A 144,179-nucleotide genomic window follows, 5' to 3' on the forward strand; every position below is an offset into this window, starting at 1 on the left:
CCCTGGTTGTCCTGCTTAAAATAGTCCTCAGCCAGGTATGGGTAGGTTTTTTTCTTATTGTAATATTGGATGTCCTTTGCTAGTTTCTCCAATTTTTTGTTTTGAGTTTCAATGTCAAAGTCTTTTAGTGTTTTGTTTAGACGGTCAAGGGTGTCTTTGGCACTAGCGAAAGCTGAGTGGCTAGCAATTTTTTCCTTTAGTTCCTCTATTTCTTTGCTTAGCTGTTCCACCTGCTCTCGTGAAGTATCCACCCCAAGGACCATCCAATGACGGGAACAGTTATTTGCCACAAAGCTAAAGCCCTCCTTGAATTTAGGACTATCCACGAAGATTGCTGGCTCGTTGCGGACCTGTAATCCCGTTGGTATGACGTTGGCCCTGAGATAGCCAGTTAGGAGATGGCCATGTAGTTTGGTGCGTACTAGCTTCTTCTCCAGACGTTCGAGTTTGTTAATCTTCTCATTGAGTGAGAAATCAACCGTTGAAATGTTGGTTGATAGGAAAGCTGTCCCTGTGTCTCCCCCAATTAATTCTCTAATGTGATCCTCAGTATAAGAGAGGGTTTCGGACTGAAGCATTATAGAACCCTTAATTAAGTGTTGTGCATAAATGCAAGTGCATTGGTAGAAAAACCCTCGCAAGACAGCTCTTGCACATAGAGTAGTGAGTTACAACGGGGTGGACCCTAAGAACTCTCTGACCTGGGTCAGTCAATCAGGTACATGTAGAAGTGGTCGGAGTCTAATATTTACAGAGTAATAAATATCTCAGAAAATAACGATTATTTCAAAGGTAACTTCACTTGCATATAGTCCATGAATGTCACTCAGAATAAGGACGGTTCAGACATCCAGTGCATATTTGTTTATTGCACTTCTTAAAAAGATTCAATAACTTGATCAAATACAAATGCAAAACATTAGAATTGAAAACATTCCAATTACTTCATTGGTAGAAAAGTTCAATTGACAAAAGCATAATAAGATAAAGTAAATACATTCAAGTATATCAACGCGCTCACAGTGCACAGAAAGGAGAGTATTTAGAGGGGATGGGTGTGTTGGAGTAGAAGTGGGGACCGGGTAAAGGTGGTGTGACTACGTTATAATCACAGTGAGAGTCAAAATGTAGCCTCTACAGTCTATAGATAGATCAATAGGTTCCGAATAGCTCTTTAGCACAAGATCCGTAATCATCCATTATTTAGTCCTATGCTTAGAGAGATACAGAATGTTGGCTGTCAATGTTTCGACCCCTGAAGAGAAGGGTTGTTCATAACCTCAGGCTGGGGTCTTCATCAGGACACGTGGAAAAGCGGGAGCGCCTATAAGTAATGTAATAACAATGAATGGATCTGTCACTAGTGAAAATGATTAGTGCACTAGGAAGAAGGTAACAAATTTGTACATACTTTGTGAAGGACCCGGTGTGGGCCTTCAGATTAGGACCTTCCAGGGTTCCTATGTTGTTTACTGTGGCCTGTAATCGTGTAAAGGAATCATGGTTACAATGGGCTGTCCAAATTGTGGACAGGTCACCAGTGTACAACAATGCGATTATGAGAGCGGGGGAGCACTTACTGGGAGGTTAGCAATTTCCGGTTTGGTATATTTCCAGTCTGGTTTGGTATACTTCAAGTCTGTGGCCAGCTGGAGGTGCCGGTCCGTGGAAAAATCCGTTACTTTCTAAAAATGAAATGGTATACATATATCAGTCTAAGGTAGGGAGAGAATTAGTTAAATTGCCAAAAGCACTCTAGGTGCGGGGCAAGTACGTAGCCGTGGGCACGAATGCGGAAAAGTGGACCGGGGACACTGGTGTAGAGCCCCCGCCCTAGGGTCGTTAGCATGCAGTGATGCGCGGGGCTATACTGGGCCAGGCCGCGGTAACACTATGGCAATCGGTGCAGTTCTGCAAAAACAACCGGTATAGTAATCACACCTTAAAAATTATATATCAGGTAAATAAGGATGGAATTCAGATTCCCGCCTCGTGGGCCCAGTGTAATTTTTTCAATGACCACCCACTTCAAGGACTCTGGTGTGTGTGTGTGTTCTTGAAAATGTTCTACCAGGGGGGCCCCTGGTGTTTTGCATCTTATCCTACTGCAGTGCTGTAGAACCCGGTTCTTGATTTTCTGTTTGGTTTGGCCGATATAGATCATTCCGCAGGGACAAAAGATTGCGTAGATGACTCCATGGGTGTTACAGTTCGTGAAAGACTTCAAAGTTACAGTCAAATTGTTGTGTGTCACCGTTTTTGTTTCCAGGCATAGTGAGCAGGCTTTGCAGTTGCCGCATTTGTGGTTTCCGAGGGTGGTTGGTAAGTTCCGCATTGATTGAATGGTCGGGGCTACTGGGCTGTCCAACAGAGAACAAACTACAATGTCTCGAATACTCTTGGCTTTTTTAAAAGCATGCATGGGTGGATGATGCATTTCGAGGGTATCTGACACGATGTCCCAGTGTTTGTTCACAATCTTGCGTATTGCATTACTTTTGCTGCAATATGTGGTCACACAGATCATCCTGTCCTCCAAGGGTTGACGGTCCCTGGGTACCAGCAAGGAGTCTCTGTTGCTGAACCATGCCCTCTTCCGTGCTCTTTTGACCAGTCTTCTCGGGTATCCTCTCTCTACTAGTCGGTGGATGAGTTCATCTGATTCGTGGAAGTAATCATCCTTCTGTGTACAATTCCTCCGTATCCTGAGGAACTGTCCGAATGGTAGGTTATCGCGTAGGGCCCGTGTGTGGTGGCTGGAGTACTGTAGCAACGTATTTCTTTCGGATGGTTTCCTATATAGAGTGGTATATAGCAACCCTTCCCTGACTTTGATGGTGATGTCTAGAAAGTCGATGGTTTCGTTATTGCAGGTACTGGTAAACTGAATGTCACAAGATTGAGTATAGAGCCAGTGTGTGAAAGCCTCCAATTCTTGTTTATCACCTGCCCATATGATCAGTATGTCGTCTATGTAGCGACGGTATTCCAGGATCTTGTCATGATATGGATTGATAGGAGCGAGAATTAGATGTTGTTCATACTCATTCATATAGAGGATGGCCAGATCTGGGGCAAAGGCCGCCCCCATGGCTACGCCTTTCATCTGCATGAAGAAGTTGTCTTGAAATATGAAAAAGTTTTTGGTCATCGCGATCTCCAAACGGTCAATGAGGAATTCCGTTGGGACTTCTGCAGGTTGTGGTCTTGAATCCAATGCTCTTCGTATTGTTACCAGAGCTGGTTCTTGAGGGATGCTCGTGTACAAAGACACGATGTCCATGGTTACCAGTAGTTGTTTGTCTTTGTCAAATGGACGTTGGTCTATCAGGTTGATCACCTGCATGGTGTCCCTCAGGTAGGTGGGGGTAGCTTCAGCTAGTGGCTTCAAAAAAACATCAATGTATTTACAAAGGGGCTCCAGGAGGGACCCACATCCCGATATTATTGGTCGTCCAGGGGGTTTGGTGGGGTTCTTGTGGAGTTTAGGTAAGACATAGATCGTCGGGGTCCGTGGTTGATCAACATTGAGATATGAATGTTCCTTATCAGAGAGAAACCCGGCTTCCTTCGCTTTAGCCGTGATGGCGAGAATCTGACCTCTGATCTCATTAGTCGGATTGGTTGCTATCGGCCGATAGCTCACATTATCCCTCAGCTGCGAGTATATCTCTTGTTTGTAATCATCCGTCCCCATGATAACTATTGCTCCACCTTTGTCAGCTGGCTTGATGACCAGTGATTTGTTATTCTTTATGCCATCGGGAGCAGTTCGTTCACTCTTTGAAATATTGTGTCTTACATATGGACGCTTCTCCCACATCTTAAGTATGTCGTTCGTTACGAGGCTTTCGTGGGTAAGGATTCGGTGGTTAGTCATGGCAGTATGGGGTGTGAAGGTAGAGGGTGGTCGTAGGTTGGTAAAAGCTCTGGTCGGGGTAAACGGTTTATGTAGGAAGAAGCTCCTCAGACGAATCTTCCGGAAGAATTTCGCCAGTTCTGTTTTGATGTTAAATAGATTGCCCTCTGAAGTCGGGACGAATGAAAGGCCCTTACTCAGGACTCCAATCTCATCTGGGGATAATGTCTGGTTGGACAAGTTCATGATGGGGCTCACTCTGGTTACCAGCGGTAAGTCTTCTTCCGTGTGCTGATTTCCCCGTGGTTGGCCTGCTGGAATCTCACCTGTTTGCTGTTGTAGCCTTGCTGTCGCGAGTCGTCCCAGTTCTGGGGATTGTGGCCTCTGGTTGGCCGTCTGTTCCAACCACCGCCTCTTCCCCGGGGGGGGTCTCCATGTACTGTCCTCTAAAAAAGGCTGTTGTTGTCTGCTGGGAGGGTCCTGTGCTGGTTGATACCATTGTTCTTGGTTTTGGTAGTTGCTTGATCCAGCCGCTTCGTTATCACTTCCTCCACTGTACGAAGAATCTGAAAAGTTGGTATATCTTCTTCCCCCTCGTTGGCCACCCCTATACCCTCCTCTGCCTCTGTAGAAAAACCGACCCTGGTTGTCCTGCTTAAAATAGTCCTCAGCCAGGTATGGGTAGGTTTTTTTCTTATTGTAATATTGGATGTCCTTTGCTAGTTTCTCCAATTTTTTTTTTGAGTTTCAATGTCAAAGTCTTTTAGTGTTTTGTTTAGACGGTCAAGGGTGTCTTTGGCACTAGCGAAAGCTGAGTGGCTAGCAATTTCTTCCTTTAGTTCCTCTATTTCTTTGCTTAGCTGTTCCACCTGCTCTCGTGCAGTATCCACCCCAAGGACCATCCAATGACGGGAACAGTTATTTACCACTAAGCTAAAGCCCTCCTTGAATTTAGGACTATCCACGAAGATTGCTGGCTCGTTGCGGACCTGTAATCCCGTTGGTATGACGTTGGCCCTGAGATAGCCAGTTAGGAGATGGCCATGTAGTTTGGTGCGTACTAGCTTCTTCTCCAGACGTTCGAGTTTGTTAATCTTCTCATTGAGTGAGAAATCAACCGTTGAAATGTTGGTTGATAGGAAAGCTGTCCCTGTGTCTCCCCCAATTAATTCTCTAATGTGATCCTCAGTATAAGAGAGGGTTTCGGACTGAAGCATGATAGAACCCTTAATTAAGGGGCCGATTAGGATGGCGGTTTTTCCGCATCCTCCGGGCCGGCGGAAGTGTCCGCCGGCCTGGAGGATGCGGAAAAACCGCGGCGGAGACTCCAAAGACCCACCGCCAAATTAGGATGGCTGGTGGGTCTGATAATCTGTCCGCCGCTTTTCCGCCGCGGTCGGAAGGCGACCGCGGCGGAAAAGCACTAACATGTCTGGCGGTGTCTATCAGGCACCGCCAGGCATATTAGGATGTCTGAAAATATATGCTTTTCCGCGGCGGCTTTACCGCTGTGGAAAAGCATACGGACCTTCACTTTGGGGGCCCGTTGCGGGCCCCCTGGGTGAAGGTGGGGTGGGGGGTGCACATGGGGGGTACCTATGGTACCCCCCTGCATTTGCGTGCACAATGCAGCAGGCACCGCGCGGTGCCTGCCGCTTTGTGCACGCAAATGCTGTGCATGGATTTTTTACATTGCGGCGGATGCAGCTTGAAGCTGCACCCGCCGCAATGTTAGTGATAGAGGATGTGACCGCCACCCTGGCGGTCACATCCTAATTTGATCGGAGGGAACGCCGCAGCCCATGCGGACGTTCCCTCCTCCTCAGGGGTCGCGGACGGACTCAAGTCCGTCCGCGATCCTAATCGACCCCTAAGTGTTGTGCATAAATGCAAGTGTATTGGTAGAAAAACCCTCGCAAGACAGCTCTTGCACATAGAGTAGTGAGTTACAACGGGGTGGACCCTAAGAACTCTCTGACCTGGGTCAGTCAATCAGGTACATGTAGAAGTGGTCGGAGTCTAATATTTACAGAGTAATAAATATCTCAGAAAATAACGATTATTTCAAAGGTAACTTCACTTGCATATAGTCCATGAATGTCACTCAGAATAAGGACGGTTCAGACATCCAGTGCATATTTGTTTATTGCACTTCTTAAAAAGATTCAATAACTTGATCAAATACAAATGCAAAGCATTAGAATTGAAAACATTCCAATTACTTCATTGGTAGAAAAGTTCAATTGACAAAAGCATAATAAGATAAAGTAAATACATTCAAGTATATCAACGCGCTCACAGTGCACAGAAAGGAGAGTATTTAGAGGGGATGGGTGTGTTGGAGTAGAAGTGGGGACCGGGTAAAGGTGGTGTGACTACGTTATAATCACAGTGAGAGTCAAAATGTAGCCTCTACAGTCTATAGATAGATCAATAGGTTCCGAATAGCTCTTTAGCACAAGATCCGTAATCATCCATTATTTAGTCCTATGCTTAGAGAGATACAGAATGTTGGCTGTCAATGTTTCGACCCCTGAAGAGAAGGGTTGTTCATAACCTCAGGCTGGGGTCTTCATCAGGACACGTGGAAAAGCGGGAGCGCCTATAAGTAATGTAATAACAATGAATGGATCTGTCACTAGTGAAAATGATTAGTGCACTAGGAAGAAGGTAACAAATTTGTACATACTTTGTGAAGGACCCGGTGTGGGCCTTCAGATTAGGACCTTCCAGGGTTCCTATGTTGTTTACTGTGGCCTGTAATCGTGTAAAGGAATCATGGTTACAATGGGCTGTCCAAATTGTGGACAGGTCACCAGTGTACAACAATGCAATTATGAGAGCGGGGGAGCACTTACTGGGAGGTTAGCAATTTCCGGTTTGGTATATTTCCAGTCTGGTTTGGTATACTTCAAGTCTGTGGCCAGCTGGAGGTGCCGGTCCGTGGAAAAATCCGTTACTTTCTAAAAATGAAATGGTATACATATATCAGTCTAAGGTAGGGAGAGAATTAGTTAAATTGCCAAAAGCACTCTAGGTGCGGGGCAAGTACGTAGCCGTGGGCACGAATGCGGAAAAGTGGACCGGGGACACTGGTGTAGAGCCCCCGCCCTAGGGTCGTTAGCATGCAGTGATGCGCGGGGCTATACTGGGCCAGGCCGCGGTAACACTATGGCAATCGGTGCAGTTCTGCAAAAACAACCGGTATAGTAATCACACCTTAAAAATTATATATCAGGTAAATAAGGATGGAATTCAGATTCCCGCCTCGTGGGCCCAGTGTAATTTTTTCAATGACCACCCACTTCAAGGACTCTGGTGTGTGTGTGTGTTCTTGAAAATGTTCTACCAGGGGGGCCCCTGGTGTTTTGCATCTTATCCTACTGCAGTGCTGTAGAACCCGGTTCTTGATTTTCTGTTTGGTTTGGCCGATATAGATCATTCCGCAGGGACAAAAGATTGCGTAGATGACTCCATGGGTGTTACAGTTCGTGAAAGACTTCAAAGTTACAGTCAAATTGTTGTGTGTCACCGTTTTTGTTTCCAGGCATAGTGAGCAGGCTTTGCAGTTGCCGCATTTGTGGTTTCCGAGGGTGGTTGGTAAGTTCCGCATTGATTGAATGGTCGGGGCTACTGGGCTGTCCAACAGAGAACAAACTACAATGTTGTGGAAAAGTAAATTTTGCCATGTTCTGTGTCCCTACGTGTTCCCCATCTTATGCTATATGTGCATGATTAATATGCAATATGTATTCCCCATGATCGATTAAAGACGCAATTACAGTTGTGTCCAACTCTAGTATGCCAGTTTCCAGTTCTCGTGAAAGCTACGAGTATTAGGCCTATGTAAACCTACGTTGCCACGTTTTACAGTGTGCACGTTAATTCATTGAATTGTCCCCGTTTCTAGGCCTCAAAAGGGCCCGGACTCAGATTCAGCTCCTGTCTCCTGAACCCTCTCCGAGGAGCGATACAGCCCCCACCTGTATCCCTGACCCTTCACTTACTTCCGGCCTCACAGTGCCCGGCTCGGCCTGGCTCTGCCTGCCAGTCTGCCAAGAGTATGTTATGATTCTAGTTATCAGTCCAGCTCTCCTTCTCTGCATTCCTAAGCTACTGAATCGCATCAATAGTTTCCGTCACAGTCTAGCCTTTACGTCTCCATGTAAGAGAAATACTGTATTAATGGTCATTTAATATTCCTCAACACGCACTACATGTAGAATAATGCATGCACCAGTCTTAGAGTCTGTTAGCCTTTACCCTGATAACTTTTGGATTCTATCAACATGTTCTCTAAACATCAGATACTAGATAGTGTTTAGGTACATGTCGCTCTGACTCTCCAGACTTCAGTCTCTTCTTCTAGCACAGAAGTCATAGCCCCCAGTTCCTCCTAGTAACACGTCATTGCCAGCTTACGCGCACCACTAGGTTAGAGGTCCCGGCTCCTTAGGTAGCCCCCTCCATGTTTCCGCCCCATTTATGACATATTCTGTTACGTTTGCATCACATGTCTATGTATACGCCCTGTTCACGCCTCTTGTTACACCCACTTCAGTCTTATCTTTCGCGACTGTTACTAACTACGCCCACTGCTACGCCTACTGTATGAACTCTAATGCAATTGTTTTAGTATATATATGTTGTGCACTGTTATTAAAGTTAGCGCGCTTATCCCAGATCCTGCCCCGGCAGCTGCCGGGCCCTGCCATCCTATTCCCATGCAGGTTGTCCTGTTCTTGTCCTTTATGCTGTATTAAAACCTGCAAACTCCAGCTACCTCGAATCTTGACTCTTATTTATTGAGCTATCTGTTATTGTATATCTAGTCAAAAATAGATCAGGTATTAATTATTTATTTACCACATAATGGCGCCCGAATAGGGACTTGCCCTTTCCCCACGCGCCGGAGAAGCCACGCAAGCCCCCTGACCCTCTGCAGCCGTGACGGAACCATACCGTGCACGTGCAGATATTTCTGCTTCAAGTATCCCTCAGGCCCACGGAGGAGACGGAGGTTGCGGTCCAGCATCCAGACGAGGCGGTGGAGGAACGCGGCGAGTCCCGACCAGAGCCCAAGCCGAGAGTCCAAGGTCCGAGGTATCCGGAGGCCCACCTGTAACTGAAGTCCGAAGTTCGTAGTCCGTCGTCGTAGCAGTCCAGTCCAGTCCGAGGCCTTCCGTTCTTGCTGCCCGGTGAGTACCGTTGCTGGGGTAGTATCTAGACAGGGTCAATTAATTTGTCTCTGGTCCGTGGGTTTGGGTACGCAAATCCAACACGAAGTGTCCACCTAGGTGGATGCGGGTCCTGACGTGTCTCTTTATGAGTCCGGTATGTTTCGTACTGTTTCAGCAGTGCATCTAGTAACTCTAGTAAGTTCTGTTCTCGAGAAATTCATGTGTTTCTGTTTTCAAGTATTCCAGGTAATGTTTCTGTTCGAACTGTTATTTTAAATGTCATTTCAATGTGTTTTCAATGTCGTGGTATGAGTGATCAGTCTCAAGTCATTATTGTGTTCATTGTGTATTGTATTGTGTCCAGATCCCAGTTTACGTCATGCCTCTGTTCTCCAAGTTACGTCAGTTAAGAACTAGAAAAGGTCTGCTCGAGGAAGCAGTTCCTGTCCCGCCTAGGGACAGTCCAGGTCATTTTATGTATCATAAGCATGGCATAAGTGCCATATTATATCTAGACTTATGGGTCGAGTACACCAAGGAATTAGAAGAGAAATATAGATGGCCTGTATCAGGCACATGGGATGCCGAGTGCATCATGCGAGTAGAAGAAGTATTATGGAAAAAGAAAGCCAGACAGTCACAGAAAGATGCCATCGAGTTATGGTGCAAAGAATCTCATAAAAGAACCGAAAAAGAAATCAGAAAGTCAGAATTAAGTAGAGAATCCTCAGAAAGAGCCCAAGAAAGGGAATTAATCGAAATAGGTGAACGAGTTAAAGCCGAACAGTCAGACAGACAGAGGAATGCCCTTATTAAGGGTATGTACCCTCTTCTTGCCGAGGGCTTGCCAAAAGCAACCCCGGAGGCATCCAGTAATTTTCCGCCACCATTAGTTCCGACCAAGCTACGTCACAAACCGACCGCAGCTGATATTTTTCTCTCGTCCTATTTGGACGACACAGTCCCAGAATATGCTAATCCTGTTCCGCCAGCTCCTGTAAATAATGTAATTCCTGCTCCTCCAGTCACCGGGGCACCTGTTACAGCACCTGTTACGGTACCCCCGGTCCAGCCTACATTACAAGTACCCGCTACACTGATCACTCTGCCAGCACGAAGAGTATCAGTCGACGATTCCAGTTTAGGGGCCGCGGGGGGAGGTCCTCCGGGAACCCCGCCGCCACACAAACGTGTAACGTCAGTCGAGTTACATGAACGTGCGTTACAGCGTACGCCCAAACATCAGTCCGTTGCAGATATCAGACGAGCTCTTACCGAATGCCGTTATGATCCAGTCCCAGGTGACGATAGTATGGTTATATATTCATTACGTGTAAGACGGGTGACCGAGTATTTGGACACCCTACCAAATATGAAAGAAGATCTAGACAGAATATATTGTTTCATTCGTACAGGAACAGACCCAGAAAGTATTGGCGAAGTCATGTTTCTAAGGAAAGCTGAGATCCAGCTCATGCTATTAAAGTTTCTAATTAATTGTTTAATAAGGGAACAAGATTATCCGACTAAAGATCCGACCGAAATGAAAGTCCTGACAAGGTGGAGTGATAATATAGCCGAGGGAAGACACAGGACGCTCAGTTGTATAGAGAGTATGTACAAGAAAATTCGTAAGGAAATAATAAGGTTACACGAGAAACGCAAAGCAGCACAAGTAAGCGAGAAGGAAAACGACTCTTCTACTGAAGAGGTAGACGACGAGAATCCTTCCAGAATAGCGTATGTAGGGAAAACTAGACTTTCCGACCGACATTCACGTCTAGACTACAAGAAAGTTATTCCTCCTCCAGCACCAGAACAAGGTTCTCTAGAGCAAGTATTTCAAGCTACCGATCACATACTGAAATCACGAATCGGTTATAGTGAACTTAGTACCATGCATGAACAAGAACTAGCCCGATCAGCAGTCCGATGGGCTACTGATTCTACCACTTTTCCAGACGAAATAGTGGCACAAATGTTTCTGAAACTGCCCCCAGCCGAGCAGCGACTGGTGGGTATGTATATGATCCAGCGCCTCATTACATTGTATGAGGGTCAGCATTCCGATCCAGGTCCGTTACATGATGTTCTGAACGAGTTACTCCAGTATAGATGGAAAGGTCTAGGTACCGACTTAATTAGTATCATTCTAGAACAGCGCCACAAATACCGAACGTTTCTGAATCCGCATTTTGTTCACGTCTCACCTCCAGAAAGTAAACCATTTTACATAGACAGACAGCATCCGTTACGAGAAGTACACCCAGTTAGGACACAGGGTGGTGAAATGCAACGAGTATTTGTTTACACCCCCGTCACAAAGATGGAACTCTTAGAGATGAAAAAGTTAATTCCCTGTCACGACAAAGATCCAGCAGGGTTCCATCGAGAATTAAAAGACATGCTCCGTATGGGAGAATATACGTATCCAGATATAATTAAAATGTTAAAGGTCCTGTTGCCCGCAGGGGTATATGAAAAGCTCAAGGAAAAAGAATGGGAGGTGGGAGAGAAAAAGATAGATTGGGCAGTTCTAGAAGCTGAAGAAAATACACGTGTACCAGGTACCGGTCTAGGAGAAAAATGTAAAGAATTGCCCGAACTGTTAATACAAGTTTTGCCAAGATTATTAGCCACGAAAAAGGAAGACTGGGATGCAATCTCAGCCTGTAAACAGAAACCAGATGAGGATACTAGTGATTTTTATTCTAGATTCGAGAAATGTTTTAGTATTAACAGTGGTTTGAAGACGAGTAGCGAGTCATACCCTCATCTTTTTGTTACTAAACTAGTCGAGAATTCAAGTCCACAAGCTAAAAATCGAGTTTTGAAAGTCGAAAGTACATGGCAAGCTAGTACTCCGTCCCAGATGTTACAGATGCTCCAGTACCACCAGAATAGAATCAGAGAAGAGCAAGATCACGAGAGAAGACGTATGAAAGACACGAAAATGAAAGTATTAGTTGCACAATCTGTTCCTCAAGACAGTCAGAAGAGGGGTACGAATCAAGCCAGTCATCCTGCAGCTCCCGTTAAAGGGACATGCAATTATTGTAAACAGCCAGGTCATTTTATAAACGAGTGTGCAGTTCTGAAACACAATATAGCCACTGGTAAAACTAAAGAAAGACCACGTCCGCCTAGACAAGAGCAAGTTTCACAGACTTCTCAGCCACCACAGAATGCACAACAGACAGTTCCAGCACCGCAGCCTATAGCTGCAACACAGCATGTTACACAGCAGATGTACCAGTATGCCCAGTCCGAGTATCCAGAGTACCAGCCGTATTCATGAAACAGCCTAGAGAGGGAGGTAGGCTTGCCTCTCATCGAAATACCTGTAGATCAAGAGGGTCCCTATGTTCACAGTCAAGTATTAGGGAAAGACAGAAAGTTTCTGATTGATACAGGGGCAAGTAGGACTACTATCAGTCATGACGAGGTTCCAGGGGCTCCGCTCTCAGGCTCTAGAAATGTTTCCCTTGGATTTTCAGGAAAGCCAATAGTTAACGAGATATCCAAACCAGTAACTTTAGAAGTTGGTCCATTGTCCCGAACTACTGACCTGTTACTTACGAAATCATGTCCGGAAAATTTGTTAGGTATTAAGACATTGAAAGAATTAGGTGCAGTCATATGTTGTTCCCCAGAGGGAATACGTTTGTTTTTGCGTGACTTCAAGGGTCACTATGTTTTACGAGATTTTGATCCAAGATTACTGGATGTCCCCCAGCATCTATGGGCACAAGGTCCAACTGATGTTGGTTTTATGCAAATCACACCCCATCGTGTGACTCTCAAGCAAGGTGTAGTGTTACCACGAATCAGACAGTACAGATTGCCACCTGAGGCTGTAGCAGCCTTATCCAAAATTATTGACGAGCTCATTGTTCAAGGAGTAGTTGTAGAAACTGACTCCAATGTATGTAATTCTCCTATCATTCCAGTCATGAAACGTACTGATCCAAATGCACCTCCAGTATATCGATTAGTGATTGATCTTCGAGAACTCAATAAATGTATCATTCCCCAGTACCCAGTTGTTCCAGATATCTCATCTCTGTTGACAGCCATTGATTCTGAAGCTGTATTTTTTACTGTAATCGACCTCAAGAATGCATTTTTTAGTGTCCCCATTCATCCAGATAGCCAGTACCTTTTCGGTTTTTGTTTAAATGGAAGGAGCTATAAATTCACACGAGCTCCTCAAGGTTTCACAGAAAGTCCTAGTATTTACAGTCAAGCACTTAAGAGACAACTAGACAATATTCACATGCCAACTGACACTGCCCTGCTCCAATATGTCGATGATCTACTGATCACAGCCCGTTCTGAACGTGACTGCGAGCGAGCATCACTTACAGTTCTGTATTTCCTAGCCGAGATGGGGCACAAGGTGTCCCCTTCGAAGCTTCAATTCTGTGTCCAGCAAGTGATCTACTTAGGCCACTTGCTGTCCAAGTGGGGTAGGCAGTTGACACCTGACCGTATCCAGTTAATAGCGAGTCTTCCTCAGCCCAGGACACAGAAGGAGGTACGTGCTTTTATCGGCCTCACTTCTTATTGCAGACAATGGATTCCTCAGTATGCCTTTCTAGCCAAGCCACTGATACAGTTAACGACACAGGAGGCAGCCGTATCGACTGTCCTCCCTTGGACATCTGAACATACACTTAGTTTTAATGAGTTGAAGAAAGCTTTATGCCAAGCTCCTGTTCTAGCAACACCGAACTACAGTAAGCCTTTTACACTTTTTGTCACAGAACGTGAAGGTACAGCATTATCTGTTCTTACACAAGATCAAGCCGGACAATACAAGCCCTGTGCTTATTTTTCGAGTACATTAGATCCAGTAGCCCAGGCTCTGCCTGCGTGCCTCAAGTCAGTTGCAGCCACAGCACTAGCTATCAGACAAAGTGATTCCATAGTGTTAGGACATTCCCTGACAGTACAAGTTCCACACTCCGTGGAAGTTCTTTTAAACCGAACACAGACTCAGCACTTGACAATTGCACGTTTAACAGGTTATGAACTGACACTGTTCCAGCCACACATAGAAATCAGACGCTGCAATGTTCTGAATCCTGCTACACTGTTACCGTCAGTTACTTCAAATCCTGCCACACATGACTGTGTGGAAGTAGTTAACACTATGACTAAGCCAAGACAAGATCTGACAGACATTGCCTTACCTAATCCCGACCTGACACTTTATGTGGATGGTTCATGTATGAGAACAAGTACAGGAGAACTAGTAGCCGCGTATGCAGTGACTACTGACACTGAAGTTATAGAGACACATCGTATTGACACCCTGTCCGCTCAAGCAGCAGAGCTTATCGCTCTGACCCAAGCCTGCATACACGCCAAGAACCTGAAAGTTAACATTTACACAGATTCACGCTACGCATTCGGAGTTGTACACGACTTTGGAGTGCTCTGGCAAGAGAGAGGTTTCATGACTTCTCATGGAACCAAGATTCAGCATGGTTTCCTTATTCAAGCTCTGTTAGATGCAATACATTTACCGACAGCTATCGCTATCATGAAGTGCAAAGCACATACGAAAGTCACAGACATTATTTCTCAAGGAAATGATCTAGCAGATCGAACAGCCAAACTTACAGCACAGACACCAGACATTCCAGTTAACAAGACACCGACATCCACTCCAGAACAGACTACTTGTATGACAGTTAAGGACCCCACTCAAGATGTCATAGATATCCAGTCACATGCTACTCCCGAAGAAATCAAGAAATGGTCCGAACAAGGAGGGGTCCAGACAGATCAGGGATGGTTGACGAAGGGAAAAGCCACATGGTTTCTCCCCGACTCAATGGTTCAAGTCATTATCAATACCGCACATAGTCCTGCACATCTAGGAGAAAAAGCCATGTTAGACAGTATCCAGAACCTTTGGTTCAACAAGCATTTACGAGCTGCAGCCAAGCAGAAAGTCCGTACCTGTATGATATGTTGCCAGTTCAATCCAGGTAAAAGTGTCCCGGTGGAACAAGGTGGATTCCAGCCCCCTGACCACCCTTTTGAAGTCCTCCAGATGGATTATATTCAGATGGAGCGATGTCGAGGTTTCAAGTATGTCCTTGTAGTTGTATGCGCTTTGTCCAGGTGGACAGAAGCATATCCAGTCCCAGATTATACAGCCGCGACCACTGCCAAGCAGTTGGTTCGTGAATTCTTCCCCCGCTATGGACTCCCTAGGGTCGTGTATTCTGATAACGGCCAGCCGTTCTCATCCGAACTTATGAAGCACGTTTCCCTTTTGTTAGGGTACCAGTGGAAGTTCCATTGTGTACGCCATCCTGAAGCAGCAGGTCTTGTAGAGAGACATAATCAAACCTTGAAAACCCGTATTGCCAAAATTTGTCAAGAAAAAGGTGTAGACTGGTTAGTTGCCCTGCCAGTTGCTTTGTTTTACATGCGCATGGTCGCACACTCCAGATCAGGTCTGTCCCCTTATGAGGTCGTATTCGGCCGCCCCCCGAACATGTGGGGTACACCTAGACCCCGAAGTATTACCGATGTTTCTAGTAATATGCTGACAGATTACCTAGCTTCCTTGATGTCTGCCCTACACTCTTGTCGTTCACAGGTTGCCGCTGCATTTCCCGACAATACTGAAGTCAAGCCACACAAGGTCCTTCCCGGCACTTTGGTTCTAATCAGGAACTTTGATCGTTCAAGTCCGCTGGAGCCTCGCTGGAAGGAGCCGAAGTTAGTCCTTCTGACCACCCGCACGGCCGTGAAGTTGGAAGGCAGAAAAGGCTGGGTGCACCTGTCTCACGTCAAGAAATTTCATGGACTAAGAACTAAAACGTTCAGTGATACTTCTACGGACACTTCCGAGTCTAAAAATTGCCCTATTCTCAAGGACTGCCCCGCTATTGACTTTGACTCAAAGCCCTCCCTGTTAGAGAAAACTCCGCAGCAGGAGTATAAAAGTAAGCTCCGGTCTAGTAAAATAAGTCAGCCAGTTTAATTGTCTAAGTCCCCCTCGGGTGAAACGGTTAGACAGGTATCTGACATGTATGATATAGACCCCCATAGTGAGAGAGTTAGTCAAAACTCTATCCGATGTATCGTTTTTCTAAGTTTTCTATTGTTTCTAAGTTTGATGGTTACCTGCACAAGTTATGCATTTCATTTATGTTTTCCAATTCCGCATGTAAATAAGTTTTCTAATGCTACAGTAGAGCACACGTTTAGTGATCTGCCTCCTCACGAACTATCCTATCGTCTTGCTATGCGCAACAATACATTTATCCGTATGTTACATTATTCACATCAGACCAGCAATGCCACTAATTGTTGGGTGTGTGGTCGACTTCCCCCTTTCCAGACACCGAAGGGAGTTCTGCCACTGTTTCCTTATCCGTTTTCACATAATGGTTAGTGTGGAGCATGGTCCATATTAACGTCATCTTCAAATGATATGTCTCTTCTGAATAATACATGTTTTCCAGACAAACAAGGTCTTCCCCACAGAACAGGGTTAGATCTAGAAAATGAAGTTTATAATTTGGGTAATTATTCTTCGAATTTTATGGTCCTGAATGTTCAGTCTGATCCTACTCCAGACTTACCTGCTATTTCAGTACTACCAGTCAAAGGCGAATTATGTGTCAGAAATAATGGTTCCGTACATGTAGGACATAGTGATTGTACTACTATTGTCGAGTATAGTGACAGTGGGAAATCTATTTTCAAAGCTTCACGTCATTCTTATTTTGTTTGTGGTCAGACCGCATATGTTCGTCTGCCCCTCGATTGGGATGGAACCTGTTACATTGCCTTCCTACTGCCACCAGTTTTCCTAGCCCCATCCGATTATCATAGAAACACACATCTAGTACACATTAGACATAGAAGGGAGATCGAGTCCCCGATTGTCGATCAAACTGAAACTGCTCTAGAACAGTATACAGATTTCAATAGAGGTTTCTTTTTCTTTATAGGCCCTATCCAGAATAGTAAGTTAATACGTAGATTGACCAGAACCCTTGAAGCAGTAGTGAATGAGACTACTTCTGCTCTAGGTAACTTAACCGAAGAGCAATCTGCTATGAGATTTGTCGTGCTCCAAAATCGTCTCGTTCTTGACGTCATACTGGCCGATAGAGGAGGAGCATGTAGAGTCATCGGATCTAGTTGCTGCATTTTCATTCCTAATAACGCGCCGTCTGTTTATTCAGCTATAACCAGACTTCATAAAATTGCCCATCAGTTACACCAGAATCCAGGCACCTGGACATGGTCCGGTTGGTTCTGGAGTATAATTTCTGCCTGGGGATGGAAAGTATTGTCATTTCTAGGTATTGCAGTAGCGATCATATTCAGTTGCTGCCTCTGTATACAATGTGGCCCTGCGATTTGCGGCATTTGTGCTACATCTTGTATTCCTAGTCCCAAGTCCCGTCCTAAGTCCCGTTCCAAGACAATTCGAGACGAGCAAATGATACTGTATGAAATGATAGATGGTATCATGAATATTGATGTTTCCTGATGGAAACGTAGTGACAAGGAGGGAATGTGGAAAAGTACATTTTGCCATGTTCTGTGTCCCTACGTGTTCCCCATCTTATGCTATATGTGCATGATTAATATGCAATATGTATTCCCCATGATCGATTAAAGACGCAATTACAGTTGTGTCCAACTCTAGTATGCCAGTTTCCAGTTCTCGTGAAAGCTACGAGTATTAGGCCTATGTAAACCTACGTTGCCACGTTTTACAGTGTGCACGTTAATTCATTGAATTGTCCCCGTTTCTAGGCCTCAAAAGGGCCCGGACTCAGATTCAGCTCCTGTCTCCTGAACCCTCTCCGAGGAGCGATACAGCCCCCACCTGTATCCCTGACCCTTCACTTACTTCCGGCCTCACAGTGCCCGGCTCGGCCTGGCTCTGCCTGCCAGTCTGCCAAGAGTATGTTATGATTCTAGTTATCAGTCCAGCTCTCCTTCTCTGCATTCCTAAGCTACTGAATCGCATCAATAGTTTCCATCACAGTCTAGCCTTTACGTCTCCATGTAAGAGAAATACTGTATTAATGGTCATTTAATATTCCTCAACACGCACTACATGTAGAATAATGCATGCACCAGTCTTAGAGTCTGTTAGCCTTTACCCTGATAACTTTTGGATTCTATCAACATGTTCTCTAAACATCAGATACTAGATAGTGTTTAGGTACATGTCGCTCTGACTCTCCAGACTTCAGTCTCTTCTTCTAGCACAGAAGTCATAGCCCCCAGTTCCTCCTAGTAACACGTCATTGCCAGCTTACGCGCACCACTAGGTTAGAGGTCCCGGCTCCTTAGGTAGCCCCCTCCATGTTTCCGCCCCATTTATGACATATTCTGTTACGTTTGCATCACATGTCTATGTATACGCCCTGTTCACGCCTCTTGTTACACCCACTTCAGTCTTATCTTTCGCGACTGTTACTAACTACGCCCACTGCTACGCCTACTGTATGAACTCTAATGCAATTGTTTTAGTATATATATGTTGTGCACTGTTATTAAAGTTAGCGCGCTCATCCCAGATCCTGCCCCGGCAGCTGCCGGGCCCTGCCATCCTATTCCCGTGCAGGTTGTCCTGTTCTTGTCCTTTATGCTGTATTAAAACCTGCAAACTCCAGCTACCTCGAATCTTGACTCTTATTTATTGAGCTATCTGTTATTGTATATCTAGTCAAAAATAGATCAGGTATTTAATTATTTATTTACCACAATGTCTCGAATACTCTTGGCTTTTTTAAAAGCATGCATGGGTAGATGATGCATTTCGAGGGTATCTGACACGATGTCCCAGTGTTTGTTCACAATCTTGCGTATTGCATTACTTTTGCTGCAATATGTGGTCACACAGATCATCCTGTCCTCCAAGGGTTGACGGTCCCTGGGTACCAGCAAGGAGTCTCTGTTGCTGAACCATGCCCTCTTCCGTGCTCTTTTGACCAGTCTTCTCGGGTATCCTCTCTCTACTAGTCGGTGGATGAGTTCATCTGATTCGTGGAAGTAATCATCCTTCTGTGTACAATTCCTCCGTATCCTGAGGAACTGTCCGAATGGTAGGTTATCGCGTAGGGCCCGTGTGTGGTGGCTGGAGTACTGTAGCAACGTATTTCTTTCGGATGGTTTCCTATATAGAGTGGTATATAGCAACCCTTCCCTGACTTTGATGGTGATGTCTAGAAAGTCGATGGTTTCGTTATTGCAGGTACTGGTAAACTGAATGTCACAAGATTGAGTATTGAGCCAGTGTGTGAAAGCCTCCAATTCTTGTTTATCACCTGCCCATATGATCAGTATGTCATCTATGTAGCGACGGTATTCCAGGATCTTGTCATGATATGGATTGATAGGAGCGAGAATTAGATGTTGTTCATACTCATTCATATAGAGAATGGCCAGATCTGGGGCAAAGGCCGCCCCCATGGCTACGCCTTTCATCTGCATGAAGAAGTTGTCTTGAAATATGAAAAAGTTTTTGGTCATCGCGATCTCCAAAAGGTCAATGAGGAATTCTGTTGGGACTTCTGCAGGTTGTGGTCTTGAATCCAATGCTCTTCGTATTGTTACCAGAGCTGGTTCTTGAGGGATGCTCGTGTACAAAGACACGATGTCCATGGTTACCAGTAGTTGTTTGTCTTTGTCAAATGGACGTTGGTCTATCAGGTTGATCACCTGCATGGTGTCCCTCAGGTAGGTGGGGGTATCTTCAGCTAGTGGCTTCAAAAAAACATCAATGTATTTACAAAGGGGCTCCAGGAGGGACCCACATCCCGATATTATTGGTCGTCCAGGGGGTTTGGTGGGGTTCTTGTGGACTTTAGGTAAGACATAGATCGTCGGGGTCCGTGGTTGATCAACATTGAGATATGAATGTTCCTTATCAGAGAGAAACCCGGCTTCCTTCGCTTTAGCCGTGATGGCGAGAATCTGACCTCTGATCTCATTAGTCGGATTGGTTGCTATCGGCCGATAGCTCACATTATCCCTCAGCTGCGAGTATATCTCTTGTTTGTAATCATCCGTCCCCATGATAACTATTGCTCCACCTTTGTCAGCTGGCTTGATGACCAGTGATTTGTTATTCTTTAGGCCATCGAGAGCAGTTCGTTCACTCTTTGAAATATTGTGTCTTACATATGGACGCTTCTCCCACATCTTAAGTATGTCGTTCGTTACGAGGCTTTCGTAGGTAAGGATTCGGTGGTTAGTCATGGCAGTATGGGGTGTGAAGGTAGAGGGTGGTCGTAGGTTGGTAAAAGCTCTGGTCGGGGTAAACGGTTTATGTAGGAAGAAGCTCCTCAGACAAATCTTCCGGAAGAATTTCGCCAGTTCTGTTTTGATGTTAAATAGATTGCCCTCTGAAGTCGGGACGAATGAAAGGCCCTTACTCAGGACTCCAATCTCATCTGGGGATAATGTCTGGTTGGACAAGTTCATGATGGGGCTCACTCTGGTTACCAGCGGTAAGTCTTCTTCCGTGTGCTGATTTCCCCGTGGTTGGCCTGCTGGAATCTCACCTGTTTGCTGTTGTAGCCTTGCTGTCGCGAGTCGTCCCAGTTCTGGGGATTGTGGCCTCTGGTTGGCCGTCTGTTCCAATCACCGCCTCTTCCCCGGGGGGGTCTCCATGTACTGTCCTCTAAAAAAGGCTGTTGTTGTCTGCTGGTAGGGTCCTGTGCTGGTTGATACCATTGTTCTTGGTTTTGGTAGTTGCTTGGTCCAGCCGCTTCGTTATCACTTCCTCCACTGTACGAAGAATCTGAAAAGTTGGTATATCTTCTTCCCCCTCGTTGGCCACCCCTATACCCTCCTCTGCCTCTGTAGAAAAACCGACCCTGGTTGTCCTGCTTAAAATAGTCCTCAGCCAGGTATGGGTAGGTTTTTTTCTTATTGTAATATTGGATGTCCTTTGCTAGTTTCTCCAATTTTTTGTTTTGAGTTTCAATGTCAAAGTCTTTTAGTGTTTTGTTTAGACGGTCAAGGGTGTCTTTGGCACTAGCGAAAGCTGAGTGGCTAGCAATTTCTTCCTTTAGTTCCTCTATTTCTTTGCTTAGCTGTTCCACCTGCTCTCGTGCAGTCACCACCCCAAGGACCATCCAATGACGGGAATAGTTATTTGCCACAAAGCTAAAGCCCTCCTCGAATTTAGGACTATCCACGAAGATTGCTGGCTCGTTGCGGACCTGTAATCCCGTTGGTATGACGTTGGCCCTGAGATAGCCAGTTAGGAGATGGCCATGTAGTTTGGTGCGTACTAGCTTCTTCTCCAGACGTTCGAGTTTGTTAATCTTCTCATTGAGTGAGAAATCAACCGTTGAAATGTTGGTTGATAGGAAAGCTGTCCCTGTGTCTCCCCCAATTAATTCTCTAATGTGATCCTCAGTATAAGAGAGGGTTTCGGACTGAAGCATGATAGAACCCTCAATTAAGTGTTGTGCATAAATGCAAGTGTATTGGTAGAAAAACCCTCGCAAGACAGCTCTTGCACATAGAGTAGTGAGTTACAACGGGGTGGACCCTAGGAACTCTCTGACCTGGGTCAGTCAATCAGGTACATGTAGAAGTGGTCGGAGTCTATTTACAGAGTAATAAATATCTCAGAAAATAACGATTATTTCAAAGGTAACTTCACTTGCATATAGTCCATGAATGTCACTCAGAATAAGGACGGTTCAGACATCCAGTGCATATTTGTTTATTGCACTTCTTAAAAGGATTCAATAACTTGATCAAATACAAATGCAAAACATTAGAATTGAAAACATTCCAATTACTTCATTGGTAGAAAAGTTCAATTGACAAAAGCATAATAAGATAAAGTAAATACATTCAAGTATATCAACGCGCTCACAGTGCACAGAAAGGAGAGTATTTAGAGGGGATGGGTGTGTTGGAGTAGAAGTGGGGACCGGGTAAAGGTGGTGTGACTACGTTATAATCACAGTGAGAGTCAAAATGTAGCCTCTACAGTCTATAGATAGATCAATAGGTTCCGAATAGCTCTTTAGCAAAAGATCCGTAATCATCCATTATTTAGTCCTATGCTTAGAGAGATACAGAATGTTGGCTGTCAACGTTTCGACCCCTGAAGAGAAGGGTTGTTCATAACCTCAGGCTGGGGTCTTTATCAGGACACGTGGAAAAGCGGGAGCGCCTATAAGTAATGTAATAACAATGAATGGATCTGTCACTAGTGAAAATGATCAGTGCACTAGGAAGAAGGTAACAAATGTGTACATACTTTGTGAAGGACCCGGTGTGGGCCTTCAGATTAGGACCTTCCAGGGTTCCTATGTTGTTTACTGTGGCCTGTAATCGTGTAAAGGAATCATGGTTACAATGGGCTGTCCAAATTGTGGACAGGTCACCAGTGTACAACAATGCAATTATGAGAGCGGGGGAGCACTTACTGGGAGGTTAGCAATTTCCGGTTTGGTATATTTCCAGTCTGGTTTGGTATACTTCAAGTCTGTGGCCAGCTGGAGGTGCCGGTCCGTGGAAAAATCAGTTACTTTCTAAAAATGAAATGGTATACATATATCAGTCTAAGGTAGGGAGAGAATTAGTTAAATTGCCAAAAGCACTCTAGGTGCGGGGCAAGTACGTAGCCGTGGGCACGAATGCGGAAAAGTGGACCGGGGACACTGGTGTAGAGCCCCCGCCCTAGGGTCGTTAGCATGCAGTGATGCGCGGGGCTATACTGGGCCAGGCCGCGGTAACACTATGGCAATCGGTGCAGTTCTGCAAAAACAACCGGTATAGTAATCACACCTTAAAAATTATATATCAGGTAAATAAGGATGGAATTCAGATTCCCGCCTCGTGGGCCCAGTTTAATTTTTTCAATGACCACCCACTTCAAGGACTCTGGTGTGTGTGTGTGTTCTTGAAAATGTTCTACCAGGGGGGGCCCTGGTGTTTTGCATCTTATCCTACTGCAGTGCTGTAGAACCCGGTTCTTGATTTTCTGTTTGGTTTGGCCGATATAGATCATTCCGCAGGGACAAAAGATTGCGTAGATGACTCCATGGGTGTTACAGTTCGTGAAAGACTTCAAAGTTACAGTCAAATTGTTGTGTGTCACCGTTTTTGTTTCCAGGCATAGTGAGCAGGCTTTGCAGTTGCTGCATTTGTGGTTTCCGAGGGTGGTTGGTAAGTTCCACATTGATTGAATGGTCGGGGCTACTGGGCTGTCCAACAGAGAACAAACTACAATGTCTCGAATACTCTTGGCTTTTTTAAAAGCATGCATGGGTGGATGATGCATTTCGAGGGTATCTGACACGATGTCCCAGTGTTTGTTCACAATCTTGCGTATTGCATTACTTTTGCTGCAATATGTGGTCACAAAGATCATCCTGTCCTCCAAGGGTTGACGGTCCCTGGGTACCAGCAAGGAGTCTCTGTTGCTGAACCATGCCCTCTTCCGTGCTCTTTTGACCAGTCTTCTCGGGTATCCTCTCTCTACTAGTCGGTGGATGAGTTCATCTGATTCGTGGAAGTAATCATCCTTCTGTGTACAATTCCTCCGTATCCTGAGGAACTGTCCGAATGGTAGGTTATCGCGTAGGGCCCGTGTGTGGTGGCTGGAGTACTGTAGCAACGTATTTCTTTCGGATGGTTTCCTATATAGAGTGGTACATAGCAACCCTTCCCTGACTTTGATGGTGATGTCTAGAAAGTCGATGGTTTCGTTATTGCAGGTACTGGTAAACTGAATGTCACAAGATTGAGTATTGAGCCAGTGTGTGAAAGCCTCCAATTCTTGTTTATCACCTGCCCATATGATCAGTATGTCGTCTATGCAGCGACGGTATTCCAGGATCTTGTCATGATATGGATTGATAGGAGCGAGAATTAGATGTTGTTCATACTCATTCATATAGAGGATGGCCAGATCTGGGGCAAAGGCCGCCCCCATGGCTACGCCTTTCATCTGCATGAAGAAGTTGTCTTGAAATATGAAAAAGTTTTTGGTCATCGCGATCTCCAAAAGGTCAATGAGGAATTCCGTTGGGACTTCTGCAGGTTGTGGTCTTGAATCCAATGCTCTTCGTATTGTTACCAGAGCTGGTTCTTGAGGGATGCTCGTGTACAAAGACACGATGTCCATGGTTACCAGTAGTTGTTTGTCTTTGTCAAATGGACGTTGGTCTATCAGGTTGATCACCTGTATGGTGTCCCTCAGGTAGGTGGGGGTAGCTTCAGCTAGTGGCTTCAAAAAAACATCAATGTATTTACAAAGGGGCTCCAGGAGGGACCAACATCCCGATATTATTGGTCGTCCAGGGGTTTGGTGGGGTTCTTGTGGACTTTAGGTAAGACATAGATCGTCGGGGTCCGTGGTTGATCAACGGTTGATTTCTCACTCAATGAGAAGATTAACAAACTGGAACGTCTGGAGAAGAAGCTAGTACGCACCAAACTACATGGCCATCTCCTAACTGTCTATCTCAGGGCCAACGTCATACCAACGGGATTACAGGTCCGCAACGAGCCAGCAATCTTCGTGGATAGTCCTAAATTCAAGGAGGGCTTTAGCTTTGTGGCAAATAACTGTTCCCGTCATTGGATGGTCCTTGGGGTGGATACTGCACGAGAGCAGGTGGAACAGCTAAGCAAAGAAATAGAGGAACTAAAGGAAGAAATTCCTAGCCACTCAGCTTTCGCTAGTGCCAAAGACACCCTTGACCGTCTAAACAAAACACTAAAAGACTTTGACATTGAAACTCAAAACAAAAAATTGGAGAAACTAGCAAAGGACATCCAATATTACAATAAGAAAAAAACCTACCCATACCTGGCTGAGGACTATTTTAAGCAGGACAACCAGGGTCGGTTTTTCTACAGAGGCAGAGGAGGGTATAGGGGTGGCCAACGAGGGGGAAGAAGATATACCAACTTTTCAGATTCTTCGTACAGTGGAGGAAGTGATAACGAAGCGGCTGGACCAAGCAACTACCAAAACCAAGAACAATGGTATCAACCAGCACAGGACCCTCCCAGCAGACAACAACAGCCTTTTTTAGAGGACAGTACATGGAGACCCCCCCCGGGGAAGAGGCGGTGGTTGGAACAGACGGCCAACCAGAGGCCACAATCCCCAGAACTGGGACGACTCGAGACAGCAAGGCTACAACAGCAAACAGGTGAGATTCCAGCAGGCCAACCACGGGGAAATCAGCACACGGAAGAAGACTTACCGCTGGTAACCAGAGTGAGCCCCATCATGAACTTGTCCAACCAGACATTATCCCCAGATGAGATTGGAGTCCTGAGTAAGGGCCTTTCATTCGTCCCGACTTCAGAGGGCAATCTATTTAACATCAAAACAGAACTGGCGAAATTCTTCCGGAAGATTCGTCTGAGGAGCTTCTTCCTACATAAACCGTTTACCCCGACCAGAGCTTTTACCAACCTATGACCACCCTCTACCTTCACACCCCATACTGCCATGACTAACCACCGAATCCTTACCTACGAAAGCCTCGTAACGAACGACATACTTAAGATGTGGGAGAAGCGTCCATATGTAAGACACAATATTTCAAAGAGTGAACGAACTGCTCTCGATGGCCTAAAGAATAACAAATCACTGGTCATCAAGCCAGCTGACAAAGGTGGAGCAATAGTTATCATGGGGACGGATGATTACAAACAAGAGATATACTCGCAGCTGAGGGATAATGTGAGCTATCGGCCGATAGCAACCAATCCGACTAATGAGATCAGAGGTCAGATTCTCGCCATCACGGCTAAAGCGAAGGAAGCCGGGTTTCTCTCTGATAAGGAACATTCATATCTCAATGTTGATCAACCACGGACCCCGACGATCTATGTCTTACCTAAAGTCCACAAGAACCCCACCAAACCCCCTGGACGACCAATAATATCAGGATGTGGGTCCCTCCTGGAGCCCCTTTGTAAATACATTGATGTTTTTTTGAAGCCACTAGCTGAAGCTACCCCCACCTACCTGAGGGACACCATGCAGGTGATCAACCTGATAGACCAACGTCCATTTGACAAAGACAAACAACTACTGGTAACCATGGACATCGTGTCTTTGTACACGAGTATCCCTCAAGAACCAGCTCTGGTAACAATACGAAGAGCATTGGATTCAAGACCACAACCTGCAGAAGTCCCAACGGAATTCCTCATTGACCTTTTGGAGATCGCGATGACCAAAAACTTTTTCATATTTCAAGACAACTTCTTCATGCAGATGAAAGGCGTAGCCATGGGGGCGGCCTTTGCCCCAGATCTGGCCATCCTCTATATGAATGAGTATGAACAACATCTAATTCTCGCTCCTATCAATCCATATCATGACAAGATCCTGGAATACCGTCGCTACATAGACGACATACTGATCATATGGGCAGGTGATAAACAAGAATTGGAGGCTTTCACACACTGGCTCAATACTCAATCTTGTGACATTCAGTTTACCAGTACCTGCAATAACGAAACCATCGACTTTCTAGACATCACCATCAAAGTCAGGGAAGGGTTGCTATATACCACTCTATATAGGAAACCATCCGAAAGAAATACGTTGCTACAGTACTCCAGCCACCACACACGGGCCCTACGCGATAACCTACCATTCGGACAGTTCCTCAGGATACGGAGGAATTGTACACAGAAGGATGATTACTTCCACGAATCAGATGAACTCATCCACCGACTAGTAGAGAGAGGATACCCGAGAAGACTGGTCAAAAGAGCACGGAAGAGGGCATGGTTCAGCAACAGAGACTCCTTGCTGGTACCCAGGGACCGTCAACCCTTGGAGGACAGGATGATCTGTGTGACCACATATTGCAGCAAAAGTAATGCAATACGCAAGATTGTGAACAAACACTGGGACATCTTGTCAGATACCCTCGAAATGCATCATCCACCCATGCATGCTTTTAAAAAAGCCAAGAGTATTCGAGACATTGTAGTTTGTTCTCTGTTGGACAGCCCAGTAGCCCCGACCATTCAATCAATGTGGAACTTACCAACCACCCTCGGAAACCACAAATGCGGCAACTGCAAAGCCTGCTCACTATGCCTGGAAACAAAAACGGTGACACACAACAATTTGACTGTAACTTTGAAGTCTTTCACGAACTGTAACACCCATGGAGTCATCTACGCAATCTTTTGTCCCTGCGGAATGATCTATATCGGCCAAACCAAACAGAAAATCAAGAACCGGGTTCTACAGCACTGCAGTAGGATAAGATGCAAAACACCAGGGGCCCCCCTGGTAGAACATTTTCAAGAACACACACACACACCAGAGTCCTTGAAGTGGGTGGTCATTGAAAAAATTACACTGGGCCCAAGAGGCGGGAATCTGAATTCCATCCTTATTTACCTGATATATAATTTTTAAGGTGTGATTACTATACCGGTTGTTTTTGCAGAACTGCACTGATTGCCATAGTGTTACCGCGGCCTGGCCCAGTATAGCCCCGCGCATCACTGCATGCTAACGACCCTAGGGCGGGGGCTCTACACCAGTGGCCCCGGTCCACTTTTCCGCATTCGTGCCCACGGCTACGTACTTGCCCCGCACCTAGAGTGCTTTTGGCAATTTAACTAATTCTCTCCCTACCTTAGACTGATATATGTATACCATTTCATTTTTAGAAAGTAACAGATTTTTCCACGGACCGGCACCTCCAGCTGGCCACAGACTTGAAGTACACCAAACCAGACTGGAAATATACCAAACCGGAAATTGCTAACCTCCCAGTAAGTGCTCCCCCGCTCTCATAATTGCATTGTTGTACACTGGTGACCTGTCCACAATTTGGACAGCCCATTGTAACCATGATTCCTTTACACGATTACAGGCCACAGTAAACAACATAGGAACCCTGGAAGGTCCTAATCTGAAGGCCCACACCGGGTCCTTCACAAAGTATGTACAAATTTGTTACCTTCTTCCTAGTGCACTAATCATTTTCACTAGTGACAGATCCATTAATTGTTATTACATTACTTATAGGCGCTCCCGCTTTTCCACGTGTCCTGATGAAGACCCCAGCCTGAGGTTATAAACAACCCTTCTCTTCAGGGGTCGAAACGTTGACAGCCAACATTCTGTATCTCTCTAAGCATAGGACTAAATAATGGATGATTACGGATCTTGTGCTAAAGAGCTATTCGGAACCTATTGATCTATCTATAGACTGTAGAGGCTACATTTTGACTCTCACTGTGATTATAACGTAGTCACACCACCTTTACCCGGTCCCCACTTCTACTCCAACACACCCATCCCCTCTAAATACTCTCCTTTCTGTGCACTGTGAGCGCGTTGATATACTTGAATGTATTTACTTTATCTTATTATGCTTTTGTCAATTGAACTTTTCTACCAATGAAGTAATTGGAATGTTTTCAAATCTAATGTTTTGCATTTGTATTTGATCAAGTTATTGAATCCTTTTAAGAAGTGCAATAAACAAATATGCACTGGATGTCTGAACCGTCCTTATTCTGAGTGACATTCATGGACTATATGCAAGTGAAGTTACCTTTGAAATAATCGTTATTTTCTGAGATATTTATTACTCTGTAAATATTAGACTCCGACCACTTCTACATGTACCTCACTGGTTAGAGCGGCAGACTCTGAAGCAGATATCAGGCCCGGTACCAGGGTTCAATTCCCAACGCGGCAGGGTCTTGGGCTCAATGTCCGCGGACTCGATAATTCTCGCATCGGCGCCTACTCTAATCATGGGTCCCACGCTGCAACTCTGGGCAATAGCTTGCTTAACCTCCACAACGGCCCCTACAACACTGGGATGCCTGGCTTCACCTTAGGGGTGCCCAGGAGAGGCAACTCATAGGGAGAGCCAGGAAGGGTTCCACAGTGTTATACAGCGCCGGGACGCCCCGTTGGGGCAGCTGTGCGCTTTACAAAATACACTACACAAAATACACTACATGTATTACTGAACTAAAAAGTATTTCAGTCCTGCAGTGGCACTAACCAAATTTAAAGCAAGGCACCTAAGAAGTGCTGGTGCTCCCAAAGTACAGACGACGTGCTTGGAAGTGCCAGTGCTCATACTGAGTTCCTCAGTGTGTGGTGGGGTGTTTGTTCCAGTATTCATTGGGTCTGACAAAATATGCTTCATTTGGTTCGGAATTTATTGGGGGTGATAAATAACTCCCAAACAGGTGTTTATCTGCGATAAAGAAGAATAGCACTTATAATTTTGTGTTCAACGCTCCAAAAATCTGCATGTCCTTATGATTATCGGGCATTCTTCACATAATAAATGTCGAGGTAGGACAGCATTATCTCTGAAGAGACCCTGTGCTGATGTTAGCACACACAGGGCATTTGTGCACCACATGCCTGTCCCTGTACAGACGATTCAGAAGGTGAGTGAGTCAGGCGCTTGAAACGTCAGTAGGCGCTAGGTGAATTACTTATGATCAGTGGTTTTATTTATATTGTAGAACATGTGAATGGGCTATGCACAGTGTGTAATCCACATTGAAAAAAGAACAGAGAAGTGAGCCAAGAAATAGCACAAATTCAAAACACAAAAACCTTACTGTGAATTATATGTTGCTTGTTTATTTAAGCTCATTGTATTTAATTTATGACTTGTTTTGACAGCGGCCATGGCCACTTAAAAGGCTTGACAACAGCCCACGTTCGTAAGTGTGCGAGGGAATCTATTGAGACATCCTTACAGCAGAGAAAATTGCTTGGAACATGTTCAATATCCAACTGCGCGAAGACATTATAATCTATTAATATGCATGCTATTCTAATGCTTAATTTGAAGGTGGAATGCCGCCGAATGTATGACAGCCTAATGGAAATTGCAACTGGAGAAGGGAGGAAGATACCGGGGGGCATATTTACAAGCCCCTATTGCCACAATAATGTCACTTATTTTTGGAAGGCCCCTATCGCCATTAGAACATCACTTTTTGGGACTTTGTGGTGGCGATAGGGGCTTCACCTTATTTACAAAGCAGTGTTAAAGCACTTAATATGGCTTAACGCTGCCTCGTAAATATGGCCCCCGTTCACGATATACCTATAGAGAAAGGCGAGGGCAACGGGTGTTGTGCTGGGTGTTCCACCGCAACACCCATTGATTCTGTTCTTCCCCATTAATTCTGATTCTGCCCCATATTTACAAGGGGGTGTAATTATGGGCCAGCACCAAAATGAAGACCAGGAAAAACCTGATCTTACCCTGGCGAAATGAGGAGAAATGTTTCATTTCTCCTAGTTTTGCTGTATCCATGTGTGCTGCGTTGTGTAGCACACATGGAAACAGCAAAACATCTTTGAAGGTGTCCCTTCCTGCACATAAGCAATCATTAAAAATAAATGACTTTTTGCAACTTCTATGTGTAATGCATTAAGCAGTACACATAGATGTTACAAACGGTCATTTAAAGATTGTTTATGTGCTAGAAGGGATACCTTCCCCTGCAATGCAGAAACCCTTGCACTATGGTCCAAGGGTGCCTGTGTTCGCGCTAGGCAGCTTAATTTAGCACCAGCACAGGGGGAAACGATGGGCTGCATCATATTGTTGTAAATATGGTGCAGCTATGCGTTTCAGAAGTGATAGAGCACGGCATTGAGTCAAAAAGGCTAATGCTACGCTCCGTCACTTCCATTGTGAATATGCCCCTGTTTTTTTTTTTTAAATGTGTGTGAAAATGTTGCACAGTCAGACTGTCATATAAAGATGCAGATACATCAAATAAGCCCTAGCTCCAGTAATTTCGTTGGGGGTTACCCACACTTCTCCCAATAAAACACTACATCACTTGTGTGACACAAAAAATGCAACTTGGAGACTTCAGCATTTCCGATCAGAAAAGTGACCGGTCTTAGTACTTTGGGTAGTTGTTGTGTTTGGGCACATGTTTAGCCGCCTCAGGGGACCTACCAAACCCAGACATTTTTGTAAACAAGACACCTAGATATGTTTGAAAATTAGATGCCAAGGGAGTTCTGGATGGAGGGCCTTGATTGGATCCCACCAAGTTTTCTTACCCACAATGCTCTGTATTCCTTAAACTTTGCCCAAAATCACACATTTTCCTCACATTGGAAGCTACCAGAATACATAAGAATCCACAAACTCCTACCACCCAACGTTCCTACTCTTCCCCATGGGCTTTTAACAGCTTCAGAGAGTGCCCTTTGCTCTGGCTTGAGCATCTACAGTATCTAGGTTTGACCTGAAAAAATGTATCTGGGGAAAATGGTAGGAGAGGGGTGTTAGCAGTCAAACTTTTATCTGTAACAAGAACTACTGCACATATAACAATGAACTCACCCACTTGTAACAAAGCCTCTAACGAGTCTGTGAAATGATGCCCCCTCATGGTACATTTACCAGAAGTAGGCTTTAAACAGGCTCTCTCCATCATCTCTTAGCCTTTTCCTAGCTCAACCCTAGTATTTCTCATCAACCCTGGGACAGTCCTAGGTTGTGAGTTTCATTGCTGGTTTTGAACAAAATAAAATGAAATAATGTGTATTTTGGATCTGGCCATTTTTGCAGGGTTATCCCCATACATTTTGGCTTCTTCCTCTAATTTTTCTGACCTGTTTTGTTGGCTTCAGGACTTTGGGCACTTTTCCACTGCTAACCAGTGCTACTGTGGATATGCTCTCTCCCTAAAATGTAATGGTAATTGTTTTCTCTTTGATTGGCATATTTATTTACTAATAAGTCCCTAGTAGAGTGCAATGCATGTGCCCAGGACCTGTAAATCAAATGACACTAGTCAGCCTGCAGTACTGATTGTGCCACCCTTTGTATGACTGTCTAGAGTGAATGTACAAGAACCCAACTGTCAGCCAACCCAGACGTGCATTCTACAGATAGGCAGAGGCACCGAATGGTTAAGTTAGAAAATGTCCACTTTCTAAAAGTGGAATTTTCAAACACACAATTTAAAAACCAAATTCACCAAAATATGTATTTTTAAATAGTGATTTAAGAGACCCCAAACTCAAATTCTCTATCTTCTCCCAATGTCGTGCCTGCAATGCCGCCATCACAGCGACACAGTGTGTCTGTATTTTTGACGAATTGTCCCTCAACACCATCTCTTCATCGAAGTCAGACAGCAGTAAGGAACCAAGGCGGCTTCTCGGGAAACCGATGCATTACTTCCCCTTCCAGTAAGGAACCGACACATCACCTCCTCTGCCTAGCAGTAAGGAACCAACGCATCCCCTTCTCTGCCAGTAAGGAACCTAATGCATCACCTCCCCTGTGTAGTAAGGCACCAACGCATCGCTTTGCTTTTTTGGCCCCTCACCTCCCCTGCACTGTCTTTGATTTTTGACTCATTTAAGGTACTTTGTGCTAAAATGAACACATCCATTGATTTCCATGGACTAAACTTGCTTAATCTTTTAAAAGGGTTATTTTGACTTATGTATGTTGGATTTTTGTCGTTTTGGTGTTATTTTAGTCAGATAAATATTGGCTTTTTCTCTAAACTGATATGGAATCATATTATAGTGTTTTCACTATGTTACATGTTTATGCACAAATGCTTTACACATTGCCTCACATGGGTAGGCAGGGGTTATTTTATATGTGTGAACCCCTTACTCTGACTAGAGTGAGGGTGCCTACTTGGACAGGGTGCAAATCACTGCCAACTAGAGACCCCATTTCTAACAATGTATATTTAAAGTAGTTTGCCTCAGAAGCAGGAAGCATGCATTAGATTAAGAATAAGGGTAATTCTACTTCTTTAGTAGAATCAAAAAGGCTGCAATGTGAAATAATCCAGAATATCAGCAGGATTGCCCTCTCTTACAAAGCAAAGACACCTGACGTCATGGTGGTCACGGTACCAGCATGGCAGCGGTAGTGTAAATGACATCACACGCCGATCAACCTCTAATGAGATTGTTAGAGCAAGGTCTGGGAGAAAAGAGACCTGATCGGATGCAATCCGCTCGTTTAACTCACTAACAAGTTATTAATACACTTTTGTGGAAACTAATATGCATTTACACAAACATTTTTGGGTTAGTGAAGCTTGCGTATGAATGTACTAACACAGATAACATTGAAGAAGGACTAATTCCGCTTTAAACTGGAAATCTGTTTTGCGCATGTGTCAACTACATCTATGTATTATGACGAAGTAATGCTTGGAGGGAAATTCTAGTGCATGAGTAGAAGCGACTAATATGGCGTCTTGAAGACTAACATGCATGGCACCTGCTTATCTGAAATTAGAGCACGCTATTTTACTAATGCTAATGCAGGGATAAGTTTAATAAACAAAGTGGGATAGAGTAGAGGTGGGTGGTATACAGGGCAAACACTTATTTTGAACAAATTAACATCTGTCTTTTGACTTTTATCATTAGTGCGTATTTGGGCCTTTCTCGCATAACTGAATGAGCTGAATGACGCGAAGTCTGCGCATGCCCACTGAGGGAAGTCATGAAGGTCAATGACACAGCAGTTGAAAGAAAGCCAAGAACGAGTGCCACAGCCTGGGAACGGATGGTGCAGAGTTCAGCAGTGAAATGTTCTATTCATTGAAGCGTCTTAAATGTTTCAATATTGATACATGTAGTATATGGGAATAAAATGTATGAATACAAAGTAAGGGGTTGGGTTTATGAACAATGGTTTAACTGAGTCTTGTGACATGTAAGCATGGTGTGATGAAGACCCCCCTTTGCTGGACCAATGAAATTTCGTATTTTCCCGATATTGAAACATTAATGGGTGGAACATGCAGAACCGAAGGTATAATTCAGATAGCTTTAATTAGTTAGTCTGAACTGATGATGCTGAGAGCTGAGATGCAGGGGGAGATGCTGATACTGTGAGATGCAGAGTTGCTGATGAAGAATCGATGTCAGAACCTGATGCAGAAATTTCTATCCTAATCTAATTGGGTTAGATTTGAAGATCGCGGAAGAATCTCGAGAAGGAAGAGAGTGTCGGAGAGGGGTGCAGCGCAACCGTCGGTATCTTAGAGAGGCTAACTATCCTGTCCTGATTCCTGTCCTGAAGTCTTTGTCTCCTGAAATCTATCTCAGGGGACCCTCACCCGCCCTTTGGCCAGGGTGTTGGTCTTCCACACCATCGTTGGTATTTATAAATTTCAGTTATTCATAAATGTTTTGATCTTTTCTCTCTGTCCTCTCTCTTTTCCGGCATTAATTATTGCTTGAATCAGAGATAAATGCATTGTGTTTATTAATTGATTTTCCTCTCCTATGGATGATGGTGACTGCACTGTATTGAGATTGGTCACATGCAACTATAATTTTAGATAATGATTCTTAAAACGTCTTGAGTCTGTGTTGATTTACTGAAAGTATAGAAAGCTAGTTTTATGTTAATTATCGCCATCAACTTGTTTCAACTAATGATCCATCGACCCGAGGAAAGAACTTGTTGGTCTGCGAAGGGTTAGTTGAAAATTGAACAGAGGTATTGAATAAAACTAATCCTAAACAGTTTTTGACCCACCGGCGGTTTGTCCACTGTGAGTTTTATGGGCCCAAGTGAGTATATGATAGTGGAGTATCTGTTGTTCAGATCAAGATCACAGAGATGACTCCTTATGTACTCTTGTCTCTTCTGTTTGCTACTGAGTGGGTAGGATAGTAAGAATGAGAATTTGATTGGACATGACAGAGAAAAAGACCAATGCCTGATTACAAGTTCGGAGGTCCATCGCATCGCCGAACCCTTGGTGGATGAGCACGGGTGCAGTGGCAGTCGGGGACCATCGCACCAACGGTTCGACTTACGTATTACGATCCCCGGTTCAACACTTTAGGGAAGCGATATGCTTGCCGGTGCAGCTGCGGCACCACCAAGCATATTATGAGTTTGAGCATGGACTGCACAGTCCATGCCGTGCAGAAGCAGCCTTTGATGTTCTCATTGCGTTGCCTTCCTTATAGGCACCGCCATGAGACTGCCACACCACCCGCCTGTCAGACCACGAGAATACTCATAATCTGGCAGCCAGCGGTCGGCTTTGGCGGTGGGGGAGCATGGTGGCGGTGTGGCGGCCTACTTCCACTCCACCAAATTCATAATCCGGCTCCTATTTCTTTTTTGTTCTTCATCCTTTGTCTGATCTTTGCGCTAACTGTATATACATTGTAAACTTTTACACGCTTTGTATATTGCTGCTACACTGGGCTGTATCTAATACATCAGCACAGTGGTCCAATGCCTTTTATGTACTGTATTTGTAATATTGATTCCTATTTATTCATTTTAAATTGACCTTTTTTATGTATAAACAATAATGCATTCATGCTAGACACATTGCAATAAATTGGAATACTTTTTGTAACTTTTGTGTGATTCACTAATTTTGGAGTGCTCCAGACAGGTAGGAAAAATGAATGAGAGGATACTTCAGATGTCAGGCTTCATTTTTGCTTTAGTCACTGCCTCCATGACCCTTGAGATGAGGGGTAGCAGGGGCAGTGGAAGGGGTAGCAAAGTACACGCCAGGACGAGCAGCTGCTATGCCTGGCTCTTCCTGATTGACGTCAATAATTGCAATCATACGATGTTCTTGCGCGCAGGTGAACCTGCTCATCCCGCTGCCTCAGGAGAAGAAAATAGGTTTGACATTATGTGCAGAACATCTTTAAACGGAAGTGCATTGTGTTGCACGAACATCTTGAATGCAGTTTTACGTCTGAGAAATAATTGCTTCAGTTCCTCATTAAGTTATTCAGGTATTCTGTAATTTGCATATTTTATTTTCTGACTACAAGAAAAAAGATGCACCATAGCAAAAGACTTGGCAAGGAAGAAACTTCACAACCCCTATCTTTCCCGTTAACAGCTCAAAAACCTTTCTGCTCTTAGAGTTAATTCTGACAGCCTATACAAAAAGTCACTCTAGCATGTCACAAAAGTCTGTAAACATGAACTGAAAACTGGAATCAGACGTCTATGGAATTATACATTTCGGGGCAGATTTACAAGCCCCTTGCGCCACTTTTGCGTCCCTTTTTACATGGGAAAAGTGACGCAAAAGTAGCGCACGGGGCTTGTAAATCTGCCCCTTCCTATTTTTTCCTAGGAAGACACCCGAAGAGTCAGTGGCATAGCAAGGTCAGGTGGTAACAGGTGAAGAAAATTTCTTGTCACCCCTGGATTAACAAAATGACAAAAATATGTGTTTAAAACACATATTGTTGCCATTTTGTCACCCCCTCAGTGATGACACCCGGGGCGACCCGCACCCACTGCACTCCCCTTCCTATGCCACTGCGAAGAGTTTGTTCAAGGCAGCAGACCCTTCCAAAACTGAATTGTCCTCTGTGTCGCTTTTCCAATCTCATATGATCCTGCCATATCCTCAAATATTTACATATCTATTTTCTTTGTAGTTTTCTTTGGCGTGAACCTGGGGGCATATTATCAAGCGGGTTTATCTCCGCTTTTTTGGCTTTAAAAGACAAGAAAGCGGAGATAAAATTATCTCCCTATTACCTAGCTGTCGCTAACACCAGTTAGCGACAGCTAGTAGGAGATAGCGACCATCTTGGGCCCCGCTTTGCATATCACTAATGACATGCAAAGTGGGCGTGCCAAGATGTTAGCGACTGGAAACAGTCGCTAACATCGCTATCTCCTATTACCAACTTTTGGAGATATTCGCGCTAAGCCCGAATATCTCCAAAAGCTAACACCTGCCCCTGAGCAGTTCTTAGCCATGTTATCCAATGGTAGGTGGATAACTTGGCTAAGAGCATTAGCTCGGTAATGCATGAATATCGCTGACTTTTCAGCGATATTCATGCATTTCGGCCGATTTTTATCGCTTAGGAGATATACCTTGATAATAGCAAGGTTCCTAAGCGATAAAAATCACCGCAGCTCGGCGATAAAAATATCGCCGCTGAACCAACATAGCGATAATTATCGCTCGTTGTTGGTAATATGCCCCTAGTCTCATACAACGGCAGAGCGCTTCACAAAGGTTCAGAAATCAGGCAAGTTATAAAAGGTAAGTTTAACATACGATTACAGCAATTGCGTCATCTCCTCTGTACAGATGTAGATCACAGCATAGCTGTTTCATAACTGTGTATATATATTATGCAGCATGAGGTCCAGATTGGGCTCGCAAGGTTATCCTAAATGATGTGGCAAAAGCTGCAAATTACGAAGCACATTATCTGGTAGTACTATTTAAAGTCCATTTGAGATAGAAACAACATTTTTGTTGAAATCTCAAAAATATGTGGTAAATGCAGTATCTCCAAAATGATGCGGTAAATGCTGCAGCCACAACATCACATATATCCACTGATCCTCACCAGTGCCCACAATTTTCTTAATAAATAATTCAAGAAAGATAAAGATAATTTACACATTCAAATTGCAATCAGGGCCCACTGTTATCTAAACTTGAAAAAAAAAGATTTTTCAATCTAACTACCTCAAAATAAACATCTAAAATAAAAAATAAATAGTGGGCATCATGCGTAATATTTCGGGGTCCTGATAAGATCTAGAAACCACTTGACCTTCTGCGTCATGAATATCATGTCAACAGAACCCTTGAATGGCAATTTTGGACCGTATTTAACTGGGAACCCTAAAATATTTCTTGTATTTTATGATTCCTGAGAGCACTACAATCAGGAGTTTGCAATCGCACCAGCATTATCCTCAAGTCAAAAGCCAGATAAATAAAGGAAATACAAAAAAGTAAAAAACGAAAAAGCAGGACAGGCCATCACCTAAAGGAAACAAATAGTAAAAAGGATGACCAAATGAGTGAAAATAGCTCAAGAAATATTTGGTGAACAAGGGTTTAGTCTGGCACGAGAGACATGACACAAACACCTAGGCAAACACTTTTTTAGAAAGTAAGAGAGCTGAAGAAAAAAATAATGATACTGAGTCAAATATTTGTTGGGAAATGGGCTCATTGTCAAAAATACATGTGGACAAATGCAACAGGGAATATGAATCAGGTTGATGTCAGCAAACATATTGGAGGAATGGCATGACCATACAGCGCAATGTTCAATAAACTTGATGGGTTCCCTGGTTAAAAAAACAGAAAGAAAAATTAAGTTACAGATAGCCAAGATAGTAGAACTATTAAAGGGTTTAGAATCTGTTTGATACATAGAAAAGGTCATGCAAACTATAGTAAATTTGGAGAAAAATATAGAAAGACATAAGGAAAAATCACAGGAGAAATAAAGCTAGTAAATGTAATCAGGACAGACTGGATTACAAGTAAGGTTGAGTATATGAGTGGTTGAACCCTTAAAGAATAAACAGAAATAATAACCTTGACATTGAGTGAATGGAAGGAGCTTAATAAACTCAGTTAGGATAGCTTCATCCTCATCAAGCATCCCATAAAGGAGGAAGTATAGTGATATTAGACAAATCAGCATATACCAAAGAAGACAGTAAGCATCTGGACCAATGCAGACACTATTGAAGGCTCTCTTCAGATCAAATGAAAATCATGTTCAATAAATATTAGCAGATGTCACAAGAATGGAGAGTGCTTGGATCATTGGACCAGGAGGAATATGCTTAGCTATGAAATCTGTACCATATGACACCCTCTATATACTTTCTGCCGAAGATTCATAAAAAATGAGGAAAAACCTATAGTATGACCTATTGTGAGCTCCACAGGGGCACAATTGGAAAATACATCCAACTTTGAGGAACTGTTTCTTTTTGATCATGTTGTTAAACACTGTCTTCTTTGCTGGGCATGTTTGACTCCCTACTCAAAATTAACATCATACACTGGAAACAAACAAATATTACGGAAACCCTTGATGTAGTGTCACTATATACATTCATCCAGCACTATCAAGGCATAAGGGCATGCCACTACTTTCTCAGGGCAAGATCCATTAGTCATCTGGACTATTATCTCATGCACAATGTGTTCCCATTCAATGAGCCATTCTACCTGCAATAACAAGGCACAGCAATGGGCACATCATTTGACCCATGTATGTAAACCTAGACATGGGATGGTGGAAGAAGGAGATGGTATGGACAGAGGGTAACCAAATCATGATGGATCATATGCTACTTTGGACACAGTTTATAGATTACCTTTTTTATTTGAGATGGGAAGAAAAGACTACTAGAGGAATTCAGCTCCCCACTTCAAACAATGAGTACAACATGCACATGGCAAGTTGCATTAGCCATGAGGAACAAGACTTTCTTAATATCAGCATCTCAAAAAAGGTGGGTGAATCTGCAGTAAAATACGCAGAAGAGCAACGCAACCAATAGTAATCTCCATGCCAACAGTGGGTCCCCAAAATACCTCATGTGAAGCATCCCATAATGAAAAAAATTAAAGGCATGGAAGAAATTCTCAACAGAAGGATATATTTCACAGCACACAAATCAGGTGATTGAATGCTTCAGAACCACGGGGTACCCAGATAGGGTGCTGCAGGATTCCCTGAACAGAGCACAAGTAATGAAAGGAGAGAGAGGCCCTCCTACTGAGCACAATAAAGGGGAGGCAGAATCCAATGGTGAATCAGAACAAATGCAGAGTTGTAACCAAATACAAAAAGATTGGAAATTGCTCCTCAAATAGGAACACATAAGGTGGATTCACATGAGAACATCCTAACCAGAAGCTTCATGGAAGTGAGGAAGATGCAAAGGATGTGTGTAATAAATTGGTGTATTGATTGAGGGCGGTAGAAGCCCCACTCAGGTAACAATCAGAATCTTAGTCAGGCTGAACCACAAAAGACACTAAATTAGCCCGTGCTTACACTGTAGCTTACACTAAAGTTACACTGTAACTTACACTACAGTTACACTGTAACTTACACTAAATTAGCCTGTGCTTACCTCTGGTAGCTTACAGAAAGCAGTCAGCCCTAACTTAGAGGCAATGTATAAAGTATTTACCCAGCACACAAACAGTAATAATGTGAAAACACAGCACAAGAAAAATCTCAAACTAATTTAGAAAACTACAGAACATTTTAATAAGTTTAAAGTAAAAATAACACCAAGAAGTACAAAGCTCCCACTGTGGTTATCTAGTCGCACTGGACTGGGACAAAGTCAAAGGTTCATTCCGACCATGAAGGAGCCTGGGCGAGGTCAGGCACCAGTTTAGTCTTGCTGAGAGTTGTACCTCATGTCATTGAAATGAGGATTCGTGGCACTCAACATTGATTCTGATCAGGATCTGATTGGTATTTTGATGTGCTGCCCTGTGTCAACTTGCATTGTGCTGTGTCAGTTCTGATCAGGAGCTGTGAGATCTGCGATGCAAGGTCCTGCGTCCTGTTGCGTTGTGCTGTGTCGGTTCTGAAGAAGCTGTCGATCAGGAACTGCAAGGTGCTGCAATGCAAGGTACGGCGACAAGTTGCATTGTGCTGTATTGGTTCCGATGAAGCCATTGCTCAGGAGCTGGGAGGTGCTGCGATGAGAGGTCCTGCATTGTATTGTGGTGCAGTGTGTCCGATTTGAAGGCACCCATAGTTAGGCAGGGAGGAGTGCACTCTTATGCCAGCCCAGGGTCCAGGACCGGGGGCACACCTCTTGCATCACGGTTTATTTTTTCAGTGAATTTCTATGGTTTTTTAAAATGTATATTTCCTAACTATAATGTCCATGTAACATTTTAGTGAGTTTCTAAGGTTTTTAAAATTCTAATTCCTAGCTATAACGTCCCTGTAAACTATGTTTTTTTCAGTGATTCTTGCTGTATACATACTTCTTTCAAAGCATGTTTAAATTCATATTTTTGTACTAAGTTAAAAAAAAATACCTTTCAGACATCACGCTTTTTCCATAAAAGTCTAAAACACATATATCCACACATACTACAGTATTTTACACACTAAGGGTTTCATACAGTGTTCTCTAAAGTCATGTTTTTCTAGAAAGTTTCTATAAAAACATATCTTAAATCTATTTTCTGTTTTTGCAGTGATGCCGTAGATTATGATGACATCAGTAATCATGACCCCCCCCAGACACGTCGCGAATACAGAAAACAAAAGCAGACATTGAATGACCACCAACACATCCAAAAATAATTTGTAAGGGGGTGCTAGAGTGACAGCTGCAAAATGGCTGCAACCAAGTGAGGCTTTGCTGGCTAGATCGACGATCTGGAAATTATCGGGCGGAGCAGGCAGTTGCTCGGAGCTCCTGACGACGGGGACGGGCACTGGAACGTCCTGGCAATCAGCAGATGCTGCTGGAAGGCTAAAAACCCCGTGCCTGGGAGTTGCGCCTCTGTGTGCCTCTGTCGCAGGGCTGTGAAATTAAAATGGCGGCTCCACGCTTTGCGGCCCGCTGAGTGCTGCTCAAGGGGACTCTGACGCTGACAAAGCCCCCTGCTGGTCTCCAACAGAGCGGGTGAGGATGACTGCCAAGCTCGTGACTGCGGTGAGGGTACACGGGCTGCTGGCTGACTAAATCCCGCCGAACACCTGGAGGGCTGAAGCGGTCTTGCCCGGTCCACAGTGAGTCTGTGGGCTGCGGAGCGGGTGAACCCATGCAAGCAGGCGGGCTGCTGCGGTGATGTGGCAGGCAGGGAGCACTCTACACCGCAGCACAGTGCAATTCTCCTGAAATTCTGCTGACCCTGTGCCCGGCAGAAACACCGTAGTTTCATACCCTCGCTGGCCTGAGGTGCAAAATGGTGCCCCCCTGCATCGCTGTTTGCTGCGTGACACCCAGACAGACCATTATTTCATCCTCCGCACTCCTGCGATAAGATTTATCCCTACGTGGCAGAAGAGGAGGACTGTTGAGCCCCTGGTTGCGGCGGAGGCATTTGGACTGCTGGCACAGGAGGCTCTGCTTGGACCCCAGGTGTACCTCAGGGCTGCAGAACGAGAGGGCCAGTGGAATCAGGCAGGCCTAAGAGGAGGAGGGAAGTGGAACGCCTTACTAAGTAGCACAGTAGAGGCACCCTGCCACCCGGTTCCTGCCGAAGCGGGGACCTGAGCAGTGAGCAAAAGTGGGGAACCAGACTGAGGTGGAGGTGAGGGCCTGAGGCAGAGGAGAATATTAACGGACCACCCTTTGGACTTTCAAAAGACCTGGCATCCCCCACCCCGCTCCCTCATGGCAAAGTATCGCACCATGACAGGGCGCTTGGGGGAAGAGGCGCACAATTTTTACCCTCCCGCTATCCAACGCTTTCCCCTATTGTTGCACTCACTGGAATGGTAATAATAATTTTTACCTTCCCTCTATCCTCCGCTAAAAATATTGAAACACTGAATATTTTTTAACAATATTAAGGTGATATATATAGGTATGAAACCATAAAAAATCACTTTTTTTTTATTACATTATTTATTTTTTAATTTTAAGGTTATTTACCAATTTTTAAGTATGTTTTACTTTTAAGACATTTTAAAAATTCGATATTTTAACAAACTATATTATTTACAACAATATTTTGGATTCGATATTTTAGTACTGTTTGTAGATAGGAATTCGATATTCTGGTAGTCGATATTTTGTCTTTGATATTTTTGTAGGTCGATATTTAGCTCCTCAATATTCTGTCAGTGATTCTAGTAGGTTACATATACATGTGTATATATATCCCTTTCTGCAGTGGTATCTCGAAACTATTTTCCTTCCTCCTCCCCTTTTTGCTGAATTCGGTTTTATTGGCTTCAGGACTCTGGGCACGTTACCACTGCTAACCAGTACTAAAGTGCATGTGCTCTCTGCTTTAAATTTGGTAATTGTTGTAGCTCACGGATGCAGGAGACCAAAGGTATGTTTCAAGTAGTATTTATTTATGGCTGGATGAAGACGAGCTGCTGGTGGCACACAAGTGAAAACCAACTATCACAGATTCAAAACTACATTCCATGTGGAACCTTCGAATGTGCAGTGAGTGCCAACCATAACATACATAGATACTGCATGGCTTCTCCCTTTTAGAAAAATGGCCATAGCCCAACATGGTGCATGGAAATGACCCCCAAACTTTTGCTAGGCATATTATTAAAAATATATAATAGTTGGAACACAGGAGTACAATCAAGCAAATCTATATATATATCTGTAACAAAAACATATACAATTATAAGGAAACAAAGAAATATACACCAAAGCAAAATGTCAACACCAATACCATTTTGATAACCTTAAAACTGAAAGTCTATACAGTGACCATAAAAGTTGAACGTTTAATTTTTGTATGAAGAGGTAGTTTCTCACCCTGCCACTGGGTCTCACTGTCAACCTCTGACCACATTTTGCCACACCTGGTCTCTGTTTTGTCACCAGACCTGGGCTTCAAGCAATTCAAATTGGGACCAACTGTATTATTCCCATTCCCATCTACCTTCTCTCCTGCATTACTCACTTTTACCACACTTCTAATGCCCCGCCACTGTCTACCTTCCACTCACACACTGTTTCCATCCACAACTTTAACCGGAACAGCACATTTTGTTCTGTCCTTTGTTACATGTACTTGCCTACACACTCACACTGTTTCTCCCAGTTTGAACTCTGGAACTTTGACCATATTTATTTAATCAAAATATTACTTCTGTTCTTTTTGCATTTTTCTACTCTTGACCTAACGCTCGCATGTGACTATTTATCCTGCATTACTTTACCTCACTTGTTCATCCATGCTGGAAGAAGCAAATCATGTCTCTCCTTCCCCGTAACAATTCAAAAGGTGAAACCCCAGTTGACACATGGGAAGTGGTGAGATAAAAACATAGCATACTCTTCATTGCATTCACCACAACACATCTGTTTGCAAGAGCCCACTGAATACACACCCCAAAGACCTTATTTATCCTCTCAACAAGTCCATCTGTTTGGGGATGATATAATGGAATTTTGAGATGTTTAATGCCGCTTGTTTTCAGGATAGTTTCTAAATCACTTGAGACACATTTAACACTGCTGTCTGATGCTAATCTGGCAGGAAAAACTTATTTAAAAAAAAAAACTTCCTTTAAAATTCGACAACCGCTTTTGATGTGACTTCACTAACAAATTTCACTTTAGGCCATTTGCTATATTAGCCCATTGCTAGTAAAGCAAAACATGAAGTGCTAGCCAAGGAACTGAATGGCCCTACAATGTCTATTTCAACTTTTTCTCAAGGAGCCATGGGTAATTCAATTGGACACAACAGGGGAGTCCTTAATTTCTTGGAATTGTCGCAGCTTGATCAGATAACACACTCTTTAACAGCTTGATCAACCTCCCTATCCATAGAAGACTATCAAATGTCAATCTCACTCTTCATCATAGTGGCACCCAAATTACCATGGTAGTGCAGGGAGTCTGTGCACTTTAAAGGCCTCTCATGGAAGTCTCTGCCACTCAAAAGGCACAGCTGATTATAAGTACTGGACGCTGAGACCACCAACTCAGTACACTCCTGGATATGTGGATACTCTGCAAGGAAGAAGGACTGCTGTGCTTCTTAGGGTCTGTCACTCTGCTGGACTGCTGATCAGCAAGAACTGATTTTATGCTGTGCTGACCTGCCTGCTGCCCTCTTTGCTTGAGGGAGAAGGACTGGACCTACGTGGCTTGATCCCAGAGTAACTCCAAGGGTTTGCCTGCCTGCCTCCTGTTCTGAAGTCTCAAGGCCATCAAAGACTTCCAGCAACCCAAGAGCAGCACCTGGACTCTGCCACCTGCGAGTCCTACCCTGCCAAATCGTCTGCATCCAGTCCTGGGCCCTTAAAAGTGGGTTTTCTATGCTGAAAGTAGCAAAATCCATGCATCGCCCCTTTTGCACCATTCGGAACTGTCCCATCTCCTTTGAGTCAGACGTATCGTTGCTCAAGGACAACACATCTCTAAATGCGTGGCTCAACAACATCGCATCTCCAGCTGTGCAGCTTGACGACAATGTATCACCTTCATCACAAAAGGTTCGTCAGTGACGCATCTTCGATGCATCGCCTGCATCCAAAGGGATCAAGACCAATGCATCACCTCCTCTCCTCCCCGCATCGGATCTTCAATGTCGACACATCTTCCATCAATGGATACTTTTTCAGCAGGAAAAGTGTGGTCCCTGTATCCGACCAGCGCTCTGTCATGATCAGGCTGAACTTTAAGAGGTGACACTGTTAAACGTGGCCAGTTAGCCCCAGTTGGCTCTTTATTTCTCTTAGCACTATATTTCTAAACATTATTTAAAAATTCATAACTCTAGTTCCACTCCGTGGATTTTTGTAATTTAGGTCTTGTTCTGTACAATAAATTGAGCCCTATTGTTTAACCAGGTGTGGATTTTTCTGTGGTCTTTTCACTGTCTCACTGTTTGAAGTGTTGCACAAATACTTTACACATTGACTCCTAAGTTGAGCCTGTCTGTTCTGTGCCAAGTTACCATAGGTTGAGCACATGTTAATGTATGGTTGTATCTGACTTACCCTGACTAGGATTGTGGTCCCTTCTTGGACAGGATGTATATCTCTGCCAACTGGAGACCTAATTACTAACATTGGTGATCAGCAGTGAGGTTAGAACTTGTGTTTGTGCAGTACCTTACAGTAATTTGACGTACACTACCATCCACGGAGGCTCTCGGCCAGGCATCACGTTTCTGGCTAAAATCCTCGGTTACCACTTTCCTCCGGGGATCAACATACTCACCTGAGGTTCCGTTCTAAGCCTTGATTCTCCAATCTTTTGCTTGTGAGCACGAGATTCTTGAAACAATTTGCGCTTGAGGCTTTCTCCCATGGAGTCCAGAGCAAGCATGGCCGACTTCCGGTGGAGCCGCCCAGTCAACTATAGGGGAATCTGGCCCAGGTATCTTACCGCAGCCGACACCTACCCATCAGGGCATCGGGCACAGCTCCCCTCTCAACTCCGCTGCTCGTCTTCGTCTTCCACCCGCCTTTTCAGAATTCCCTGGTGACCAACGTTTGACAGAACCCTTCGCTGCATAGCCGACGCCTCTTTGATCTCTCCAGATGGCCGCAGAAGAGTAGGGCGGAGCATCTCCCCTCCTGACTCTCCCCATGCATCCGGGTTTGACTGCCGCTGCCTTTTCCTACATCTAGCTCGTCTGCTATGCCTCCCGCAAGACATCTGGGACGATTTGGGGGCCTAGCAGAGGTAAGAAGTTTTGGCACTGCTCTACGTGGCTATCTGAGCCTATAATTCTTCGACCATGCCGGAGAGGTGCCCCCTCCAGTTGTTAACTGCGCTGCCTCCCTTTCCCCGGACTGCTGCATTGACACCTGTAACAATCTTCCTTGACCTGTGGATACCGGATCAGACTCTGCTGCCCCCGCTGCCCAGAACTATTGCATGTGGATGGCAAGGCTGTGACTTGGAAATAGATTGTCCTCCCCTCTCCTGACTCTCTGGCTCCTTTCCCCCTCTAGGTCCCCTCCGTGAAATCAGCTCTTTGTGTTTTGGAATTAGCTCCCTTGACTTCGGAACTTGAACTCATATGTTCTCCATTTTGGAACTTTCTTCTATTGACACTCCTGTCCCTGATCTGCCACCTTAGTGATCTTTGACCTTTCCTCTGTCCCCGCCGGTCCCCCAGCTGGGCGACCTTTTGATTGTCTCTCCTTTGCCACGGACCTACTCTTCACTTTCGATTTTGTTGGTATCTCTGGTCCCATTTCCGCTTTGCGTCCCTCTCAATTTCCAGTCCTTATCTGCCTTCCTTACCCTTTTCCTTCCCCTGCCCCGTAGGTTGTTCTTGTCTCCGCTTATCTTACGCTTTTATTGTTATACCACTTGTTGGAACTGGCTCTTCTTGCAGGGTCATCCTCAAACTTTTTGCTTCTTCCTCTCTTATTTTTCCTGACCCGTGGCTGTTGGCAATAGGACTCTGCGCGCTTTACCACTGCTGATCAGTGCTAAAGTGCATATGTTCTCTATGTAAAGTGGTATTCTGATTGGATATACATGTTTGGCATATTTGTATCACCATGAAGTCCCTAGTAAAGTGCACTGAGTGTGCCAGGGCTGGTGATGACAAATGCTACTAGTGGGCCTGCAGCACTGATTGTGCCACCCACAGGAGTAGCTCTAAAATGGTGTCTCAGGCCTGCCACTGCAGTGCCTATGGGCAGTTTAGAACTGCCATGTCCTCCTGGTCAGTGCCCCCACTGACCAGGCCTAACCCTTCCCTTTTTGTGCACATCAGTTGCCCCTATGGAAGGCCCAAGGTACCTCCCTGGGCAGGGTGCAGTGTATGTGAAAGGTAGAGCATGTACTGGTGCAGGTAACATGTTCTGGTAGTGAATTACAGCCATTTTCGTTTTGCACTATTGTAAGGCTATCTTGCTCCATAGATTAACATGGGGGATGCTGGCTACAGTGGTTAACAGCATTTCTTCCCATAGGAACAAGATAGGACATAATTATCTAGTATCCCTGAACTTAGAATTTAATAACACATCTTTTAGGAAAGGTTGTTTTTAAATCCTGTGTTTGAGAACAGCACTTTTAGAAAGTTGCTGTTCTCTTGTCTGACCCTTCTGTGTGCCTGGGCCTGTTTGTGTATTGACTGTCTGGTTTGAGAGTGACAGGGGCTGGGGAATTCCCCAGGAGGCTGGCTGAGTCAGCCCTAGGCTGAATGACTGCATTTGCAACTGGAGTGGTGGGAGGAGTTAGCACCTGGGCTGAATAGGGTTGTCCACCCTAAGCGTGGAAGGGTATACTCAGACATGAGTCCCTTGCTCATTGCACCATCAGGATTCAAGCAAGCCGGGCCGAAGACGGCTGAAATGCCAGAAACCGGTCCCCGGAAGCTTGTTTCCTTCCCAGTGTAAGAATTGGCTTTTGTAGTTTGGTTTGCCCTGTTCCCATCATGCACTGGGACAGGAACAGACTAATTTGCATACAGCCAGGTTCTGAAACTGGGATGGTGCAGTGAGCTAAAAAACGGTGTTGGATCTAGCCCTGATCTCTTGACTGGGTGAGAGTATTCTGCTTAATTCAGAGACTCTGTCCCTCACCACCCCTTGTTGTAAATATTTTTGTCCACCCTAAGCGTGGAAGGGTATACTCAGACATGAGTCCCTTGCTCATTGCACCATCAGGATTCAAGCAAGCCGGGCCGAAGACGGCTGAAATGCCAGAAACCGGTCCCCGGAAGCTTGTTTCCTTCCCAGTGTAAGAATTGGCTTTTGTAGTTTGGTTTGCCCTGTTCCCATCATGCACTGGGACAGGAACAGACTAATTTGCATACAGCCAGGTTCTGAAACTGGGATGGTGCAGTGAGCTAAAAAACGGTGTTGGATCTAGCCCTGATCTCTTGACTGGGTGAGAGTATTCTGCTTAATTCAGAGACTCTGTCCCTCACCACCCCTTGTTGTAAATATTTTTGTCCACCCTAAGCGTGGAAGGGTATACTCAGACATGAGTCCCTTGCTCATTGCACCATCAGGATTCAAGCAAGCCGGGCCGAAGACGGCTGAAATGCCAGAAACCGGTCCCCGGAAGCTTGTTTCCTTCCCAGTGTAAGAATTGGCTTTTGTAGTTTGGTTTGCCCTGTTCCCATCATGCACTGGGACAGGAACAGACTAATTTGCATACAGCCAGGTTCTGAAACTGGGATGGTGCAGTGAGCTAAAAAACGGTGTTGGATCTAGCCCTGATCTCTTGACTGGGTGAGAGTATTCTGCTTAATTCAGAGACTCTGTCCCTCACCACCCCTTGTTGTAAATATTTTTGTCCACCCTAAGCGTGGAAGGGTATACTCAGACATGAGTCCCTTGCTCATTGCACCATCAGGATTCAAGCAAGCCGGGCCGAAGACGGCTGAAATGCCAGAAACCGGTCCCCGGAAGCTTGTTTCCTTCCCAGTGTAAGAATTGGCTTTTGTAGTTTGGTTTGCCCTGTTCCCATCATGCACTGGGACAGGAACAGACTAATTTGCATACAGCCAGGTTCTGAAACTGGGATGGTGCAGTGAGCTAAAAAACGGTGTTGGATCTAGCCCTGATCTCTTGACTGGGTGAGAGTATTCTGCTTAATTCAGAGACTCTGTCCCTCACCACCCCTTGTTGTAAATATTTTTGTCCACCCTAAGCGTGGAAGGGTATACTCAGACATGAGTCCCTTGCTCATTGCACCATCAGGATTCAAGCAAGCCGGGCCGAAGACGGCTGAAATGCCAGAAACCGGTCCCCGGAAGCTTGTTTCCTTCCCAGTGTAAGAATTGGCTTTTGTAGTTTGGTTTGCCCTGTTCCCATCATGCACTGGGACAGGAACAGACTAATTTGCATACAGCCAGGTTCTGAAACTGGGATGGTGCAGTGAGCTAAAAAACGGTGTTGGATCTAGCCCTGATCTCTTGACTGGGTGAGAGTATTCTGCTTAATTCAGAGACTCTGTCCCTCACCACCCCTTGTTGTAAATATTTTTGTCCACCCTAAGCGTGGAAGGGTATACTCAGACATGAGTCCCTTGCTCATTGCACCATCAGGATTCAAGCAAGCCGGGCCGAAGACGGCTGAAATGCCAGAAACCGGTCCCCGGAAGCTTGTTTCCTTCCCAGTGTAAGAATTGGCTTTTGTAGTTTGGTTTGCCCTGTTCCCATCATGCACTGGGACAGGAACAGACTAATTTGCATACAGCCAGGTTCTGAAACTGGGATGGTGCAGTGAGCTAAAAAACGGTGTTGGATCTAGCCCTGATCTCTTGACTGGGTGAGAGTATTCTGCTTAATTCAGAGACTCTGTCCCTCACCACCCCTTGTTGTAAATATTTTTGTCCACCCTAAGCGTGGAAGGGTATACTCAGACATGAGTCCCTTGCTCATTGCACCATCAGGATTCAAGCAAGCCGGGCCGAAGACGGCTGAAATGCCAGAAACCGGTCCCCGGAAGCTTGTTTCCTTCCCAGTGTAAGAATTGGCTTTTGTAGTTTGGTTTGCCCTGTTCCCATCATGCACTGGGACAGGAACAGACTAATTTGCATACAGCCAGGTTCTGAAACTGGGATGGTGCAGTGAGCTAAAAAACGGTGTTGGATCTAGCCCTGATCTCTTGACTGGGTGAGAGTATTCTGCTTAATTCAGAGACTCTGTCCCTCACCACCCCTTGTTGTAAATATTTTTGTCCACCCTAAGCGTGGAAGGGTATACTCAGACATGAGTCCCTTGCTCATTGCACCATCAGGATTCAAGCAAGCCGGGCCGAAGACGGCTGAAATGCCAGAAACCGGTCCCCGGAAGCTTGTTTCCTTCCCAGTGTAAGAATTGGCTTTTGTAGTTTGGTTTGCCCTGTTCCCATCATGCACTGGGACAGGAACAGACTAATTTGCATACAGCCAGGTTCTGAAACTGGGATGGTGCAGTGAGCTAAAAAACGGTGTTGGATCTAGCCCTGATCTCTTGACTGGGTGAGAGTATTCTGCTTAATTCAGAGACTCTGTCCCTCACCACCCCTTGTTGTAAATATTTTTGTCCACCCTAAGCGTGGAAGGGTATACTCAGACATGAGTCCCTTGCTCATTGCACCATCAGGATTCAAGCAAGCCGGGCCGAAGACGGCTGAAATGCCAGAAACCGGTCCCCGGAAGCTTGTTTCCTTCCCAGTGTAAGAATTGGCTTTTGTAGTTTGGTTTGCCCTGTTCCCATCATGCACTGGGACAGGAACAGACTAATTTGCATACAGCCAGGTTCTGAAACTGGGATGGTGCAGTGAGCTAAAAAACGGTGTTGGATCTAGCCCTGATCTCTTGACTGGGTGAGAGTATTCTGCTTAATTCAGAGACTCTGTCCCTCACCACCCCTTGTTGTAAATATGCTCTGCTGGACTGACCTGTTGCTTTGCTGCCAAGGAGAGGGGAAGGACTTTGCTGTGTGCTGTGTCCCCTGTCTTGAAGGAATCTCCAAGGGCCTGAGAAGAGCTGGCTCCCTGTTTTGAAGTCCCAGGAACAAAAGGACTTCACCCCCAGCTTCCCTGAACTCTGCTGAGTGAGTTCTGTCCTTCCTAGAGTGCTTGATCCAGTTGTGGGGCCTCTGGAAGTTGTACCTGTGCTGGGAAGCTTGAGACTAAAGCTTGAGAGACTTTTGAAACTGAAAAGTGTTGCATCGCTCGCCTGTGGAGCGCATCCCCGACAGTGCGAGAAGTTTCCCGCCGCTACGAAGGTTGAGATCGTCGCAGCGCCTGACGCCGCTGCCAGAGACGTCGTATCCTTCGTTTGCGGGACGCACCAGACCGGTGCGGGAAAATCGAACATCGCTGCGAGTGTCGTCGCAGAGCCTGTCGTCGCTGGGTGAGATCGCCGCACCGCTTGCTTGCGGACCGCATCACGTCGCTGCGAGTATCGTCACAGAACCATCGCATCGAGGAGCTGCGAGAGACAGGATCACCGCTGGACTGCGCATCGTCGCCCCGGAGATCGTCGCAGCCCCTTCGAGATCGTCACATCGTGCCTTTGCGAGAACAGACTTCCTACGGAACCTACGCACCGGAATCCATACAAGTGGCCTTCCTCCCCATACAGACCGGATTCGTCGCAACATGCCCGCTGCTGCAGCGGGGTTGTCGCATCGCCTCCCCAGGGTCTCAGGAGCAACGCATCGCTTGTTTTCCACCGCACCAGCTTCTGCTTTTGGAACTTTGTTGCTACTAAAAGGTAATGTGAGTAAACGTGACGCAACTGTGAACTTTTCACGCATCTGTAGAGAATTCTATCGCAACGTGGAGAATTCTGTCGCAACCTAAAGAATTTTAACGCAACCTTAAGAACTCTTTTTGAAACCATATTCTTGAACTGTGTATGTTGGATTTATGTCGTTTTGGTCTTGTGTAGTTTAGATTAAAAATACCTTTATTTTTCTAAACTGTTGTGGAGTCAGTTTGTGGTGTTTTCACTGTGTTACTGTGAGTGTTGGTACAAATACTTTACGCATTGCCTCTGGTTAGCCTAGACTGCTCGTGCCAAGCTACCTAGCGGGTGAACAGGGGTTATCTCAGAGGGTTATCTCCTTGCCCTGACTAGAAGCAAGGGTCCCTATTTGGACAGTGGTACGTACCTCTGCCAACTAGAGACCCCCAGTTCTAACATTGGTGGTCAGGCGGTGGGATTTGAACTTGTATTTGTACTTGACCCACAGTAATTGGTGTACATCACTAGTGAGTGCAGACCACTACGCCACTGCATACTACTGTTTTTTTTGGTTGGTTCTATTTTTTGATCATAACCCTGAAAGAATCCAAGCATCATGTCTCAGAATGGTAAACCAGCAAGTGATATTGCAGAACTGGAGTTTGATATTGAAAAGTTAAGTGATTACAAAGTAGGTCAACTCAGGCAGTTCTGCAGGAACTTTGGATGCCCCATGAAGCGCTGCTCCAAGAAGGAGGAGCTACAGGAGGCCTTAAGGGCCTGGTGGGAGACCAAAGAGGCTGGGGAGACAGATGATGCAGAAGTGGATGAGGATGCACAAAGGAATGGTTTCAGGCCACAGGATCTGCCTGTGTCCAGAGCAGCCTCAAGGGCTGGCACCAACCATTCAGCTGAAGGTTTTTCCCCAGAGGAGTTGGAGGAAAACCAAAGGGCTAGAGATCATAAGTTAGAAATGTTGAGGCTTGAAATGGAGCTGAAGCAATTTGAAATGGATAAAGAGAGAGAAAGGGCGGCGGAGGAGAGCAAAAATGCCCGTGCCCTGGAGGAATTGAAATTGACCTTGGCCCATAAATTAAGAATGAGGAAGCTTGAGTTGGAGCTCAAGAGGCGTGAGGCCATGAGGGTCTCAGCTGAAGAAGAAACATGGGTAGCTCAAGAGGTGAGCTTTGCTGAGTTGGAGTGGAGTCCAGCTCAGTTGGTGGCAGCATGATTATGATATCTAGTGTGGAAAGAAAGGTACAAACACCCAGAGATGTGGCGCCTGACTTGAGGGAGGGGGTCGACATACACCGGGGGGTTCAGGTTTATGATGTAGTTCCAGTGGAGTGCAGTGTCCCTGAAGTAGATTTGGGGACTGGCACAGGGGACCATATTCCTAGTGGTGGGAGCGACACTCTACTGACTCTAGATGAGAGGTACAGGGAGAGGGGTTCCCCCATGGTAGAAACCTTGGTGTGTGTGTGTGAAGAGCAGCCAGAAGAGTGTGGGTTGTGTGACAGAGACAGTCAGATACTGTCTTGCCAGTCTCAGGAGAGTGGTGTGGGGTACTTGTGTGAGGCACTGGAGGGTGAGGCAAAGGGTAGCTTGGTTAACAACTGTGGGGGGCTGTGTGATTCATTTGTTGGAGAGCATATTTCAAGTCCCTGTTTTCCAGAGCTATGCCAACACCCAGTGGAGTGTGAGTTCTCTGATACCAGAGAGCTTGCATTGGAGGCAGACCTCTTGGTGGATTCCAGAGAGTCTGAGGAGGCATTTGGGAGTAATCCCAAAAGGAGTGGCTTAGATATCTTCCAGACCTGTGAGGTGGAAGCGGTTCAGTGTAGCCCAGTTAGGTCCCAGTGTAGTGGGAGGGGTGTAGGGGCTCATGTCCGGTCTCAGTGGAGAAGGAATGAGTGTGGGACGGTGTGTCTCATGGTGCCCGAAACCCAGTCTCAGGGCCTGGAGGGTTCCGTAAGGGAACACCAGGTTGGGGACCTAGACTGTACTTGTAGGCCATTTGAGGAGGATCTCCTAGTGTCTGGTGAATGGGGAGTGCCTGTAACCAGGCCTCCATCAGTGCTGGTGTCTGGCAGTGCCGCTCCATTTGGGAGGGTACAGAAGTCCAGACTGAGGGGTGAGAGGGGGAAGGGAGTCCCCAGTGGGGGAACCAGTGGGTCAGGGACCAGTCGGAAGGGCTGAGTCCCCAGTGAGTGACCATGGTGACCTCACTTCTGTCCTGGGGGATCTTCCCGCGCTGTCAGGTGGACAGGGGTCGGGAGATCTGCGCCAGGCAGACTGTCACAGGACACATGAGTGTGTCACCCTCAAGGGGGTACTATGTGAGTCCCCAGAAGTCCTGGCGTGCCAGGCAAATGCACAACCGCAGGTTTTGGTTCCTGGGTTGGGAGACCAGGTTCAGGATTTGCCTGACCTGGAAGGAAGGACATCTGTAACCAGTGTCCTGACCAATATGGTTCCCAGGGGTACCCCTCCAGTAGGGAGGATGCAGCGCTCTGGAAGGGGGTGCAGAGGGAGAGAGTCCTCGCCCCTGACCCCGGCACAACCTGAGGGGTTAAACCCTAGGTTGGGAGACCAGTTGCTGAAGGGAGGTCCTGAACTGGTAGGAAAGTTGTGTTCTTGGTTATCCTGGTGGACAGTGTTACCCCTGGAAGGAGGGCAGGAGTCTCACCCTTGGGGTGGACTAGACCACACCCGTGTGTTGGCCAGGTGGGTACTGTCTACTAGTGTGGGCATATCTGTGAGTGAAGTCCTGGTGCACCAGGCAAGTGTTCCATCGCAGGGGTTGGTCCCTGGGTGGGGAAGCCAGGTCCAGGTGTTGTCTGACCTGGAGGCTTTGGAGCCTAGGTTTGAGGGCCAGGCCTGGGGTATCCCCCCTGACCTGGAATACCAGTTGCAGGATAGCACCCCTGAACTGGTGGATGAATGGTGCGGGACACCTGCCACAGGTGCCCTGGCTATTCTAGAAGGGGGTACCGCTCCAGGTGGGAGGGTACAGAGCCCCAAGGAAGAGGAGGACCTGGTGTGGGGAAGCCTAACCCAGCCTCCTGTCCAGCCGCCGGATACAGGTCCGGAACTGGTGGGTCAGTGCCAGGATGTTAGACCTGGCATGACAAGAGAGGGAGTGGACAAAGGGTGCCAAACACCTGGGGCTACTGCCCCCCACCTTCTGATGCCACAGGGGTTTGAGAGCCATGAGAGGCATGAGGCCTGGGTCTCATCCCTGATCACTGTTGGTGGTCACTGTGGCTTGCTGTCGGTCTGTTGGGACACACCTGTGAGGAAATGAAGGCTAGGTGCTGCACAGGTGGTGTCCACAGGTGAGGAGAAGGGTTCCACATGGATTGGCATGGTGGACCCTGAGAGTATGGATAGAGTGATCCAACTGGGTTTAGGACGGCATAGAACAGGCCTGCCCTGCTGTGTGGGCCAGTTTCCGTGTTCTCTCGCCTTAAGCCGGGAATCCCATCGAGGTATCGTTTGGTCTACCCTGGCTTTAGGCTGGAAGGGGGTTGTGTTGGAACTGGCCCTTCTTGCAGGGTCATCCTCAAACTTTTTGCTTTTTCCTCCCTTATTTTTCCTGACCCGTGGCTTTTGGCAATAGGACTCTGCGCACTTTACCACTGCTGATCAGTGCTAAAGTGCATATGCTCTCTATGTAAAGTGGTATTCTGATTGGATATACATGTTTGGCATATTTGTATCACCATGAAGTACCTAGTAAAGTGCACTGAGTGTGCCAGGGCTGGTGATGACAAATGCTACTAGTGGGCCCGCAGCACTGATTGTGCCACCCACAGGAGTAGCTCTAAAAAGGTGTCTCAGGCCTGCCACTGCAGTGCCTATGGGCAGTTTAGAACTGCCATGTCCTCCTGGTCAGTGTCCCCACTGACCAGGCCTAACCCTTCCCTTTTTGTGCACATCAGTCGCCCCTATGGAAGGCCCAAGGTACCCCCCTGGGCAGGGTGCAGTGTATGTGAAAGGTAGAGCATGTACTGGTGCAGGTAACATGTTCTGGTAGTGAATTACAGCCATTTTCGTTTTTCACTATTGTAAGGCTATCTTGCTCCATAGATTAACATGGGGGATGCTGGCTACAGTGGTTAACAGCATTTCTTCCCATAGGAACAAGATAGGACATAAGTATCTAGTATCCCTGAACTCAGAATTTAATAACACATCTTTTAGGAAAGGTTGTTTTTAAATCCTGTGTTTGAGAACAGCACTTTTAGAAAGTTGCTGTTCTCTTGTCTGACCCTTCTGTGTGCCTGGGCCTGTTTGTGTATTGACTGTCTGGTTTGAGAGTGACAGGGGCTGGGGAATGCCCCAGGAGGCTGACTGAGTCAGCCCTAGGCTGAATAACTGCATTTGCAACTGGAGTGGTGGGAGACGTTAGCACCTGGGCTGAATAGAGCTGTGCCTGCCTTCCACAATGCTGGCTCCACCCCCCTGCTGGGCGGCTGAGGACCCTGCCCCTCACTCTGAAAGGAAGAATCAGCCAGCAAAACAAAGTACTCAGGAACCACCCAGAACTGGTTCAGACCCGGCTCTGGGCCCACATCCACCAAGAGAACAAAGACTTTAGGGGTATAAGTACAGGACCCCTGACAACAGAAAATTAGATCATCCTGGAAATCAAGAAGGAACCTCTGCCAAGGAGAAAGCTGAAACTGAAGAAGGAAGATTGTCCTGCTGTTGCTCTGCTGGACTGACCTGTTGCTTTGCTGCCAAGGAGAGGGGAAGGACTTTGCTGTGTGCTGTGTCCCCTGTCTTGAAGGAATCTCCAAGGGCCTGAGAAGAGCTGGCTCCCTGTTTTGAAGTACCAGGAACAAAAGGACTTCACCCCCAGCTTCCATGAACTCTGCTGAGTGAGTTCTGTCCTTCCTAGAGTGTTTGATCCAGTTGTGGGGCCTCTGGAAGTTGTACCTGTGCTGGGAAGCTTGAGATTAAAGCTTGAGAGACTTTTGAAACTGAAAAGTGTCGCATCGCTCGCTTGCGGAGCGCATCCCCGACAGTGCGAGAAGTTTCCCGCCGCTAGGAAGGTCGAGATTGTCGCAGCGCCTGACGCCGCTGCCAGAGACGTCGTATCCTTCGTTTGCGGGACGCACCAGACCAGTGCGGGAAAATCGAACATCGCTGCGAGTGTCGTCGCAGAGCCTGTCGTCGCTGGGTGAGATCGCCGCACCGCTTGCTTGCGGACCGCATCACGTCGCTGCGAGTATCGTCGCAGAACCATCGCATCGAGGAGCTGCGAGAGAGAGGATCACTGCTGGACCGCGCATTGTCGCCCCGGAGATCGTCGCAGCCCTTCAAGATCGTCGCATCGTGCCTTTGCGAGAACAGACTTCCTATGGAACCTACGCACCGGAATCCATACAAGTGGCCTTCCTCCCCATACAGACCGGATTCGTCGCAACACGCCCGCTGCTGCAGCGGGGTTGTCGCATCGCCTCCCCAGGGTCTCAGGAGCAACGCATCGCTTGTTTTCCACCGCACCAGCTTCTGCTTTTGGAACTTTGTTGCAACTAAAAGGTAATGTGAGTAAACGTGGCGCAACTGTGAACTTTTCACGCATCTGTAGAGAATTCTATCGCAACGTAGAGAATTCTGTTGCAACCTAAAGAATTTTAACGCAACCTTAAGAACTCTTTTTGAAACCATATTCTTGAACTGTGTATGTTGGATTTTTGTCGTTTTGGTCTTGTGTAGTTTAGATTGAAAAAACCTTTATTTTTCTAAACTGTTGTGGAGTCAGTTTGTGGGTGGTGTTTTCACTGTGTTACTGTGAGTGTTGGTACAAATACTTTACGCATTGCCTCTGGTTAGCCTAGACTGCTCGTGCCAAGCTACCTAGAGGGTGAGCAGGGGTTATCTCAGAGGGTTATCTCCTTGCCCTGACTAGAAGCAAGGGTCCCTATTTGGACAGTGGTACCTACCTCTGCCAACTAGAGACCCTTGCTTCTAGTCAGGGCAAGGAGTTTAGTATGCCTGAACTCGGATTGTAGAAATGCAAAGAAGATTTTTATGTTCTGTGTTTGAAAATACCACTTTTATTAAGTAGGTCTTTTCTTGCTTAGCCATCCAGTGCGCCTCTGCTGGGTTGTGGTTTGACAATCTGGCTTTGGCGTGACAGGGGCTGTGGATGTGCATTCTCTTCAGATAGCCCCTGGGGGGGTCAAGTCCGTGTCCTGAAAGAAGTGCCGCACTTCACACCACAAACCTGGTCTCAACTCACAACTACTGCCGCCACCGAGCAGCTGCTTGCACCGTGACCTGTGAGCACCGCACTCCACACCGCCTCACTTCACTCCGCCACCCAGGTCTTATCGACGATGTCGCTGCACTGCACAAGAGTCACACAACGCACCACCTCGTCCCCCACCACAACCTGGGCTGTCAACACCGGCTCCCATCAACTGGGCACTTCCGTTTTCACCGTGACCTGTTAGCACTGCAGTGAGCACTGCCCCACTTTGCACCACAGCCCTGGCCTCACCAATGCCTCTAGATAACGGTCACCAAGCCGCTGCCTGCTCCGCAACTTGAGTGCACAGCACGCCACACCACTACTCTTCACATCGCAACCACAGTGGTTGCCACGACCAGCCCGCACTGACGCAGTTTCCCGGAACCAATGGTACTGTTTACGAGTCTGCTGACACTGCCGCCGGTCTGCACCAATGCGGTTGGATGGAACTGTTGGATTCTGTTGTTTTCAGCACCTCGGTAGCCCCGTACGGTGCTACTTGCTTTAAGGAACTGCATTTTAAAGTAATTCTAGCAAAGTGCCTATTTTTTATTACTGTAAGTTGTTTTTTTAGCGTTTTGGTCTTGTTTGCACAAATAAATACTGGTTATTTTTCTAAAACTGGTGTGGTGTCCTTTTGTAGTGTTTCACTATATTACTGTGTGCTATGTGCAAATGCTTTACACATTGTCTCGGAGATAAGCCTTACTGTTCATGCCAAGCTACCAATGGGGTGAGCAGGGGTTACCTTAGAAGTGTATCCCCGTTATCCTGACAAGAAGGAAGGGTATCTATTTTGACAAGGGTGCAAACCATTGCCAACTAGCCACTCCCATTTCCAACAGGCCCCATAATACAGTCATAACTATGAAAATATAAATTAATTATTACAAACAAAAAAATTGTCACCATTATCATTCTATAGGGAATATATGTAGGTCCATTATTATACCAATTACATCAAATCACAGTTTTATCGCTCAGAGATGATTGACCTACAATAACAGATTATACATGTATTTAAGGTTCCTCATCCACATTTAGCACAAACGGGTCTTAGTCCATAATTTTCTGATGAATCTCAAATCTATTCGTCATAATTTCAGAGCCCTACCACCACCCCAACAGTGCATTCTGGTGATAAGTAGTACCAGTATCATGCTCATAAAAACTTAAAATTACAACATTCAAGTTGGTTAAATGTAGAAAAGACAATCAATGTAATCTAGGTTGGTAATGGAAAATGCACACAACAGGTATTAAAAAATCACACATGTGGCCAGATTAAGTGGGGAACATTGATCCCTAAATAGAAACAAACAAACATGAATTTCAATGCATGTTGGTCATGGAAAATTGATAAGAAGTGGAACAAGGACTGCAAGTCCCATGAAGCATTTGAAATGTGATAGAACCTGAAAGTATAAAATGTGACATCATGAAAGGATTCGCTGACCGTGACAAAGACCTGTTTGTCGAAATGTGTTGGTTGGAGTGAAACGTGATTGTTGGATTTGTTTAAAGAAGTTGTTGACAAGAACTCCCTGGAATGCAGCGTTCTTTTATCTTTGTTTCCGCTGCAAAAGCTCCCATATAAAATGGAAGCTTTTGGTCGCATCGTAATTGTGGAGTCGGGACCGCTGACTGGAGATCGACCGGTCCCAAGACCGCGGCGATGTCGGTCGGAGGCAATTCCGACCGACATTGTAATAAGCCCCTAAATGTTCTATTTGTCACATGCTTTTTGCCCAATACTTTTAAATTCACAGAAAATGTTTCTTCAATCATTATTTTTATAAGTACAAGATACATAAAAAGCAACGTGTGGTTGCCTTTTTAGCCAATATTAATTCCTTGGATATTGTGGTTGTGGGTGGGGATTTTCGGTTCTTCATAGCTCTCAAAAGAATTTTATAACTTTAGTAGAATGAAGTTTGGCGTTTCTCATAAGAATTTCTAGTATCATTACATCATTTATTCATGTTCACTCTTTTTATGTTATCTGCAATTATTGTACTTTTAATAGTATGAAGATTTTTATGGCTAAATGATTTGATGAATGTATTTATAAACTGAAGAAACTTTCCAAAGGAAAATGAATACTAAATGTCTAAAGAAGTTTAAAAAAATTAAATATAACAGCATGTCTCAGAAAATATTTAGGTTCGCACAAAAATAATCCCTAATTTAATTTGAAACATACAACATTACCAAATATTTCTCTTTACATCATTTAGAGATCCTACCATGGTTAACCAAGCTAGCCACACAATATCGCAGAAAGGAAAACAATTGTTAACACTTGTGGAATACACCTACACTGCTTGTTTTATAATGTAACAATAAAACACCTAAGGTTATACACAAAGGCCATGGGACCTGATAGACACCCTCACGCCTGTCAGCTTTTTCATGGAAACCTTGAGCAACTCCACTTCTGGTCCCGACATGGCCACCGCTATCCCCGACGCTTATAAGATCCAGAGGAAGGACCGCCCACACCACCCAGGGGGAGAGCTCGCTATCGCACACAAGACCTCTCTCTGACTCTCCACCTCCAGCACAAGCGACCCCACTCCAGCACAGAACACCTCTATTTCCAGATCCAGACATCCCCCTGTACTACGCTCCGGGACACACTCGCCTACAGACCCCTGGGACCCTTAGCCATGGCCACAACAGCAATCGCCGACCTCGTTGTACCCCATGCAATCACCTCCACGGGCTACATCCTACTCGGAGACCTGAATTTCCACCTCGACAACCGCAGTGACCCCGACTCCACCACCCTCCTCGGCAACCTCTCCAACCTCGGACTGAAGCAGCTCGTCAAAACCTCCACGCACAGAACAGGACACACCCTTGATCCCATCTTCACAGGAGGGTCAAACATCCATTTCAGCCACACCACGTAGCCCCCTGGAACGACCACCACTTCGTACATTTCACCTTTAACATCACCACCGCACCCAAAATGGCCCCACGCCCACCACAAAGGAACTGGAGCAAAATCTCGGAGGAACACCTCAACTCCACCCTCCTCCTAGACCCCCCCTCTGACACAACCAATGCCAATTCTGCAGCCAAAGAACTCCATCGATGGATCTCCAGATGCGCCAACAAGATTGACATCCTCTGCAACCCTGCCAAACAACGCCCCCTGAAGGCCACCTGGTTCACCATCGAACTCCAAGCCGCCAGGCGCACCCTCAAAAGAGAAAATATGGCGAAGCCGAAAACCACAGAAGACCTAAACAACCTTAGAAGCACCCTGAAGAACTACCACCACCTCATAAGGGACACCAAACGTACCTTCATCAAGAGCAAAGGACACCAATGCAACGAACGCCTGAGAACTCTTCAACGTCATACCGCAATTCACCAAAAACGCCAGCGAGGCCACGAACATCACACCTTCCCAGGAACTCCGCAACAAGCTCAGCACCTATTTCCATCAGAAGATCAAGACCTTCTACGACTACTTCAGCGACCAAACACTGTTCACCTCCCTACCCCCTCCGCGGACCACCAGCCGACCATCACTACCTGGACCCCCGCCACGGTGGAACTCATCACCATGACCATGAGGAAAACCCAGTCTGGAGCCCCCACAGACACCTGCCCACCTCACATCTACTAGAAGGCCACCAACTCCATCGCCCCCGAACTAGAGAGACCATCAACACCTCCCCCCAATCCAGCACCTTCCCTGATGACTGGAATCAGGCAGAAGTCAAACCCCTCCTTAAGAAGGCATGGCCGACCCCTGGGACCTGAAGAACTACCGACCCGTCGTTTACCGCCAAAATCACTGAAAACCCCTGTACCCCAAAACCCAAACCTAGCCCTGAACCCTAAAAATACCCCTGTACCCCAAAACCCAAACCTACCCCTGAACCCTAAAATACCCCTGTACCCCAAAACCCAAACCTAGCCCTAAACCCTTAAAATACCCCTGTACCCCAAAACCCAAACCTACCCCTGAACCCTAAAAATACCCCTGTACCCCAAAACCCCAAACTAGCCCTGAACCATAAAAATAACCCTGTACCCCAAAACCCAAACCTACCCCTGAACCCTAAAATACCCCTGTACCCCAAAACCCAAACCTAGCCCTGAACCCTAAAAATACCCCTGTACCCCAAAACCCAAACCTAGCCCTGAACCCTTAAAATACCCCTGTACCCCAAAACCCAAACGTACCCCCTGAACCCTAAAAATACCCCTATACCCCAAAACCCAAACCTAGCCCTGAACCCTAAAAATACCCCTGTACTCCAAAACCCATACCTATCCCTAAACCCTAAAACTACCCCTGTAACCCATGACCCAAAACTATAGCTGAACCCTTAAAATACCCAAACACCCCAAAACATATACCTCAGTACCCCAAAACATATACCCCTATACCCATACTTACCTTATCCAAACATTTTAAAAAAACATGCTTTTACCATTCATGCATTTACAACGAATTTCATTGTGAATGTATGCGTGGTAAAAGCATATAAAATGTAATGCCATGCGTTATAATGGCATTGCGGAGTCATGGTACTTTCGTAATGAAAGTATGCGGAGTGATGGTATGCGGAAAGAAAGTTGCGGAATAATGGGTGTTTACCCTCCCCCGGTAAGTACATTGGTGGCACGGCGGCCCACATCCCCATAACAATTTGCACAAGTGTCCCTATAGGAATTATTTACACAGAATTCAATTAATTTTCATATTGCCACCATAGGGGTCAATTATTAACCAAAAGCAAGGAAAACAGATTTAAACCGTTTTTTATTCCAAGTATTCTAAATTTCCTCTTTTGTACTTTTTTCTTTTTTCATATACAAGACTAAAAATATGGCAACAAAAATACTACAATATTGACAGGCGAAATTCTCAGTAGTATAAGGCAACTTTTGTTAAACACATGGAAAAGTGAATATCATGTGAACAATAGTACTTATCACAGTACAGTCATTTAGCAATCAAATGATGATATAGAAAATAAACAAAACGTTGCCAAGCGTCGACGTTTCGGTCCTTTGTTAGTTAAACAATCCATAGGACCATCTTCAGGACCATGCGCTGCACATATTAATCCAGGACCTCCAGCCGGAAGTCATAAGGTCATGCGCTGCATTAACCTAACGTCTACAGAAGCAGTAAATAACTCCAGTAGTCTAGTCTTTCAAATGAAGATTTGGGCGTTAGTCTAGGGAAGCACACGTCACTTAATAACGTGAAGCAAGCACCACCGTTGCTCCAAAAGCATATAAAATGTAATGCCATGCGTTATAATGGCATTGCGGAGTCATGGTACTTTCGTAATGAAAGTATGCGGAGTGATGGTATGCGGAAAGAAAGTTGCGGAATAATGGGTGTTTACCCTCCCCCGGTAAGTACATTGGTGGCACGGCGGCCCACATCTCCAGCAACATACTCATTTTTTTTACCACCGATTTGAAAAATGCACAGGTCTCTCTCATTGATGGCCAGCACCGACATTCACTTTTAGACACACCTCTCGCCACAAGTTCTAGAATTGCGAACTTTAGAGCTGGGGAGCTAAGTTCGAATCTCGGCATCAGCTCAACATCCTGTGATTCCAGGCAAATCGCTTTGTCTCCCCGTGCCTACCACAAATGAATGTGTTCTTCTGTAATGTAAATTGTGCACATGCCAAGTTGTCCAGTTCGCGCTATATAATATTTCAAGGAAAAATAAAGTAGGGAAACTCGAGTTCACACACACTACTGAACGCGCACTCTTAAGTGCATCAGCAGTGCACTGTGAATCGGAGCATTTCACAGGCCTGTCACAGATAAGAAATGCTATCAAAACGAAATCCTACAAAACAATATACTACTGGCCGGCAGCAATTCATACCCGGACAATGTTGGGACGGGCTGCTAGTACATACATAAAAACATTGACTAACGTACTCAACTGGTGCTTCTAATCTACGCCTACCCCGGTGTACCTGACCTAAGCCTAATACGTGGGAAGGAGTAAGTAAGTTGCAATTTAAGTTAAGTTGGTTTTTGCCAAGGATCTGAATCAAGAATTCTCTTAAGGGTTTAGTCAGCTCCGTACCTTGGTAATAGAATGTAGTAGGTCTTGTATCTCTCTCTCAGGACTCGATCTCTGTAGGAGAGTAGGGTCTGCTATCCTATGGTCACCCCAAATTTTTGCTTTTTGCTTCACTGGTTTTCGACTACTGAGGCTGTGGGCCTGCTGATCAGACCCCCAGCCTGCTGTTCTCTCACTAAATTACTGATACATGTGCTATAGGCACGTACCACAATTGGAAATGGACTCCTTGTCAGCCCCTGTATAATGCACTATAGGTGCCCAGGGCATAGGGGCCACCAAGGCCTACCAGGGGCTGCAGCATATCTTTTGCCACCCCTGGCTGGTTCTTAAATTGACACAACTGGCTGATCACTCAGCTGGGGTAAGGTGGTGTAATCACCCCTTACTTAGATATAGTATACCTATATCTAAACCTATATCTGGACACATATTAACCTGTGAGCCACTCCTATGGAAGGCCTCATCAATCCTGGAGGCAGAGTGCGTGGTTTAATGTGAGATGGAGCTCTAGCATGAGCTGAGCCTGTCTGCAGCCGTCGGGAACAACTCCCTAAGCTGTTTCAGGATAATGCCATACCATATACTCTTAAGTGCCTTATAATCCTCGCGGTTATATAGCAACTCTGGTTTGGCTTTATCAAAACATGTCGTGTAAGGTGTCATACGATTTGGAATACTATCCCCTCACCAGTTCTGGCGACGGGGATAGCATTCCACCCCTCTAGAGGGGTAAGACATGTTACTTTACTTAAATGCGGTTAATTTCTAAAAGGACCTTAGATCCACAAAATGGATGCCTCTGCCACAGACAAGAGTCTGACCCCCTGCAGCTGACCGAAACTCAGCCAAATGGGGCCTGGACAAAGGTTTTCCTGTCGCAGGGGGGTGTTACCACCCTCCAGACAGGAGATAGTGGATTGTAGCAGGGAGGTTTGAAAGAAACCAGACACTGCTTGGGGCGCACAAGGCTGCCCCTTGCATAATCCGGCCAAACCGGTTCTGGGGCACTCCAGCCCTCGTGCCAGGGCGGCCTGGATCAAAGGAAGGGGGTGTATCCACCCACTTCCTGGGTCCCACCCATAGGAGGGGACCTAGCAGGTAATCCAGCCCCCAAAATTTGTATAAGACTGGGAGCAGTGCCAATGCACTTCAGATTATCCTGATGAAACATAAGAAACGAAACTCTGGACCCTTCGACATCCTACTCAACGTAGAAGACTGAAGAATCTCTCTTGTGGTCAAGGAGTGACCACCCTGTGCAAACAGGCACCATCCAGCCTTCGACGTCTGCTTTGTTGCAGTTCCCGCCGGAACTCGAGCGACAGAGATCGACGAGATCAAACTTGCCTGCCTTCCTACAGCCCGATCCACAGTCCCTGCAGAGCTGAGACCCGTGGAGGCGACCGGAAGCGTGGGGCACGCCATCTTGGAAAGACCACGAGACGCTGACCGTGCAGCCCACGAGTGACCCTCGAAGCTGTACACCGGGGTTTGAGAAGCCCCAACCCTGAGGCACACTTGCACCGAAGTTCAGCCCTCCACACTCGACGAGTGCTGCGTGGGGCCCTTCTGCTTCTTTTGGCTCAATGCGTTGGCCCGGTCACTTGCCAGACGGCTAGTGGCCCCTGTGCCGACGAACTTTGAAATTCGACCTGCGAATCTGGTTGCTCCAGATCTGCACCAGCTCCCCTGAAAAGGAGCCCCCACTCTGACCCTCCTGGTCCGAGTGAGAAGCAATCTCCCGGTTCCGCGTGGATTGCTCTTGCCAAGTGTTGTTTGCTCCAAACTTGAAGCCGACTGCGCCGACGGTGAGAGCCCTTGTGGAACAGATCGTGACCCGCTCCTGGACGTCGCAGATGCCCCAGAGCCCACGTGACAGCGGAGAGAAGCTCCTCGACGACCACCTGATTGCGCCCGACATTGCCTGGTTCCGTCCTGGTTCCACCCTGGTCACTGCTGAGTGACCCAGACTCTGTCCCCTCTGCTTTCAGGTACTTTTCGACTCGAGTCGCCCCTTGGACTCCACCGGACACTTCTCTTTCACCCCGCCTGCAGCCCTTTCAGCCTCAAGCACCAAGAGCCTGCGTGATGAAACCCGACTCAACTTCGACCCTGTGCACCCGCTTCCTGTGGGTGAGGTAACTTTGCTCCGCCGGTGTTCCCACACTGGTGCACATCTCTAGGGTCTGTGTCTTAAGTTTTGTTCCTCTAGGTTCAGCGGAAGTGTCCTTAAACTTTAACTTTACAACTTTTACGCACCATTGGTTAACATTGGTGCATGCGTGCGCTTTCCGCACTGCTCCCGAATCCCGTGGGCCTCTCCCGACTTCAGCATTGCTTGTCCCGACTGCTCCCAGCGATTCCCTAGGCCCTAGGCCTAACCACTGTTCGATTGGTATCTCTTATACCACTTGTTTAGTATATGGTTTGAGTGGCCCCCCGCCCTCATCCATAATTGTGCAACTTTGTATGTTTAAACTGTGCTTTTGATTTAACGCTTGTGCCCCTTTATTCATAAAGAATACTGGGGATTGTTTTTAGTAATAAATACATATATTTTTATAATATATACTTGTGTGGTGTCCTTTCATTTGATATTACAGGATTGTATGTGGTAAAACAGCTCGCTTAACACGACCTCTTAAGTTAAGCCTTTAGGCTGCTTAGTCCATGCTACCCCTAGGATAGCTTGTCTAACAAGGTTGACTTACAACCAGACACCATAAGGGATTGTTTGGTCTGATAACCGGTGGTTCCAGAATTGGAAACATCACCTATCAGGCCAACTTCTCACATTGGTGAGCAGCGGTGCGGATTTGAGCTTGCTGTTGTTTTACCATTGCAATCTTTTATCAAATTGAAAGATCACATCAAGTACCTCTAGGTACATATAAATCAAAAGCTTAGCATATTTAAGTTCTACTGAACTTAGTAGTTGTAGATTAAAGGGATTAGCACACCCTGACTACAATTCACTAGCAAGGTACAGTAGGGAAACACTTAGTGTAGGTAGGTGCATCACTTACACCACACTAGAGTCATGTCTGACACAGGAAAAGCCTCAGGGTCTGCTCCTGTGACAGTTGACCTTACCAAGGCAACTTCCAGCTATGACAAATTAACCCGAAAGGACTTGATTGCCTTGTGCGTATCAAGAGGGTTAAAAAGGGTCCGAAGTCCCACCTGTCCTATCCTGATAGCCATTCTAGAGCAGGATGACTTAGAGAAGGGAAATGAAGCTCCCTTAGAATCAGGAGATGGAGTGAACCCCCCTGTAACTGATACCCCTCCAGAGGAAGGAGAAGAGGAGGAAGAAGAGGAGGAGGAGGACTCAGATGTAGAGGACCCAGAAGATCAGGATCAGAGGGGTAGCCAGGTCCTAGTTGCCAGGCTTAACCAGGCCAACTTAGACCTACTGGGAAATGGAGAGGGCCAGCACCTCCCCAGATCCCACCATATCATTCTCCCAGGCAACAGAAGAGTGAGATCCCCCTCAGGGGACTCTCATATTTCTAGTGCCTCAAGAGAATCTCAGAGAGGTATGACTGCCTCTCAGAAGATAGAGCATAGGGCCAGAATGACGGCTGTCAAACTCCAAATAGAGAGGGAGGAGGTAGCCTTGGCTCAAGCTAGACTTGCCTTGGCAAGAGAGCAGAAATTGTGTGGCTTAGATGCCACTGGTGGCAGCAATATTCCTAGAGAAAAAGACAGGAGCTATGATAATAGAAACCTGACAAAAATTGTGGCCCCCTACAAGGAAGGGGATGACATCCACAAATGGATGACTGCTCTTGAGAGAGCCTGCATGGTACAGCAGGTTCCTCAGGATCAGTGGGCTGCAATTTTATGGTACTCCTTTTCTGAGAAAGGGAGGGACAGGCTCCTCACAGTTAGACCTGAGGATGCCAAAAACTACTCTGTCTTGAAGAGTGCTCTTATTGAAGGGTTTGGCCTAACCACTGAGCAATACAGGTTGTTGTTCAGAGACACCCAAAAAGCACAGACTCAAGACTGGACTGATTTCGTAGATTGTGCCACTAAGGCTCTGGAGGGTTGGTTGCAGGGAAGTAAAGTTTCAGACTATACAGGATTGTACAATCTTATCATGAGAGAACAGATCCTTAATAACTGCACAAACCAGCTGTTGCATCAATACCTTATTGACTCTGATCTGACCTCTCCCCAAGAATTGGGAAAGAAGGCAGACAAATGGGTCAGAACAAGGATTAAGCAGAAACCCCAGAACCAAGATGGTGACCAGAAGAAAACAGACCAGAAGGGTGGAAATCAGAAAGATAAAGAAAAAGACCAGAAGTCTTCAGGCCCCCAAACTAATAGTAAGGAGGGTGGTTCCCAAAATGGAAACAAAAAGAAGAAGAATAATGGCCCAAAGAAGCCTTGGTGTAATAACTGCAAATCAGTTTCACACTGGGGCAGTGAATGCACCAAGACAAATCCAGTCCCCACCACTGCAGCTCCTAAAGCACCTGCACCCCCTAGTACAGTCAGCAGTGGTGGAACACAGCCAATGGGTGTAGTAGGGTTGACCCTGGGTACTGATGTAGGATCTGGCCTAGTCAGAATCCCTACTCAGGCAGTTCTCCTATATGATGTGGACCTAGCTTTGTCCACTACAGTGAGTCCCAGTAACTTGGGCAAATATAGGCAGACGCCTTTAATTAATGAGAAACTGGCTCAGGCCTACAGGGACACATGTGCCAGTGTCACAATGGTGACACCTGACTTTGTGGACCCTGGACAAATTGTACTAGGTGAAAGTTACCTAGTGACCAATGCAAGCAACTCCACTACTTCCCATAGTGTGGCAGTTGTGAACTTCTCCTGGGGAGGGGTAGATGGCCTAAAGAAAGTTGTTGTGAGTGCAGACCTCCCAGTAGACTGTCTGTTAGGCAATGATCTTGAAAGCTCAGTTTGGTCAGAAGTGGAGTACAGGACTCATGCAGAAATGCTAGGGATTTCAGCTCATGTCCTTGCAGTGACAAGGTCTCAGGCTAAGAAGTGCCTTCCTGAACCAGTGGTGGATCTTGGAACAATAGACCAACCACAACCCAAGAGAAGGAGCAAGAGAGGAAAGGCTGAGCCTTCCACCTTGCCCCAGGTTGAGGATCAAGTTTCAGAGGAAACTGATTCTGCAGTCCAAGAGGAGACTGTCTCTGAGGAACTTAAACCTGACCAGGTTGAGTTTCTGGGGACAGGGGGACCCTCAAGGGCAGACCTGAGGCAGGCTCAATTAGATTGCCCTTCCCTTGAACCCCTCAGACAGCAGGCTGCTGCTGAGGCTGCTGGGGATGCCCAAGGTACCCATACTGTGTATTGGGATGATGGACTCCTTTACTCAGAGGCTAGAGACCCCAAGCCTGGCATGACCAGGAGGTTGGTTATACCTCTGCAGTTTAGGGGGTTCCTTCTTACCTTGGCCCATGATATTCCCCTTGCAGGACACTTAGGCCAGAACAAGACGTGGGACAGGCTTGTTTCACACTTTCACTGGCCTCATATGTCAGAAAATGTCAAGGAGTTTTGTCGCTCCTGTGTCACTTGCCAAGCCAGTGGTAAGTCAGGTGGCACAACAAAGGCCCCCCTAATACCACTACCTGTGGTGGGGGTTCCCTTTGAAAGAGTTGGAAATGATATTGTGGGTCCAATGGACCCCCAAACAGCATCTGGGAACAGATTTATACTGGTGGTAGTGGATCATGCCACCAGGTATCCAGAGGCTATTCCCCTGAGGACCACCACAGCACCTGTGGTGGCAAAAGCCCTCATTGCAGTTTTCTCAAGAGTGGGCTTTCCAAAGGAGGTACTATCAGATAGGGGCACACATTTTATGTCTAGCTATCTGAAAGCAATGTGGAAGGAGTGTGGAGTAAACTACAAGTTTACCACCCCCTATCATCCACAGTGCAATGGGCTTGTGGAGAGATTTAACAAGACCCTAAAAGGCATGATAAAGGGATTACCAGAGAAGCTCAGGCGGAAATGGGACATTCTTTTACCTTGCCTGCTCTTTGCTTACAGAGAGGTCCCACAGAAGGGGGTTGGCTACAGCCCTTTTGAACTTTTGTTTGGCCACCCTGTAAGGGGTCCAATGTGTTTGGTGAAGGAAGGATGGGAGTTACCTCTCAAAAAGCCTAAACTAGACATAGTGGACTATGTACTTGGTCTCCGCTCCAGGATGGCTGAATACATGGAGAGAGCATCCAAAAACCTGGAGGCCAGCCAAGAATTACAAAAAGCTTGGCATGACCAAAAGGCTGTACTGGTAGAGTTCCAACCAGGACAGAAGGTGTGGGTACTGGAGCCAGTGGCCCCAGCAGCAGTCCAGGACAAATGGAGTGGACCCTATCCTATCATTGAGAAGAAGGGAGAAGCCACCTACTTGGTTGACTTTGGAACCCCTAGGAGCCCTCACAGGGTAATCCATGTGAATCGTTTGAAAGCATTTGTGGACAGGGAGGACATGAGCTTGCTCATGGCCACAGATGGGGATCAGGAGGAAGAGAGTGACCCTCTCCCAGACCTGCTTTCTCAGAACCCTGATGATGGTTCAGATGATGGAGTAGCCTTGGCAGGCAGCCTCACTGACCAGCAACAGATGGACTGCAGACAAGTTTTGCAGGCCCACAGGCATTTGTTTTCACTCACACCCAGCCAGACTGACTGGTGCACCCATGTGGTGGACACTGGTGACAGTCTGCCTGTGAAGAATAAGATCTACAGGCAACCTGACCATGTCAGGGATTGCATCAAGGCTGAGGTGCAAAAGATGTTGGAGCTTGGAGTGATTGAGCCATCAGAGAGCCCATGGGCCAGCCCAGTAGTCCTTGTGCCGAAACCTCATACCCAAGATGGAAAGAGAGAAATGAGATTTTGCGTGGACTACAGGGGTCTCAATGCTGTCACTAGGACAGATGCTCACCCCATTCCAAGAGCAGATGAGCTCATTGACAGATTGGCTTCTGCCAAGTTTCTGAGCACATTTGATCTGACAGCTGGCTACTGGCAAATCAGACTAGCTGAGGAGTCAAAAGCCAAAACAGCATTCTCTACCCCTAGTGGACATTATCAGTTTGTGGTAATGCCCTTTGGTTTGAAGAATGCACCTGCCACTTTCCAAAGGTTGGTAAACCAAGTCCTTGCTGGGTTGGATGACTTTTGTGCAGCATATCTAGATGATATTGCTGTCTTTAGCTCCACCTGGGAGGATCACCTGATCCACCTGAAGAAAGTTTTGGAGGCCCTGCAAAAGGCAGGCCTGACTATCAAGGCCACCAAGTGCCAGATAGGGCAGAGTAAGGTTGTATACCTGGGCCACCTAGTAGGTGGAGGTCAGGTTCAGCCACTGGAGAGCAAAATCCAGACCATACAGGACTGGGCTCCTCCAGTTACCCAGACACAAGTCAGAGCCTTCTTGGGCCTGACTGGGTATTACAGAAAGTTTGTGAAAAACTATGGGTCTATAGTGACACCATTAAATGACTTGACATCCAAGAAGATGCCAAAAAAGGTTCAGTGGACAGTTAGCTGTCAAAAGGCATTTGAAGACCTGAAGAAGGCCATGTGCTCTGCACCTATCCTGAAGAGTCCTGACTACTCCAAACAGTTCATTGTACAGACAGATGCAAGTCAAGTCAAGTCAAAGCTCACTTTATTCGATTAAATAAAAATCATAAAAGTATGCTATACAAATACATAAAAACATCATACAAAGCTTTAAAAAATACTGTACATTTTAAAATTCATTAACAATACGTATAGAATGACCTAGCACACAAGAATAACACTGTTATCAGGAAATAATTCATATTCCTTTTTTTAAAAAAATATATGTAAATTGGAGCAAAGCTTAGAAATTAATTCATACTACCAGGTATAGGGCAAACATTTACATTAGCTCCATCTAGACTCGTATGGGATCTCTTCCGTCTAGCACGGATAGATGCAATCAAAAAATTGGCTACACAGAACATCACCCGATGATTTTCCATTAATTGTAAGAACAACAATGCTGGTTTCAGCTGTAAAAACCCCATTTCCCTCAAAAGAGGCTTGATATACTTTGCCCTGCCTTCAGAGAAGAAGGGACAAAAAAAAATAAAATGTGTCAAATCCTGATCGGAAAAATTATCACATTCACATGGAGCATTTTCCCTTGGCATACACCAATTTTCATAATTACCCAACAGAAAGTGTGCCTGATTGAATCTAAATTTGGTTAGCAACCAACGATGATAAGGACGTGTAACAACAGTCAGATAAGGTTGCATTGACATTGAATTAATCAACAAAAAATGTGATCTTACTGTTGGTTTAGAGATTTCAATCTACTCTCGATCCATTTCTCGGGACCTAATGAAATTCTGTTTTACCCAGTTAATATCATCTTTACTCAAATTTTCCGGATTTGAGTATAATTCCGGGCGACCCATGAGTGCAGTAGATGTTTTGATGTATGCCAACCATTTGATATCAGCCACTCTATCCCGCCCCAAACAATCCTTAATAATTTTATGATTCAGTGTAAGTTTGGGGTTAAGCCAAGTTCTGATCCATAATAAAAGCGGTGCCATGTTTAACATGTCCGCAATGTAGCCCATACCCAGCTCTACATGGACCGCAAAAGATGAAGTGGATTGGGGAAGGCCCAGGAGAGATCGTAAAAATTTGTTTTCCTCTCTCTGAATCAAAGTTAGATCTTTATAACCCCAGATTGCTGCCCCATACCTGGCTATGGCCATAGTTTTGGCTCTGTAAATCGCCAAAATGGCCTCAGGAGGTTTCCCACCCAATCTTTTTGCAAAGCCAAGTTTTGCGGCCGATGACTTTTTCACTGCTACTCTTTTATTTGCTACTTGGGGGGCCCAGCTGCCCAGGTCATCAAACACCACACCCAGGTATGTGAAGATTCTTACTTTTGATATTACTGAGCCATTGCACAAGAGCGTCTTGGTATTATTCCTCCCTTTCCCCACAAACATCACGTGCGATTTCTCCACATTAATTACAAGTTCCAGGTTTTGCATAAAATTCCCAAAGGAGTTTAAGAGGCGTTGCAAGCCTATGGGAGTCCTGGACAGCAGCACTGTATCGTCCGCATATAGTAATACTGGTAATTTAGTACCCCCCATACATGGGACGTCTGCAGATGCCGCCGCCAAATTTGTACTTAACGCATTAATATATAAAGAAAATAACATTGGGGCCAAAATACACCCCTGTCGTACTCCCCTCCCGGATTTAAAATCAGCCGTACACTTCCCATCTTGTGACATGCGTATAGCCGCTTTCAGGTCCCTATGCAAATCGGCCATGAAGTACACCAATGCCTGGTCAAGGCCCATATCCAGGAGCATGGTCCACAGCTTTGACCTATTAACTAGGTCAAAAGCTGTGGACAAGTCCATAAACGCTAGATAGATTGACCCCCCTGCAGCCACAGTGTATTTGCTGACTATTAGTTGTAGGTTGAGGCACTGGTCCTCAGTACCTCTACCAGATCTGAAACCATACTGTGCATCACACAAGATGTCATTGTTGGTTTCCCACGTTGCAATCTTATTTAGGATCACCTTCCCTAATATTTTAAAAGACGAATCCAACAATGATATCGGCCTATAACATCTTGCGTCCCCCCTCTGGCCCTTTTTGAAAATAGGGACTATTATAGACCGTGACCAGGTCGTAGGCAATCTTCTTTTGTCAATGCTGGCTGTATTAAAAATATTTGCAAGGGCAATAGACCATATGGAAGGGTTAGATTTATACATATCTGCAGGGACCCCATCTGGGCCCGGGGCCTTATGAGCAGTTGTATCTTCAATAGCCTTTAGGACTTCCTTAATGGTGAACCGCAAAGGTGACCCTGGTTGTTCACTTAGTGTTGGTACAAATGGGTCTATCTGAAGATTACTCCCATATATTTTTTCGAAATGGAGCAACCAGTCTTTTTCCGATATATTTAGTTCCAGCGGGGAGTTTTCCTTCTCGCTGAACAAGGGTGTATTTATGATTTCCCAAAATTTGGAACTATCCTTCAGGGTGGCCCGGTCATAGAGTGAGTCCCAAGCATTATTCTTAATCTCTTTCTTACGTATCTCTACAACAGATTTATAATTTTTCCTTAATCTAGCCACTACTTCGGTATCCCGGGGTGACTTTTTTAATGCTGTCAATAAATCTCTGTGGGCCTTTGAGCATTTTGCATCAAACCACCCATGCAGTTTTTGCTCCTTGTGTTTCGTCTTAGATGTTAAAATCAAGCATACTTGTTTACAAATAATATCAAAGGAGGTAGTAATGTCACCTCCAAACCTAAGAGGGTCCAGACAGGTGTTGATTTCATCTCCCACCTTCTCGGTAAGTTCACAGAAAAAATCCTCTGGGATAATTTTACCCCACTTGACCCGCCTCCCCTGGTCTTGCACAGATAAATCCAAAGGTGGGGCGGTCTTGGTAAATGTAGCTAGTATCGCTAAATTTTTGTTACTTAATTCCATAACTACTAGGTTATGGTCGCTAAAAGTAGTTTGTACAGCATTATAAAAAATAACATTTTGTAACAAACCTGGGGACACAAATATAAAGTCAATAACAGAGTTCGAATCTCTTGCGCTATAAGTGGCTACCCGTTCATTAGGGTCGATAAACTCTGGCTCAGATAAATCAATATCAGACAGTAGTTCTTCTAACGCAACCCCCTTTATAGAGTGTTCAAAATGAGATTGAGGGAGACAATCCATATCTGAGTACACCCTGTACTGACAATTTTGCTGACACAAATGTATATTAAAATCCCCAAGCAAAATTAAATGAACAAAAGTGGTTTGACTATCCTTATATGTGGTTAAAAATTTTGCTAAAACGTTAATATTTTCGTTACAGTGCATACCATGAGGCGCATTATAGAAGTTCACATAAAGTATCTTAACATTATTGGGTAAGGTTATTTCACAGGCTAAGAGATTATGGGATGTGGTGCTTACGATCTGCACAGCTCCCCTGTGTTTAACGGAGATAAGAAACATGAGCCCACCTCGATTTCTTCCTGAGCTGGAACTTTGGGCAGCTTTAAAATAAGAAGTATAGCCATCCAGCCAGAAGTTACATTCTCTATCCCAGGTCTCCTGAAGAGCCACCACCTCATAGCCCCTTAGTTGTTCCAGCCATATAGCGTCATCTCTCTTGGCACGGAGACCAGCAATATTCCAACTTGCGATCTTGACGGTCTCCCCACCTTCCCTTTCAATAGTGGTAATAGATTGAGTCTGGTCTGTGTCAGCAACACAACCAGACAGTCAATCGTTCTCATCTAGATGAGACAAGGCAGTAAATCTATTTGTTAGAGTTAAGGTAGCCCGGTTAGTAGGTCTGATGGGGTCAGTATGACTGGGATTAAAGTTAGGTGTTTGCAAAGCCCATGATGACAGGCCAGAACTCCCTCTACTAGTACCAAGCTGCTTTTCCTTGCCTAGGGGTAGTTTGGGAATAGGTGGCGGGGGGTAAAAATAACCAAGTGGTACAGCTCGGATCCTTCCCTCCTTAACATCCGTTGCATCCCAAAAAAGGCGAGCAGCCTCATGGGGGCTATTAAAATTAACAATGATGCAATCGCCTGGAAGGTTTTTTGCTGTATACCCCAACCAGTCAACCCGCCTTCCCATAGTGATATGGGTGGATATATCCCTTGCCCCTGTGCAGTTTTCGTCACACCATGCTTTTACATTTGCTATCAAAGAACGCTGGGGCTCCTCCTCCCCTGGGTTCAAGTGTGGGATGTTTACCAGGACCGCAACAAAGGGGGTCGCCTCTGGTGGTAAGTGAGTACGGGGTTTCCCCCGTGGTCTTCTTCCCACCTGTGACTGTTCATCTTGGCGAGCTAAGGGATTTCCAGCAACATTAATCATCTTATCCCCAACTTGGGTCCTCACCAGGTGAGCAGTCGTCCCAGCCAAATTGGCGGCGCGGTTTGGGTATGATGGCACAGGGAGAGGTGGAGGGAGAATTGGGACAATTGGGGTAACACTCCCTATCCCCTCCATTGAAGTTTCATGTTGGTCATTTAAGGCTGGTATAGCCGTGGGAGAGGGGTTTGGGCATGCAGGTGCTTTAGGACATAACAACATATTTAACCTTTCACATTTCCCCACAATTTCCGAGACACAGTCTTTTAAAGTCTCCACAATATCGTTAGCGATTTGAACAAGGGTACTCTCAATTTTATCAGTAAACATTTTTTCCACCATGTCCCTTATGCTTTTTCCAAATCTCCTAGCCATATAACGGGATGTGACAACATGCTGCTTAGAGTTCCATTTTGTTCTCTTTAAGCCCCTTTTGGTACGCTTAACGGCTGAGGGTTCAGGATCTTGAGGACAGCTATGATCAACAGCAGCGCCCAACAAGTTAGGTTCATCAGGGATTACAGCAGTACATAGGGGTAATGATGCCCGGTCTTTAGCAGTAATGATCTGGACAAAGGGCTCCAGAGGTATAAATTGGGTCCCAGACAGAGGGGGCACCTGGTGATCTAGAAGAGGTGTATCTAACCCCAGTTCACGTTCGGTAGCTGCAATCTCCTGGTTCAGTTTCCCTACAGCAGTAGTTAAATAGGACATAATGCTGGCAGACGATGGGCCATTCCGTGGGACTTTTGATTTGCCCGCGCCAGCAGTAATAGATGTTTGAAGTTTCCGCTTACCCATATTGTAGGTAGGGCGTTAGGGGGGTGACCGTCCCGTCCCTCGTCGTCCCCGGACGGCCACAGACGGCCCCGCCCTTTTCCCGGGCTTCTCCCGCGCGCGACTCGCGGGGCGAGAGGGGGTGTCAGCCTTTTACTGGCGCCTCCGGGCGCTCTGTCCGCGTCACCGGAGCGCCGCCGGCCAAGGGGTTGCTGGGGAGTGTGGTCCGATGGCTTCGACCGCCTCCTACTGCCTCCCCGTCGTGTTGTGCCTCGCCGTTTCCCTCACGGCACTGCCCGATGGCAGAGATACAGGTAAGAATTCCTGGTGTTCCCCCACTGGGCTCCCGGGGGGTCAGCCTTTTACTGGCGCCTCCGGGCGCTCTGTCCGCGTCACTGGAGCGCCGCCGGCCAAGGGGTTGCTGGGGAGTGTGGTCCGATGGCTTCGACCGCCTCCTACTGCCTCCCCGTCGTGTTGTGCCTCGCCGTTTCCCTCACGGCACTGCCCGATGGCAGAGATACAGGTAAGAATTCCTGGTGTTCCCCCACTGGGCTCCCGGGGGGTCAGCCTTTTACTGGCGCCTCCGGGCGCTCTGTCCGCGTCACCGGAGCGCCGCCGGCCAAGGGGTTGCTGGGGAGTGTGGTCCGATGGCTTCGACCGCCTCCTACTGCCTCCCCGTCGTGTTGTGCCTCGCCGTTTCCCTCACGGCACTGCCCGATGGCAGAGATACAGGTAAGAATTCCTGGTGTTCCCCCACTGGGCTCCCGGGGGGTCAGCCTTTTACTGGCGCCTCCGGGCGCTCTGTCCGCGTCACCGGAGCGCCGCCGGCCAAGGGGTTGCTGGGGAGTGTGGTCCGATGGCTTCGACCGCCTCCTACTGCCTCCCCGTCGTGTTGTGCCTCGCCGTTTCCCTCACGGCACTGCCCGATGGCAGAGATACAGGTAAGAATTCCTGGTGTTCCCCCACTGGGCTCCCGGGGGGTCAGCCTTTTACTGGCGCCTCCGGGCGCTCTGTCCGCGTCACCGGAGCGCCGCCGGCCAAGGGGTTGCTGGGGAGTGTGGTCCGATGGCTTCGACCGCCTCCTACTGCCTCCCCGTCGTGTTGTGCCTCGCCGTTTCCCTCACGGCACTGCCCGATGGCAGAGATACAGGTAAGAATTCCTGGTGTTCCCCCACTGGGCTCCCGGGGGGTCAGCCTTTTACTGGCGCCTCCGGGCGCTCTGTCCGCGTCACCGGAGCGCCGCCGGCCAAGGGGTTGCTGGGGAGTGTGGTCCGATGGCTTCGACCGCCTCCTACTGCCTCCCCGTCGTGTTGTGCCTCGCCGTTTCCCTCACGGCACTGCCCGATGGCAGAGATACAGGTAAGAATTCCTGGTGTTCCCCCACTGGGCTCCCGGGGGGTCAGCCTTTTACTGGCGCCTCCGGGCGCTCTGTCCGCGTCACCGGAGCGCCGCCGGCCAAGGGGTTGCTGGGGAGTGTGGTCCGATGGCTTCGACCGCCTCCTACTGCCTCCCCGTCGTGTTGTGCCTCGCCGTTTCCCTCACGGCACTGCCCGATGGCAGAGATACAGGTAAGAATTCCTGGTGTTCCCCCACTGGGCTCCCGGGGGGTCAGCCTTTTACTGGCGCCTCCGGGCGCTCTGTCCGCGTCACCGGAGCGCCGCCGGCCAAGGGGTTGCTGGGGAGTGTGGTCCGATGGCTTCGACCGCCTCCTACTGCCTCCCCGTCGTGTTGTGCCTCGCCGTTTCCCTCACGGCACTGCCCGATGGCAGAGATACAGGTAAGAATTCCTGGTGTTCAGATGCTTCTGAGTTGGGGGTGGGAGCTGTGCTCTCACAACTTAATCAAGATGGTCAAGACCAGCCCATTGCTTTTATTAGCAGAAGGCTGACCCCCAGAGAGAAACGTTGGTCAGCTATTGAGAGGGAGGCCTTTGCTGTGGTTTGGGCCCTGAAGAAGTTGAGGTCCTACTTGTTTGGAACTCACTTCCTAGTTCAGACAGACCATAAGCCCCTCTTGTGGCTCAATCAGATGAAGGGTGAAAATCCCAAACTGCTCAGGTGGTCCATTTCCCTACAGGGGATGGACTTTACAGTGGAGCACCGCCCAGGGACTGACCATGGTAATGCAGATGGTCTCTCCAGGTACTTCCACTTAGAACATGAAGACTTATCTGGTCAAGGTTAGTTTAATGTCCCTGCGTTTGGGGGGGGGTTGTGTAGGAGAGTAGGGTCTGCTATCCTATGGTCTCCCCAAATTTTTGCTTTTTGCTTCACTGGTTTTCGACTACTGAGGCTGTGGGCCTGCTGATCAGACCCCCAGCCTGCTGTTCTCTCACTAAATTACTGATACATGTGCTATAGGCACATACCACAATTGGAAATGGACTCCTTGTCAGCCCCTGTATAATGCACTATAGGTGCCCAGGGCATAGGGGCCACCAAGGCCTACCAGGGGCTGCAGCATATCTTTTGCCACCCCTGGCTGGTTCTTAAATTGACACAACTGGCTGATCACTCAGCTGGGGAAAGGTGGTGTAATCACCCCTTACTTAGATATAGTATACCTATATCTAAACCTATATCTGGACACATATTAACCTGTGAGCCACTCCTATGGAAGGCCTCATCAATCCTGGAGGCAGAGTGCGTGGTTTAATGTGAGATGGAGCTCTAGCATGAGCTGAGCCTGTCTGCAGCCGTCGGGAACAACTCCCTAAGCTGTTTCAGGATAATGCCATACCATATACTCTTAAGTGCCTTATAATCCTCGCGGTTATATAGCAACTCTGGTTTGGCTTTATCAAAACATGTCGTGTAAGGTGTCATACGATTTGGAATACTATCCCCACGCCAGTTCTGGCGACGGGGATAGCATTCCACCCCTCTAGAGGGGTAAGACATGTTACTTTACTTAAATGCGGTTAATTTCTAAAAGGACCTTAGATCCACAAAATGGATGCCTCTGCCACAGACAAGAGTCTGACCCCCTGCAGCTGACCGAAACTCAGCCAAATGGGGCCTGGACAAAGGGTTTCCTGTCGCAGGGGGGTGTTACCACCCTCCAGACAGGAGATAGTGGATTGTAGCAGGGAGGTTTGAAAGAAACCAGACACTGCTTGGGGCGCACAAGGCTGCCCCTTGCATAATCCGGCCAAACCGGTTCTGGGGCACTCCAGCCCTCGTGCCAGGGCGGCCTGGATCAAAGGAAGGGGGTGTATCCACCCACTTCCTGGGTCCCACCCATAGGAGGGGACCTAGCAGGTAATCCAGCCCCCAAAATTCGTATAAGACTGGGAGCAGTGCCAATGCACTTCAGATTATCCTGATGAAACATAAGAAACGAAACTCTGGACCCTTCGACATCCTACTCAACGTAGAAGACTGAAGAATCTCCCTTGTGGTCAAGGAGTGACCACCCTGTGCAAACATGCACCATCCAGCCTTCGACGTCTGCTTTGTTGCAGTTCCCGCTGAAACTCGAGCGACAGAGATCGACGAGATTAAGCTTGCCTGCCTTCCTACAGCCCGATCCACAGTCCCTGCAGAGCTGAGACCCGTGGAGGCGACCGGAAGCGCGGGGCACGCCATCTTGGAAAGACCACGAGACGCTGACCGTGCAGCCCACAAGTGACCCTCGAAGCTGTATACCGGGGTTTGAGAAGCCCCAACCCTGAGCCACACTTGCACCGAAGTTCAGCCCTCCACACTCGACGAGTGCTGCGTGGGGCCCTTCTGCTTCTTTTGGCTCAACGCGTTGGCCCGGTCACTTGCCAGCCGGCTAGTGGCCCCTGTGCCGACGAACCTTGAAATTCGACCTGCGAATCTGGTTGCTCCAGATCTGCACCAGCTCCCCTGAAAAGGAGCCCCCACTCTGACCCTTCTGGTCCGAGTGAGAAGCAATCTCCCGGTTCCGCATGGATTGCTCTTGCCAAGTGTTGTTTGCTCCAAACTTGAAGCCGACTGCGCCGACGGTGAGAGCCCTCGTGGGACAGATCGTGACCCGCTCCTGGACATCGCAGATGCCCCAGAGCCCACGTGACAGCGGAGAGAAGCTCCTCGACGACCACCTGATTGCGCCCAACATTGCCTGGTTGCGTCCTGGTTCCACCCTGGTCACTGCTGAGTGACCCAGACTCTGTCCCCTCTGCTTTCAGGTACTTTTCGACTCGAGTCCACCCTTGGACTCCACCGGACACTTCTCTTTCACCCCGCCTGCAGCCCTTTCAGCCTCAAGCACCAAGAGCCTGCGTGACGAAACCCGACTCAACTTCGACCCTGTGCACCCGCTTCCTGTGGGTGAGGTAACTTTGCTCCGCCGGTGTTCCCACACTGGTACACATCTCTAGGGTCTGTGTCTTAAGTTTTGTTCCTCTAGGTTCAGCGGAAGTGTCCTTAAACTTTAACTTTACAACTTTTACGCACCATTGGTTAACATTGGTGCATGCGTGCGCTTTCCGCACTGCTCCCGAATCCTGTGGGCCTCTCCCGACTTCAGCATTGCTTGTCCCGACTGCTCCCAGCGATTCCCTAGGCCCTAGGCCTAACCACTGTTCGATTGGTATCTCTTATACCACTTGTTTAGTATATGGTTTGAGTGGCCCCCCGCCCTCATCCATAATTGTGCAACTTTGTATGTTTAAACTGTGCTTTTGATTTAACGCTTGTGCCCCTTTATTCATAAAGAATACTGGGGATTGTTTTTAGTAATAAATACATATATTTTTATAATATATACTTGTGTGGTGTCCTTTCATTTGATATTACAGGATTGTATGTGGTAAAACAGCTCGCTTAACACGAACTCTTAAGTTAAGCCTTTAGGCTGCTTAGTCCATGCTACCCCTAGGATAGCTTGTCTAACAAGGTTGACTTACAACCAGACACCATAAGGGATTGTTTGGTCTGATAACCGGTGGTTCCAGAATTGGAAACATCACCTATCAGGCCAACTTCTCACAATCTCCCAGCAACCCACAAGGGTGACTGAAAACACCGGAGCTGGATTTTCTCGGCTGGAGAAAAAGACAGCGTCTCTCTAAGTGTGTCAAAAGGGAGGGGCGGCTTCCTTCGGCTCTCGCATCAGCTGGGCTTCCGGGCAAGTAGATAGCCTCTCTGCTCCAAACCACTGTATGTTTGCTTAAGGCAACGTTGGTATATTTATACCTGAAAGGTGCCGGGTTTGACGTAAGGTTTGACATAAGACGTCACTAAGAACTAACAGTTCTTTCTGGACTCTAGGAGTTCTTGTGCAAATCAAAACAAGAGCAGGGGGATTACCAGGGCTGCTGGAGGCTTGGTTTGTTTAAAGAACGCGTTGTACTTTCTAGGAGGCTAGGGGAGTAGCCTTGCCGTATTTGGACTGCATGGGCTATTACTAAATATGGATATGATTCTTATGCCTCTATAAGGATATTATTTATTATAAACATATAAGGGCATAAATCGGGAATATCGAATTAGGGTCCTAGATGGAAACACAACACTCACTCCACGTATTAATGTCCATCATTACTAAAAACTAAGCAATATTAAACATAACGATGCATGTGTGTTTTCCAACCCACCCCAAAATACATAATTCACATTTGAAATGGTATATGGTAAATACACGAAAATGAGTATTGGTACTGTACGCTTTTCAAGCAGTGGTATCATTCAGTTAAATGCATATATACATTAGCTGAATGAATTGCGAAAATTACACATGAAATGGCTCTGTATACAGAAGGTCGAGACCATTCCTTCACATATTTATACAAATGCTGTACATGTGCTAGAGGCTGAGGTAAAATATTGTCTCTAGAGTTCCTAAAATAGAAGTTCTATTCTCTAAGAATAGTTCTACTTTAAGCAGAGTACTTTGTGCCAGAAAAAAGGGTAAATACTTTGGAAGTGAAAAAAAAATAATTTCGCTTTCAGGGGAAAAAATAGTTCCAAATGTTTTCAGTAGCTGTGTTTATCAAAAACTGAAGGCCGAATTCAGAGTTCAGGGAACGCTGTGTGCTCGTTGTTTTTAAAAAGTTATTCTCGTTGTTCAGGGGAGAACATCATATCAGACAGGCTTGCAAAAAATTGGTCTACAACATCAGGTGAAAGTTCGACCAAGTTCGAAAAAGTTGAAATTGTGCACATGTGAGAATGATTGCTATCATCGATGTCTGGATCAGCAATGCTCACAGAAGGTTGTACCTGTTTGGTGCTGCTTTCCTCTCGTACTTCACCGCCACCTACTCGTAATGGTGAAGTCTCAACGAATGGCGTCATCAGAATAGGTAGCCGCTGGGGACAACACGTTGCATGAGTCGTTACCGGACCTAGCAAAGTATCGATATCCGTTGGTACTGCTGATGGTAGTGTAAGACAGACGTCCAACTTGCATTCTTCTCCGCATAGCAGACATCGAACACAGGTAAGATGCAATCTTGCCAGATTGGTCTGAATGAAAGAAACCAGGTTGCACTTAGATCTCTTAGCCGGGCTAATCCGAGGACTTTAGTGATTCCGTCTCGGTAGGGTATTGCTAGGATCTTTTCTCCCATTGTAGCTGGAGTTTTGTCTGTGGGTTGGCTTGCTATATCGGAGCAGAAGGATCAAAAATAAAATTCCTGCTACGAGTCCCAAAAGAAGAGGCAGGCCGCCGAAAAGGGAATGCACAAAATTCGGGAAAATGCCCAGAACTGTTTCAAAGGGTGCTAACAGTCCCGAAAAAATTGTCTTAAATACATGTGCGATGCTACTGGTATCAGACATGTGTAAGATTTGACTTAGCATTTCTACGAAATGCACGGGGCAATTTGTTGATAATAGGGAATGTATCTCTGCCGCTGTCCTTGCAACTTGCAGATCATACGTCTCTTTGGACGAGGTTAAAGGCACAGTTGTCTGTAAAAGAATCGACTTCATTCTGCTTAACGTACCAATTCGAATAGAAGAGATATTCAAAGAAGTCCATAACGCAGCATCCATGTCTGGATTGCTGTGTGGATACAATACTTGCATACAGCAAATGACCCTGGAAGTGACGGTTACGAGATAGGCTCTTCCTGGCACCATGCCACAACAGCTGTGGTCACTTATTAGAACATAACTGCCGTTGGAAAGCTGTCTGAAAAATGGCTCTATCTGTTTTGCAGGAGTGCCATGCAGGTGACATGAAAGGTTATTTGAAGACCCTTCACAGGCTCCATGCAAGTTAATACCTTGACACAGTAGTGTACCGCTTAGTGATTTTTTACAATTATTACCACTAAGGAATACTTCCTTTTTTCCTTCACTATAACATTTGTGTGTGTAAGGTAAATCCCAGGTTGATTTGATGTATCCTTTACCCAACCTTTCATACTGGCCTGCTGGTATATACTCTTGGCAATATTTAAACTGGAAAGTTGTTATCGGAATTGTAATTATTCCGTATTGTATTGTATTGTATTGTGACTTGTAAAGCGAGATTGCTGCCCAATGGGCGTCCAAGCGCTAAAGCATGGAGAACAGAGCTGAGGGTGGCGGAGACTGAGATTTAAGTGGGCCTGGCAAACAGAAAGGTTTTCAGTTGTTTGCGGAATGAGAGTAGGTTAGGGTTGGACCGGATTTGTAGTGGGAGTGAGTTCCACATTTTAGCGGCATTTAAGGAAAACATCCTTCCTCCGGTCCTAGCTCTCCGTACTCTTGGGACTACGGCCAGAAAGGCCTCCGTGGACCGAAGGGTTCTATTAGGATGGTATTGAGTGACCAGTTTGTTAATGATCGCTGGACCCGACTTCCAGAAAGCTCGGTGGGCAATACATAGTGCCTTAAAAGCCACTCTCTGTCTCACTGGGAGCCAGTGTAGGCTGCTCAATGCGGGTTTAGCAGACTGCGTCCTTGGAATCTGTAGCAGGGCGCGGGCTGCGCAGTTCTGGACCACCTGTAGCTTTCGTATGGACGTCTCAGGGGCTCCCACATACAGGGCGTTGTTTGAATCCAGCCGGGACTGAATCAGGCCCTGAACTGCCACTTGTTTGGCTTCCATTGGGAGGAGGGGGAGGACTTTCCTTAGAGTTCTAAGTAAGCCAAAACAGATGGCGGATAGTTTAGTAGCCTGGGTGGAGAAGGAGAGGTTTTTGTCCAGCCATACTCCTAAGCTTTTTACGCTTTCTTTGGGAGTGGGAGGGGTGCCCAGACACCCAGGCCACATGGAGGGAAGTGACGTGGGTAATGCGGGGCCTAAGAGCATGAGCTCGGTTTTGTCTCCATTAAGTTTCAAAGAGGAGCATGTCATCCACTTTTTAATGTCCTCTAGGCAGTTCATCAGACTTCCTGAGGTGTGACCGGCGCCTTCCTGAGTCATTGAAACCACTAGCTGGGTATCGTCAGCATATGATACAATTTTCATACCCGAAGGTTCGACGAGCCCAGCCAGTGGTTGCATATAGACATTGAAGAGCGCAGGGCTTAGTGAAGAGCCCTGCGGTACTCCACAGTTCAGGGGTTTCCTGGCTGATATTATGTCCCCGTCGAAGATCTGGAAGGATCTATTGTGCAAGAATGAATCAAGCCATCTTAGAGCATCGCCTCCGACACCGATGTTGCGCAGACGGTTCAGCAAGGTGGCATGGCTGACCGTGTCGAAGGCTGCGCTTAGATCAAGGAGGATCACTGCCACTGATCCTCCCTGGTCTAGTATCCTTCGGGACTCTTCGGTGACTGTCAGCAAGGCGGTTTCAGTACCATGTTTGGGCCTGAATCCTGTCTGGGATGGGTCAAGGAGTGCATGGCTTTCCAGAAATTGTGTCAGCTGGGTAATTATGTACTTCTCCAGCACCTTACTTACCCAGGGAAGTAGTGAGATTGGGCGGTAACTGGAGTGATCTTCTGGGTTGAGGGTGGGCTTTTTCAGCAGAGCCCGTACCATAGCTCTCTTCCATCCAGTGGGTACTGTGCAGGAGGATATGGATGAGTTGAGGAGCTCTAGCACCACGGGAAGAATGGCTTGGCTTGCCTGGAGCAATATTTCTGGTGGGGCAGGGTCAAGGGGAGAGCCAGATTTAACTTGGCGTGCCAGTTGTTGCAATGTCTCCAGGTTTAGTGGGGGGAAGTGGTCCAGCGTTGGCTGTCCTGGGGAGGGGGAATTAGTCGGAGAAGTCTGATTGGGTGTTATTGAGTTGTTGGCAGCTGCAGGGAAGGCGGAATAGATCTGAGTGACTTTGTTATGGAAGAAGTCTGCAAGTTCATTGCATTGTTCTAGCGTTTTCGGGACTGGGGGGGCAGTGTTGACGGTAATGCATTTTTTGACCAGGTGGAAAATTTCCTTGGGTTTTGATTTTGCTGCCATTATTTGGTCGGCGAAGTAGGAGGCCTGGGCCGCCCTAACCCCATTTCTGTAGGCCTTAATAGCCTCTTTGTATTGGGTTTTTTTTCCCGGGAGAAAGTCTAGTCGCCAGGCTCTCTCTTTTTTCCTGCAGAGGCGTTTTAGGTCTCTCAGGGAATCTGAGAACCAAGGAGCAGATTTGTGTGACCTCTTAGGAATGGATTTCCGTAGAGGAAGGATCGTGTCCAGTGATTCCCTGATCCAACCCTCATAGTTGTTATTTGCTTGGTTGGGGTTTGTGCAGGGAGGTGGGCGAGAGCATTCAAGGTTAGTTGTCCATGGCTCTATGAGAAGTTTTTTCCAGTTTCTCTTGGTAATGGGATGGGGAGTCAGTGAAGGAGGCTTGGTGGTAGACCAGGTGAGTGGGACAAGAAAGTGGTCTGACCATGGGAGGCAAATAGGTTGCCCGACCATTAACTTGGAGCAGTTACTAAATATTGGGTCAAGTAAGTTCCCCTTTTCATGGGTGGGGGATCTAACCAACTGGATCAGTTGTAAGGCTGCTAGGTCCTCTGTTAGTTCCCTGGCAGCAAGGTCTGTAGGGGAGTTAAAATGTAAGTTGAGATCTCCTAGAACCTAATAGTTGGCCGAGGTTAGAAGTCGATTAGCGATGATATCTTGGAGAGATCTGTGGAACAGCTTTCTTGGGTCTGGGGGGCGATATATCAGGGTGCCAGAGAAGGAGCTGTTCGCTGTGAAGTCTATGCTGAATGCTAGGCTCTCGCACTCAGGAATAGCTTCAGTAGTAGTGCGGCAACCGTACTTATCTTTTAGAATGATAGCCAGGCCTCCACCTCTTCCCTTGGTCCGGTCTAGTCTGTAGATTTGAAACCCGGGGGGTAGGCCTGAGACTATGTCTGGCTCTGAATGAGACATGAGCCATGTCTCGGTCAGAAAGATAACGTCTGGGTTGTAGTTTTCTAGTAAAAGACATATTTGTGTGCTGTGCCGAGGAAGGGATCGACAATTTAACAGGTACATCTGGTATTCCTGGGACGTGGCTGGCGACTCAATGGTGTCAAAGGAGTGTTTGCAGCCAGGGCATTGAATGGGAAGTTCGACTGGGAAGAAGGAGAGCGGGCATTGCGCCATGGTAGAGGGCCTTATCGTTTTTATGGCAGCCGAGCTGTAGGTCCTGACCTGGGTGGGGTGAGGGGCAGGGGTCGTGGCCCCTGGTCCCGTCAGGTCGCGGACGGGCGCAGACGGGCTTGCCTTTGGCGCACCTTCGGCGCACCGCCGGCGCGCCCGCTGCGCCCGTCCGCTGCGCCTCCGGAAGCAGCACATTCTTAAATGTCGTAGGCGGGGGGGGGGTGTGGCCTAACTCAGTGGGCGTTGCCCGGGGGGGTCACGGCGGCTGTCCTCAACCCGCCTCAGCGCCTGACTCGGCTGCGCGGGGGGTCAATCACCTAGGGAGCAATAGGTAGGATTTTTGGGTGTTACAGGTTATCACAATCACAAAATTTTAAAAGTAGTCTTTAAAATTGCAGCAATCACAGCAACCTTAGTAATTTAAATAAACAACGTAGAGAAAAGAAGGTAAAGTGATAAAAAGGATTAAGGATTAAACATTGAGAGCGTTCAGTAGAGTATCGTGAGACATATTACAATGATCGGCAGTGGGGTGGACTAAGCAGAGGAGAATAAAATACAATATAACAGAGTGTATAACAAAAAGAGGATATAGCATAACGAACATTCCTGAATAAAATGAAATAAGATAGAAAGCGTCACAGTAAAAAGCATAATCATAACGATATAAAAGAAGTGCAAATATAAAACATTGTAAACTGAGTGAGAACAAAAAGCTGTTAGCCCGGAGGGGGCTGGAGAATAGAGGGAAATAGAAAATAAAGAAGATAAATATTATAGAAGGGGTATAGGTAGTAGGGTAGTTCAAAAGGAGAGTCAGTGGGATGGGCGATAAAAATAGAGGGAGGTGGTAAAGGTAGAGAAATGGAAATACGTGGTGTAATTGAGTAGCAAGAAGAAATAGTTAAAAGGTGGAATAAAAGAGGATTGAAAAGAGGATTGGTTACTTTAGTATTCCAGTGGTGCGCAAAGTTCCTGTAATTTGCGGCCCATCATTGTCTCCTACAGCTCTCCGTGTATTATCCATTCAATGACAGGTCTCTCTGACGTTGTCAATGGTAATCTCTCAAGTTTTTCAATGCTCAGAATCGTATAGTCTGCTCCTTTTTGTGCCAAACTGATTTGTTTATCAGTAAGGTTAAAGATAGAGAATAATGACGTTGTGTTGATTAAACGCCATGGCACGTAGCCTGAAGGCAGATTTTGCAACGTCCAGCCAAGCTGTACAATAGAACGTAATTGGGACTGACTATGTTGTAACATTAGCAAGTCCTGCTCTATTATATCAATAGCAGATGATACAATGCTGTTCAGTGAATATATTCTGGAGGACAGAGTCATTAACCCATTGTCCACTACAGAAAGTGATTTTTCCAAATTAATACGATCAATTTCTCGTATTTGTTCTGCAGTTTCAATTTGTGTTTCTTTCCAAGCTTCGTTATATGCAGCGAATATACCGGCCGCTATGAAATGTTTTTGATGCTGTTTGCCAGGTGGCATTATGAAATCTCGCAAGACAGCACCGTCTTTAAGTAAAGTCAAGTGTTGCTTAATTTCAGCCAGTGTGGATTTTTGTAGCCATTCGAGGCATAGTTTCCCTACACTGTATGTTGTAACTATTCCTGGGTGTTGTCTCTGGGAATATCTTGGGTCTGGCCTGGTCAGTTCGAACCCCTGTGTTTTGTTCCGGCAGCTATCTTGACAGTTATTTGTGTCTGTGGGCCAGATCAACCATTTTTTCCAATCAGGATTTGTTCTGTTTTGGTGTAAAATATGGGATACGTCTATCTCCACATCTGTAGTGCTATTACTATCAGGTATGGGTTTCGGAATAGACGGTTTGTTTAAGTCTTTTATCTTGGCTATACCAAGACAGGTTGTTTGCTGAACGGTGTCATTCAGGAATATAATCTGTTCTGGGATCATGCAGACTCTAAATAATGCTTCTAAACCTTGGACCTGCCAGTCTTTAGTACCCCAGATGGTTTTTGTTTCCATGTTGTTTTTCCAAAATTCAAAACCAAATGTAGTCATTTTTTCATAAAATGTTTCAGAGTAAATCAATTTAGTATTTGTCAACATTGTTTTCATTCCCGTCTTATTTAACATTTTAAAATAAAACGTTTCTGCATCACTTGTGTTAAACCCTGAGAAGTATGGGGATTTCTCATGAAATGTTTTCGAGCTACCTTTTGGCGGTGTTGCATAATGTTCCCATTGGTTATAATTAAAAACATTTCTATGTTGAGCAGTTTTATGCAAATAGTGATGACCATAGTGATTATAACAGTACATTTCTTCATAATTTGATGAACCCTGCAAGTAATCATGTTCTGTGAATTTTGCTGACATTATTAAATCTGACATCATATTATTAATATTTTCAAAGTCACAATCATCAGAGAAAGTACTTCGTTTTACAAAGTCACTTAAGGAAACCTTGAACTGGTGTGGATATTTCAAGAGCTCAATCGGGCCATAAATCTCATAATCTGTTTTGTCCCATGCTACCCCACGGGGTATTTGATTGGCTGTGATGTTCACTGATGACAGTTCTCTTTTTTCGATGTGTGAGGATGTGTGAGGCTTTAGGACCAAGTTGATGTTCTGACTTGCTGTGTCCATTGTAATATATTTTCCATCAATGAATTTTCCCAAACATAGAACCATGATGAGCCAAAGCAGGATGAAAAGTACACCTAACACAATCCAAAATTCAATCCATGGTGAAATCAGATATGTTTCTTTTAGTTGATGAAAGAGTTTGGTTACTTTGTCTTTGAAAGTTTTTGTTGCTGGCGTTTCTTCATGTTCACTTGGATCATCAGAAAATTCATCGAAATTGATGAAGTAGCCAGATGCAGTTCTGTCAATTGTTGGAATTGCTTCGGATTTTCTTTAGTCTTTGAATCTTTCTTTGGGACATTAGTATAGTCGGATGCCCCATCATTGTAGACAGGTGTTTCTTGACGAACTGTTGCAATTTGGGTTTCAAGAGGCACAAGTTCCATGGCTTTGTTGCATAGTCCTTTTTTATTCACTGCAGGTTTATCAAAAGTGATTAGTCTCTCAGTTTGAACCTCTTGGATTGTAGCAAGATTTGGACTTCTGCTATTTCTTGGGAGTTCACTGGGCCTACTACTTATTATTGGCCACATGATTGTGGTTTTACCAGGTCGATGGATACAACTCAGTTCTCCTTTTTACCAGCAAGGGACGGTAGTACTACTGATCTTGTTCCGCTGACAGCTAAGACAGGTACTGCTTTTCTGGAAGAAGGCCCAAATTCCTTCTTCACCGCGATCTTCTCTCTGACCAGAACCCCAATCTTTGGAATCCAGACAGGTCTTGCTGGGACAGGTGGTTTTTCTTCAGTGGCTGTTGGCTTTAACTTTATATTACTCAGACTTCTTCTTGTTTTATTTAAGTCCTGTAAAACAGCCAAACGGTCTTTGATATCAAAGGCTTTTTCTTCTACCACTGAAGTGTGACTATCTAAGTCCTGGATATGCATTCTAGTACCGAACAATAGTTCGTAGGGAGTGAGACCTTTTAGAGAATTTCTTGGCAGATTGTTAAGACTACGTTGGACACTTGTTAAATGTTTGACCCACCCATCACCCGAACCTAATACCCTCGCCGTTATAGATTGCTTTATGTCCCGGTTTTTTCTTTTCACTACCGCATTTCCCTCAGGATGGAATGGAGAAGAGTACCGCAATGCAATGCCCATGCTGGCCATGGCCTCCTTGTAAGCCCTAGAGCTAAACGCAGGACCCTGGTCAGAATGTAGCATGCCAATTGCGTATATGCCGATAAAGACTCGCAAATCTTTTATAACAGTCCTGGCGTCAGCCGAGCGCTGGTGTCTGCATTTTAAGTGAATCTAGTCTTAATATTTATGGGATCGCATATTTCCTACTGGATTTTTGTGTATAGATAGCCTTATGCTTTCTAATAGAGGTGTCCTGGCACTAGCCTGGTCCGGTTCACGACTGCGATCTCGGTTGCAGTCTGGACAATCCTTTGCAAATTTGTAATGTTGCAAGCTCATCCCCGGCCACCAGTATTCTGATTGTAATTCTTTTAGAGATTTCACGATCTCTTGGTGCCTTAGACCCTCTCCCATGTGTGCGTCTGCTATTAATAAGACTCTCCGGGTTCGTGTTTGAAATTACTCTGTCCCCCACTCCAGGGATTTGAGCAAAAGGAACGGAGTTTGCATCAATTATGTATGTATTATTGAGTGGATAGCCGGGAGGCAATGCTGCATAGTCGCCTTTTAATGAGGCTTTTACCGCTAGCATGGTTTCTCCGTCTATGTATTTTTTAGAACTCTTTTTTGTGGCTACGGAAGCCTGTTGAACCGCTTCCGCTGTGGCTCTGTCAGCCAATGAATTCCCTGCAACGTGAACGCCATCACGTTGATGACTCAGTGTATGGATCACGTGAGTCTTTCGTAGTTCTTTCTGCAAAAGAACTACTTGTTCCCAAAGCTTTTTATGCTTTATTGTGGCACCTGTGTCATCTTTGTAACCGTTTTTGATCCATGTCTGCATATCATTATTGTAAGACTTTACGCAGTAATGCGAATCGCACACTATCAGTGTGGGAAATTCGCGATCGGCATTTTTAAGCGCCATCTTTAAAGATCTTATTTCAGCTCGCTGAGCTGAACAGTTTCTGAGTGATTCAGTTTTGGTGACTATTTGTCTGAATTTACCAAAGTGGCAGCGACCTTTAACAATCGCGCACGCAGCATTGTAGGATTTTTTATCCACATCATAGTGTTGTGCAAATCTATCCATGTAGATTACACATGTATACTGTTCGAGAGGCAGAATTTCGATTGGCAGAGGATATTCTTCTTCATATTCTAGATCTTCTAGTTTTTTCATTTTCGGGTCAAAATAGTATTTCACGTCTTCTGCAGCAAGAGAATTCTCCCATTCTATCCATTTTGGATCTAATGCCACTGCATTCAGATTGCGTGGGCTTGTTAATGCCTCATGGGCTGATTCTGCTGTTAAAACAGATATCCTTCTGCCTTGGGCTCTTTCTTTTGCTACAGCAGTATGAACCGCTATTAGAATTTTTTCAGTAGAACTCAATTTCATTTCAGCTTGTGTGTACAAGTGTGATTTGAAAGCTATTGGTACCGTTTCTCCCTCATTAGAGGTCAAGTACGTGAATCCGCATCTTCCTGGGATGACTCGGATTACAAGGTTGCGTATGTTTTCGCGAGTTTGCAATTTTGTTTTAGCTAACATGTCTGTTTGCAATGGTCTTAACATTTCTGTGTGTTTCTGAGTCCAATTGATTGGTTTAAAATCAGGGTTTATTAATTCATAGAGAGGTTTAACCTTCTCTGCATAATTTAGAATGTATGTTCTTCCGAAATTCAGGAAACCTAGTATTGATTGTAAGTTCTTCAGCGTTTTAGGTGCTTGGAGTACAGCACATTTCTCTAAGAAATTGTCTGCTAGGCTTTTGCCTTCACTTGATAATTCATATCCTAAAAACAGGACAGTTAGATGGGCAATTCGTGACATTTTAAAGTTGAATTTGTAACCCTCAGCTGCAAACCCAAGTATTATGGTGTTCACTCTTTTCAAGTGTCTCTCCAGGTCATCATCTGTGAGATAGATGTCATTGACATAAGATAATGCTTCATCATCATATATTTGTAGTAACTCTGTTACCCTTGCTGAGAATAATCCTGGGCTATTCTTGAATCCCTGTGGGAGTCGACAGAAGTGTTTTTGCGACCCCATTATTGAGAAAGCGGTCAAATACCTGCTTTCAGGTGCAATGTTTTGACAAAAGAAACCATTCGAGATATCTAATGTTGTTTTATATTTTTTGCGCACGATGTTATTCATTAGTGCTGCACTGTGTGAGTTTTGTACTGCAAATGTTTTGCAACAGGAGTTTATGTGTCTGTAGTCCAAAACTAGACGATATGAATCGTCTGGCTTGGAGACAGGAAACAAAGGATTGTTCATTCATGAGGCGCATGTTTCAATCACCCCCTGATATTCAAGTTGATCTAAGATCTCCCTGACTTGCTTTTTAGCTTCTTGCTTAACTGGGTACTGCCTTTTTGCAGTAGGTTGACCTTTTAACTGGATTTTGTGGGGAGGAGAATCCTCATCCCATCCTACATGATTTTTATAAAATGCAGGAGCTTGGGCCACTGCCCATTTTCTTGCAAATGTGTATTTTTTATGAATTGGAATATGATTTGAGAAGGCAGGCATAATCATTTCTTTGCCATGAGGGCACTCCCTGACAAACTCTGGTGGCCAGTCTTTCTCAGCTAAAAGGATGTCATAGCCCTTCGAAAGGTTATCCCAAAAGAGACCCCTTACTTTCCAAGTCTTGTCCCCCTCTATACGCAATGTTATTTCGTATAATTTATGGGGTTTGCTAACTCTGGTGTCTGCAGTTTCCACTTGAATGTATTCATTCGTGTCCACTGTCTCCAGAAGATTCATCAGGATCTTGCGAGCTATTGTTACTTCTGCTGCGCTGTCTAGCATTGTCTGGGCCCAGTCTCCGTTTTTCAGTTGTGTCCTCAGTATCCTCGGCATGTTTTATTCTAATACTGGCTACCTTCTTTTTTGGAAATTGTAACTTTTTACTTTGATGAGCAGGTTCCTTGTCTTTTGACTTGACGTGCTCTTCCTTGTGTTCTTACCGTCCTCTTCTTTCCGATTTCTTTGAGGAAGTCTGAAAAGATCGTGAGGGTCGTGTATCAATATCTTGATATCTGTCAGGTTTTCTCAATTTATCCCTATCTCTAAGGTTGTATCTTTTCTCAGAGGGCTCCCTTTGGGGAGACTTGTTTCCTCGTTCTGGAGATCTATCTCTCCGTTGAGGAGACCTTCCTCTGGACTGGAAACGTTTTTCTCTGGGAGTGGACTGTTTATTACCATCCCAACTCTTTTTTGGAGTGTTTAGATTATTTTTAATAAAGGTTTTTTCAGGATTTTCAGTTAGTTGGGGTTTTACTGGTTTCCCACCCAAACTATCTCTACCTAGTTCTTCATAGGATTTTTCTATGATTCTGGCAAGTTCAAAAGGTTGTTCTGCTATATCTGTTTCTTTCAATTTCTGGCGGATCACCACAGATGCTGCTTCTCCTTTTATGTTAGCTCATAATATAGCCGAGACCTGCTTGAAGTCTTTCAGTAATTTCATACCCAGAGTTAAAGCAGGTTCTGGACCGTATTCATTTTGAATCTGTCTTAGCACCTCTGGTATTACCGCCATAGATGGAACACCATGTGTTTTTGTGTATATCGAAGCAAAGACTGTGCCCCAAGTGTCACAGTCCTCCACATGTGGTGCGATCCCCATTGGAAGACAGATGGTCAGAATTCTGTGTTTCTCAGTAGGCGTAGTATCAGGAAATACTGCCTCTATTTGAGTGATTTTTTTATGCTAACCAGAATGGAATTTGTTCCCGTTTTGCGGGTATTTTGCCAATCGCTGATTGTATATTCTGTGGTGTGATTTTATTTGTGTTCCCCTGGTGAGGGGTGGTCTGTGGAATTATTATTGCTGGTTGTACTGTTGAAGTCCGCATGACATATTGGACCAATTGTATTTTGATTAGTTGTTTTAGCTTGGCTAGAAGTTCCCGGTCTGACATTTTTTCAATCTCTGGATGTGGTGTGTAGCTGGCTAGAACCGGCCACGTGGCTCCTGGTCTACTCAGTGGACCTAGCCTGGTGATGAGATTTTGATGTTTTAGGGCGCCTTTAAACCAGAGCAGGTGCTCTTGGTAAGTTAGTGGGATTTCAACGTCCTCGAAAGGAGCGTATTCATCCAGAGGTTCCCCTATTTTATAATAGTGGAATTCGTGTGTTACAGCATGTGCTGCTGGAAAGTTTATCCATGAATAGAATACCTCTGTCTGCCGATATTCATGGGCCTCTACCACGAATATGACTGTACCACCTCTTGATGATACTCCATTTTCTATAAGTTTTTTAGTTATAGTTTTTCTTACATGTACCGGAATGATTAATAGCATTGGGGTCATTTTCCTGGAGACTCGTGTCATCCGCTAGGAGTTGAGCTGCTAATTTAGCTTCCTCCCTTTCGTCTTCACTTTCCGTCATTTTTACTAACAGAAGGCTTTTTGTTGCAGATCAAGTTTCAAGGAAACAAAGATTAGGTGCACAATATTTTGGAACACTGTATCCTTCAACGTTGACTAAACCAAAAACTATACATAGGAATCTCTTCCTACAAAGTTTCGGCAGATTTTAACCTTTTACCCACTCCAGACGTCTTTTGGAGTTTTTACGGAAAAAGCGCGACTGAGTTACTCTAATGTCTTGCGTTAGATTAGCGCCTTACCAAACGCTGGGCGCCATGTAGTGTAGTTCCTATATTCCCACTAGGCTCTGCGGATTGGAATAATATAAACAGCAGTGTAGACGTAGGACTGAGGTCGACTAGGTATCTACTGACTATATTAGACTTAATTAGTTTTGCCAGCTAGCTCAGAGGTCACTAGAAACTTTCTCGAGTAAACAAGGAGGTGTTCATTTCCCTGAATAGACTAGAAGGGATTAGCTTCTGACAACCGCATAAACATGACACCTTTGCTCCCTCAGAATAAAGAGTGTATCTCTAGAGTCGTGTGAAAACAATAGACGGTTATTTCACTCAGTCAATCGTGCATACTTAGTTTCACCAGAGTGCAGAGAAATAGAGAGACGGGTGTTTTCAATAAAAGGTGTTATTTATTGAGCAGTCTACTTTCTCATGCAAGAGAAATGAATTGCCACAATTGCAATACTTATCATGAAGTAAAGTACGTACAGTGAAAGGAGTATTATGAAATAATACTGTAAAAGCATTGATATGGTTTCTTAGCCATATGATACTTTAAAATGGATAAAATATATACATGCATAAAAACAATGACTAACGTACTCATCTGGTGCTTCTAATCTACGCCTACCCCGGTGTACCTGACCTAAGCCTAATACGTGGGAAGGAGTAAGTAAGTTGCAGTTTAAGTTAAGTTGTTTTTTGCCAAGGATCTGAATCAAGAATTCTCTTAAGGGTTTAGTCAGCTCCGTACCTTGGTAATAGAATGTAGGAGGTCTTGTATCTCTCTCTCAGGACTCGATCTCCCAGCAACCCGCAAGGATGACTGGAAACACCGGAGCTGGATTTTCTCGGCTGGAGAAAAAGACAGAGTCTCTCTCAGTGCGTCAAAAGGGAGGGGCGGCTTTCTTCGGCTCTCGCATCAGCTGGACTTCCGGGCAAGTAGATAGCCGCTCTGCTCCAAACCACCGTGTTTTTCCTTAAGGCAACGTTGGTATATTTATACCTGAAAGGTGCCGGGTTTGACGTAAGGTTGGACATAAGACGTCACTAAGAACTAACAGTTCTTTCTGGACTCTAGGAGTTCTTGTGCAAATCAAAACAAGAGCAGGGGGATTTCCCGGGCTGCTGGAGGCTTGGTTTGTTTAAAGAACGAGTTGTACTTTCTAGGAGTCTAGGGGAGTAGCCTTGCCGTATTTGGACTGCATGGGCTATTACTAAATATGGATATGATTCTTATGCCTCTATAAGGATATTATTTATTATAACCATATAAGGGCATAAATCGGGAATATCGAATTAGGGTCCTAGATAGAAACACAACAAAGAATTTAGCTGTACCAAAATATAGGCAATTGGCTTTTTAGGTTGAGGGGGTGTTAACCCTTCTCAAGCATAGGCTACAATCCCTGCCGGGGTGAAGTCATAAGCAAACCTCAAATTAACCCATGCTTAAACCTCTGGTAGCTTGGTGCAAAAGCAGTCAGGCTTAACATGGAGGCATTGTATCAAGTATTTATGCAGCACACAAACAGTAATAAAGTGAAAAGGCAACATAATAAAAATCTCATACCAATATAGAAAAATAGAGAACATTTTAATAATTATAATGATACTGAACTGACAAAAATCCAATCAGTAGAACTGGAGATATGCAATTTAAAGCTTTAAGTAAAATAATCATCAAGAAGCAGAAAACACTAACTGCAGGTATCTAGTCACATTAGACCAGGACAAAGTCACATGTTCAAGCAGACCGCGATTAAGTTTGGGCTGAATAGAGGGACCAGGTTAGTCCCACTGAAAAAGTAACTTTCTTAAAGTCTGGAGCACAGAATTTAAAACTTCAGTATTTTTAATTTCACAGGAGAAACTCAGCTGATGCCAGCCAAGGATCCAAGACCTGGGAAGGCACCTCTTAGGGACGAGGAACTCACTCCAGCAGAGGCTAGCAGATCCAGTTGCAGCTCCAGGCAGGTTCATTTGCAGGACAAGACAGGTCTAGTTGCAGGCCAAGGCAGGGCCAATCGATCTGGCCAGCCTGGCAGTTTCAGGGAGCGTTCTGGATCTGCATGTGACCCTTTATCTCAGGACTAGAGGTCAGCCAACTGACTCTTGGAGTCACTCAGGTAACCTAGGATCAAGGGAACAGGTCCAGTCTTCCTTCTCAGAGAACAGGGCAGGGCTCAAACTGCATGGCAGCCCTCTGAAGAACAAGGCAGGCCTCAAGCTGCAGGGCAGTTCCCTTGGGAACAGTGTAGGCCTCAAGCAGCAGGACAGTCTTCTGGTAGCAGCAGAGCAGTCCTCTGAGGAACAAGGCAGATTTCAAGCAGCAGAGCAGTCCTCTGGCGAACAAGGCAGGCCTCAAACAGCCGGGCAGTTCTCTGGGGAGCAAGTCAGTTCTTCTTCTGTAATGTCCGCAGGTCTAGGAGTGCACTGAAGAGTTGGTTTGGGCGCCCAATATTTAAACCGGATGCTAGCCTTTGAAGTGGGAGAAACTTTTATACTTCTTGGTCTAGAATTTTCCTTCCTCCCCTGTCCAGTCTCCAAGAGGTCTAGGGTGACAAAGGACTGGTGTTAGGTTCTAGGTTCTTTGTGAGTACGCGGTAGGTACCCCCTTTGAAATGTAGGTGGGGCCGGGAACAGCTCCGTCTCTCCCATCCTGGCATGATAGCCCATCCTGCCACCACCTAGCCCCCATTTGTCTCACTGTCTGGGAGGTATGTGATACCTGCCAACTTTAACAACAAGCATTGGAAATGCAATAGGTCTCGCATTAGGAAAGTTTGAGCTATTGGTCTTATAAATTAAATTATTTTTTATTTATGTGTTTGTTAAAATAGCTAAATTAATAGCTCTGTCATTTACAATGCCAATAGTTATAACTTTTGCAAATGTGACACCTATAACATTTGTAATGCAACATGTTTTTTATTTACGTGACTTAGATGTATTAATATTACAAATAACAATGGCTTTTATTTTTTTTGTTAAATTAATTGTTAAATAATTTATTTAATTTGTAATGGCAATAGCTTAAACTTTTGTAAATAACTTTGTAAAGATTATATTCAGTGTTTTTTATTGTGACGAAAATCCAAGAACAGAATTGAAATATTAACATCTTTTTTGTGATTTGTAATAAAGCTTGAAAGCTTGAAAACAGCTTGAAACAGTGTCGCCTGTCGTGAACTGAGGGCTGTAACTCACTGTGTAATGCACTATGTAAAGGCGATGACAAAATACAGAAACTGTGAATTGAACTTTACAGGAAATGGGAGCCGAACAATGGGGAGAGGGAGGGCGGGGTGATTTATGCTTCCAGATTATGAGATGGAAGTACTCTGGCGAATACACCGCCCCCTCCCCACAGTTGCAAGTCAAACTTGAGCGAAGAGAAGAACATGCAGTGTTGCAGATCCTGAGCTAACTTTTGTTTACCTTTGTCACTGGCAGTGTAATCCCTGTCAAAGATTACATGTTTTTTATTTATTATTTACTTTGTGTTTCAGCCTGCCGCTAGTTGTGCTAGTTGTGTGCGTGTGTGTCTGAGTGGGAGTATTCACTCACTCGCTCATCTTACATGAAACCGAGCTCCATAAAGCCTTGGGGAGTCCTCAATACTTAGGAACCTCCGCTGTCACAATACTAAGGAAACAAGCTTGGCAATGATGCTAGCTGGTTTAAAAGGGCGAAGGCTGTCGTTTCTCTGACATCCAAGATAACATAAAGCACAGAGTGATGTTACCATAGTGTAGCCCACTTCTTGGTAAAGTTAGTGGCAAAATAACAAGACGGTTGATGCATCATAATCCTGGTCATGGGCAAAAGCTGGATCAAGGTTATCCAGGCAAAGAACTGGTCGCGGGCCGCTAGTGCGTGATCGCTCATTTTAATGAACCAAAAATAGCTCCCCTTAATACACTGCTGCCAGGTGAGGCTTGCTACCTTCTTTTTGTAGCCTTTCCTGCCTGTCTCCTGACTTACGGAGACGTTTTATTTCAAATTAATTGTGAATCGGCATCAGCTATTTGGCCATTTGTGTGGTTGCATAGCGGCAAAGAAGAAACACATTTAACTGCTCCTGGAAAAGGCAGAGAATGTCCTTGTCAAAGCTCTAGGGGAACTAAGTATTTAATTACTCTTCTATTCTCTGAGTACTTTAGCATACAAAATTACATAAAAATACATCCTACGCAAGAGTTTGTGATATTTCTCGTATGTGGCAGAAAATGTGCTGCACATGCTTTCCTTGTGATGGGAAAACATAACACTCCTTGGATGCCGCTAGTTGTGCTAGTTGTGTGCGTGTGTGTCTGAGTGGGAGTACTCATGTGAGTGGGAGTGTGAGTGTGTGTGAATGTGTGTGTGTGTGTGTGTCTGAGTGTGCATGTGGGTGTGTGTATGTGAGTGCATGCATGTGAGTCTGTTTGCAAGTGCATGCGTGTGTGTGTGTGTCTGTGTGTGAGTGCGTGCGTGTGTGTCTGTGTGTGTGAAGAATTCTATCATGCTGTATTTTTAAAAAGCTTTTGTGTATGCTGTCTATGTTTGTAAGCACTGCGTTTAAAAAACAAGACGGAGGGAAAGCAGAGAAGGGGAGGGGGGAGGAGAAATGCGACACGGCGGGCAGGGGAGGATGCCGCTAGTTGTGCTAGTTGTGTGCGTGTGTGTCTGAGTGGGAGTATTCATGTGAGTGTGAGTGTGTGTGCATGTGTGTGTGTGTGTGTCTGAGTGTGCATGTGGGTGTGTGTATGTGAGAGCATGCATGTGAGTCTGTTTGCAAGTGCATGCGTGTGTGTGTCTGTTTGTGAGTGCCTGCGTGTGTGTCTGTGTGTGTGAAGAATTCTCTCATGCTGTATTTTGAGAAAGCTTTTGTGTATGCTGTCTATGTTTGTAAGCGCTGCGTTTAAAAAACAAGACGAAGGGAAGGCAGAGAAGGGGAGTGGGAGGAGAAATGCGACACGGCGGGCAGGGGAGGGGGCGGAGCAGGTAAAAAAAAACAAGACGGAGGGAAGGCAGAGAAGGGGAGGGGGGAGGAGAAATGCAATGACAGACTGCTATAGCGCGATCACTTGCTTCAATGAGATCTTATCACTTCAGTTAATTTGCAGGAAATAAAAAGTACAAGAAATCTACTACCATTAATCAAAGTATTCTTACAGGAAAAGGTGAAACAAAAGCATATTTGTTTGAACAAGACGGAGGAAAGGCAGAGAAGGGGAGGGGGAGGAGAAATGCGACACGGCGGGCAGGGGAGGGGGCAGAGCGGGGAGAGCGGCGATGAGGGTGTGAAGCAGCAGGGGCCTTTGAAGTGAAGCTAAGCTTCACTTCAAAGGTGTGGGAGGAGTGCTGCTGGTGATTGACTGGCGATTTGATGATGTGCACGCGCATTTTAGGTCAATGCGCTTGCGCATTGACCTAAAAGCGCACGGGCACAGCATCAAATCGCCAGTCAATCGCCAGTCTAGGTAAAGCTTATTTAAGCCCCTATAGTCTCGCTCTGCTCAATGCGCATGCGCATTGAGAGGCGAGACCCAAAAATCTCACTGAGTGAGGAGGGGCGGGGCCTTGTGGCAAAAAGTACCTAAAAGGTACTTTTGCCCGAAACCTACCCCCAATCCCCTCCTCCAAAAACAAAAAAAAGCTTGCTAAGGCTGGTGGCGATGTCCTGGGGTGTTTTCACACCCCTTAATTCACACCTGCAGTTCAAAGCCTCGGAAACTAGCTGAAAATACCATATTTACAGTGGCTTTCAGCTTGTTTTCCATGTCTCCATGTCATATTGGCTCCTAAACGGGTGACCGTGTGATAGGAGCCGATATCTTCTGTAACACAGCGGCACTGTGTGAGTTGGCAGGTCGGGAATACACAAAGGCCAACTGCCAACAATTCACAGCCTGCTTGCACCAAATGGTTAGGACTAAAAAATGTCAACTTTAAATCCAACTTTACCATTAAAGAGGATTTTTTTTTTTTTAAACATATTTTATTGACTGCATAGTAAACACATATCGGATAACGCTCTCACATGCAATTTCTGAAATAATAGAAACAGACAAGTGAAGAAGAACAGTGCAATGAAAATACAACCCCCGCCCCCCTCCCAACCACCCACTACCCCCCTCCCCCGTGCGAGCACCGCTGCCTATTAAAGAGGATTTTTAATTATAATTCTTTAAAAACCAAATGTGCCAACTCTACCTGTTCCCTATCAAACATTAGCACTTATTAATTGTAATATGTTAACAAATGGGAGAGGTAGGCTTCACAGTAGTGCAAAACTAATTTTGGAGTTTTTCACTACCAGGGCATATAAAACCTAAGACTACATGTCCAACTTTTTAAATACACTGTGCACTAGTCCTATGGGTGCTAAGGGCCTACCTTTGGGGTTACTTATATATATAAAAAAGTGAGGTTTAGACCTGACAAAACGTTAATTTTTCCAGGTTGAATTTGCAGCTTTAAACTATGCACAAATGGCAATGGCAGGCCTGAGGCATGTTTTGAAGGATACATTAGTGGATGGCACAATAGGTTCATTGGTAGCATTTAATTTACAGGCCCTGTGTTCATGTTGTGCAGCTTTAATGGGGACTTATAAGTATATTAAATGCATCAATTGGGTGTAAGCCAATTTTAACATGTTTAAAGGAGTGAGAGCAAGCACTTTAGCACTGGTTAGAAGTGGTAAATTGCACAGGGTCATAAAGCCAACAAAAACGAATTTCAGCAAAGAGGAGGTGATCTGGCGAAAAGTTTGAGAAAATACCACATCAACGACTGTCAGATCACAATACAAAATCCCAAAAACAATTTCTAAAAATAAACAAAAATGTAATATGAAAAATGATGCCAAACTGAACAAAATCCAATTAGGGGAGCCAGAAATATGACTTTTAAAGATTTAGGGCAAAAACTGCCAAGAAAAAGGAAAGCACTAATCAGAAATTACTGTTCGCTGTTCATCAGAGCTGTAGCACGATTTTAAGCTGTCTGCAATGGAGCAGGGGTCATATACCTCAAGTGGGCCCGCTGTGAAATGCTTGTTGGAAAGGCATGCAAAGGGGCCCCCAACAGGGACCCTGGCTGAATCTCCCCACGAGGATGCGTGAATGGGGGCACATAATGTGCTCCCCCAAAAGTGCACAGTCGTGCGTGCACTGTGTGGCATGCATGACATGGTGCATGCCACACTGTGTATGGATGACAATTTCTAAGTCCCATCTTTTCAGACTCTCTGAAGCAGCTCACCTTAGGCACTTCTAAGACTCGCAATATTTCCGGGGCATCACCTAGAACCAGAATTCACTCCTCCACAGGCCACCAGCAAGGCCCAATCCAGATTCAATTGCTTCTGGTTAGCTTGGCACATTCAGAAAAAACCCCTCTTGCTCCTTGTTGTGTCCATGTAGGCACATTGGAGGTCAGACAATTAACAGTTTGTAGTCCAATTATCAATCCTATACAAGATCTCCACACAGGTGACCGACTGCAGGTCCAGTCCTATTCTGTTGTTTAACACAATAGTGAGGACTACGGATCAAGCCTTCTCTTGTTCTTCAATACTACACACAAAAACTCACTAAATGAGAAGGACTATCATGCAAACTAAAACTCTGAACATCCCAATTTGGACGTTCGGAGATGCTACTCTGGTCTTGTGCTAATCATTTAGGGAGGAAAGCCCAAAAGATTGTAAATACTGCCCTTACCCACTAGATAAAAGCATGCTTCTTGATTAGGGCGCTAACATACCCTGGCGCAGACCAACGCTCAGGGTGGAGCACATATTTTTTATTTTTAGAGAGAGCATTTTTTTTTCTTGGAAAGGGATCCCACATGCAGAGAAAAAGGAAAGTATTAAAACTGTCTAAGTGGTGTGCCCTATCTAATTTTACTCTTGGGCCACCCTTGACAGGGTTATAAAAGTTTAAGGAGGGTATGTTGTAGAAATTATGTCTCCATTTCCCTCATTGCCAGTATCAACATGTTTCAGCCTCTACACATTGTCCATAAGGGTCGCAGGCCTTTTTCAGGATACAGATCCTTCTTTTTTCAATTATATTATCCCTATCTATAGGTATTGCCTATGTTTCAGGGATAAATGTTGTTGCCAATACTTGCCTACTTGTCAACACACTCTGGCTTGTTCCTATGGAAACAAAAGGAAATTGTTTACGAGCATGTTTCTAGAATCTAGTGCCATCCTTTTTTACGGGTATTCCTTCCTAAATTAAACATAACTGGTCACATAACCTTATAGAATCCATGTTTCGTGAAAACCTTCACAATAAAATTCTCACCCAGTGAAAAAATAAAACAGCGTTTTTTTATGTGATTGAAAGTAATGGCAAAGTTGCCTAATGGGATAAGGGTATCCGTCTTACCCAAATTTCACCTTTGCCGACCTCAACTCGGCGTCTGAGTAGGAAAGTTCTCCTATAGTCACACTCTTAATAAAATGACACATATAGAGACATGGTTATTTAATTAATCTGCTGACAGAATTACAGTTTGGACAGTTTTAGTGGTCCTCTCTGGTAAAACAACATCCAACAAGACTGCCCAAACCACTCATGAACCAGCAGGTATAGCTTATGTGGTTTGTCCTCGATTGCATTTTGCTGGGGAGAACCACGTGCACTTTTCAAAACTGACTGTACCCGTCATTTCTTGATTACCATGCAATTTCTCCTTTTCTTGTAAGCAGCAGCAAATCTCTTGGAATTTCATTTAAATTCACTTTATATATAATGCATGTTGGACAAGAAGATGTGTTTGCTTCAATTACAGTCCTTTGGTGTCACTTGATGTCAGATATTCAAGGAAAAAATGAGTAGTTCATTAGGCCAAGAAGAAGCAACGTGAATTGAGAACCTGGCAGTGTCAATTTTTAAATGCCTTTGAGTACCATGAAACTTTTTTTTATTTTTTTATTTCCAAATGTTTTTATTAACATTATCAACAAATCGGCAATGATGACAATACATAGAGAATCATATAGTAAAATCAGCATATGGGAGTTCACAACCATGTCCAGTTCAAACCAGCCATACATTATGCAAAGGTGTGACAATCCTATCCTTGATGCTATCCTCTGCATACTTCCCACCCCATTAATCTTCATCTGAACTATCTCCATCAGGTTCTGGCAGTGGGTCACATATGGCCTACGCGGTATGTATTCCAGGCCATCCAAATCTTTGTCCATTTACGGGGGCTACCTCGACTAGCATATACTGTGCGCTCTGCTACCATAGTCAGGTCCATATCTCGACACCATGTTGTCAGCGAGGGCAACTCCGAAGCGCACCATTTCTGTGCGATGTTCCGTTCCGTCACAATTAGTCCTAGCGTCACCCACATTTGTCCATGACGGGAGAGATCATTAGGTTCCCATATGTTAAGTAGGCAACTACGTGGTTCTGGCATCAGGGACACTCCAATGACTTGAGATATTGTTCGCATTACCTGCCTCCAATATTCTGCCAACACTGCACATTCCCATATGGTATGTATGAAGGACCCCTCCTCTCCACACCTTCTAAGGCAATATGGGTCTTGTGCCCTGTGTATTTTATGCATGAAATGTCTGGCGTAGTAGATTCGATGTAGGATTTTAAGTTGTACAAGTTGGAGACGCGCGGGGATTCCCACCTCCCTGGGTGATGTCAGGGCTTCCTGCCATTCTGAGTCTTCAATGTCCCCCAAGTCTGCCACCCTCTTGCCCTGTAAAGAGGTCGTCGGGTCTGGCAGATTATTGATCAATTTTCGATAGGTGAGAGATGTGGCTTTCTTTTGCATGTAATCGGTCAGTAGTCGGTCTTCTAATGGGGAGGTCTCGGGGACTTCAGTATCTGGCAGGATCACAGCTAGTAATGCGTGTCTAATCTGCACATATCAATAGGTCTCGGTTGGGCCCAGTTCATATTGTTGCTGAAGTTGGGTAAAAAATATCACTGTGCCCGTGTCCCATAAATCTCCCACTGTGGAGATCCCTATGTTGTCCCACTGTGTAAATCCTTTGCTGTTTCGCAGTTGTCCCAGTTTTTTTGTGTCCCAAAGTGGGGTGAGTTTGGTTATAACTCCTCTCCAACCCAGTCGTGCGTGCGCTGTGTGCCATAGGACAGCTGTGTGTCGCTTGGGGTCCATTAGTTTCAGCATTAATCCTTTATTATAGAGGACTGCTAGTATGCTTTGGTCACCCAACTGCGCTCTATCTGCCTTATATGCTGGGTCATGTTGGGGCGCATGTATCCACTGGTTAACAACCTTGAGGTGTGCCGCCCAGTAATACAGTTGCATATCGGGGGGCGCTATTCCGCCATCGTACCAGCTTTTATGTAACTTCGTCAGCGATATACGAGCAGGCCAGTGTCCCCAGAGAAGTGTTGATACCTGTGCAGCTATTTGTTTGAAGTATCGGGGTGGGACCGAAAAAGGTGTGTTATCTAGGGCGTAGAGAAACCGGGGTAGGGCCATCATCTTATACAGTGCTGCCTTGCCGAGGAGTGTAAGGGGCAAAGATGCACAGTGGACCACATCTCTCCTCAAGCGCTCCAGGGGTGGCGCCAGATACCTTGAGATGGAATTCTGCTTCATCTTGGGTAATATGAAGTCCCAGGTATTTAAAGGAACTATCAGCCAATATTAACTGGCAATTTACTGGCAATTGTGGTGGAGGACCCCTCAGTATGTAGAGTGTCGATTTGGACCAATTTATGGTGTACCCTGAAACCCTCCCGAAAGCATCGCAGATGTCAAGGAGCACTGTTATAGAGTGTTCCGGTTCCGTGAGGTACACCAGGATATCATCGGCGTACAGGGAGATACGATCCTCCCACCCCTCTTGCCATCTGATTCCTTTCAACAGCGGAGCCTTCCTAATCAATGTCGCCAGTGGTTCCAACACAAACGCAAACAAGAGTGGCGATAACGGGCAGCCCTGGCGCGCCCCTCTTGCTTATGGTATGTCACCCGATAAATGCCCATTAGCCGTCACCCTAGCTAGAGGTCTCGTGTATAGGAGTTTCACCCAAGGACAACATTTTTGACTGAATCCCAGATGTGGGAGGATTCCAAATAGATACCGCCATTCCACCATATCGAGCGTCATTTTCGCGTCTAGTGACAATATCACCGCCGGTTCTAATAATGAGGGAGCTTTTGCTAGTGCCCCTTGCAGTCGTCTAAGATTAAGGGACGTGTTCCTGTTGGGCATAAAACCCGATTGATCAGGGTGTATTAGGTGTGGCAGTTGTGTCGTCAGTTGGTTTGCCAACAGTTTGGCCAAGATTTTAGTTCTTTGTATTGCTGCTGCCGAAGATGTAATGTGTGTGCCTTGTCTGGTATGGGGTCTGCCGAGTAGTCTGTGTCCGCGGCCTGTAGTGTTAATTCTAGGCCTAACAGTTTTTTCTGTTTTGCCCGCTTGTGCCCTGTGATTGACGCTATCGCCTGTCCTCTAAGGACGGTTTTATATGCCTCCCATAATGTGGAACGTGACGTCACCGATGTAGTATTTTCTGCAAAGAAATATTTCGTGGCCTTATGGAGTTCTTTTTTAATCTTAGGGACACGAAGATGACCGGGGAATATAGGGTATAGTCTCTGGCGGGATCTGTGGCGGTAGGAGTAGGTTAGTATCACTGGGGAGTGGTCCATAACGCCACGGGGCTTGATATCAACCTCCTCTACATATTCTAGATTGGTACCCAGTGTCAGGAAGTAATCCAGTCTTGATAAACTGTTGTGTACCGTGGAGTCAGGGGCGTAACAAACACCCCCGGTGCGGGGGGCCCCCCAGGTTTCAGTAAATCAAGGGGGCCCCGGGCCCCCCTCAGCTCTTTGGTGAGAGCTGTGAGAGAGGCCTGCTTTGCTCTAAAGCAAGCCTCTCTCCCTTGGAAGCAGGTGCAGGCTTTCTGCAGCCTGCTCTGAGCCCCTCTCGCTGACTGAAGAGAAACAATGTTTCAACATATATTGTTTCTCTTCAGTCAGAGCCACCAGCCAGGCCCGGAACAAGGGTGGGAGTGGGGGCCCCAGAGACAGCATTCCCCACAGGGCTCTGCTCCTCTGAGAAGTATCAGCTACTCTCAGTACCCACCAGTGCCAGTCTCACACTGTCACCAGTGCCAGCCCCTCCCACTGCCACCAGTGCCTGCCGCTCACTCTGCCACCAGTGCCTGCCGCTCACTCTGCCACCAGTGCCAGCCTCTCACTCTGCCACCAGTGCCAGCCTCTCATACTGCCACCAGTGTCGGCCCCCCCCACTTCCCACCAGTGCCAGCCTCTCACTCTGCCACCAGTGCCAGCCTCTCACACTGCCACCAGTGCCTGCCGCTCAATCTGCCACCAGTGACAGCTGCTCACACTGCCACCAGTGCCTGCCGCTCACTCTGCTACCAGTGCCAGCCTCTCACTCTGCCACCAGTGCCAGCCACTCACTCTGCCACCAGTGCCTGCCGCTCACTCTGCCACCAGTGCCAGCCTCTCACACTGCCACCAGTGCCAGCCTCTCACACTGCCACTAGTGCCTGCCGCTCACTCTACCACCAGTGTCAGCCTCTCACTCTTCCACCAGTGCCAGCCTCTCATACTGCCACCAGTGCCTGCCGCTCACTCTGCCACCAGTGCCTGCCGCTCACTCTGCCACCAGTGCCAGTCTCTCACTCTGCCACCAGTGCCAGCCTCTCCAGTGCGTGAGCAGGGTTCTGAATGAGCTCCGATCTCGCCCCAGAGAGGCCAAAGAGTGAATGTGTGGCTCCATTTGCTCCAATTATCGAGATCCCGGTAAAATAAGTAGGGGGACGCCGTACACCCGCGTGGTACCCCGACTCGAGCCCTGCATTTACTTCTGTAAACCCCTGCACCTAGGTGTAAATCTAAATCTTTTTGCCGTCCAGCATTTCCTACTGTAGATTTACACCTAAGTGTAAACTTACATGTTTCCACCCACTAGTGGACTTTCCTTCAATAGGATTCATGGGCCCGATTCACAGAACTAATTTAAGACAAAATTCTAAACTTACTACTTTTAGTATTCACAGAAGTTAGGATTTTGTCTTAAGTTTGTCTTAAGTCTGTCTTAAGTTTGTCTTAAGACAAACTTAAGACAAAATCCTAACTTCTGTGAATACCAAAAGTAGTAAATTTAGGATTTTGTCTTAAGTTAGTTCTGTGAATCGGGCCCTATGAGTCTAAAATAACTACTAGTAACTTTTCACTCGTAGGTAGTGATTTCCACCACTGTAGTGGAGATCTCCCTATGAGGAAGTATAAGGAAATTATTAAAGCTTATTTTTAATTAAAAAAAAATGAAAATATTGAAATATAAAATATAAATGTAAATTCATTTAGGATATTTATTATAAATTTAGATGTAATAAAATAAAATGTTGCAGGTGTAGAGACAGTGGAGAGAGAAAGTGGAGAGAGTGTAGAGAGAGAGAGTGGAGAGAGAGAGAGTGGAGAGAGTGGAGAGAGAGACAGTGGAGAGAGAGTAGAGAGAGTGGAGGGAGACAGTGGAGAGAGAGTGGAGAGAGAGTGGAGAGAGAGACAGTGGAGAGAGTGGAGAGAGAGACAGTGGAGAGAGAGTAGAGAGAGAGAGTGGAGAGAGAGAGTGGAGAGAGAGAGTGGATAGAGAGAGTGGAGCGAGAGTGAGAGACAGAGTAGAGAGAGTGGGGAGAGACAGTGGAGAGAGAGACAGTGGAGAGAGAGTAGAGAGAGAGAGTGAAGATAGACAGTGGAGAGAGAGACAGTGAGGAGAGCATGGAGAGACAGTGGACAGAGTGAGCAAGAGAGAGAGTGGAGAGAGAGCGAGTGGAGAGAGAGAGAGTGGAGAGAGAGAGAGAGTGGAGAGAGAGAGTGGAGAGAGAATAGAGAGAGGGTGGAGAGAGAGTGGAGAGAGAGAAAGTGGAGGGAGACAGTGGAGAGAGAGTGGAGAGAGAGAGTGAGAGAGAGTGAGAGAGTGGAGACAGAGTAGAGAGGGAGAAAGTGAAGAGAGAGACAATGGAGAGACAGTGGAGAGAGAGACAGTGGAGATAGAGTGGACAGAGTTGAGTGAGAGAATGGAGAGAGAGAGAGAGAGAGAGAGAGAGTAGAGACTGACTGGCTGACTCAGGGACTGAATACTGACTGACCGAGAGACTGACTGGCTGAGAAACTGACAGAGAGAGAGAGAGACTGGCTCACTGAGAGAGTGACTGACTGACTGACAGAGAGAGAGAGACTGATTGAGAGAGAGACTGATTGAGAGGGAGACCGACTGACAGAGAGAGAGACTGACTGACTGACGGAGACTGACTGACTGAGGTAGAGAGATACTAACTGACAGAGAGAGAGATTGACTGACAGAGAGAGAGACTGAGAGAGAGAGGCAGAGTCTGACTGACTGAGAGAGATAGACTGATTGACTGCGAGAGAGACTGACTGACTGAGAGAGACTAACTGAGAGAGAGACTGACAGAGAGAGAGACTGACAGAGAGAAAGAGATTGATTGATGTCGAGAGAGAATGACTGACTAAGAGAGACTGCCTGACTGGGAGAGAGAGAGACTGATTGACAGAGAGAGAGACTAAGAGAGAGAGAGAGAGAGACTGAGAGACTGACTGGCTGAGAGAGAGAGACTGACAGAGAGAGAGACTGACCGAGAGAGAGAGAGAGACTGACCGAGAGAGAGACTGACAGAGAGAGAGAGAGACTGAGAGACTGACAGAGAAAGAGAGACTGACCGACAGAGAGAGAGACTGACTGACAGAGAGAGACTGACTGAGAGAGAGAGACTCACAGAGAGAGACTGACTGACAGAGAGACAGAGACTGACAGACAGAGTCACTGACAGAGAGAGACTGACTGAGAGAGACTGGCTGACTGGGAGAGAGAGACTTTTTTTATTTTGTCCCCCAGCCCTCGAACATTCCATGTCACAATCTTTAGAGGGGCGGTCGAAGCGTCCAGGGGTACTCCTAGGACTCTGTCAGGTTGTGAAACTGGTGCCATAGATGTGGTATATAGATATTGCGTAATGTAGCTTAGTCTGCTCCCACACTGAATCTCTGGTTAAACATTCCCCTGCTCTATCATCACTGCCTCTACAAGTTAAAATTATGCTAAACAAAAAAAAAACTTCCCCCCCTCGGAACTCCCTTCCCCTCCCTGTCTCCCTGCTTAATGGGCAAAAAACCGCCCACCTCCCCAACTCAGCAGAGTGCTCTTTCCCCACCCCAACCATAGTACTTGCTTGACGGGGGTAAAGAGTCCAGCGAAGGCCATAGTCCTTCATTCCCTCCATGGCCTGCCTCAGTCTGATATCCAAGGCCGGCACGATTGTTACATTGTTGCGATAGGAGTGGTCTCCCCGGTAGAATCAGGTTTGGGGGATTATCCCTGACCGGTCATTTCTGTTTCTGACCGTGGTGAGTGGGCCGGGTCCGGGCTTCGCATTGTGTGGTTGCTTGCGTTTTCTTCCTCGTCTTGGTTTCGACGGCCCCTACCTCCGCGTTGTGAGTTATCAACTCGCCGCCAGCCCTCCAGCCAGTCATATGCCTCCTCCGGGGTCTCAAAGAACCATGTTTTGCCCTCTGCCACTACTCTGAGACGGGCTGGAAACAACATAGAGTAGGGCAGTTCCTGCGCTTTCAGTGCTTTCTTCACCTCCAGGAAGCTGCGCCGACGGCGGGAGACTGCTACTGTGTAGTCCGGGAAAAAGGCAATTGACGAGTTGTTAATCCGAATTGGTGGAGAGACTCTCGCTGTTTGCAAAATGGCGTCTCCGTCGCGGAAGTTAAAGAGTCTGGCAAGTACTGGCCTGGCCGGTGCCCCCGGTTTAGGTCTCCCGCCCGGGACCCTATGTGCTCTTTCCACTGGGAAAAAACTGGAGAGGCCTTTGGGTTGTAGTTGTGTTTTGACCAACTCCACAACGTAAAGGTCCATGGCCTGGGTACCCTCGCTTTCTGGTATGCCAAGAATTCGTACGTTGTTGCAGCGTGAGCGCCTTTCTTGGTCATTCAGCTTCTCCGCTAGGTGTTTGTTCTCTCCTTCTAGCCGTGACAAGCCTTTCTGCATCTCTGTGGTGTCTGCCACTAAGGATTTGGTTACTATTTCCACCTCTTTTACTCGGTCCGCCATTTTGTGAAAATCCGCACGGAGCAACGTGACATCCGTTGAGATCGCTCCTACTGTGGTCTGGACACTCGAGAGAGCGGCCATAATGTCTTCTAACGTTACTTTTTTGGATCCCTCACTCTCCGTACCTTTATCTGTGGACGTGCGCCCCTCCTGTCATGTCAGCGGGCCTTTGTCATAGGCATATTTGTCCAGTTTGGCCTGGGTGCTTTGATTACGCGGGCTTCTGCCCGACATGGCGTCGGTGGGGAAGGTTTTTTTTTGCGACGAATCGTATAGCCGTGAATGTTGTCACGGCGCGTGATCTCCTCAGGATAGTTGGCGTAGACTGATATACTGACGCTATTGCAGTGAGGGATATTCATCCAAAATTGCGTGTTCCCGTGGTGTTCGGATCTGGGAGTGGGGGTCTGCCTTGATGTCCGTGCACAGGCGCTGCCTCTTGTGCGTGTAATATTATGTAAGCTTTCTCCTGTCCTCCGTATCGCGTCAGTTGGGCAAGGGGTCTCTCACAATATTCAATGTGCAAAACAGGTTCTCCACTGTCCCACCATGCCAACCTCTGACTAGTGTAAGGCACTATGTATGAGTCTCAGTGCTGTACGTGTTGACAGTGCGTAGGCTCCCGGTCACGTTTCTGGCTGATTGGCCTTTTCGCGATTGTACGTGCCGCCTCCTGCTGGTTTGGGACTCCCAGGGGGGGTTAATTAGAGCTTCGTAGAGTGTGGCGGTTCTGTGTCCTTCCTATACCCACCGTGCACCAGTTGTTTCGGCCGCTGTTCCCCCACTATAATCGTAAAGTACGCCAGGCCCCGGTCCCCTTGCAGTCGGTGAGTCGCCTCAGGCCTCACGCGGCCCCTTGCACTGTCCAGTTATTCCAGGGCATTAAAGCAATATATGCCTGTTGCTTTCTCTCTGCGACAGCAGCTATTGGGGGGATGATCCGTGTGGTATTATTGACGTGGCAGCCACGTACCTCGTTACTGTGCAGGCTCCGGTGTCACTGCCTGGGGCTGTTTCTTTTGTAATTGCACATGCCGCCGTTGTTCAGTTCAGGACCCCCGGGGGGGTGACGAGAGTGTCTCTGGGTGCGGCGGCGCCGGACCACCTCCCCCCACCATGGGGCAATGCTCGTTCTGGCTGCCGCTCTTCCGCCTTACTCGCGGACCCCCAAGTACGGCAGGCCCCGGTCTCTGTGTGGCTGGTAGGCCGCGTCAGGCCGCACTCAATCTCCGGCCCTTCCCGGCGACGGATTCATTCCGGGTTCGCACCGATGCGTGCCGCCCGGTCCCAGACCTCCGCTCAGGCCCGTAAAGTGTTCAAAAGTTACGGATTAGTGCTCGGATTAACGTGAAGGGCTGTGCCTTCGCCGGAGCTCCTCAACTAGGCAGCCATTCCGCTCAGCCGCTAGCCACGACCCCCACCATGAAACTTTTTAAACAAATCATTGCAGACTCTCAGACCAATCAGCCACAGTCCTAAACAATCTTTTAAAATTATTCTTGAAAGAGTTACAGTGGTGCCCAAGTTGACCCAAGCCAAAACTTATCTAAGAGGCAAATTAGACATGCCACAATAGATGCTTTCCACCAGTCCTCAGAGACCTCCTCAAACAAGCAAGTATAGACTGTTACCCACGCTGGACGTCATTTCTGTCTTCAGGCAGTGTTGCACTTTATGGCAGAAGGGATCAGACAAATTACAGAGGCTAGTTCTTCAGCAGTATCTAGGGACAGATGTACATAGGTGATCGTTTGTGATTACCAAAAAGCGAAATTTGGGGATTTGCTATTCGGTAATCGCAAACTCCAATGTACAAATACGTCTTTGACGCATTCTGCAATTCCCACAGGAGCGGGGCGGAGCGTCGCCCCACTGCCCTCAGAGGCAAAAGAAAAATAAAAGATTTAAAAATAGATCATTTTATTTCGTGTCCTGAGGCTGAGACTTGGAGGTCGGGCCATAGCACTGCATCACGGAAGGAGGAGCGGTGGGCCTCACTGTCAGTGCACATGAGGGTTTGGCCGACTGTCTGAGGCCAGCCAAACCCTCATGCACACTGACATCTCTCCAATCAATCTGTACTGCTGGCTGCAGAAATCAGCAGGCACGGGCTCCATGCTCCCAATGAAGCGCAAAACCAGTGCACTCCGCCCAATCCCTATGCTGCTCTCATGTTGAGAGCAGCATAGAGATTGGGATCAGAGAAAGCTGGGAGCTTCACCCTGTGCAGAGAGGAGAATCCTGCAGAGCAGCGTGGCGAGCGGAAGACCAGCAGGTAAGTTTTCCAGTTTAAAAAAAATCATTTTAGCCCCCTCGTGCCAGCCCCGTTCCTCCTCCTTAGTGCCCCCGTGCTGCGCACCCCGCCACACCACATTTATCTTATATCAGTCGGTACTGGATTCCAAATGGGTCACAAATAGACCTACCTCATGAATGTTAATGAGGTAGGTCTCGGTTTGCGACCCATTAGGAATAGCAAAAATTACAGAGATGGAGGCCTGCTGGGTTCAGCAGATACAGTTACAGATACGTCAGTATTTCTGACGTATCTGTAGGCACAAAAGTGACGCATTGCTGGAGTGTGTCACAAAAGTGACGCAACTCCAGCAATGCTTCCTTTCACATGGGGAAAGCCCCATGTGAAAGGGCTTGCGTCAGTCTTACGCCTGCTGTGAGGCAGGCGCAAGATTTTGACGCAACAGCGTCCTAAAAGTGACGCAGTGAAATCTCATAGATTTCACTGCGTCACTATTACGAGGCTTTTTGCGGGGGAACGCCCCCTCTGCATACATTATACCTGACGCAGGTATAATGTGGCGCAGGGGTTTAAAAAGTGACGCATCTACCTAGATGCGTCACTTTTTATATATGGCGCAACAAGGCGCATGTTTTACGCCGCCGAAGCGTCACAAAAAGTGACGCATCAGCAGCGCAAAACTGACGCAAGGCCTCATAAATGAGGCCCCAGGAGCTGTAATAGCAGTTCAGCATTTTCTTCTAGCTGCGACTAGCCAATCGGATTATTCAGTACCGCTGGGCCCGTCTCGGTCCCGTGGAACTGATAAGGCACAAAGGAGAAAAAGCTCCCAGGGACCATCAGAAAACCCTATTTTTAAAATTACCTTTCAGATATACCTTTTTTTAACCCTTTTTAGCCCACTCTGAGCACCCTTTTAAATGTAGATTCCTTTGAAAAGGTTGAACAAATTTACACCAATTCACAAAAAGTCTGATTTCTGAGTACAGTTCTAACTGGTTGCCAAATTTAGTGTTATTCCATTCAGCTGTTTCTTCTGTAAATGTGACTGAAGCTTCCTATGGGAATTAACATAGAAAAACAACATTTTGGGACTCTTTTCTGTGGACCCCACTTGATACAGCGGAGGTGGATGACATTTTTTTGGGACAGTTTTGTGAAGATTGTCAAACATCTCCAAGTAATTAGTGAAACAAAAAAATCTCTACATATGGAAACTCTGACCTAACTATAAGTACACAGTGGGGAGGGTGGTCATTTTAGGATGCGGGGCACAGTCTTGAGTCTAATGGTCAAATGCCCTTAGTGTCAGGGTGACTTACTGGGTTCCAGTTACTTCTAGAAAATGACTTATAAGCGTGGTAAAATACGTGTGTAAGTTTATTAAACTGCCTGCTGCTTTGATTCGCACATAGCTGAAGTGTAAACTCAGTGTTTTTCCTATCTATTATTTATAACCTCAAGCTTATTCACATAAAATATACATAATTAACTAAAAATACCTTGAAGGGTAACGTTCTTGTTGTTTTCAGTTTAGTTTGGAATTGGATAACCCATCGCCTTTTTTGATTAATTATTCATTAGAAAACTATTGACATAACGCATTACCGCGAGGGCGCAGAACATAAGAATATTTAACTTGTACTACACAATGTGTCTTTACCATTTAAGTCATTGTGTTGTTTTCAATATATCGAAAATATTCCGCTTTTCTGGCGCTGCCCTTATTAGCATTTGTTAAATGGTTAATTCAGTGGTTAATATGTAAAAAAAAAAAAAGTGCCGGGCTCTCATCAGGAGGCAGCTTGCATCAGCCCATTTCTTTTATTTGTGCCACCTAAAACAGAACCAACTACTAAGCATGAATGGGGAGAGGATGCGGCATAACGGCCAGAGCTGCTGACTTCGAAGCTGGGGAGCAAGGTTTGAATCTCCGCGTTGGCTCAACATTTTGTGATTCTTGGCAAATCACATAATCTGCCTTGCCTACCAAAAATGGTGCTCATGAAAAGCACTCCCATTGGATTGAGCTCGCACTATAAGCAACAGTGTTGATGATTAAGTGCCGGTTCTGAGCATCGAACACCACTGGCTTAAATTAAGCACTGGGTTAATTACATACGGGTACATTTGTGGAAGGAATTTCCAAATCTGTTTCACAGGACCTGAATTTTGGATAATGTTTCGAATAATAACTCCAGTATACTTGCACAAAATCATTAATACTGGTTTGTGGGAGAGCCACCAGGCTGTGGTATGGGTCATAAAAAACGTGGACATTTGTGCAAATTGTTTAACGATTTCTCATGGGTGCAGATTAAAAAGAAATCAGAATTCAAATGTTTCTTAGATAACACCTAGAAACTGGCCCAGTTGCCTGTTTTCAAGCGTGCTCCTGGAAAACGTTGGCAACGACTGACACAAACCAATTCAAAGACATTTCTGCATGCGCTAATGTATATAGTGCACACTTGTTCATGGAGAACTGCCCTCTCTGTTGCACAATTGTGCTATTTCCCATTTTTGTTTTTCGATTCTCTATTTCCTTGGAAAACCCCTTCTCCTAGACCCCTCCGTTTTTGGTAGTGTTCCCAACCCATTGCTATCATGGGAAGGACTTTTCTTCTGTTGTTGAGTTATACATGTGGTGATTGTAAATCTGTAAATTAGGACTAAGGAAACCTAATTAAGCATGGGCGTAAAATCCGCTCCGCTCGCGGATTTTTCGGATTTTCGGCAAATTCGCAATCCGCGAACTCTCGCGAATTTGTCGAAAATCCGTGAATCCGCTCGCGGCGGATTTTTTGCTTGGTTGCGGCGCGCGGCGTGGTGCACGGCGTTCACTTTCCGTCATTTTAGCGTTTGCCGAGTTGTTTTTCTTTGCGAGTGACGCGCCATTTTAGATCTTGCTGCGTGTTCCCGCGGGAGTTTGTCGCCCGCGAATACGTACTCGCGGCTTGCCACCTTGCACAGCACACCTCGCGAGAGTTCGCAATTGCGAACACGTAGTTGCGGCGGAAAGGAACAATCTCGCACTTGCGAAATAGAGATTTTGCAATTTCGCACAAGAAAATCACCAGCAAACAGGATAAACCTTCAGAAAATTATGATTTTTATCAGAATCACTCCTCAGGTTGACATTTGCATGGCCTTTTTTTTTGCAAGGAGTCCATTTTGGGGGGGGGAGGAAGGAAGTGCCCCACAGTCTCCAACTTCCTGTTCCTGTCCAGCAGGCTCCTCCCAGTGCTTTGTCCATCTCCTGGTCACTTTCATTTGGATCTGGAGCTGGAAGGATTACTTTTTGTGGGTGCTGCTGGATATTTGGATTTGAGGCCTTTTTGACTGTCTTTGGATCACTTTTGGATTAGAAATCAACTTTCACAAGTAAGTTTGTTTGGGGCATTACAGTTGCTGCAAGTACAATTTTGGAACTTTTTCAGAAAATTAAATAAATTATATTGTGGGTAGCCACAGTATCCAGTAGGACCAGGGTTGGTTATGGGTGCATGATACAACTGTTTTGTTGAATTTAAACACCATTGAGGCCATGGATGGGCTGGGATTGTGCAGATTTTATTGTTTTTTGTCGTTTTTTTGGGCCTGCTGGTGTGGCCCTTTGCCCAGGGGTGGTGAGTGAGTGTTGCATGGGCCTAGTCTTTCTGTGGGGTGTCTTCTTGAATTTAAACATAATTGAGGCCATGGATGGGCTGGGATTGTGCTTATTTTATTGTTTTTTGTCGTTTTTGGGGGGCTGCTGGTGTGGCCTTTTGCTTGCCCAGGGGTGGTGGTGGTGCATGGACTGAGTGTGCCTGTGGTGTGGTCTCACTCTCTTTGATGTAAACATCATGGATGGCATTGGATTGTGGTGATTTCTGGCTGTTTTTCTGTTTTTTGGGGGTGTACTGTTGATGTGGACTGGCCATGTGGGTGGTGGTGGTGGCCATCTTGAGTGCTGGCTGGTACAGGCAACATGTGCTTGGGGTGTAAGGGGGCCATTTTGAGGAGAGGCAGTGTCTGAGGCCTGCACTTATTTTGCCTACTTTTCATCCCTTATGCCCAGGGGTAGTGAGTGTTGCATGGGCCTAGTGTTTCTGAGGGGTGTCTTCTTGAATTTAAACACCATTGAGGCCATGGATGGGCTGGGATTGTGCAGATTTTATTGTTTTTTGTCGTTTTTTTGGGCCTGCTGGTGTGGCCCTTTGCCCAGGGGTGGTGAGTGTTGCATGGGCCTAGTCTTTCTGTGGGGTGTCTTCTTGAATTTAAACACCATTGAGGCCATGGATGGGCTGGGATTGTGCAGATTTTATTGTTTTTTGTCGTTTTTTTGGGCCTGCTGGTGTGGCCCTTTGCCCAGGGGTGGTGAGTGTTGCATGGGCCTAGTCTTTCTGTGGGGTGTCTTCTTGAATTTAAACATAATTGAGGCCATGGATGGGCTGGGATTGTGCTTATTTTATTGTTTTTTGTCGTTTTTGGGGGGCTGCTGGTGTGGCCTTTTGCTTGCCCAGGGGTGGTGGTGGTGCATGGACTGAGTGTGCCTGTGGTGTGGTCTCACTCTCTTTGATGTAAACATCATGGATGGCATTGGATTGTGGTGATTTCTGGCTGTTTTTCTGTTTTTTGGGGGTGTACTGTTGATGTGGACTGGCCATGTGGGTGGTGGTGGTGGCCATCTTGAGTGCTGGCTGGTACAGGCAACATGTGCTTGGGGTGTAAGGGGGCAATTTTGAGGAGAGGCAGTGTCTGAGGCCTGCACTTATTTTGCCTACTTTTCATCCCTTATGCCCAGGGGTAGTGAGTGTTGCATGGGCCTAGTGTTTCTGAGGGGTGTCTTCTTGAATTTAAACACCATTGAGGCCATGGATGGGCTGGGATTGTGCAGATTTTATTGTTTTTTGTCGTTTTTTTGGGCCTGCTGGTGTGGCCCTTTGCCCAGGGGTGGTGAGTGTTGCATGGGCCTAGTCTTTCTGTGGGGTGTCTTCTTGAATTTAAACATAATTGAGGCCATGGATGGGTTGGGATTGTGCTTATTTTATTGTTTTTTGTCGTTTTTGGGGGGCTGCTGGTGTGGCCTTTTGCTTGCCCAGGGGTGGTGGTGGTGCATGGACTGAGTGTGCCTGTGGTGTGGTCTCACTCTCTTTGATGTAAACATCATGGATGGCATTGGATTGTGGTGATTTCTGGCTGTTTTTCTGTTTTTTGGGGGTGTACTGTTGATGTGGACTGGCCATGTGGGTGGTGGTGGTGGCCATCTTGAGTGCTGGCTGGTACAGGCAACATGTGCTTGGGGTGTAAGGGGGCCATTTTGAGGAGAGGCAGTGTCTGAGGCCTGCACTTATTTTGCCTACTTTTCATCCCTTATGCCCAGGGGTAGTGAGTGTTGCATGGGCCTAGTGTTTCTGAGGGGTGTCTTCTTGAATTTAAACACCATTGAGGCCATGGATGGGCTGGGATTGTGCAGATTTTATTGTTTTTTGTCGTTTTTTTGGGCCTGCTGGTGTGGCCCTTTGCCCAGGGGTGGTGAGTGTTGCATGGGCCTAGTCTTTCTGTGGGGTGTCTTCTTGAATTTAAACACCATTGAGGCCATGGATGGGCTGGGATTGTGCAGATTTTATTGTTTTTTGTCGTTTTTTTGGGCCTGCTGGTGTGGCCCTTTGCCCAGGGGTGGTGAGTGTTGCATGGGCCTAGTCTTTCTGTGGGGTGTCTTCTTGAATTTAAACATAATTGAGGCCATGGATGGGCTGGGATTGTGCTTATTTTATTGTTTTTTGTCGTTTTTGGGGGGCTGCTGGTGTGGCCTTTTGCTTGCCCAGGGGTGGTGGTGGTGCATGGACTGAGTGTGCCTGTGGTGTGGTCTCACTCTCTTTGATGTAAACATCATGGATGGCATTGGATTGTGGTGATTTCTGGCTGTTTTTCTGTTTTTTGGGGGTGTACTGTTGATGTGGACTGGCCATGTGGGTGGTGGTGGTGGCCATCTTGAGTGCTGGCTGGTACAGGCAACATGTGCTTGGGGTGTAAGGGGGCCATTTTGAGGAGAGGCAGTGTCTGAGGCCTGCACTTATTTTGCCTACTTTTCATCCCTTATGCCCAGGGGTAGTGAGTGTTGCATACTTGCATGTCCCTAGTCTTTCTGTGGGGTGTCTTCAATGTAAACATCATGGATGGCATGGGATTGTGCTCATTTTTCTGTGTTTTGTCGATTTTTTGGGGTGTATAACTGAACTGATGTTCCTCTGTCTTCCATTGCTTTTAGGTGCACAAGAAGACTCAATAGAACCACCAGTGCCAGGAAGAAGTCCTGCAGCGGTGTGTGCAGCATAACGTCACGCGACGTCACGTCTGGACACAGAACCCTCTGCAACTCGTGCAACTGCTGCCTGCTGACCTGCTCTGAAGAAGATGGCCCCAAAAAAAGTAACCCGTAGCTCCTCTAGCAAGAAAGGTGCCAGTAAGGAGCAGAAGAAGCAAGTTACCAAGGACACTGGTGTGCCGCCCGCCCCTTTTTTTGGGAGTAAAAAAAAAAGTATGCCTGCAGCAGCTGCAGCGGGATCTGCTGGGGACCAAGCTGGCAGCAGCACCCCCGCTCCATTGGGCTCAGTGCCACCACCACCACCACGCCAACTTAAGTCCAAGCCCTTGAGTGCTGCAGAGGCAGCCAGTATACTTCTTCAATCACCATCGACCAGTGATGTTGGCTCATCGCAAGAAAGCAGCAGCAATGTCCCTCAATCAACACAGGTTGTTGTAGCTCATCTGACGAGTGTTGAACAACCACAGCCGCAACAACAATCACATGTGCAAGTACAAGCCCAAGTACATGTGGAAGGAGAGGCAGCGCAAGGAGATGCGCAAGCAGAGGTGCATGGAGGGTCACAACAAGTGCCCACAATAGTTGTTCCTCCCGAAGTAGGGGCACATCAGGAAATCGACAATCAAGGCGAGGTATCATTTGAGGAAGCCACTCCTCCTGATGATCCTTCATTGTCTTCCACACCCCTAGCAAGGAAGAGATCAAGGGTGGTGTCTACATCCTCTTCAAGCACACCTCCTTCTGATGATACGGATCAAACTTGGGAACAAACAAAGGTAGTTAAGCGTAAAAGGAAGCTCGTCCAAAGTCTCAGAGTTATGGAGTGTGATGAGTCTCAACAAGAAGTGGCGGATACTGCTGCTGATGAAGACTCTGCCAACGACGACCCAGTCATCATAAAGGTCACTGCAGCCCCAGCGGGCATGCAGCAAACAGACATTTTGACCCTAGCCCGAAGAGCTGCTGAGCGTGATGATGATGTTGTCGATGAGGAGGCAGTGGAAACACCACAATCATTGGAGTTAAGTAGTACACCAACTCGTCCCGCTTCCATATTTCTTTCTGGCAAGAAGAGACCTCCGTCAACCTCGACCTTAATTAGTGGCGGTGAAAGTGCAAAACGTACAAAAGTTGGGCAATCCACATCCTCCACTTCATCTGGCATTAGCTTCATGACCACCACCACCAGTATCGCCGCCTCCTCCATGTCCCACAGACACTTCAAGTCCCCAGTTTGGGACTTCTTTACTGTTTGTCCAAAAAATCCAAAGTTTGCCATTTGTACCATTTGTAAGCAAGCAGTTAGTCGTGGTAAGCCAGGTACCAACTATGGTACCGGAGGCCAGAGAGGTCATCTTAGGAGACAGCACACTGTCAAATGGTTTGCGCACCTAGATGCGATCAAGAAAGGCCAAATTCAAGGAAACGTTGATGTTTCATCTGATGATGACGAGCAGGAAGAAGACGTGTCAAACACTTCCCTTACACCCAGTACCCCTGTCAGCAGCACACCCAATGTGAGGCACACTAAGAGTGTTGGAGCGAGTGAGACACCAACGCACAAAAGTTCACCAGCGAGCAAAATTGGGTCAACGAAGTCATTATCAGCCCGTAAATGCTTGGTCCAGGGCAACATTAGAACAATGCTTACTTCAGACGTGCCATATGAACGCAACCACCCACTGACGCGTCTGTATAACACTAAGCTGGCTAAAATGCTAGCTGTGGACCTTCTACCTTTTTCTTTTGTAGAAGCGGTAGGTTTTCTTGAATTAGTGGCAACGCTCTGCCCTAAATGGAAGGTTCCGAGCCGGTTCTATTTTGCCAGAGTTGCGGTTCCAGCACTACATGAAGATGTGCTGCAGGCGATTGGGGCAGCTTTGCAGAAGAGTGCTGTTCACACAATACATCTGACAACAGACATGTGGACCAGTGGCGCAGGCGCTGATTACATGTGCATCACTGGACACTGGGTCTCTTTTTCAGGTGTTTTAGCAAAGCTAAACGCAGGTGTTGACCCGGACAAAGTTTTCAAAGCTGCTCGGAAGCATGCAACACTAGCCATGTTTGGCTTGGAGAAAAGTCACACAGCAGAAAACCTTTTGGAAGAGTTTAACAAAAAGGTCTTGAAAATGCTATCCCCCCTAAAACTCAAGATTGGTTATGTTTCCACGGATAATGGCGCCAATGTAGTTAAGGCCATGCAGAAGGGTGACCATGTTAGAGTGCCGTGTTTGGCGCACTGTATCAACCTGGTAGTTCAAAAATTCTTGAGTGATAAAGACAGTACAGCGTTCGAGGTAATGGCCACCTGCCGCAAAATGTGCAACCATTTCAGCCATTCTTTTAAGGCCCGGAAGCATCTGCGGAGACTGCTATTTATACGTGGAATGCCAGTGAAAGCACTCATCCAGGAGGTGGCAACACGTTGGAACTCAACCTTCTACATGCTTGAGCGTCTGTATGAGCAGTATACGGTACTCGATCACTATTTCTTCACAGAGGGTACATCTCAGAAGGAGGACCTGCGGATGAGTGCGGCGCAATGGGACATAGTTAAAAGCCTGACAGACATGCTTCGTCCTTTTGAGTTCTTCACGCGTGCAGTCAGCCAGGAGGACTGTAATTTGGGAAAAGCTATCCCATTGTTGTGCATGCTGGAGCACCAACTGATGGCGGTGTCTTCTGAGTTTGAAAAAGATGGAAAAAAAAAAGACCATTTCATTTTGTCTGAGAAATTATTAGAGCGCCTACGTGGTGATGAACGTCTTCAAAAGATCAAGTCAGATCAGCATTACATTTGTGCTACTATTCTGGATCCACGCTACAAAAAGGCGCTGGCAGGCGAAGCATTCTTTCCTTTTGCTGATGCAGATGTTCAAAAGTACAAACATTGGTTAGCCTGGTCAGCCAAGAGGTTTGAAAAAGAACGGCAGGTTATTGAAGGAGAAGCCAGTACATCAGCATCAGCATCAGCAGGCCATCCCCAGTCACAAGAATCCACTTCTGCACCTGTGGCTGGGGCACAAGTGACCTCTCAGCCGTTAAAGACACCGGCAACTGGATCATCTGCACCACACACAACAAAAACAGTGGCTGTTGTAGAGGATTGGCTAAGTTTGCTTGGGTATGGTTCTCGAAAAAATGTCACAGCCACAGCAAAAAGTAAGCAAAGTGGAGGAACCGTTGCTGACCTTGAGTCGATGGTGCAGGACTATCTGAATGACTCAACAGTGGTCTTTCTTAATGATGAGCCATTGCAGTATTGGCATGGCAAAAAACAATTGTGGCCACAGCTCTTCAACCTGGCTATAAACTATTTGTCTTGCCCACTCGCAAGTGTGTCTTCTGAACGTGTTTTCAGTGCTGCTGGTGGCATTGTAACTCCCAAACGGAGCCGCCTCTCGCCCAAAAATGTGGAGCGGCTGACAATGATCAAGATGAATCAGCACCTCATACCACCAGATTACAAAGTACGAGAAAGCACGCCGCATGAAGACGAGGAGGACGGCAACGTAGATGAGGGGATTTGTTCTCTGTTCGGTGTCACTGACCTCATCCAGCCTGAATTCGCAGAGTATGATGACGAAATCTTGTTCTTATTCCCTGACACCGAGCCCTGAAAATGAGACAATCAATCAAGAACTTTCTTTTTCGTCCTTATTCACTTTTATTCCTGTGTGCTTTGTGTCTCTCTTTCTTTGTTTTGCACAGTTAATTTAATTCAAACTTTAATCACCTAATCCCAAAAACAAGACCATCATCAGAACTGTCTTCACTTGTTTGCTTATTGATTTGAAGGTGCCGCAGTCTACATTCCTCAGGTTCACAAGTTCTGAAGAACATGCTCCTCTATCCTCCTCCTCCAGACTGCGATTTCCCTCCAAGCAGAGTGCTGGATTACGCCCAATGAAGAAAGACTCAGCACTTGTGGGGGTGTTGTACTTCTTTGCGGGTGAGTTGACGGATTTGGGCCCATTGCTGTGAAGCTCTAATAATGGACAAAAGTGTTTTGGACCAAATATGAGGTGGAAATTTCTTGCCGTTTTTGCTGACTTGCTTGCCTTTGAGGTGCTCTTTGGCGGGGTTCCGGGTGTTTGTGGGTAATTTTTGGTGTCTGTCGAAGCACTGATGCGACATTCTAATCTTGATTGCATTTGCTTTTCAGGAAATCCGTGGTGGAAAACAGGAGTTATGATGATTGATGATGATGACCTAGCTGAACAGCGCCGCATTTGGACCGAAGGCCGAGAGATATTGTAAGTATGAGATTTTGCTTTTTCGCTGTTTGGGGGTGTTGTCGGGTGCTTTTTTGCGGGTGGGTTGGCGGGTCTTGCCTGGGGCATTCCTGGGAAGGTCTAATACCGGATAGAAGTGTTTTGGACAAAATCCATAAGGAACAGCCTTTTTTTTGCTATTTCTTCTGACATCTTGCTCAATGTAGCGTTTTGGGGGGCTTCCTGCTGTTCGTGGGTGGGTTGCAGCCGGGGTCTCTGTCTTGTCGAAGCACTGCTGCGACAGTCTAATCTTGATTGCATTTGCTTTTCAGGAAATCCGTGGTGGAAAACAGGAGTTATGATGATTGATGATGATGATGACCTAGCTGCACAGCGCCGCGTTTGGCCCGAAGGCCGAGAGACATTGTAAGTATGAGATTTAGCTTTTTCGCTGTTTGGGGGTGTTGTCGGGTGTTTTTTTGCGGGTGGGTTGGCGGGTCTTGCCTGGGGCATTCCTGGGAAGGTCTAATACCGGATAGAAGTGTTTTGGACAAAATCCATAAGGAACAGCCTTTTTTTGCTATTTCTTCTGACATCTTGCTCAATGTAGCGTTTTGGGGGGCTTCCTGCTGTTCGTGGGTGGGTTGCAGCCGGGGTCTCTGTCTTGTCGAAGCACTGCTGCGACAGTCTAATCTTGATTGCATTTGCTTTTCAGGAAATCCGTGGTGGAAAACAGGAGTTATGATGATTGATGATGATGACGACCTAGCTGCACAGCGCCGCGTTTGGACCGAAGGCCGAGAGACATTGTAAGTATGAGATTTAGCTTTTTCGCTGTTTGGGGGTGTTGTCGGGTGTTTCTTTGCGGGTGGGTTGGCGGGTCTTGCCTGGGGCATTCCTGGGAAGGTCTAATACCGGATAGAAGTGTTTTGGACAAAATCCATAAGGAACAGCCTTTTTTTGCTATTTCTTCTGACATCTTGCTCAATGTAGCGTTTTGGGGGGCTTCCTGCTGTTCGTGGGTGGGTTGCAGCCGGGGTCTCTGTCTTGTCGAAGCACTGCTGCGACAGTCTAATCTTGATTGCATTTGCTTTTCAGGAAATCCGTGGTGGAAAACAGGAGTTATGATGATTGATGATGATGACGACCTAGCTGCACAGCGCCGCGTTTGGACCGAAGGCCGAGAGACATTGTAAGTATGAGATTTAGCTTTTTCGCTGTTTGGGGGTGTTGTGTCGGGTGTTTTTTTGCGGGTGGGTTGGCGGGTCTTGCCTGGGGCATTCCTGGGAAGGTCTAATACCGGATAGAAGTGTTTTGGACAAAATCCATAAGGAACAGCCTTTTTTTGCTATTTCTTCTGACATCTTGCTCAATGTAGCGTTTTGGGGGGCTTCCTGCTGTTCGTGGGTGGGTTGCAGCCGGGGTCTCTGTCTTGTCGAAGCACTGCTGCGACAGTCTAATCTTGATTGCATTTGCTTTTCAGGAAATCCGTGGTGGAAAACAGGAGTTATGATGATTGATGATGATGACGACCTAGCTGCACAGCGCCGCGTTTGGACCGAAGGCCGAGAGACATTGTAAGTATGAGATTTAGCTTTTTCGCTGTTTGGGGGTGTTGTGTCGGGTGTTTTTTTGCGGGTGGGTTGGCGGGTCTTGCCTGGGGCATTCCTGGGAAGGTCTAATACCGGCTAGAAGTTTGTTGGACAAAATCCATAAGGAAACACCAGTTTTGGCACTTTTTGTAAGTTAGGGTTCGTTAGGGTTAGCCCTAGCAGCAGGATTGCATGTGTTTCGGGGGGTTCTATTGCAACGCGGTTCTGTTGTTGTAGAGCACTGTTGGAGCGATGCTGGCTATGGATACTTTTGCTTGCTTGCAAGTGGTAATCCACGGTCTGTATTTGGGCCTACTGTTACTTTCAAAGTACGTTTTGTAACCATTTTTCTGCTAGGCATCGTTTTTGGAGATATGATTGGGGTACTTCTACATTTTTGCGACTGGCTTTAGTAAGGGTCTGGGTGGGAGCATTGCTGGGAAGGTCAAATTTTGTTCTAAAACACAGTAGTACACCTACCTTGAGGGGAAAGATCCGCTATAATATTTTGGCCATACTTATTGATCCTTAAAAAGGTGACTCAGACAGAGCACGCAATTTCAAAAATATTGTACTGTCTATTAGGGAAATCAAAGTGTCACTTTTTGAACCACACAGCGTACATACCTTTTATTTATTTATCAGTGGTATTGTAATAGCACTTCCTGTTTTCCGTTCAATAATTACAGGCCGGGTTTCAGTCAACATCCGCCAGGCAGGCAGTGGACAGGGTGTCTTCTGTCAGTGGTCACCACATTGATGGACGAAGCGTCAGCTGGAATGGAGGAGTGCCGCCAATAAGAGGAATTGTTTGCTGCATGCAACTTACTTACCAAATTCAACAGGACAACTCCAACAACATACGCAATACAGATACAGTATCCATTGTTGTCTTTTATTCTATGAGTGTGACTGCATGTGCTTACCTTTAGTTTGTAACCAAAGATTGTCTGTATCTTCAATTATTGTTTGTCCATGCTCTGCTTTTTTTTCTTCTCTCAACAAAACCTACCCAAAAAGAAACCCCCATTCCCATCCATTTTACAAACCCTAACCCTCTTCCCCCGGGCTGTGTTGTTTTGCTTGATGTCTGACTAAAATGACATCAATAATTCCACACACTTGCTGGGGAGGATAAGGTCATAGCAGCAACAGGCTGGTGAAGGAATACGAGGATATCTTCTAGACTTACTCAGCTTCAGTACTATATCTTCTAGTAGTAGTAGCCAATGTCAAATAAATTCAATGCAAGTACTAGTTATACTTGCAAGCAAATACTTTACCATTTGTTAGGCTACATTATGGCACTGTTCTAGTGTACTGTCACCTGCTATTTTCTCGATCGTACCGTAACCGTTGTAATGCTACAGTAAGGAGGACAAACAAGGTTTCGTTTTCTTTTTTTCCATAGGCATGCAACTGCCACTGTGTCACACCACTAGTACCACCGCAATGAGGAAATGTCACCCGCCCAGGATTGACAACGTTAATCCCCATTTCACCTGGAGCCAGCCCTGGGCCTAGCCCTAATTTCTAACACAAATTACAGGTAAGATAAGCGTTTGGTGGGAGGTAGTATAATGGAGTATTATTTCGGAGTAGACAAGAGATTGACGGTTGTACTACTAAAGTCCTACGACTGTTCAGGAAAACAAAGTTACTGTTACACCCCCGCCCCCCACCCACCAGACTGAAAAGCAGTAAAAAACAGGTATGGTCAGATAAAGTTGAAAAATATATTTATTTAGCCCTAACAAAATAATCTCCCTCACCCACCCTAACCCCAACGATTGTCTCTGAAACGTCCCAAAACGATCCCAACTCCCAAATCCCACCCCCCAAAAGTCTATAAAAAAAGGGCAAGGGACACTCCACTACTGGAGGGTGCTGGTGCTGGTGCATGATGCGGCATGGGCATCATACTCCTTGCGGAGGGTGGCAAGCTCGGAGCGGAGGCCCTTAACTAAGTTCTTATACCTCAGGACCTCCTGCTCCAGGTTGGACATGCGGACTCGTAGGCGGCGTTGGCGTTCCTTGCAGCTCCTGTGGGGGGCAGCTGGTATTTCGGTTGCTTGGCGGTGGCGGTCGTCTTTCTTAGCCCGGCTCGGTCCCGCTGGCTTAGTCACGGAGGAGGATGCAGTGGTCACAGTCGAGGATGTTGCCCCGCTCGACTGCGTGTCCTCCTCCTCCTCCAGGGCCACCAGCCGCCGATATTCGGCGACTGTGGCCTCCAGCCTCCGTTGCCGGGCCAATCTAGCCTGCTCCCTCCTTGTTGTTGATTTGGAAGGAGCAACTATATGAAGAAAGAAAGACATAGTCTGTAACCAATGCTCCTTATTAATAACACAAAGTGATTGAGCCGAAAGTTGGGTCACAGAGTACAAGTAGCAAATTGAAAGCACAGTACATAACTATTGAGGACAGTATCTATGTAACCTCCCACTTCTGCATCCTTGCTCTAACAGTAGTGGTAGTTTAATGAACTAATTCTACGACCACTATGGACTTCCATTACAGTCGACTATGACAGTACACCAGTCTTATTCTTCTTCTTCTCTCTTGTTTAGGGAAATGGGTACGTTATCTTATGCAAGCCGGCAGAATGACATGGACACAGCACAGTGAACTTGCACCCGAGAAAAAAAGTTGCACACCATGATGAGTGAGACAGACTTGCGTTACTGTACCGGTCCAGTACATGCAGGTGGTGAAGCTATTACTTTTCTATTACGGGTGGCACTGAGAATACTCTGTTACAAGGGCTACTGCTTAATTAATTTACCTTTCACCCTACAGTGCAAATGAGTACTAGAAAAGGAAACTGAAGAAGCTAACTAATTTGATTATCTATCACTTCACATGGGACGTATTTAATGACAGATGAGATGACTTTAGGTGCTTTGCTTAATATTGAGTGAACAGTGATACACCCACACATGAATGACGTACTACAAGTAAACTAAAGTTATTAAGAGAGGTACGGAGTGTCCACCGTAATAACCAGATATATGCTGTGAATGCAAACGCAATACAAAGTACTGCTACTATTCATGGTAGTATTGGACACATTTACAATTTCTTTTCCTTGCCTTCCCTGCACTGGAAAGGACGTGCGGGTGCGGTGGTACATGCTCTTCAAGGTAACACTTACTTCACCTGGCGACCATCTACTCTCTCTAGATACACATGTGCTATCTAAGAGTCAGAGAATACCATGCTCCAGGCATCCATTCAGTCAAAGTATACGCACACATACAGTTTCTGTTTCACCCACCCAGGCTGCTGTCCTTCCACCCATCCTTGCTTCATCATTGACCCAGCCATGCACCATACCATATTCTTTCCTTCCCAGCCACCTCGGGGGCCAAGCAAACACATATCGTTCTTCTTTGCCAGCCATCATACAAGTTCGCGTCCCACTTACTTACACCCTTCTTTCGCTTTTCGTTCATCCCATCCATCACGTTCGTCTAAGAACTTATTGGGATTCTTCTCACCAAAAACTTCACAGCTAAGTCGAAGTACATTTCGAGGAGGCTACTACCTGGTTGATTTGTAATTGTAATACACCCGTGCAGAAAGCACACTATGCAGTCTTCAATCTCAATAAGTAAGGACTATATAGCTTACCTGTTTCCGCCACCACCGTTTGATCCCCCACAGGAATGTCCGCCAGCTCTTCTACCGCCGCCTCCTCCCCAGAGGCCTCCGAGTCCTGGTCCAACACAGCCACCTCCGCGCTGGCCCCGTCACCAGATGTTACACCTACAAAGTACATTTAAGAATGTTAGAATACACCACACACTACTATATAATATTTGGTCTAGGAGAAATGTTAAAAAAACAGAATACAATGTAATAATTTGTGACTGTCTACTCCATAGTAAAAATGTCCCATTTTCCAGGGAAGGCTGTTGTCTTGCTGCACTTTTATGCACAACTGATGAATGCTTGCTTTTGATTTTTAACACGCACCACTTTTTCTCCTAACAGACAGAAGCTTGACTCCTGAGTCCTAAGAACACGACCAGGATCAAGTTCAAACCAGGTGAGAGTTCGGCTCGACCACAAGAAATGTGTCCAATTAATCGTCAGCACTAACCACTTTTCCGTTTACAGTTAAATAGTTTTATGACAAAGTAGATTTTAATAAATGTGTTTACTTTTAATAAAGCTTTTAAACTTAAATAGACTCTGTGGTTTTTGTTCCTCTAGACTAGAGTGGATGAGCTAAAGGTTTTGGAATTTTTGCAAGCATGAGTGCCTCTGACACTTCTTGACTGTGCTGTGACTCCGTACTACTCTCTTGTCCTGCGTACGATAATCTAGAGATCATTGGGGATCTATAATCGGTGACTTCGGGAGCTGAATGACTCTGCCACACTATCTAGTCAGTAAGGAGACAGTGCATAGAGGTATTGCTGAATATAATGGGAGTCCAATGGAATTGCCAAATGTCCAATCTTAGTTAGCTACACAGACAGACTAATAAGAATAGTCTAGTAATACCACAGGGAGTCATATTCGAGGCAGGATAAGAATTTATATCCAGTCTACAAGAAGATCAAAGACGATTTAGAAAAAATCGAATGAGGAACGCTAGGAAAAAATAGGTACTGTTTATTAAAATGTAAACTTACTGGGGCCAGCAAAGGAGCCCTCGCCTGCCCGATCCTGGCCTGCATCCTCAGCACCCTCCTCCTGTGTCCTCTTGCCCTTGGGGGGAGCTGATGTACAACATGAAAGAAAGAAAAACCAGAAAACATGGATGAGATTTTTCAACCAAATCAAACATTTCAAAAGAACAATAACAACATATTTTGGAAAAATAGCAAATAGATAGACAACTATTCCACGGGATCTATCTCATGTGGTATACTACGTTATTCGTATTGCCTGATTTGCGGAACGTTGACTTAGAAAGTTCCTATGTAACTCAATAAACAGACTACTAAAGAGGTTTGCCTAGGCCTGGCACTGCAGGCAGCAGTGCGCAACACGTGACAGACAAAGTCCATCCTGCTTGCAGATCAGTGAATACTCAAACTATCAATCCACCCGCCACCACCGCCACTATTTCTTCTTATAGCCATGTGACTGTCTAAAGGAAGGACTGGACTTCAGTCTGTTGGGGCTGATTTAGAAGTCCCTTGCGGAAGTTGCGGCTGATTTTCCTCCATTGTTGCGTGCCTTTTCTGACGCAGCGGCAGAACAAAAGACTCGCCATGGTGTTGGTGCGGCGTATATATTAAAAAAAAAAACACATATGGGCATATGGGCGATGCATCACGTTGTAAAGCCCTGCGCCATCAGGGGGCGTTCCGGCGCAAGGGAGGGCGTACCTGCGCAGGAACGAATCCTAAAAGTGGCTGAGGGAAATCTACAAGATGTCAATCAGTCACTTTTAGGACAATGATGCATGACTCAAACCCTGCGCGCTTGAAGCCGACGTACGGCTTGATGCAGCATTGGGGAGATAGGGTACCCCAGAGCATTGCTGGAGCAGCGCCATCGTTGCCACGCAACTCCAGCAATGCGCTGCCTTTACGGCACAGATGCGTAAGGCTTCTGTGACGTTTTGGGCCAATGGGTGGTGGTGGCATGGCACACAATTACTGCCGCATCCCTGCTACTTTGCAGGGATGCGCCGGTAATTGAAAATATGACCCTTACTGTCTAGCATTACGCAGTTCTTTTCTTTACAGTACACTCATACATAATTTCTCAGGCCAATGAAATGCTTCTGAACACAACATACAAAACAAAGAAGCATAGTAGCAAGCAAGGCTACTGAGAAGGAGAGCAGTGCACCTGAAATGCATAGAAGATTTTGAAATATAATTTACCTCAATGTAATCGGCAGCATTATTGCTCTTGGTAAAGAACAAAGATTTGCAAATAACAGAGCAGGATAAAACAGAGTAGTAAATGTACTACTACTACTACTCACCAAGCCCGGGGACCTCTACGCCGAGCGCGTCCAGCAAGTTCCGCTCCCGGTCCATGACATCGGTCCAGCGGTGGGTGGCCTGGTTATATGTGCGCCGGACCCCAGAGATCTTGTACATGGCCCGGCACACCTTCTTCCACCGCTTGCGACGCTCCCGGATGCCATAGCCGGTCGCGATCTTGCCGCCTCCCAGGATCGTCTTGGGGAGGCGGCGCTGGACGTGGAAGATCAGTGCCGCCACTTCCTCCGCGCTGAAGATCTCCCTCGGGACCACTTGCTCCCCCCTTAAACGCCCGCACGGGAGCCTGGCACGGGGTGCGGGACCCTTCCCCTTCTCAGGGTGCTTCCCGGCTCCCTTTACCATGGTCTGGGCAGAAATAAACTTAAATGATAAAGAAGAAATAGAATAGTGAAGAAGAAAAGAAAAGAGTTTAAAAAAGTAGTTTAAAAGTAACTAAAAGCTGCAGAAAACACAAAAATATAGAGGTAGAAAAATAGAGGGATAGATAATAAGTAAAATTAGATCAAAAAAACTTCAAACAAGCAAAGGATGGCAGAGATTGAGAGAGGATAGAGAAAGCATGCCCAGAACCATAGCAATGAATGAGAAACAAGATGGCCGCGCCCGTTCACGACCGCGTGGGTAAGTTCGCGCGAGATTTTCCTTGCGAGTACGCGCGAAATTGTACTAGCGAGCAGCACACTTTGCGAGATTACACATAGCGGGCGGAAACGGAATTACGTCACGCCAACAAGATGGCCGCGCCCGTGTACGACCGATAGGGTAACTTGGCAAATGTATAGCTAGAAGCGCCTCGCGAACACGCGCAAGATCACGCGAACATACACGTCGCAACAAAAACAATTTTGTATTCGCACGTATTCGCGGCTTCCGAAATCGATCTCGCACGGATTCGCGCCCCCAAAAAACGCGCGAAATTGCAGAAAAAACGATTTTAGCTAAACTGAAAGCAATGAGCAGGTGCAAAAGTTCAAACTTAACATTAGTAACATTCAAGGTAGTGCTTCCTGAAGGGCCCCTCCAGAGTTTGCAACTATTCTATGACCCTGCTATGACCCAAACAGCAGGCTCATAGAATAGCACCATAAAGGTCCTGTGAAAAAAAAATTTCACTGCAACAAAAAGCAAATTACAGATAAGGAAGGAAGCAGGTGCCAGCCAGACTGGAACTTTCAAAATTACTGACACATTAATGAAACACAAATTAATTGATGGCAGTTGAAGAAGGGCAGGTGTGCTTGCTTTTTTCAACCACCGTAATCTACAGTGATAAATAAACCTAATAGGTGCCAGTGAGGATGTACCAGAGGGTGGCATGGGTGTCCCAGAGGGTGGCAGTGGTGAAACAGAGGGTGCTGTGAACCTGTGATGATAAACCAGACGTAGAAACAACATAGTCGCGGCCGTTGCGAGCCGAAAAGTAAGTTCGCAATTGCGAACTTGTCCCAAAATCGGCGCGAACACGCGCCAACACAAAAAACGGAAAAATCCGCAAATCCGCTAGAGTTCGCGGATCTTCGCGGATTGCGAATCCGTAAATCCGCAAGTTCGCGTACGCGAGATCCGCTAGATCCGCCCATGCTTAAACCTAATGTGATCTTCCTTCTTCTTCTATAATCCTCTAATACTGATGTAATCTCCCTTGTTTCTTCAGTAAATGTTCACTCATTTAGTCTGTAAATTATAGCAGATAATGCCTAGTTCTGTGCAGAGTGCCCTGCTGCCGGATAGAGTTAAGGATGTACTATATATATGTTGAAAATAATATAAAAACAATAAAGTGACAAGCCAGTCCTTCTTGCCCACCTCTGGATATGCATATAGGACCTTACAGAGCAGAGTTCCGAAAGGATAACACTCAAACTTGTATGCAAGTTGTATGTCATATAATCTATGACAGTGGTTCCCAACCAGCATTCTGGTTACCACTGGGGGTCCGCGAAGTCTCCTCAGGGGGTTCGCGACTACTTAGAAAATTAAATATTATTAACAGATAAATAAAGTGTAAATAAATAAAGATGCTACATGTGCATTTGGAAAATGTAAAACCTTCTGTAAATGTGAAGAAATTTGAATTTGGAGGCTAAAAATGAAATTACTATCCTCAGATTGATTTGTGGGAGCAGTGCAGATGCATGAATTAGTATATAGTATGGACGGTGAGCGGCCTCAACTGAATTTAGAAATGCTCCAAGCTGGCTTTTAAAATTGAAAATGTGATTTATTTTTATTTATATGTGTTTGTGAATTTAAATAAAATGTGTCATCATTTGTGTATTTGTTTCATGAAGGCTTTTTTTTTCAATTTTTGTGCATTATTATGTGGATCAAATAATCAACAGTGCTGAGGCCGGGGGACCCTGTCATGACTCACTAGGGATGGGGCGGGGTCCTCGGATTCCAATAATGAATCAGTGGGGGTCCCCAGGTTCCAGTAATGATTAAATGGGGGTCCCCAAAAGTTAAAAGATTGAGAACCACTGATCAATGATATGCCCCTGGTCCGGACTAAATGCTGTATTTATCTTAACAATATATTCACTGGGTATCTCTTCCTGCTCACTGCTTCAGCTATATCATGATTACCAGTTACATGGGTACAATCGTATCCTATTTCAGCTGATGATATTTCTTTCTTTCATGTTAACTAATTTTTTTTGTTTGAATATATTTTATTGGTTCAAGTAAACAATGTGCGGGTTCATGGATATACATTGCCAATATATAACAGCGAGTATCTTTACAAATACAGTTACATAAGAGAAATCGCAGTTCAGGTAAATAATGCAGGTACATTGCATGCAAGATAATTGCTACGCTTATCAAGCCCTGCAGCGATAAGGCAAGAGCAGTTTTGTACAAAAATATAGCTGCATTGTACGTAATATCACTCCAGTGGTAGGGCAATGAATGCATGCGTTGCATGTTGGTGTCCAGTAGGAGGCGGCATGGATGTGTGACTCTTGTGCGCATCCCTCTCATGCCCGGCTGACAGTGTGGTGTATCGTCAGGTGTATCGTGTAGTCAGGGACATCGAATAATGGGTGTGTCTAGACCTCCAAATCAATATATTCAGTGACCTAACAATAATGGCTGTTGAACCTGCCAGAGTAACTTTCAAACTGGCCCCAATCGAGGGCAACAGGCCCTACAGGGCAATCAACCGTGGGAAAGGAAAGAAAGAAATAAAACAATTGCTTCAAGTTCCATTAACTGTCCCCTAAGTGAGATCAGGAGAAAAAAGAAAATATATAGGAAAAGTTAAAAAGAAAAAGGGGGGGATATTAGGGAGATGGGGTGTGCCAGGGGGAGTATCGTGTCATGTTATATATCAGTGGATAGTCGTATGAGTGGGCGTCGGTGCCCGCGGTCAGTATAGCAGAAGTATGCTGCAATCATTGTTCGATGGAACCGGGGGGGCTCGAGCCGCCGTCAGCCCGGAGGCGCCACATCGCCAGCTCCCAGGGCTCTTAGGTGTCAGGGGGGCAATACAGTCTAGTCTCGTGGTGTCATCATATCACCTCAGCGTGTGTCTTCTTCTAGTGCAACGACATCTAGGTGAGCCCCCTAGTCGCACCCTCCCACTGGAAGGAACCCAAGGTGTCATTCCAGAGTTGTGCGATTGGGAATTTCCTCAAACCTGCTGTTTCTTCTCGGTGCAGTGTAGTGCTCTCAGCCCTCGCCCAGTTAAGAAAGGAGATGCACCAGTACTTGGTGAGCGGAGGTTCCTTCTTCTTCCAGTGTTTAGTAATCATACGTTTGGCGGTAATAAGCCCCAGGTCCCAGAACCTGGCAGGTACTCTATTCAATTTAGTCCTCTTATAGAGCCCTAGAAGGCATGCCTCCCATGTGTGGGGTAAGCCCTCGCCTGCGCTGTGCATCAAAAGGGATGTCACCTCTTCCCAGTACGTAGTGAGAGTGGGGCAATGCCAGAGCATGTGTATTATGTCCGCACCCGTCAGATTACATCGGGGACAGCTGGCGTCAGTGATCGCAAAATACCTATTTATCTTATCTGGCGATAGATATGCCTGATGCAATATGTAAAACTGTATTATTTTGAAACGGGGGTTGCGTGGGATATTAACGGGGCTGGCTAACACCATTGTCTATTCCTTGTCCGTCCATTCTCTCCCTCGGGGGGCCGCCCACTTATCTCGTAGTGGCTGCGTGGATCGTTGCGTATGCACGAGGAGGGCCTGCGCTAGCCAATGTATGATGTGGGAGCCGTTACCCATGACATGCATGTACTGTACGAGGTGGTGCATCGGCAATTCCTCGCGTATATCACCCCAGGCTTCCGTGTATATGTGCAGTATGGATGCATGGAGAAGGAATTGTCCGGCCGGCAAGCCTGTGCTTTCTGCCAGTTCTTCAAATGGGAGCATAGTTCCATCCGCATAGAGGTCGCCTGCGGTTTCCACACCAGCTGTGGTCCAATTCTCTAGCATGCGTGGCGTTAACGTACCGCCCCGTCTGGGAGTACCCAGCAGGGGGAGTGCGGGAGCATAAGGTTTGACTTCTCGTGTCAGTTTCAGGCTGCGGAGGAAGCATTTGCGAGCTACCGCCACATGTAAAGGTAACGGGTGGGGCCCCTTAGTCAGAGGGTGGAATAGCGCGCAAATTTGCGCATGGGTCCACATAGTGGCGTCGGTGGCGGTGTCATCTAGGTTTGTGCCACTCAGCCAGCGCGTCACCCATTGCAGCTGCACTGCAAGATAATATAATTCTAAATTGGGGACCGCCAGCCCTCCAGTCTCAGTAGGTGAGTAGAGCTTCACTAATGCAACTCGTGGTCGCCCAGCGTTCCATATCAGGTTCCGAATCATACCCGCCAGGTCGCGGAACACTTGGGCATGTCAACATATGCGTCCCCCAGGGTGAATTTTTCTAGCACTGCCTTGAGGTAGGGCCACTCCACAGAATCAAAGGCTTTTTCGAGGTCCAACACCAGGCACCCCGATCTCGGCCAGTGCAGCGTAGCCGTTTCCTGTATCCGGAAGAGGCGGCGGATGTTGTGAGAGGTGCTTCTCGCGGGTACAAAACCATTCTGGTCGTGATATACAAGGGTCGGGACCACGGCGGCTAGGCGCCGGGCTAAGATAGAAGTGAACATTTTGTAATTGGTGTTTAACAGGGCGAGGGGTCTATATGAGCCCATGCGTGTGTCATCTCTGCCAGGTTTCAGGAGCGAGACAAGAGTGGCATCGTTGAGTGTGTCAGGTAGCGCCGAGTCATTTATTGCGGCGGCATATACTTTAAGTAAGTCCGGTATAATGGTTTCTGAGCAAGTTTTAAAAAATTCGGCAGGCAGCCCGTCTGGGCTAGGTGATTTGCCATTGGAAAGAGCAAAAATAGCTTCGCGCATTTCCTCTGGCTCAATCGGCGCCTCCAGGTCTCCCTGCTGCGCAGCCGTAAGGGATGGCAGCTGTAAATCTGTGAGATAATTTGTGAGGGTCTCAGTTGAGACTCTCAGCTGCGACCGATATAGGGCCCGGTAGTGTTGTACGAAAGCTTGGTGTATTTTGCTCTGAGTGTACACCACCCCTTCCTCAGCCGTGTGAATGGCGGACACTGGTGCAGTGCGGTCCTCCTGTCTGACGAGCCAAGCCAATAGTTTCCCGGGTTTGTCGCTATGGTGATGTACGCGCGCCGAGTGGGCCGCATAATTAAGGTGGCACAGCCGCTCTAACAGGTTCGCATGTTCCTCGCGGGCTTCTAGTAGAGGCCCATCATCTCCTGCCACCGCTTCCTGTTCCCGGCGGAGTAGGTCAGTCTCCACCCGGCGCAGGTCTACCTCCAGTTTTTTCTGCATATGCCCCTGTGTGCCTAGGCAGTGTCCCCTAATCACGACCTTGAAGGCGTCCCATTCTATCTGTGGGGAGGGCGCCGTGCCAGAATTATCTGCGAAATATTGCGCTACGCAAGCTTGTAGGGAAGCTCGGAAGGGGGCGTCCAGCAGGAGGGCGGGCTGCAATCGCCAAGTAGGAACGGGTGGGTGCGGGCGCTCCCATGCAATGTCTAGTGTGTGCGGGTTGTAAACCGAGTGCGTTCGGCCCAGGTATTGTGTGTCTGCAATGAGTGGTAACAGTTCCGATGATACCATATACCTGTCCAATCGCACATGTAAAGCGTGCGCACCTGAATAGTAGGAGTATATCCTGGTGTTGGGATTGCGGGTACACCAGGCGTCTTGTAAGTCCCATTGTGCTGCCCACTGAATGAGTGCCTTCATTGTGCCATAAGACGGGGCATTAGGTCGGGGTGGAACGGAACGATCTAATGTTGTGTCCAGTATGCCATTATAATCGCCCCCGAGTATCCAGGGGACTCTGTGCCAGGGCGCCATTTTCTCTGAAAGGTGCGCAAGAAAGCACCCCTGATCTGTATTGGGAGAGTAGATGGATGCCAGAACCACAGGTTGCCCATCCAGACGGCCGTGCACAAGCACATATCTGCCTTCCGGGTCGGCATGAGAATGTGTCATCGCGAAGGGAGTGCCCGGTCTCACCCACAGTCGTCCTCCACGTGCATATGAGGAGTGCTCCGTAGCATACAATTGCCCCCACCATCGTCGGCGCAGCGCTATTGCTTCTGCCTTGCTTTCATGTTAACTAATTATGAAACTTTATAACTTTTGTTAACGTCTTCTGATACCATAGGGCATCTCAGCGCTACACAAAAGCACTATATAAATAAATAATTTAAAGAAGTCCATAGGTTCTGTGTTGTTTCCAAATAAATGCAAACGGAAAAAGGTGGAAAATGTAGGATGGAGTGAATCTGTTGAAACCCCACAAAAGAGGAAGCAAAATAACACACTCAAACACCAACAAAGGAGCTCTAATGCAGATCAAAGCCCCAATGCGTATGGTTGGAAACTTCATAGTGAAACAAATGGCTCACGATAAGCAAAATTCATGATTACTAATGGGAACCTTCACGGAGGAGACTCAGAAGTGCCCTGAAGAATCAACTACTAGCATGGCTGTAGCACACCGTGGGGCCAGGTGTAAACAGATAGGAAGACATTCAAGAGATATATAGGACAGAAATAAGCAGGTGATGCGCTCAAGACATTAACACCTTGAATGCTATGGGGATTTTTCCCCTGTGCTGGAAATCCATGAACATCATTATTCATGACGAGCTGGGCTCGTCATCAGCGTAGCAGGAGGCTACTGCCCAGCTCGTCATGAGCGTGGAAGGGGTTAAGGTACACATCATTGTGGAACATATCAGCAATAAACTTCCACAATAACAAGATATTAACAATAACTGACCAGGTCAGTGATCAATTTTTAAAACAATTCTGAAGATAGAGGTCGTACATAGAAGGTTGATGATTGGATTCGTCCAATGCCATACAGGCTAAAATCAAAAAAGGTGGCGAGTCGGTGCTCTGTTATTTGTCATACACTAACGGTGGTAAATGAGTGTGCATAACTACCCTGATAATAATGAATATTTATGGACCCCCTATAATGTTTCGGAAACCCTTGTCCCATCTTAAGAGGATTGGACATACACTTCTCAAATGATTGGAGACATTTCCTCAGTGTTTTCCGTCATTTCTTGCCTGAAACTTGTATATCTCCTTTCTCGTCCAAAATGTAGTCTCAGATATAAACTTAAATGACAAACCACGTTCTGTTTGAAAGGCCACTCCAAATCACGTAAGACACTTTTTTCTATGTAGCGAGTTCCAAGGGGAACAGGTAGGTTAGATTTAGGTTAGAAGGCGTCCCACCAGAGGCAAGTACTCGTATCCTTAGCTCTCAAATCACCAACTTTCTTGCACAGCCAATCTCCCACACTCACCACTCATACATCACCACACAGGTGGGCGTAGCCCTCTATTCTATGCAGCATAGAACTTAGGGCAACATGTCACAGATGACCTTCCTTTATAATGTATAACAGAGCCCAGTATCATATGAAAGTACATCTACTATAGCATACCCTCCATATTACCAAGACAAGTGCACAGCCCCTTAGAGCCACCACCCTGACACCCCACATCTAGCCAGGAATGCTCACCAAGCACAGAGTCACCACTGTACATACAAATCACACCTCTTTCCTAACAAGGGCAATCTCTATACCAAGAAAACAAATCATCTGGAAAAGTGATTATCTGGTAAACCCAAGTAAATCTGTACTCCAACCAGCACTGCATCCCCTTCCCGAAAAATTGATAACCTGTAAGCAAGATTATAGATTTTAGAACTTCTTTACTTGTAACAAAGATCAAGGGCCAGATGTACCATTTTTGCATGTGTAAACGGGTTTGCGAACCCGTTTGCGCATGCAAAAATAACATGGGGATGTAGAAACCCTATTTTGCGACTCGCAATTTTTTGCGACTCGCTATTAGGAAGGGGCGTTCCCACGGACCCCTGCCTGCCCTTAAAAAATGAAACAAAAAAGTTTTTTTTTTTTTTTAATGTATCCCGTTTTCCTTTAAGGAAAACGGGCTGCATAAAAAAAACTGCTTTATTTAAAAGAGGTCCCAGACATGGTGGTCTGCTGAGCCCAGCAGGCCACCATACCTGGGAGGGCCTGCCATTCCCAATGGGGTCTCAAATTGCGAGAGGATCATTAATATTCATGAGCCTCTCAATTTCCAACCCCATTGGGAATCGCTAACAGTGTGTTACACACTGTTGTACATCCAAAATAGCACCTCACACATTGCGAGTAGCAAAAGACTCGCAATTTGCGAGGCTCTATTTTGGGCGTCGTACATCTGGCCCCAAGTTCTTTGCAATGAGTAATGTTATTGGGAGACCCCTGGATGGTCATCAACAGCAGATGTCTGTCAGAGGAGGTTTAGGTTTATGATGCATTCAAGTAATCTTGCATAGAACCATGGAAGAATTGAAACCTGGTGACCAAGACATGTTTGGTTAACTGATTGTAGCATGGGAGATTAAAGCAGGATGAAAATCTCAAGAAACCCGCAAGGTGACTCCTAGATGAATGATACCTTGGGTTGACTCCGTTCCGCTCCGCCCAACTGACACTGGCCACTGTCCCACGGATCCACAAGACCTCTGCGGGAGGAAGATCCGTCTCCTACCGCGCTGCGAAGAACTGGAACTTCCTGCCTCTGCATCTCAGGCAATCCCCGTCGCTGACCCAATTCAGGAAGGATCTCAAGACCTGGCTCTTCGACGTAACTGCAGAGCACCCTACCCCCCCCCCCCCCCGCACCCAAGGGCCTTTAGACCCTTATGGGTGATTAGTCGCGCTTTACAAAAACCCTGGTTGATTGATTAATTGACTAGAAAGATGCTGCTCGTCCTGACCAACCTTGGGGTTACTCTTTGTTTGATTTGTCTTGTGTTCTGCTCCTGCTGCACCCCCCGCAGTGAACATCAAGGACAATATGGTTATTTATATATAAAGGTTGTTACTTTCAGTTATTACTCAATGGTTAGAGCGGCAGACCCTGATGCAGAAGTCTGGCCCGGGACCAGGGTTCAATTCCCGCCTCGGTGGGTCTTGATTCCCGCCTCGGTGGGTATTGGACTCAATTTCCTCGGACCTGATAATTCTTGCCTCGGTGCCTATTCTAATCATGGGTCCCACTCTGCAACTCTGGGCAATAGCTTGCTTAATCTCCACAATGGCCCCAACAACGCTAGGATGCCTGGCTTCACCTTGGGGGTGCCCAGGAGTGGGCACTTCACAGGGAAAGGCTAGGAAGGGTTCCTCAGCGATATTCGTACAAGTGCCGAGATGCCTCCGGGTAGTCGTGCGCTATACAAGTACCTCTGCATACATACATACATACATACATACTCTCGTTGTAAAGACATATTACTGCAGAATGCTGATAAATACCAAAACTACGAGAGACCTGTCGACTTTAGATGATGTGGTTTTGCCGAAGGGAATACAAAAACATGGGGCGCCAACAGAGGAAAAACAAAATTAAGGAGACTAGAGGCAGGATTAATTTATTTGAAACATATTAAATGGATCACCTACATCTTAAGACAAACATTGCAGTGATGAAATGGGAATAGCAACCTCATGCTCAAATGAAAAATTGTCGCTATGAACACAGCAAATGTGCTGGTGAGAGGAAACATTTCTGATTTGCTCTGCAAATATTGTAATTTAGCTAAATGCTAGATTATGATGACAAACGATGGGAATATACATTTTTGAATTGGTGAATTAGTTTTGTAATTTTGGGTAAATTAGATGCATAAATCATTAATAGGAATAGCACTCATACAGAATATGAAAGTAGAGGATGGCATGAATAAAACAAAACAATTATTGCGATGTGGCATGAATTGGAAATACACTGTACGGAAAACACCGGGCCTGATCTTATTACAAGCACTTTATAGTGTTGAGTAGCTGCTAATTCTAGTCATGTAAAGTGTTACCACTGTCTTAGTTTTATTTTATTAGATTTTTCTATTTGATAGTTTTTTTATAGCGCGAACAAAGTAATATTGACAATAATATCATATGAGAGAAAAAAATTGTTTTAGTTGGTGTGATACTTCTTGGTGTGTTGGTGTCTGGCCCATGTAGCTCACTGGTATCACTGTGGTTGCAGTGTTTTACACCAGCATCCTTCCAATAAGGAGCATCCTTACAAGTGGGGTGCAAATTTCACACTGACCTGGTGGATATTCCTCACACAAATTTCAGCAGGTTCTCCAGGGAACAGGATTTGAATCTGCAGAGGTCATGCATGTAATGGGGATAGGAGAGGACAGTCCATCACGCATCCACCAGGAAAGCTTCCATGCAGAGGCTAATGTACAGTGTGGTTTAAAACAGACCCTGCTGACAGGTGCTCGGAGTGATGCCAATAAGGGAGAGATGATGCAAGGGGAGAAGATGTGGCCTAACGGTTTGGGCGGTGGACATAAAATCTTGGGAATCCGGTTTGTGTCTCTTCAGCGACGCTCAATATCCTGTGATTCTGGGCAAATCACTTAATCCCCATGTCTAACAAGCATGAATCTGTCCTTATGTAATGCAACTGGTGCTCATGTAAAGTGCTCTGATACCTGATACCTTTGGGTCAAGTTCACGCTATATACAAATCTGAAAAACAAACAAATAAGAGCATTAAAGATTGTCACAAATGAAAATACTACATGCCAGTGAACCTTTTGGGTATCAATAAACAGATGAACAGCACAGATTTGCAGTCTTGTGGGACACTGCACAACATATCAACAATTTACACTCCAATGGCGATTGGTCCCTGTACTTCCTGAATCTCTGCTCACATGTTCTACTCTTGATGCTGATAGCTTGCTTCAACCCTTAGCCTCCCTACAACTTTTGTCTCTCAATGTGACTCAAAGCCTTCTTGTTTGCCACAGATCTGAGCGCTAAGTAGCTTGCTCTCTACTTTTCTACACTTCGGTCTGGTCGCTGGCACTGGGACACCTCTGTGGAGGTAGCTATGTGCTCTACAAATGGCCTGGATTGAATTGAATTGTCTTGACTCTATAGCTAAGGGCTCTATTTAGCTCATGGGTTCCTTACAACTTTTCCCCATCATTCCACCTGCCCCTATCCCTGAATTCCTGGTCTCTCCTCAGGTTTTGAATTAGTGGCAGCTCCTGACTTTCTCCTTATATACTGTTCCGGCAGCTCTAAGCCTTGCTTAGGGTTGTCCTACCATTGCAACACGTTGCTTTTCCACAGCTCCTTAGTTTCAAATTTTCATTGGCATTCATAGTTTCCGATAGCTCCATTGATCTTCTCTATTCAAGCCCTCCTTGCATCTTCTTGCTCAACCTGCAGATCCTGGAACTCCGTGAACCCTCTGGTGTTCTGGGCAGCTCCAAACCTTGCTGCACCTCCACACCGCAATGCACTGTCTAGACCCACAGCAACTCCTTGATTGAGTTTTTTTGTTACCAATTGTCCTCTTTGAAATTCCTGGGTGTCCTTCCCACATGTGCTATCACTGCAGATATTGACTTCCCAGCAATCCTAGGATGATGTAAATGAAGTTGATGACCCTTCAGTCTGGGGAAATCTCCCCTGACAACTCCCAGAGTTAACTCTTTAGGAGTAACTTTGAATGAGGGTCTGGCTTTCTTGGTGTACATTACGGCAGCCCCTACGTCTTCTTTCCCTCTGATGGGGGAAGATCTTTTCTCCTTCTGTTATACTTTGTTGTGACTGTA

This window comes from Lissotriton helveticus, chromosome 4_1 (genome assembly GCF_964261635.1).
Source record: "Lissotriton helveticus chromosome 4_1, aLisHel1.1, whole genome shotgun sequence".
NCBI classification, from domain to species: Eukaryota; Metazoa; Chordata; class Amphibia; order Caudata; family Salamandridae; genus Lissotriton; species Lissotriton helveticus.